Genomic DNA, 111,692 nt, shown 5'->3' on the forward strand with positions numbered 1-111,692 from the left:
TTCATTTTGGAATAATTGCGAATTCGGAAAAGTTGACAAACAACATAATTATACAATCATGATTCCAATTCGCAAGATGTTGTTACCTAATCTTGGAGATGAAGAGGTTAAAGTTAAATCTTTGTAGTTTTTAGTGTCAAGAGTGAAAGAGAATGCATCTAAAAGAAAGCACTTTTATACTTTACTCAGGTAAAAGTATTGGAAGTGTAAAATATAAGGAATATATATCTATAGCAAGTATATATGTTCTTATCATTAAAGAAAATTAAGATAACGTAAATTGATAATTATTTCTTAATGATAAATAATAATTAATTACTATCAACCCTTGATTAATAATATAATTCTTTAGAGAAATCTTAAAAGATCTTTGTCGAACTACAGTTCAACACACAAAGTGTGATGAAAGGTGCTACACATTGGAAGGGATTGGGAAGAGTTTGGATTCTAGCATGGTGCAAGCAGTTTCTTCAGGGATAACATGAGTGGGGGCGGCAACAGGTATGAGTTGAAGACGTAATTAGCAACATTTTCTATTTCAATTCATAAGGCCTTGCATATTGATCTCTAAAACCACAAAATTTAAATGTAGTTCTTTTGATAATTTTTTTGTGATACTTTTAATTAAAATTAATTTTTTATTTCAATATTTATAATATTTATCTTTTATTAAGATTAAACTTTAATTTAATTATAATTATATATAAAAAAAACTTCAATCATTACACTTAAATTTTCTCTTTTTCCAAACTCCCAAGAACTCACTTATCCTAGAGATATTAACTTGTTGATCTTGATTATGAGAGAAATACGAGTTAATAAGAGTCGAGGAACTATAAGATGCTTTCAGTTTTAAATAAGCAAAAAATAACTAAATATTATTTATTAAAAAATTAGTTAATCTCATTTAATATTTTTAATTTTGTATAAAAAATAAACTCAATTTTTAATATATTATTCATAATATTTAGCATACAAAAATAAATCAGTTAATAAAAATATTTCTTTTTATTAACATTAAATAATATTATTTAATGATTTAAGTAATTATATTAAATGTAAATATCAAAGATAAAAAAATTAATTTTAAAAAAGAGGTTTAAATTATAGGAACTTATTTCAAGTAAATTTTTTAAAATTTTAAAGCTACATGTAAGTGTTGATGACATTTCTTAAAAATAAAAAAATTAGTAAAAAGAATTAAAATAATTTCATTAAATAATATGACATTAATTAAGATTATATTTTAAATCATTATATCTTAATTGATATTTTTTTATATTTAAAATTAGAGAGAATAAAATTATACGAGGCTTTTGTGTGTAAATAGGAATTTTATGCTTTAATTTAATTTAGCGTGTCACTTAATTTTTTTAGACCCTAATATTTATTTTAAATCTAAGTATTGATTTAGAGAGAATAAAATAAGCTCAGAAGGGATGATCTTATCTATACATCCTGAAGAAAGTAGCCCCCAAAGTCTTCATAAAATAAACGTCCATAGGACTTTTAAAAACGCTTGAATGTTGTTAAAACATACGCAATGAATTAATTAACCAATTCAAATTCGAGTCCTACATGTGTATCATGGAAGTTTAGTACATAATTAATGTTATAATATTAATAATATATAAACTCCTAGATCATCAATTTCTCCGGTCCTACGGATACCCCCTCTTTTATTTTTCATTTAATTAATTTCTCACATTGTACGTGCATTTCAATATAAAAATTTTTATGATGAAAATTACTCTAAGTACATATTTGAATTATGTTTAACTGCTCAAAATTAAGTCTAACTTTGATAAGGTCACAACAAGCTAAGTGCAAAAATATTTATAAGTAGAGAAGAATTTTTCTTTTTTATGTTACAAGATTGTATAACCCTATCGGTGTAAGAGAGTTATAGTTTCCCATAAGCTTCCTTTATAAACTTGGACATGTAATAGCACGCAATAAAACCTTTTAATAATTAATTCAAATATTCAATTGATGACATTTTAATACTTTGGCAAATATGTTGAGTCGACACAAGTAATATAATAAAAATAAAAATGATGTTAAAAAATTGTGTTTCATGCACTACTTCACACGATTGTAACTAATTGGATTAAATATTTAAATTAAAGAGAGTTATAAAATACAAAGACACTGCAAATGTTACTGCAGAAAAACAAGAATTGTTTAAGGATTAATTTTATTTAAACCAATAAAGTAAGAGATTGCAAGATTTGTCTTAAGTATTATGAAAATTTGTAAGAAAATCAAGATGAGTACCCCGAAGCTGTTAGCAGAAACCTTCCCTATAACGATATAGCAATAACCAGAAGATGAAAGCTGGAATCCAATGGTGAGGAATCCAGCCCTTTATTATTTAGAACCCGAATATATAATAATTTTCACGGTTATTTTTCTCTACCGTTTATGCATGTAATGCACTTTTTAACTGTTCGAGAGAAGGAGACGATGAAACAAATTACGCGTAAGAAGACCAAATTAATTAAAGAAGTCAATGATCAAAATGAAATCTAATGACGATACATGCATGTCACCTGTGTGACAACTTGCTTTTAAAGCTTGCAATTGGTAGCCACAGTTTTCTTTAATGCAAGACCTATGCATATATTGTTGAATATATATATATATATATATATACTCCCACCACACCAACATAGGGTTTATAATATAACCCACCAAGGATGCCTTGAAATAGTAAGCAACCTCCAACGCTGACGATTTTGAATCCATGTGGAAAACAATATTATTACAGAGAGACCGCAAATCATGTTTTCATCACTTTTGGTTATGAGAATGTTAGGTTTCACGTTTGAATGGTTATGAATTGGTATCGATTATAAATTTATTAGCTATAATTTTTATATTTAATTCATGTTTATAGGTTTTTTTAATATATTTTCAAAACATGTGGACTATTTAACATTTTAGTCGAACATCTCCTACGAATATGCAAATAAATTGGCCAAATTAAACAAAAAAAAAAATCAGTATGTGCTGAGATTTAGTTATAAAATTACCTGAATAAGAATTAAAATACACGGTGGAGTTGGCTTATTTATGGGGTCCACACAGTAGCACACTGCACCTTCCTTAGCTATTGAACACATGCAATCTATCATATATACTTAAATTATCATTAGAAATATATAAAATAATAGTGTGAATTAAACTATGATAAGTCGTGAATTTGTACAATTAACTAGATTACGTGTATAATAAAAAAATTCTGAGTTTTTTGGTTGTCTTTTGTCTATCACAATGCAGGCAAGGCCATGACCATTTGTCTCTATAAATAAAGGTATGTTACCTGCTCAGTTTCACAACAGCAACACACACACACACACACACACAGTGTTCAAAATTTAAGCAGAAAAATGAGCTCTCTTCGTCTCATAGCAATGGCTTTAAGTTGTGCAGTGGTAGTGCTTGGAGGGTTACCCTTCTCCGCAGATGCACAATTAGATCCCGATTTTTACAAGAATACTTGTCCCCAGGTGCATTCTATTGTACAAAAAATCTTAAAGGACGTTTCAAAATCGGATCCTCGTATGCTTGCCAGTCTCGTCAGGCTTCACTTTCACGACTGTTTTGTTCAAGTATATAAATTTCCTCTTTTAGATGCTAAAAAATAACGCATCTTCTGTTTTCCTTACTAATTGCGTGTTTATAGTTCCTCATCTTAAATTTGAAAACGTGAGATTTCGTTTATAAAAGTTATAAGAGAAACTAATAAACGATTGTTTGAAATTTTCCATCTGAAAAATCGTTCACGCACTGAACATCTTACTAATATGGTAAATTTACATTAGTTCACTGTAAAGAATCGTCAAATTATTGCAATCGTATCCTACAAGAGAATTTAGTAAATATGCATATTTCCCTTCATTTTTTATATTTTATAATCTATAAAATTTTATGCGACAGGTGAGAAGAAATTACATCAAAAGTAAAACAACTTTCGTTGTCTCTTTTGATCTTATTTGAGACTAATTTTTTACGGTATTGTTAATGTCAACCTCTATAGTTAATTTTAAACATATAAAAAATATTTTTTTTATTAACAATATATTATTGTATTGTCTATTTTAATATAATAAATTATTTTTAATAAAATTATATTATTTTTAGATGTTTAAAAATATTTATAAAAACTAATGTTGATCTTTTTATTTTGTATATGTATGCATACAAATTTAAAAAGTAAAAAGTAATTATATAATATCAAATACGATATTAATTATTTGATATTCAAATAATGTAATTGATAAAGGATTAATCTTTTAATAACTTCAACTGGGCAAGTATGTAACACTTTAGTATTCTAAAAAATGGTGAGCTATATTTTGCTATTAGACAATAAAATGCATGGGTCCACAAAAGGGAGCATTTGTTAGGCTCAACAAGATCCGACAAATAATATTGCACGTCCTAATCAAAAGTCAATCAGAAATTGAAAAATAAAAGAGCTCACAACTGTTCGGTTGTCTCATGTCAACATAAAATAATGGCAGTTTGGAATGCCGAAAATTTCTATACGGAACTAAGGAAGAGAAAATTATTCTTTAATTTTTTCAGATCATAAATATGTATTATGTAATTGTTGAGAATGTAATTAACTAGTTGATTATGTTGGTCGTGCTTGTGGCATGCATGCAGGGTTGCGACGGATCAATTTTGTTGAACGATACAGCTACGATCGTGAGCGAGCAAACTGCAGCACCAAATAACAACTCGATAAGAGGTTTGAATGTTGTGAATCAGATAAAGACTGCGTTGGAAAATGCTTGTCCTCGCGTAGTTTCTTGCGCTGATATTCTTGCCCTTGCTGCTCAAGTATCTACTTATCTGGTATATGTCTCACCCTATATATAACATAACATAGAATTTCCATTTTAGCTTCAATTTTTAATTCTAATTTAGTATATGTGGATAACTAATTATAAGAAAAAAAAAACAATGAAATTTCTTCTTCTTCTTTTTTGGGAAACAAAAATATATATATTTAAGGCATTTCTTAAGAACATCCTCTCAAGCGGGCCACGGAGAAAACAAAGAAAGATGACGAAAGATTAATGTCTTTATGACGATCTTGTATTGCCAAAACAGAAAATCAACAAAGGGATTCTGTTTTCTGACAATATGAGACACGGCAATAATACAATTAACTAATCCACGTAACTTGTCGTTATAAGGATAACCTTGGTTGTGTTTGTTAACTTTGTAACTGTGTAAACTATGTATATTCGTTAGGGTACCCCCTTATGACCCTTTTATTGTTTTCTTTTGGCTGACTAAAAAAAAAACTCATCGTTAAATATATATTGAGCAATTTTCATCGCCGTTCTCATTAGAAACCCAGTCCACATGGTAAGAGAGAAATCACATTTTTATACCAAAGGTCTTAGTTGAGCTAAAATTCAAACAGAAAATAAAAGCATTAAGAATAGCCAACTACAGCTTCATAAACCCAACAAACCCCAAAAGATTTAGAGAAACAACCAGTAACAAAATTTTGCTCAATTCTAAGAACATACACCTCCAACACCTTGCTCAAGTTTTGAATTGATTTTGCTTTTACCTATAACTAATTCGCATGATGTTAGTTCATAGTTTCACATTTTTAATTAACCATGTTTTATTTTATTTATCTTAAAATTAGTATGAATTAATATTGGCAGGCTAATGGTCCTTGCTGGAAAGTTCTCTTGGGAAGAAGGGATAGTTTAACAGCAAACAAAACCCTTGCTAATCAAAACCTTCCAGCTCCTTTCTTCAACCTAACCCAACTTAAAGCCGCTTTTGCTGCCCAAGGCCTCAACACTACAGATCTAGTTACTCTCTCAGGTACGAAATATTTTCCAAATGACGTGTTATATCCTATATGTTCCAAGAAGCAACAATGCTAAAAAAAAAAAGAAATAAATTGCAATAACTTAGAAATTAATATCCTTGAAACAATTATTAATTTTTCAAATAAAAATGACAATTCATGTTGGAGGTGTTATATATATGATTATATAATGTATGCATCATTTTGATTTTTAGGTGCTCATACATTTGGTAGGGGTCAGTGCTTTTTATTCGTTAATCGATTGTACAACTTCAGCGGCACAGGGAAACCTGATCCAACCCTCAACACAACTTACTTAGAACAATTGCGCAAAATATGCCCCAATGGTGGACCTGGGACTACCCTCACCAATTTGGACCCTACCACACCTGATAAATTCGACGAGAACTACTACTCCAACCTTAAGGTTCACAAGGGTCTATTTCAAAGTGACCAAGAGCTGTTCTCAACAACCGGTGCTGATACCATTAGCATTGTCAACAAGTTCAGTAGTAGCCAAGAAACTTTCTTTAAGAACTTTGAGGCTTCCATGATAAAAATGGGTAATATTGGTGTGCTAACGGGGACAAAAGGAGAAATCCGAAAACAGTGTAATTTTGTTAACAAAAAATCTGCTGAACTTGATATTGCTAGCGTGGCCTCTGAAGAATGGTCACCGGATGGTATGCTTAGCTCAATATAATTGAATTAGTGTACGTGTCTTAATTATATACACTAGTAACGATGTAGTTGAAGACCACCAATAAAGAAGCTATAGACACATTATTCGTACCATGTGTCCGTGGCTAGTTGTTGTATGGATGTGTGACATCTTCCGATTTGTATTGAGTTAGTAATCAATCAATCAATTTTCAAATTCAAATCATCTGATATATGTGTGTGTGTGTTAAAGCTAATATATATATATATATATATAAACTCTTCTAAATGCTCTCAATGATAAAACAAAGTTGGAACACATAAATGTTTGAGGAATGAAATTTAGACAATATTGAATCATGCAATACTAGGAGAATTCATTCTCTTAATTAATGCACCGGTAGTTGTGAACCAGCATGACTTGTCCTATGAGAATGAGGCACTTAAAAACCAAATTAAAGCAAACATACATCTGGTCCTGTAAAGCTTTATTTAGTCTGTGGATAAAACTCTATATTGAAGTAGCATATTCGATAATGGAACCTATTCAAACAGAGGCAAACAACAAGTAGAAGTAGGATAACAAGATCCCAAAAGTATATTAAACGAATAAGCAACTTAATTAGGACAGCTCGACAGGCACTATAATACAGAACTTTGCAGGGAATGGTTAATTAATTATGGATTGAAATGTTAAATTACTTAATAACTAATATCATATTGAAGTTAAATATAAGTGAAGCAGGGAGCAACGAAATCTCATCCTACAAGTGGTAGATTAAATATAATCTGCTTATATAATAATGAATAGTACACCAACTGTTGGATCACTTCTCTTGACTTTAGTGACATGAAAATATCCATTTGTACATTATGATATATTAAAGGATAATGAAGAGATATTCAATAAAAAAGGGCAATGACGAATTTGTTAATTGATAAATCATATGAACCCCACAACTCTCATCATTATGGCTAAAAATTAAAGGCCTCAACCATTTTCTTCCTCTCTTACAGACTTTTCTAATCTTACTTTTCAAATCTTACACGAACCTTGTCAGATACATAACATGGTTTTCAAATCTACCGAAATGGTTTTAAATGTGCACTACGTCGTGCAGAGAAAGATTGGTACGATATATTATCCTATGATGTCATGTATAATTTTTTTTAAGAAATGACAGTAAAGAGATAATATGCTCTCTAATACATATTTTTTATTATTACTTAAAATTTATTAAAATAAAACAATATGAACTTCTCTCTCTAATTAATGAATCTCTTCCATAATGTTATGAATTTCAATCAATAATCGCTTCATAAGTACTTCTTAAAATTCTTTAAGAATTATAATATAACAAAATTAGGAAATATAAATAACCATTAATATTTTGATTTATTAAAAACTCATTGAAGAATTACTTCAAAGTAAATATAGTTAAGGATAAATTGTATAAAAAAAACCCGTGATAATTAAGAAATTGATACAAAGAAAATATATTCAAAGAAAATTAGTATCAGTATCAAGTATGTTGTTGCATTAATTGTTAAGATGTGGCACATGAAATTTGAAGAAAAAATAATGAAATAAAACAAGAAATGTAATCTAATAAAATCAATAAATTAAATTTCACAATCTCACAAAATTATTTATACTAATTAGTCAAAATCTCACAAAATTATAAAGATAAAAAAATGCATATATACATACATATATATATATATATATATATATGTATATATAAGCCTAAAGCTAATTAAGCTCTTTTTTTTCTGCTAAGAGCTTATATCATAAGACGTTTGATTTTAAATCTATATAATATAATAAGAGTTAAACATATGCAACCAAGCACAAAAAGTCCATCAGTTTAGGTTGAAGCGTAACTGAGAGTTTGAGAAAATCTTTAACAATTTTGATCATATCATAAGTTTGTGGTTCTATCTAGATATTCCTAATACCAACTAATGGAATTTAGCTGTCAACGTTAATTAGATATATGAAAAAAGCATTATACCATACGATGTCTTTTCTCCATGCAAATTGCAAAAGGTCAGCAACTACGCAGACAAACAAGACCCACAAAAGTAGGGTTGATTTCATTGCCGAAGATCCCGACCCTTTTTAATAGGGTAATGAATTCAAAAATAATTTTGATTAAATAAGTAGGTTGCATGCTTAACTTGATTAATTTGGTGTAATTTGCCACAATAAGTTTATTCTTATGTCTTTTATATAATTGTCTCCAAAGCTATAACTAAAATCCTACGCACTTAATGAACTTGATCAACTTTTCATAACTTGTTCATCTATTATCAAATATATGTTAATTTCTATCAAAATCGTGACTTAAACAATCTGGGTCGACCTAACAATTACTACATTCATATTTTAAAAATTCAAAAATATCAAAGGAAATTTTGAAAACTTGAGTCATGCTTCCTCTTTCCTCTGCCTTGCTTCAGACCAAGGCCTCAGTCATTCAAAGATACTTTTCATGAATCTTTTCTTAGAATTAACTTAATGAGTGCACAATGATTAAACTACATCCAATGTAATTCAAGTTTACCCTTTTCTAAAGCAGAAAATAAAAGTATTAGATAAGAAATAGTAATTGCAGGGCGTTATTTTCTTCTGTTTGACTACAGGAGACAAGACGTGAGAAAGGAACGAAAATGGCACTGAAGACCATGTTTTATTTCTTTTCATGTAAAAGAAAAAGATTGAGAGAATGGACACGTTTTTTAAGAGAGAAAAAAGTATTTTTAATGTTTTTACATAAAAAATAAAAATATTAACTTTCCTTTTTTACTCTGTTTTTAATCAAATAAATAAAATTAATTTATTTTTTACCTTGTTTTGGTTTTTTCTTTTCTCCACTTTCTTTTTACTCATTTTTCTCTTTCAGCTAGCATTGAGGAGCACTAATCTCTTTGTGGTCTATAATATATTTTCCAAATTAATTAATAAACTTGGAGCATGTTGTCTGCCCGAAAACTTATTCGCAGGAAAACTCCTCATGCGTTTGTCTTTTTATTTTTAAATATATTGAAAGTATTAAAAATTACAATATAATACAATTATGAATTATTATATCAGTAAAAGTTATTAATTTTTATAATTAATATAAAAATATATTAATAACATAAATTAATTGATTGATAATGTAAAACTTTATATTCACAGTGCATTAAAATTATATTATTAAATTATAACAATATAATTTTAATGAAACAAACACTACCCTATACATGAAAAAGTATTTATGGACCCCAAAAAAGAAAGAAAGTCTCAGATCATAAACATACATTCGGAGAAACTTCATTTTCACAGCTCAATAGATCAAAGCCAACTCGTAAATGAATGTATGAAACATGTGAAAATTTAACAATAACTTATTCTAATGAACTTAAATAAAAATAACAATATATAGTTAATGATTTAAGAAATAATAAATAAAGCTTACACTATACTTCTATATATTAATTTAATTTATAAAATTTATTCTTTTGCGAGTAATTAAAAAGACCTAGACCCTTTTTCTGTCTTTCAACATATTAAGCTTTCAAATTAATGGTATAGGTAATATTATCAGTTTTTAAAAAAAATTAAGTTTAAAGATTGAAAATAGTAAAATTTTATTAAAAATATTTTTTATATTGAAATGTAAAAATATAACAAACGATTTTTTATAAACTCAAATTTAAAAATTTAAGTAAATAAAACTGAATTATTATTAGCCTTTGATCCCCTTAGATCATGATTGGAAGCATCTCATGCTCCACGAGAAGTGTGGTGGGGGCATAAAAACGTTTCCTTCCGTCACATTTGTCGTCTTGTTCATCATAAATGACTTAAAGTTGTTGCCTCCTGCTCGTACAATATGTAGATCTTCACATATCATTTCAAAAGTTTGACTTGCTTTTGATATTTTAAAATGTATACTTATATATAGCGATTATATTTTCTGAAAATATTAATAGTTGAATAGATTATTTTAAGGAATGACATTAATTTTTATAAAATTCATGAGATATTATTAATTGAATTACTCCCTTCACCATTTTAATCTTTATCATAGCTTTACAAAAGAGTAAGAAAATTAATACTTCTCCTGAATCTAGAAAGAAAGTTAATCATGGTATTAAATAATTTTTTTAAAAATTAGATATAACTTGCAAAGGTCTATTAATTAATCGTAATGTTTAAATTAATGATATAATTTATTATTTTTGTTATGGTTTGAATGAATTTTTAAGTCATTTATTTTTAACGTGTTCAGTTTTATCTTAAATTTAGTATTTTATTGCGTGTTAGTTTGGATTCTTACTAGTCTTGTCTTTAAATTTATCGATTCACTTGTTTGTTTGGATTAATGTTAGTTGTAATAAAAGAAAAATGATATATTTATTAATTATTTACATAAGTACAAGGTGTTCTTTGTGATTATATAAAAATAAAATAGTATTTTTTAATAGTACTTTAAATGAGAGAAAAGTCTTAGATTATATTATTCTAAAGTCTTGAAAATAAATATCACTTGTTAATAAGAAAAAACTATTCTGATTGATATCTGAATTCACAAAATTGAATCTATTTTAATTTTACATAAATATATTTATCTTTTTATTTTCTTGAGTAAGTATTGACTTTTTCCTGTGTATATGAATTTTAAATTTTTCTTAAACTCTTTCTAATAATATATATTTTATCTAAAAAAATATTAATTTTAAGACATACATGTCCCTCTAAAAGAAGAAAATAACCTAATTTTATACACACTGTAAATAAAGAATGAGAAAGTTGGGATAATAAATATTCTGTTTATATTATAAATTGACAAGTAATTTGGGATAAAAAATTATTAAAGTCTGACAATTATTTCAAACGGATAAGTATTATTTCTTTATAAGAATTTGTTCCAATAATCTTTCATCAAATAATACTTTAATTACCATGTATTCTGTAACTTTGCTGTCATTAACTTTTTAAATGTTGGGTAAAACAAAAGAAATTAAAAATGAAAATAACTCCTTAATGGGAACATGCTTTTTAGCTAAAAGCATGTCTTGATGTGCGACTTGAAAACCTACACTGGGTAATAGCCAGCCTGTGTGGTCGTGGGTTAAAAAAGAAAGAGCTTCTATTTGAATCACATGCATGAATCAGGTCAAGATACATGATAAAATTAAAGCAAAAATCAGTAGAAAAGATAAAATTAATTGAAATTAAATGATAAAGTTTGTATATATCGTATAACTATGTATTTAATATTATTATTTTTAAAGTGGCTAGAGAAAGCAAGCACCCAACGTTAGGAACAAACTATTAGAAATAGACCAGTGGGGATTTGTTTATTGACCAAGGACGACCAAAAGGATCTGAGTAGTAAAAAATCAATGCTTTAGAAAACTAAAAAATAGTTGCCAAAAAATAAAAAGGAAAACTAATATATATATTCACCAGGTCCCATGTTACTGTTTGGTGATTATTTAAAAGCGTGGTAGCTGGCTATCGCTTTGCTTTAAGGATTAAAGTAGATCTTACCTTGTGCCAAATAATAACAACACAATAATTAATAAATTAAATTCTTTATGTTTTATTAAAAAAATCAAATTTAGTTACAATAACCTTCAAATATTGTAGAATTTAAAGTAAAAATACTAATGACAAAGCCATTAAAAACAAAACTTAGGTTTGTTAGATAAGAAATACTAATATACTTTTGTTTTGAGCTCCACCTAGACTAAAAGAGTAAGGTTAATGACGTAAACCAAAAGAAGATTTATATAGGAAAAAACTGTCAATATAATAATTTAAATTAAGGGTTACGTTTAAATGCATAATTTAATTAACTACATTTACTTATCGTAATACATTGAAGAAATTGTTTGAATAAATTCTATCAATAAAATTCTAAAACAAATTAAAAATTATGCGATTCATAAAATACTATATGATTTTTAAAATATTTTTAAATCTTCTTACATTATCTATTTAAACAAATTGAATTTTCTTTATAAAATATTTAAAAAGGACTAATAAAAATACGATAACATAATATTACTCTTTTTTGCAAAATAATTTTATATCATCTTATTAAATCTGTCTACTAATGACTGATGTTTTATAAAGAAATTAAAATCTTAAATATAAAAAATTATTTAATAAATAAAAAAAGCTTAATTGCATAATTTAGTTTATATGCGATTTTAATTTCTCTAAATTCAGTAAAATCTTGTAAGATTGTGATTAGGCTTTAATTGCATTTTAATACTTGTACGTGTGAACAGTAAAATATTATAAGATAAGATTCTGATTAGGTTTAATCATCACCAAATAATTAATCAAAATTCAAATATATACTTAACGTTATAATTTAAGTTTTTCTAGAATTCCAATGTTGAAACCCCCGTTTATATATAATAATTTATGTACAGAGAAGTTTATATATACTCTTGTTTCATTTATACGTGAAGAGTCAAATTATTGAGCAAAATATTCTGTTCACAAATCACAAGTAAGAATAAGTATTGAGCTCTTAACCTTGAAAAAGACATTAAAAATCAGTATAATATATTAATTAATAATATAAATATTTAAAATTTACGCTAAAAATACTACTTTTTATAATAAGAGCTTTTTATATATATTATTTGTGTAAAAATACTCGTATTATTAACTGATTAAAATAAATAATAAATATGATTTTTAAATTTATTATTATAAATTGAATAACAATGAAAGAGTTATCGATATATTAAAATTAAACTCTTAATATAATTTAAAAATAAAAATGATTTACAAACGAGATAAATGTTAGTAATTAAGTTTGAAATGTGTAGACTTTTGTGACGAGAGCAGCATGATTGAAAACTTAAAACACACCAACTACGAACAATGAAATGAATAGACAGAGCAATGAAACTCGGTTCTTTCTTTAAATAGACGCTACATATGTGAGCGAGCAAAGCGTTCCCAACAGAACGGAAACATGAGTTCCCTTCTCACACTCAAAGTAGCTTTGTGCTGTGTAGTGATTGCCATTGGAGCACTACCCTTCTCCTCAGATGCACAGCTAGACCCTTCCTTCTACAAGAATACATGTCCCAAAGTCCATTCCATTGTGCGTGATGTCATCAGAAACGTTTCTAAATCAGATCCACGAATGCTTGCTAGCCTCATAAGGCTCCACTTTCATGATTGTTTTGTTCAAGTATGTTACACTGTTGTGGCTTCATTTGCTTCTTCAATATACGTTTAAATTGCGTTGTTATGAAATTTTATGCCTTTATTAATTGAAATGTTACTATATAATACGTGTGGCAGGGGTGTGATGGATCAGTTTTGTTGAATGATACGAGTACGATTGTGAGTGAGCAAGGTGCAGCGCCAAACAACAACTCCATAAGAGGTTTGGATGTTGTGAATCAGATAAAGACTGCAGTGGAAAATGCTTGTCCTGGCGTAGTTTCTTGTGCTGATATTCTTGCCCTTGCTGCTGAGATATCCTCTGTTCTCGTATGTCCCCTGTTCCTGTTCCTATATTTTACCTTGTTTCTTTTTTATATTATTCAACTTAACTTTAGTTTCAACATTTATTCTTTTTAGTTTTAATTTATTTTTTCATCAATTTTATAAAAACTATACAAATAATTTACTAAAATTTTTAAAATATGCCTCATAGAAAAACCAAAAATATTTATCACGGTTCATACAAATAAGAAAAAAAACATTGTTTTTGTTAAGACATGGGCGAAAAGATTATTAAGTGATATGTAGTTTTTATTCTTGATTAACCATGAGACATATGATATAAATTTAATTTGTTTTTATTAAATATGATTGTATATCGCATAATGATTAGTTAAGGTTATAAATTCGCACTTCTCCTAAATCATCTAATAACTTTTCATGTTAGAAGCTAATCAAATAAAGAATTTTAGGTTTAAAAATTATTTTAATTTTTGAAAAATATAAGGTCGCCATTGATAACTAATGGGAAATAAAAAAAAAAATCTTTTTTTTTAATAAAGAGTCAATAAATTTAGTTTTTTAAAAACTTAAACAAATCAATATTTATATTTTTTAAATATAAAAAATAATTTTAATTTTTAAATGTAACTGATATATAAGTTTTCAAATACTAAATTTAGTATATAATGTTAATGATACTCAAATAGTAACATAAAATGGTAATTGTTGCTCACATCAAAATCAACGATGAATTGTACTAAAAATAAAGTAAGTCTCGAAGGAGTTTTTTTTTCCATATCGGTAGGCCCTCCTTTATATGATGATTTCTTTTATATTGACGAGTAAAAAGTATTTTTGTAACATAATATATTTTTATCAAATTTAATTAATAATTTTATAATTAATTGTAGTATATTTTATTTAATCAAATTTGCAGTTTTTCTCTATTACATAACTATAGCTTGTTACTTCAAGAGAATCTAAATTTAACATCTCATCATATTTAACATTAATTAAAAAATGAGTATTTGTTAAAAGAAATTAAGAAAAGCTAAAGAAAAATGAAAAGTCAATTTATTAAATAATAAATATAAGGAAAATATTGATTAAATTTATTATAAAGTTAAAAAGATATAAGGTATAGAATAAAGATTTGTAATTACATCAAAAAGATAAAATTATCTATTCCAAAAAATAACTACTAAAAGTCTAAAATGTATTATTTATTGTATACCACAAATGGGGGTCTCTTTTTGACTAAGTTAATGTGTAGCGGCCATTTTAAGAAAGAAATCTCTCTTCTTTTTTTTAATTAAAATATGTAACAGTCGTATTTTAATATTAATATTTTCTTGGGAAGAAAATCAACGGTTATTAAATCATCATATTGTCATACGTTTTTTTCCCTTGTTTTTTGGGTAAACTTTTTTTCCCTAAACTTTTGATATTAGTTTTTCTTTTTGTCGTTGTCATAGTAGTTTGAGACAGGTGACTGGCCTTTGAATGATGGGTATTTTCTCCCTTTAGCCCAAGTTTGATACAGAAGACGGGCCTTTAAGTGATGGGCTTTTCTTATACCAAAAATTTTGCTAAAGGACCAAAAACACCATGCTCTCACTTGAGCTCTTTAATACCAAATTTACAGTTAGTTTTTTGGTATAACTTTTTGAAAAAAAAAAATTAAAATGTTGAAATTTTTAATTAATGTTAAAATATAATTTTTCACTTTTTTATTATATTTTAAACAATTATGTCAATGTTGAATGATAATTCACGTGAGAAAATGATTTTCTTTACTTTAGAATCACGTTCCTTTTAACTTATTTTCTATCTTTTTTTTTCTAAAAAATCATGCATTTAACAAATTTTTAAAATTTAAATAAAATTTATCAATTACAATTAATTAAATAAAAATATGTATTTTATTGTTAATAATGAATAGTTTACTATATTAAAAAATAAAGTGTTTATAATTAAGAAGAAATAAAAACACACCTCTTTTGATATATTTGTTAAAATTCAAGATTTAAAAGTCAAAATAAAATTAAGATTAATCAACAGTACAATAATTTTATATTTTGATTTATTAAAAAAATTAAAAACACCTTCAATCTGATATAGTGTATCATATTTTAAAATTTAAATTAAACTAATGGCGTTTGAAAATAATAAAAAATATAAATAAAAAATTAAGACACTCAATGCAAAAGAAGGCACATAAATTAATTAAAAAAATAACATTTTAAATTTCTATTTCAAGAGTAATGAGTCATATTTATAATATAAGAATGGATGAAGAGGCAATTTGATGGGCTCATAATATTAACTATTTGAGAATAGGAGGAAATGAGCTTGAAAAACATGTATAAACATCTTTGTGTGTTTTTTAAACCTCACTTTCTTATTTTGTTCATCTTGCTTGCTTGTTAGGCTCATGGTCCCGATTGGAAAGTTCCACTCGGAAGAAGGGATAGTTTAACAGCAAATCAAACTCTTGCTAATCAAAATCTTCCAGCCCCTACTTTCACCCTTGATCGGCTTAAATCTGCATTTGCTAATCAAGGCCTCAACACCACTGATCTTGTTGCACTTTCAGGTACAAAATTTTTACATTTCAAGAAATATTCTTAATATAAATGATATTAGTTCATTACATAAATGATTAAATATGATGTAATTTCAGGTGCTCATACAATTGGTAGAGCTCAGTGTAGATTTTTCGTTGGTAGATTATACAATTTCAACAGCACTGGCAATCCTGATCCTACTCTCAACACAACCCTTTTGCAATCATTACAAGTAATATGCCCCAATGGGGGACCAGGGACTAATCTCACCAATTTGGACCTAACCACTCCTGATACATTCGACTCTAACTACTACTCCAATCTTCAACTTCAAAATGGCTTACTTCAAAGTGACCAAGAGTTGTTTTCCACAAGTGGTGCAGATACCATTTCCATTGTCAACAGTTTCAATAGTAACCAGACTCTATTCTTTGAAAACTTTAAGGCATCAATGATAAAAATGGGCAACATTGGAGTACTAACAGGATCTCAAGGAGAAATTCGAACACAGTGTAATTTTGTCAATGGAAATTCCTCTGGATTGACTACTCCAATAACTAAAGAAACATCAGAAGATGACATGATTAGCTCAATTTAATTAAATGAGCTAATGAAGACTACGCTTGCAAAATATAAAGACTAAAGGTATTTAATTAATAAAGAGTTCTATAGGCACATGCATGCATGCCATGTGCCAGTGGTGGATTGTGATAATGTTTGTACTCTGCATTTTATGGCTAGTTGTTACTATGCTTGTAATGTATAATATATGAAAATTTTGAGTTCTTTTAACGTGATATGATTGCGAGTGATCCTCATAGTTGATAAAGTATAACTATTAATTTTTGTCATTGGCAATAACAATCTTTGTTGCTTCAAAATTAAGACTATAATTGACAATTGAGTTGAAAGTATCACTTGAACAAAAGAATGGATAGTGTCTTTTACTATTTAATTTTTTATTTTTTATACTCAAATAACAGTGGCATGTGCCTTTTAAAGAGAAAATAAAATAAAAAGTAAATACAATTAATATTTTTAAAAGATATACGTCAATTATTTTTGAATTTATAATAAGAAGCTACTATATATATTTTTATTTAAAAGAGGTCAAAATTCGAGCAATTCACTGAACAAGGACAAGAAAAGGGTGATGCGAGCAACTTCTTATGCTATGTGATGGCAATCACGTCCGTGAGGCAATGGGTTGAATCGAAGCTTGAATTAACTAAAGTTTCAATTACAATTTATGATGGATTTCATTGCACATAAATTTCACTAGCACCCGTGTAAAATTTACTTTATGATAAACAATGTGTTGATAAAGGTAAGTTTAAAATAATCTACTAATATTGAAAAATATCATTCAATATTTGTAAACTTTTCAACATAATCAATAACATGTTATTAATAAAATAAAACCAGGGATATGTACATTAATTTTATGTCATGTACAAAATAATAATTGATTATTGTCCATAGTAAAATTGCCCAACATACATAATTTTGCTTCTCAAAAAGTATGGACATAATTATAATTTCATTCCTTCATTTATGAAGAAGTATAACATTTTTTTATATTCTAAATTAACAAGAAAAGACAATGATAGAGACAAATTTGCATTTAAGAAATATGTTAGTGAAAAATTAACGTCGTCACTTGAGATTGATGATTGAAGGGTCTTTGTAATGTCAAGAGATTGGTACGTGGACAAAATACTAATATAAAAAAAAAAAAATACAACCTCAATCAATGTTTTAAAATCTTTCTTGGACATCAACTCAAACAATAGATTATTGGTTGAACCAACGAAAATAATTGAATTGATATTTACTAAATCGTACAAAGTTTGTACTAAAAAATATAATAATAATGCATAACACAAATTAACATAACTTTAAAAGTCAATCAATTTCTATCACACAATGACATAATTAAACAAATTATAATTAAGATTTTATTACAACATAAAGTAATGGATAAGTTAATATAGTTAAAGTTTAATAGTTTTAGTAGAATATAAGTTCACAACCCATAATCATAAAAACGTAAGTAAATAAATATTTTAGAAAACCAAAAAAAATGTTTTTCTATGTTTGCAATAAAAAAAATATTGTTAAAAATACTAAGAGTATGTTTGTTTCCATTTTTAAAAAGTGGTTTTTCTTTTTAAAATTAAAAATACACTTATTTTTTAATTTAAAATTATTTTTTTTTTCAAAATGCAAGAAAGCATACTGTAAGTATCATATATGACTTGCTAAGGTATATGAAAAAGAAATATAAATATCACTTAAATTTTAGAGGCGTGTTAGAACGCATTTTCTAAAACTTTTTTAAAAATAAAATCTCAGTATTTATTAAAACTATAAAAATATAAAAGATAATTGAAAGTCATTAAATTAAAAATAAATTTTACATGATTATTTTTATTTTAATAAAATTTAATTAATAATTAAGAATATATTGCTACTATTTCTTTAATAAAATAAAATAAGATAAAAATCATCCTACTTATTAGGAATGCAAATATTTATATTTATCAAAATACTTAGTTTTTTTGTTTATTTTTAATAATGATTAATTATCTAAGTAATGATTGATGCACTGTGAAAATAAATTTTTATTTTAAATAAATATATTTTTAAATAAAAAAATATAAAATAGGATATTAATACAAATTTAATATATTAATTATATTTTTTATCATATATTATTTTTTAACTTAAAATTAAAAATTATACATATTTTCTCTTTCAAAACTCTCTATCCCAAATAATCTCTTTCGCTAATTTAAGATAATACAAAAAACTAATTCGGGAGTAAAGTGTAGATCACCTTAACAACTACATAATCAAGTTTTTTTAAAAAAGGAAAAACAAATAAAATATTTAAAAAATAAAAATAGTATTTTGATTAAATAAACGACCTCTCTCTAAGACTCTTAAACCCTAGTTGTGTTGAGGCTGTGTCTGCTTCTCTTCTGAAAAACCCTACACAACACTCTCTGTTTCGCAAATTGGAACCTTTGAATCGTATAATTATGCCCACCAGAAACCGTAAGAAGAAGAGCAATGACCCATTCTTCGCCAACGATTCACGAAAACGCCGCAAACCTAACAACGACGATGAAGAAGAAGACGCCGAGATAGAAAGCGACTTCGACGAAGACGGCTTCTTTGACGGCGCCGACGCTGAATCCGATGAGGAAGCCGAAGAAGAAACCGGCGCAGAAGCGCGGAAGAGAATCGCGCAGGACTATCTGCGAATGGTTCGGCAAATCGCGCAGAAAGAGAAGGAACGACGAGAAGGTGACGACGAAGAAGAAGAAGATGATGATGATGAAGAAGGAGCAAGAGACTCACTCGTAGCTCAGAAATTGATAAAGGAGCAACAAGAGGAAAGTGGACGCGTCAGAAGAGCCATTGCTTCTAGGTCTGATTGATTAATTCGATTCATTATTCACCAATTGGTTGTGTTTGTGTTTTGATTTCGAGTCACCCTTACGGTTTGTTTGTTTGTTTGTTTAGGGTCGAAGTGAGGGGTGATAGTGGATTTAGGGTTTTGTTGAAGCACCGGCATTGTGTTACTGCTGTGGCTCTGTCTGAGGATGATTCGAGGGGCTTTTCGGCCTCGAAAGATGGAACCATTATGCATTGGGATGTGAATAGTGGGCAATGTGAGAGGTATAAGTGGCCTGGTGATTCGATGTTGAAGTCTCATGGTTTGAAGGATCCGCAAGGTTCAGCTTCAAGGCAAAGTAAACATGTATTGGCTTTGACCGTGAGTTCCGATGGGCGATATTTGGCAACTGGTGGCCTTGATCGCCATGTTCATATATGGGATACCCGCACCAGAGAGCATATTCAGGTGCCTTTTCCTTGTTTTAAATGAATAATAATAATTTTAGGGGGAAAATGGGTGATATCTTTGGAAATTTGTTGTAGCTCTTGATGCAGTGAGAAGGGTAGTAGGTTGTTTACTTGTTCGTTTTAAATGAACTTATGGAAATAGCTTATGATTTCTATAAGTTGTTTTTAGTTTATCCTAATAAGTTTTGTGGTTAAATTTATGGCATAAGCACAATTTTAAAAAAAAATTGAATAAAAGCTTATTGAAGTTGTGTATCTAATGCTCCTTAGTGGGTAGTGCATATAGAGATAGACAGGATCTTACATGTTGATTGACAAAGTAAATTTGAGCTGATTGACTTGTTTTGGTTTACATTTTTCTTGTTAACATAGTATACTTAGTGACTTAAATTGACTTGCTTTGCTATTTTTGGTTTTAATTTCATCTTTTACAGGCTTTTCCAGGTCATAGAGGCCCTGTTTCTTGTCTGACTTTTAGGCAAGGAACTTCAGAGCTTTTTTCTGGGTCATTTGATCGGACAGTTAAGATATGGAATGTTGAAGACAGGACTTACATGAATACCTTATTTGGCCACCAAAGTGAAGTATTAAGTATTGATTGCTTGCGCAAAGAAAGGGTACTAACAGCTGGACGCGATCGCAGTATGCAATTGTTTAAGGTAATCTCACCAAGGTGAAGTATTTGGCTATGAACCATCTTGAACATTAGGTGTTGAATGCTTTCTCCTAATGTTGCTCTGTTCTTTCCCTTGCTATTGTTATGTGTGGAAAATTTTCAAGTGATAAGGGGGATATTAACAGCTAAGAACTGTTTCTTGGGTTATTCCTGTTTCTCTTTTACCCTTGTGTTTTTTTTTACCATATCTTGATGTGTATTCTCCTTAATTTAGGTTCATGAAGAATCACGTCTTGTATTTCGCGCGCCTGCATCTTCCTTGGAATGCTGTTGTTTTGTTAATAATGATGAACTCTTGTCTGGTTCGGATGATGGAAGCATCGAGCTTTGGAGTGTAATGCGAAAAAAGCCTGTTTACATTTTGAGGAATGCTCATGCTTTAGTGATGGATAGGATGAAATCTGACCAACAGCATTGTGAAAGTCTCCCCAACGGTAACTTAGGTAAAATATTCTGTTTATATAATTTTTCTTGCAAGTAAAATATCCCAAAACCCAAAATATTAATTGATCCTTTAGTTCTTCAAATTAATTTTTGTTGGGGAAAAATACTTATGCATGCAGCAACATTTTTTCTCCTTTTTTCATTTGCTTGCTTTGTGAAAAATGTTGTTTCGATTCCTCTGATTCTTCATTCATTTAGTCCTAAATGTATGTGCAAGAGAATAGAACATAGAATAATATATTTTTGCTTTTGGCTTAACTACTTAATCCTTTACAACACAAACGTGTGAATTTGTCATCCATGTGTTAGTTATAGTTAGCCTTACTGTAGGATTCTAAAGTCATACCTTTATCTTCACTCTGCAGAAAATGGTTTCCACCATCCCGAGAATCATCATTGTTCATCCGTATCTTCTTGGGTCAGTGCAGTCACTGTCTGTAGAAACAGTGATCTTGCTGCGTCTGGGGCTGGCAATGGTTCTGTTCAATTATGGGCAGTTGAAAGTGAGACCAAAGACATTAAATCTCTTTATAATGTGCCATTGGTAAGTACAAGAGTAGCAGCTAAATTCGGTTACCTTTTTTGTAGATAATTTTTGCTTAGATGTTGAATATAGCTTTTGTCAAAACACCTTTTGTTGCTCTTGTTAAATATAGCTTCTTTAATTTCGTTCTTATTTATTGAAGAACCCTCTTCACTTTGATGCAAACATTACTTTTCATGCCATGTGAAGTAACATTAAATTTGCTTGAAGAATAGAGGATACAGAACATGGAAAACCTCCAAAAAAAAAACTGTATACTTAAAAAGTTTGTATATAGAATTTTAGTTTGCATGAAAAATTAAGTTTGATATTTGAAGGCAAAATTAATTTAGCAATATGTGATTCTTCATCTTTCTATTATTGGACGTTAAAAATCCACTGGTACTTAATTAAACCATTTGCATAACAGGTTGGGTTTGTGAATTCCTTGGCTTTTGCAAAATCAGCAGAATTCTTAGTTGCTGGAGTTGGACAGGTGAACTTTGACTCAAGCTATGTTCTTGTAATATTATGCTTTTGTTTTGGTATACTGTTTACTGAAAAAATATCTGAAACACTGTAAATTGACAGAAAATTTATCTGAGCCTTTCAATTCTCTACTTTGAAAGTCAGGCAGTTAGTTATTCATGATTAATATAATAATAAGGAAATTGATTTGAGGTGAAGTTATTTTACATATATAACTCATTCACATTAATTGGTGATTTTGTTTTGTTCTCATGCTCCAATCCATATTTTTTTTCTACCATTTTTCTTTATGGCCCTCAATCACACAGGTATGTTGTTCGTTAGACCCGTGTCCCTTGGATTGTCTCTGAATCTGTATATAACATTAAATCAATACATTTCTTTACAATTCTCATCCAATAGATTTGCAAAGATGCGACTAGCATTTTTCTTACAATTTGTATTCCTTTTTTTGTTAATTGTTGTTCCCTTTCCTCGGCAGTATTTTTTGTGCTAGAATTAGTGCTTTTTTTCTTGTATCACGACGACGTCTTTGTATACAGGAACCTCGTCTAGGAAGGTGGGGACATAACGCTGAAGCTCGAAATGGAGTTTCAATTCTTCCTCTTAAGTTGTTATGAGATGAGGCAATGAATATTGTACCTCCTCAATTTTGACATACGAAATGTAACCTTGAGTTGAATGATGTCTGTCCGCGATCTTAATTAATTATTTGTATTGATTACATTTATTATTATCTTAGTTTATGTCTGTTTATACAAGATTTTGAAATCTTTTTCTTTTTATCAGCCAAAAAAAGAGAAAGGGCTTCTCATATTCAATGTCATTTCCTGTACAAGTTCTTTATGCGCTAATACCGCCTGTTTGAATATACAGTTCAAGTTCCCTATCAACCTTGAAAAATGTTGCTTCAACATCGAAAACATGACAACTAAAGTCTCCTTTCCTGTTGGGGAGTACAGCATCGAAACTCGTTTGACATGTTTTAAATAAAATCTCCAGATTTCTCTTCCTTTAGTAACTTTACAGAGTTGCCAAAAAGGTTTATCCAAGTGTAAGAGACGAAATAATATATTAAAATGTCTACTTCCAAAACAGTATAAAGATGTTTATTTACAAAAAGCTTAAAGTTAAGATAATTTAATTTAATTTTTCCTTTCTTACTAATAAATAATCAATTAAAATAATTATGTCTATATCATGTTCTTGTTTAATCGCTCTAACGGGATTGTAGTTGGATTCTTGAAGTGCCTTTTTGTTCAGAAACAAAAACGGCCGCGGGTAAATCGATTTTCGTGACTTATGGTCGTATAGAAGTAGTTTATTGCCATTTGACTAGTAATAAAAGTTTCTCTGGCGCACAATACTAAAATTTTGAGTTATACCCGAATCAAGTACGAAAATCATTATCAAGCATTGACATTAGTTCATGCTGATCGTGTAATAGAAATAAAGTGATCAAAATCATACCAAAAATTTAAGGAGACACAAATTGCTCTCAATCTATAGTACATATTTATTTCAAACTTTCGCTTCATTCTTACAGTGAAGACGACGCAGGAGGGGATTACTACGGTTTTTAATGGACACAGCAATATTACAACCCAATCGTGAAATACCTGACCCCTAATCCCCCCTCATGACCAATGAAAGCCAATTCAATGTATGTCGTTTATATTTCTCGGAAGTGATACGGAAGAAACTTATACAATATACTGGAACAACTCAGTACAAGTTTCAGAACCCCAAAGGTTCAAAGTATGTTACAATTGTAACGAATCTTATTGTTTAAGAACTTGTAATTACAAAATATCTCCCTCCCCTCCATTTTTTGGCTCTAAATCATTTTCAGCATGCTTTCTGATGTGCAAGTCCATGTCAGTTATCACCCCAAGCTTCGCAACGCTAAAGATCCGCGCGACCTGATCTTGATTTAACCACTTGAGTAAAGAACTTCCTATAAAAAATCATACGAGGTTACTGAGCAATTGAACAAATCAGGCAAGGAACCCATTTTCATACCAAAACACTAGGAACGGAGAGACGTATTTATATGAACAGTTAAACATGAAATAAAGGAGAAAATTTAGTAGCGCCTAATTGGGCAAGCTAAGTAATTGATATGAACAGGTGAAGAATTCAGTAGCACCTAACAGCATGAGCTAGCCTCATCAAACACTGAATTTCTAGCTTCAGAAGTCGGTGGGAATAAAAAATCAATACTCCTATTAAAAATAAAACAGCGTGCAGAGGTCCTAAATGCTCTTTTGCCCAGCCAGACTCCAGGATGTATCTTCCCACCTGGTTAATGTTGCATGGTTAGCCACCCAAGCCAGTTCACAGAAATTTACATTAGCTACTCTTATTTTCAACTTCCTTTTTGTCGTCGGTTGTGAGCTTGTCATTGTCTCCTCCAACCTCAGTCAATGCCCCATCCACGGAAGTGGATGCACATGAACTAGAATTTTCATGTCCTGTTTGTGTTGTTGGCTCGGAGGTTTCAAAGCTAGTGTTCTCATTGAGAGATGCTGATGGTTCAGCAGCCATCTCTTCATCCTTTGTTAATGCAACGCTGGACAACTGAGATGATGATTCAGATGCACTAGGATGATTGTTCCCGGGTTCTGTCTCGAGTTCTCCATTGGGAAGAACATCAGAAGGGTCATTGGCATCTGACGACTCCCTCCATTCAACCCATTCAACTGGTTTGTCAGTTCCATCTTGTTCTAATTTTGGTCCTGCTTCTGGAGAAGATGTTGCAGTGTCAGCTAACTCCTCATCTTCAACAGTAACAACGCTACCATCTCCACTGGCATTGATAGCATCCTCATCAGCATTAGGTGATGGAGAAGCAAGGGAACCGGTTGAGCGTTCATTGGCTGCTCGATCTCTATCCTCCTCAAAAGCAAACCAGTTGGAATTTGTGAAGAGAGACCCACTGCATGGGCCAAGGCAAAATATAATTATATATTAAAAGAACAACGGGGAAAACTTAACACGAGACACCAGGCATGACAGCTCAATTCAAAGTAGAAAAATGGCACATGAATGATCAGCAAAGGCACATCATTTACCTTTCATGGTCATCTCCCAGCCGCAAAGAAGATATAACAACTTCTGCAGATTCATCATCAAAATAGACATCCTGCGACATGCATATTATGTCAGATGTTTTATCATGATCATAAATCAAATCTCAACCAAAAATTCCAGAGAAAAATCACAAGTGATAAACAAACATGTGAGAAATCACCAATGGAAAACACAAGAATATGTAGTGACTGCAGACTTAAACGAAACCAAATCAGTTGGCAACCTAAGCTCTAGATAGGTAAACTTTATACGTAGTGCAAGAGTTTAAATGAAAGTACCAGCTTAAAGCACAAAATCTATAAACCAATACACTATATGAAAGTACATGAAAAAATCCAATGATATCTTGATTATATCTCAGAAGAAGTCTTTTAGGATTAGTTTCCCAATTTGCTTAATCTCTTAGGATAGTTTTCTACATTTCCTTATATTTTATGATTAGTTTTTATTTAATTAGGATAATGATTTAGTACTAATATAAATAATGTTAGGACCATGGTAGTCAAAATCGAGATTCTACATAGGATCGGAAAGGAGATGAAAGATCGTAACTCGTAAGATCGTAATACGGATCGTAAGATCCTACAAAATTGTATAAATGCATGTAAAATAGTATAAATATAAAGATGAAGAAGCAAAACAAAGACAAATGAGGGAAGGGAGCAACACTCAATTTAAACCAGAGACAGGGACATGTTAAAAACAGAGACAGAGAAAAAGGAAAAGATGAATCAGGTAAGGTATTCCGTTAGAAAGACTATTTTACCCCTAAAAAAGTCTTAAAATAGAGTCATTTTAAAGGCTACAAGGAAAAGTCAGATTATCATGAAAATGAAAGCATGCACTCATAGTCCAGGTGTAAAAATAAATCCCTGATAAGGTAGCCAGAGTTAGGGCCCAAAATTGGTAATTTCAAAAATGAACCCCAGCCATTAAAAGCAAAAACCCAGGTGTTGATTTGAATGCAGATTCAAATAACTTAGTTTGAAGATTAAATATGCAATAATTTGAATATATTACATAAAAATTGAACAAGTAATATGACATAAGAGATTAAAGCAAATACATGAAAAAATATTCTTTAATTCTTTAATTACATTTATACCCAATCCCCCCTCTTTCCTATGCTCAAGGGCAACAGATATATACTAAATTCTCTCACTGTATATCATCTCTTTCCCAATTTATCAACTTTCATATGGTTCAATTGGAATTTCTTTTCTTCCCACTTCCATTAAGGTTTTGGTTATATATTATCACTATGAATATGACAATGGCTAATCCAGGCAATGACTTCAAACTGAAAACGAAATTATTCCTCAGGGAAGATAATCAACCAGAAGAGTTCCTGGAGAGAAAAAAAGCTTAAATTCATTCACCAAACTCATCAGAGAAATATTTTGCTATGCCAAAGGTTTCACAATAATTCAAGAATCGTCCAAACTTTTATAAGCTTCTAAAATAAGGGAAGCACTTGGCTGATGTCACAAGATATTGAGATTGGAGACACAAAGTTAAAAAATTTATGGCAAGATATGGATGTACCATGTACTAGAGATGAAGTAAAAATTGAATAGGACTAAATTACTCATTCACGATAGACAAATTTGTTTACATTAAAAAAAAGTATCTAATAATCAACTTCAACAGATTCAATTATATTCATTTCACTCCAATTCCAAGGCTCTAGATTAACATTTGAGAGGAAAGTTCAAGTATACCTCATCATCTCGTTCCAGAGAGCCATGAACCTGAAACAAATATATATGTGTGGAATCAAGAACTAAAGCCTAGTACTAATGACACAATTTGATGATATCAAATTGTGTCAAAACTACCATAAATAAAAATAGGAGCATAATCAAAGAAATAACACAACCTAAAGCGGACATCCCCCATCTGGAATTTATCCTTCTATAATTATATAAATAGTCATAAAATGAACCCAAAAAAAGAAAAACAAACTAGCTGACATCCCCCAATACATTACTTCAAGAAGCAATTCCAACTCAGTTTGATAAAATAATTATTCAACAATATCAACGATAATTTCCAAAAAATGACTGTACCTCTTCAATGTCTTCATTATTGTAAATGCCATAACGGAAGGCCTGACTCAAGTTATTTGCTAATGCTGCAACATCATAGTCCCGATCCTGATAATCATCCTCGTCACTATCCCTAGTTCTGTCATGCAAAGCTGTTGGTCTCCTGTAACAATCAATTAATTTGAAATCGTCAAGAGCTTCTTAAAACATACAAAAACAACGCAATATGACCTATATTAAACATGCCTATAAAAGAGGTGTAATACACATTGAAACTGTAATTTAAGTTTAACTCTCATGGTTCTATCAGTTGTTATCATGATAAGTTTTTTGGCTCAAGAAAAGAAGATAGGTATTCACTCCAGAAATCACCAAAGATTCTCATTGGAACTATTAAATACGTGATGTCATTCAAAGGAACAGCAAATCTTAATTTTTCAGCTCATTCAGATCAACCATGGGTGCAACAAGACAATGCCAGTTAAGAAATACAACATACCCGCACGCCCATTGATAGACATTTTCCACAGCATTGCGGTTTGATAAAACATTCATATACCAATTTGTCCATTCACTATTTCCCTGTCAATTAAAGAAGTTTGAAAATAAGCTTCAAGATTATGCAGTTAAGGTTTAACATTCATTGTGTAATTACTTATCAAAATAGCAGACAGTTACGTCCTGAGAAAATAATTGTTGACATAGCAACAGACCTGCAGATGTTCCTGAATCACACTGTTGTTATTCCCTAACTGGACAAGTTTGTTAGATATACGGGTTAGGTGGCCAATGCATCCTATCCTGGGCGGTGATTTACCCTCAGCAGGTGCCGTTGGCTGCATGAATATTCACAAAGACAAATTAGAAAATTAGAAATATTTATTCATCCCAAGAGATTTTTTATAAGAAAAGTTGTATTAAAACTCAGACAAACAAAACAAAATCATTCAAGCTGATATAATTTTAAGGGGAAGAAAGGGAGATCATTTACCTTGTTTTCATCAGCATCCAACGTGAAATGCTTTTCTGCTTGAATAATTTTCCCAACAAAATCACAATCGCGGAGAAGATGTTCCAGAAGAGAAGAATTCTTACTCTCCATGCATGACATTATAATGTTTTCCACATGATGATGCAGAAAGTTATTGTATGGGTATCTACAACATTCAAACAGTAAAAATCAAGGCATGAGATCAAATGACTTTAGCACAAGATAACAGAATAACAAAACTTACTCAAAGAACAAGTGTATAATTCTTTGTACTGCTCCAAGATCAATCAATTTTTTCTCAGCAGCTTCACCACCAACGGTTACTAAAACTGATATAAACTCTACAATCTGAAAGGAAATGTGTTTAGTCAATATTATGGAAGAGCTGAGATATTACTTTTCAACATCAAATATAATGAATAACAAATATTAAAAGGAAATTGTGAAGGTATCATGACAGCAACTGTTCAAAACAACTACCAATCACCAAAAGAGTCGGATCAAATAGCCAAATGCAACAATTACAAACAATTAGGTTTACCTTTAAACGGTGTTTACCAAGAGGTGGTTGTAACTTGCCAAAAGTAGTTAGCAAGAGATTTTCAGCAGAAGATATATCTAAAAGTTTGAGTAGATCACCTGCAGGGTAAGAGCTAGATCAACATTCATTTTCTCCTTTAGAAACAGTCACAATAAAATTATAAAAGTACAGAACAAGAATGCACATCCAGACACACATGGTGTGACAATGTAATGTAACATGAGTTTGAATTTAGCTAATTGAAGTGATCCACTTGATCCAAGATGGAATGAAACTTACTATTTGCTAAAATCATGGATTTTGAACATTTGATGCGAGTATTAATTACATGGCTTCCAACCTAATTGAAAAGAATGAATTTTATTTTATGCAAGTTACTTATGTATTTAGACAAACTGTTTCCCCTAAAACATACTGTCAAGCCTTTCTTTTTTCTAGTTATAAAATTACCAAAAACTCCAAATGTAAGTATATAAGTCAAGGAAATAAACAAGTCTCAAACACAATGTCTTTAAAGTAACAAAACATTGAAAACAAAATAAAATTAGAACCGAATAAAGAGAGATCTAGTTAAAATATATAAATAAAAAAGAACAAAATAGCTGGAAACTAAAACCAAAAGCAATAAAACACAGTAAAAGATGAGAAAAAAAAGAAAAGGACAATGAGAGAACAACTTGCCAAAAAATAGCAACACAGAAGAAAACAGAGCACTTAGCAGAAAATACAGGACAATGGTCAAAGAACAATAGTTTTCCAGAAAAACCAAAAACTGAACGGAAAACATCAAGCCACTGGAGTGCAGTGGGTTGATGGGTCGCAGAAGATTAAAAAGGTCATAGAAAAGAAGGCACAAAAATGCGAGAAGGCCCAATTGGTTTTTCTAAACCCATTTGAAGCCTTTTTAGTTGACCAAAAATGCGAGAAGGCCCAATTGGTTCTTGGGTCAATGAAAAAGCAATTTCTATAGTGTCTGTGATGACCAAGACAATGAAACGCAACACAAACTTAGGTTTTAGGGTTTTTCTTTTTGCAAGTCACTCTGGAACGGGTCAGGTTAGAGCATGGTAGTTAAAATCGAAAGTTGAATAGTAAAATTGGCGAAATCCCAATTCAATTATAATTTTATGCAATCGCTGGTCGGATTTGGATCTTGGCCCAAATCCTTCATAACCTAAACCCGTTACACTTAAGTGTGAACAAAGTCCTGCACTCCTAAATCCTTCTTTCGCTTCTTCCTCAAACCCCTAGACCGAGAGTGACTTCATTTGCAGCTTATAATCGCGTGTTCTTCTCTGCCCAATCGCTTGTTAGCTACTTTCTTCTCATCTTGCTTTGTTTTCTTTGTAGAACCCTAGATGTGCTGTTTTCTTCTGATCTTGCTGTTTTTCTTATCTTGTCCAAGAGTAACTTCAAACATAGGTGGTGGTCAAAGCACTCGTGATGGCAGCTCTGGTCTGTCCCAACTGCAACCGACAGCTCCACTGCTGTTGGCTCATCAAACGTGCCTCATAGGCTGGTTCCTGAAATGTTTTAAGTGAATGTGGGTCTGTCCCAACTGCAACCACCACTGCTGCAATGCTCCAAGAATATGGATTATTTAAGTGTTTTTAGTGATTTAATGTTTTTTTTATTTTATCTATTTTATAATATGAATTTATATGCATGTGTATATGATTTTTTGTAAAATTTTACAATTTGATTTACGATTTTTACTTCTCTTAACGATTTGAAGTAAAATCCCAATTTTAACTACCTTGGGTCAGAGGCCCAGTTCACTTTTTTCCTCAAAATCTGACTTTTTCCGCCATGGCCGCCAATTCTGCCATGGTTGCCAAGTGCATAATGGCCACCATGGCCTGCCATCCAAAATCTGCCATGGTTGTGGTGGTTTGGGCAAAAACAGCCACTGACATCCACCATGGTACCATTGACAACACTGCTATTTAAGAACACTATAGGGCTCATACAATATAGGACAGACAAGATGATATAAGCTTTCATCTGACACCAAGAAGTAACAGGTTATTTAGTGCTTGATGGAGAAAGCATACCTAGGCTTTCTAGCATGCCTTCAACAGTCTCAGGATTCGCAGTTACAGTGGATCCATTAGTCATTTGTCGGTTGTATGTATGATAAGCTCCAAGAGTAAGTCTCTTTGGGTCTAACAAAGATATGCAAACAGATAGAGAGTTAACAAGAACAGATTTTGGCCTAGAGTCTTCCAAAGCATGACGGAATAATCTTCCGATAAAGCTGCAAATAGAAGGCAATATAAGATGTTAGTCAAAGAAGAAAAGGATGCATCAATTTCAAGTCATGAAATCTGACATAGGAGTTCATTACAAAAAATGTGCTGGAACAAGTCTACCTCGGGCTGGAGATTTTAACAGAAAGTCCTGCTGGAGCAAATCGTGTAATAGCACATAGTGTTTCTGCTGCATTAGCATGCACTTCTGGAGAATCCTGTAAAAGCCACACCAAACGAATGTACAGTCAATGTGAAAGTATTTGCTGGCCTTCTGAATAAAGAGAATTGGGTTATACACATTATCCATATTGTACTGAACTATATTAGTCTTTATAGGTTGGAAGGGGGTTATGTTGCATGGATACAGATACAATACAACACAAAAAAATGATAAAATTTTAAAATATTAGGATATGGGTACAGCAATATATATTAAGTAAAATACATTTATATTTATGTATGTCATTGAATATTTTATTATAATCTTGAAAAAATCTTAATGAAATAAAATGATACAAAACATAAATATGATGCATAGATAAGGATACGATACAAGTAGTAAATATGATAAAATTTTAAAATATTAAGATGTGGGAACGGCAATATATATTAAGTAAAATATATTTATATTTATGTATGTCATTGAATATTTTATCATAATCTTGAACAAATCCTAATCAAATATAACTTTCTAAAAATAAAAATAAGAAAAATGTCTTAAAAAATCTACAAAATACAAAAAATATCACAGTAATAGTTAAATAGCACAAATATCACGAAAGTCAAAATTGGCAAGCAAATGCAATATGCTGTGGATACAAAATCGTACACACATCATAACTGAATACGTATATGACACGCAAACATCATATTTTTGGAGTGTGGGTGCAACGGAGGAAGGGGGTCTAAGGTAGGTGTTATAGAAGAAAAGTGGGGCATAAGTAATACAACCATATCCTTGTGCAAAGAATATAAAATCACACACGAGTACACTGAAATAAATTAATCAACAAAACAATGCCAAAATCAAATGACAAACATTCATGAAAAATTTCTGAATGCTTCCATAAAATTTGGTGATTCAGTTAATCTCGGTATATTTTATATATTTGTAAGTAATGCTTCATTCAGACTTGATTCAACATTATTCTAAAATTCCATTATTCCTCAAACAGTATTGTTACAAATAAAAATTTAATCACATGAAAAAAATATACCTCAAATGAAGAAAAACACATTTACTGCATCATTCCATAATAGAAATGGCTAATATAAGTAAGTCAAAAGGGATGCAATTATTATTATAAATTATAAACTATTGAAATTTTTGAAAAGGCAGTGGTAGAGGAGACTTCCTTAAAGATTGTGTGTTCCATCTGGGCAAAGAAAATTATATGCCATTGATGCATAACAACAATAACAAAGCCTTATTCCACTAGGTAAAGTCAACAAAGCCTTATACCGTTAATGCACAGATCATGCAACATTGCTATGCTCAGTCAAAACAAATTTTCAGTGTTTTTAGCGATATATGTGGGATATATACCATCAATGCATAAATACATATTTAATTTCCTTATTGAAATCACACATCAACTTAAAAAATATTAATATCCAGGCATCCAAATCTAGCAAACACATCATTAACTTCACAAATATCAGCATATCCAAATCCTCTGGTAGACATTTTTGAGAACTAATGATACTTACTGAAGAACTGAATTTATCCACAATCATCTCCAGCACATTTGTATCTTCAATCCATTGCATTGCATCAACATGATTTACATACATATGCTCATCAGCACCGATCAAGCGTATCAAAACCTGGTTTTAAAAAGAGAAAGATGGTTAAAATTAAAAGTATACAAGCACAGAATACAGAGAGTAACAGAAATTCTCACCAAGGAAAGTAATTGATTTTTTAAGATTTAAAAAATTTAACTCCCATGCACGTGTATCAGCAATACATACAAGTAAAACAAAAGTTTGAACTTACAGCAAATCAAAGAGAAAACTAAACCAGTCAGTCAGTACAGAATTAAAAACTTAAAATGTTGTCAAGAACCAACCTCCATGATAGATGTAATTCCAACCAACTCAACAAGTTTCTTCACAATTTCCTGGTGAGCCTGGATAGCCATTAAGAAACACATCAGTCAACTGATATTTGTGACCAGATAGACACTTCACACAACAATGAAATTAAATAGCCATTCAGTCCATTACTAGAATGTAGAAAACTAGGAAATATTCCTCCAGTTGTTCCATCAAGTAACTTCCTTCAATATCCACACTCCAAGATATATATCACGCCAGCTTAACTGCTTTAGTTGTTGTGCTATAATATAAAAGCCACAGCACGAATGAGGAAAATCTAAAGGGTATTTCCATATTCATGCAGCACACGTATATTATACTTTTGCTTTAGCAGTTGTGCCACTTTAAATGCCAGAGTGAAATCTGTAGGGTATTTTTCAAATTCACACACCTAACATCTATTCAGACAGTTAGAATCATGAGTTCATCAAAGGGTAATAGGAGAAATACACACATAATATGACTTGGTTAAAACTACAGAAGCCTAGGTCAACATCCATCAGAAATACAATACTTGATCTATCTTTTCCCTCTCTGTTTCTGTTCTTAGTATCTCTGTTTTGAGATGGGGGGGCTCACTTCTCTCATTTGTCCTCTGTTCTTTAAAGAAACTTAAAACAGTCACTTTAAGGGTAAAAAGGGAAAGTCATATTATTTTTAAATGATGAAAAGTCTTTTTTTTACCCTTAAAAAACCCTAAAATCTGCTTCATTCTAGGGATAGAAAGGGAAACTTAATAACTTTTACTCGAGCCGCACTGAATTAGGCTATGTTGGCTGCAAATACAGCTGCAATGACCACCACAGCAAAATGCTTCGCTATGACAAGGTTGGCACAGAGCAGAGTTGCTGGCACAGACAAGGTCGCCGGAACAGACATAGTCATCAGAGCAAAAGCTACAGGGATCGCAGAACAGAGGAATGAACTCGCAAAGTCTTGGTGGCATCCAAAAATAGTGGAGAAAGAGACGGTTTGAAGGAAAAAGGGTAGAGAATGAAATGAACAGATTCACTGTGCTGAAAAAGAAGAGAAGTGCGCCTCGCAGGTTGCAGAGAGGCAAGATATCGGAGAGAGGAGTGAAAAAAAAAAACCTAAAAATGGGGCAGAAGCAACTCGCCCAGGATTGCAGATTCCACTATTTCATGAGGAAGATCGTGCGATCCCACCAAAACGAGTTCCAGCCCAGGATCGGGATCGTTGGACCAGCAGCAGATTGTAAAATCGTATGATTTTACATGTTAACTCGCGATTTTGACTGCCATGATGAAAATTACAATGAGTAGCTACTCAACCCTCAAACCATAATTTCAATACACCAAGCAACCATTATAAAAGAAATTACATAACACTCTACAGACTGACCTATTAAATTTACATTATATACATGCACACACTTATAGATCCCTTGCTTCCACCACATAAGCTCCTTGGAAATTCTTTGTCAAGTTGCAATGTTGGCTGGCTAGGTCAGGCACACGTCAGGTCAAACCCAAAACTAAGTGAAAGCCACTTACAATCATTCTTCCCATTTGCTTATATCCTCATCATAATAAAAAAAATGAATCAACATAGTATGTCAATTCCCTTGATTTGCCTTTGGAGGGCACAACTGAATTTCCAAGCAAGTCCAAGCAATGCCTAAACTTACTGGCAAGAACAGCTTTGATCATCATATGTATTGGGTTCTCACGAGTAGATTTTTTCTGCAATCATCCCCAGTGATACAATATCACAAACAGTAATATATAACACCAAAATGCTTTGTCATTTCATGATACAACTATATCTACTCAAATGTAAAACACTTGGACTGTCACAGAACACTGTTGTCTTATTAGAAACAACCAGCAGTCACTCATTAGACCACTCCAGTCACTAATCATGGCCTCCTTCGTTGCCACCTCTATGGCAAACAACCCAACTTTAGCAAGCAAGGTTTCTTTCAAACTAAAAGCACTACCACAAGAGTATATAGATAACAAGACAGAGACCTCCTATCCAATTCACCTGCAAAATAGTAACCCAAATCCATGTCCATGTAAACTCTACAAAGCACCAAACCAGCATTGGTGGTTCAGCTCAAAAACCACAGTCCATTTCACTGGTTGCCACTGCCTTTCTGCCATACCCACTAACAGCACTTGCGCCAATACAAATTTGATATAACTAGGAGCATAAATAAAAATTGGGAGAAGAGAAATAAACTGAACTTACCATGGCTCGACCTACAACAAACAATAGGCCAACTTCCACAGGCAACATCATCATCATCCAAGCCTTTTCTTACTAGTTAGGGTCAACTATATCAAACTATGCCAACAACAAACAGGTCTAGCGTTGCATGGTGTGCTCATAGCACGTCCATACCATGTTTTGGAACTTTCATTCCAAATCATGGATTTGCAATCCAAAATAATCTCAGCAGCGTTCAATTATAGAAAAAATTAACAGGGAGAAGAAGAATCCAAGATCACTTACGAGAAAGGACTAACCACAAGCAACATGGAGGGATAATTCAAAATAATCAAAGATGATTGAGGGTTTTAGCCACTCTTCTCAAACCCTAATCAGTAATCACCATTAGCCAGGTTACTTCACTTCCACAGTTCTACCATAATCCATAGATTCCCTAGAAAGGTTGTTGTCAAGTAACAACACAGGCATTTCAGGTCAGATCACAAGTTAGCCCAAAAGACTCGTAAATAAGTACAAACCATTTTATATTAGCCATTTTAAAAGACTGCAAAATACCTAGATATCACTCTACACCAACACCCTAAAAACAACTCACAACATTTTCTTGACATTGTAACTTGAGTCAGCTGCTGTGATCCAGGATACATTTCACAATTTCCACCTGGAGGACAAGGTGGCACTTTTTGGGGGAAGTATATATAGATAAATGCCAATAATGAAGGTTTATGGCAGAAGAAATAAAGAAGGCATTAAAGGTTAAATATATGTTGTAATCGAATAACTGTTAGCTCATTATAGTCGGTTAGCTATTTAAGAAGCCATAAATGTGATCAGTTAGTGATACGGACAGGGGGATATACATAGAAGGGAATACTCTAAGAAGGGTAGCCAAATTGAGCTTGGTCATTTTATAGATTCATACACTTGGGCATCAATCTCTGTTTCTGCATCAATCAGTTAAGTGACAAACGAATTGAGCTTTGCCCAAAGAAAAATCCTTTTTTACTCCTTTCTCTGTACCAGTTTTATTATTAACTAGCCATAATCCCACAACTATCTTAGAACCAAGAAACAGAACCATTCCAGTAGGGGGTACCTTACATCATTTGGACTAAAATAAAACATTGGAATAAGTGGAACCAGTCCATTCCATAAGACCAACCATCAGATTAAAGAACCAAAAACAAGTATTGAAAAGACCAAAAGAAGAGCAATATTCCTCAAGACTAAGAACACCAGCCCAAATAAATATACCAAAATTTGAAAGTTCGTACGCTCATGCCCATAACTAAAGCCTCAAATGCACAATCATTGCTAAAACTGTGAAGGGATCGATGGAGTTTCAATCTTACAATTTTATTACCTAGTTGCAATGGATCCAAGTTTCCTTACAAATTGACCAATCACAAGAAAAAAGTAAAGTCCACACTACATTCAGAACAAAATCTGTAATTATTGTTGAAAATTATAGAGATTTAGGTAGGAAAAAAGGAAAAATAAAAATGAAGACTCTAAATAACATTTTGTTGGGGGTATAATGATGCACTGATGTGATACAAAAAAGACAAAGCACTAACCCCTGTTTATACTAGTACTAGACTCCTAATCAGAATGGATAAATAAGCAAATATAATCAAATATGGAGACCACTCCTAAGAGGTCATCCAAGATACTCTTAAGATATTCTAATGTACTACAGTGATATTATGAGATATTTTCTAGATATTCTAACAATTACAAATACATAAAATGGAGCATTATGCAGAACTATTACACAAGTTCAGCCCTTAAAATTTTGAACATTGAAACCAATGTCAGATAGTTTACATTATATCCAATGTAATTCCTCCCATTAATCAGGCATAAACTGCAGAGACTTAGCGCACATGTGCATTGACGGAGAAAATAGAAATAATATCCCCTATCAAAGCAGAATGCCACTGTGGCATGGAATTAGAGAGTAAGTCAATGGTGAATTGTAGAAGAGGTTAGGATAAAGGTGAGAAGGGAGGATTAGAAGACTGAGTAGGAAGGGTGGAAAGGAGGCAACAGACCATTCAAAAAGGGTCATACAATCTGTTTTTCCTTTTCTTCTTTAATTCCAGGTGCTGGCTACTGACCCAGAGAGGAGAGTGAGAGCAGCTTTTGTTGTACAAATCTTTATTTGTAACTGATGATACCATATCAAATAAAAATCAGCGGAAGACAAGAGATTTGCAGCAATATATCAATAATAGAGCTGATTTTCCCTGAATCCTGTATCATAATATAAAACATTCTCAAAAAGAGAACAGGAAAAGCTTATGTTTTTCAGACAACCAACTAGCATTTCAAAGAAAATACATCATGTTCTGCAATAAACTTTCTGCACACCACAGTCCAATGTGATAACCATACACCAAGGCTTATAGATATTTCTGAAATAAAAAGATTAAGAGGTGGACTTACTTGAACATATTGCATGAAGGGAACAGTCTTACGTAACAACAGGCATACAACTACCTAGCAGCATAAAAACTTAATAAATACAATGAACAAGATTATTCATAAAGGAATTATAAAATAGAAAAGAAATAACTAAAAAGAGAATGAAAGATAATTGAAGAGAATGCTAAGCCCTGATTTCAAAAAGAAAGTATTGGTTAACTAACTCAACAGGGATTAGCTTTTAAGTCAAATAATTTTGGGGTCAGAAAGCAAAACTAACTTGAATGAATCAAACAGGTTTATTTATGGACATGGTCAATTCTGCCCACAGCAGAAGCAATCCTATAGCCTAACCATACTTGCAGCAAAAATTCAATAAATTAGTACCTTGCTAAAATATCCAGCTAGTAGATTACTATGGGAGTGGTCTGGCTCCAAAAAGGAGAACAATAAACTCATCAACTGCCAAGAAGGAATGAAGTCAGCACTTCGGAAAAATATTACCTAGTAAAAAAGGGTTTTTAAAGTTTTGATGTCTTACTTCCTCATCTTCTACAAGAGTTTTGAGTATGATATCAACTTCACAGGTAAATATCTCACAAGCAATAAAAGGGAACCTGTTACAAATTAATAGCAATAAGATGTATCACTGCAAATATCTGGCTAAACAAGACCATAAATCATGTCCAATTTGAGTAACATACTTAAAAGATCGCTTCTTTTCAGCATCCTCAGGAGCTTCTTCAACGATGTATTGTATCAATTGTTCAACTTGTGCTCTTGCAGACAAACTAAAACAGACAACATAAAACTTCATTAAGTACAAATGAATTAAAAGACAAGTGTAGTCAGCAAATGGCACATTAATAAAAGACCACAATTGAAAGGAACCAATAAGGGAGCGATAAATCCCAAACACAACTACGCTACCAGAATCCAAACAAAGGAATATAGAATTAAAAAGATTGTAGCACAAAAAGATATTCCAGAGTTCATAAGATAAATACAACAACTTTCCAACAACTATTTACTTTAATTGACAGGGAAAAGGTGTACACTTAACTATCCAATCAATTAAACATTTTAGAAAAAAGAAATGAAGCAATTTTATTTAGATCTTCAGGAAAAAAAAAAGTCATACTGGGGAGCAACACCAAAGAGACAACACTGTCCCTTCCTTACTAACAATTAATAAAGATCGAAGTGCAATTGCTAAATGCATAAACCTAAAGAAGGAAATAAGAGTATCTATTTAAAACTAAGCTCAATTAAGTTTTTTTAATACTTACATTTTCACTATGTATTCATAAATTACATACAACATTGTCATTATAGAACCTTTTTATTCGAACAATTTGTTGAAATGTTTCACATCAAAACTTCATTAAATAGTATGTATAAAATGGTGAAACGATTTGGATGGAAATCCTTCATTGTCTAAATTGTAATTTGGAGGACTAAAATGAACAAATTGAAAACATTCAGACTAAAATTAACAACAAAAATATCCGAATTGAAAACTTAGTCAAGCCTTTAAGACATAATTTTCTGCATAATAAGAAATTCAGTGTCAACCTATGCATCCATGAAATATTTTGGGGGAAAAGATAGCATGAATTAATTTGATTTACATATTGAGGAAATTAACATACACTGTGGGCAAGAATGAAGAGGTAACCCCTCCCCCTCCTTACTTGCAATTGATAAAGAATAAAATATAATTACTAAAACTCCAGTAGGAATATCTATTGTTGGAATATAGCAAAGCATCCAATAGTATCTGGATTATATCTTAGGAATAATTTAAAGTACCTTAAAGATTCAGTTTCCCTATTTCCTAATATTTCATCATTTGTTTCTTATTTAGTTAGGATATGATCTATTACAAGCATAAACCAAGGTTGGTGTTATGTTTTGTATTATTTACATTTTTTTAATGCATCACATCATATCTAGTTAACATCAATTTCTGAGTATTCTCTATTGTCTCCTTTTCTATACCTAAAATCTTATAATTTAAACACTTATTATACATTTTATATCATTTTTGTAGTTAAAACTTAAATTCAGGTAACAAAAAAGCAATTTCCTAATAAAATTGTACTTCCAAACTTTCATTCATAATAAAATTCTTTTTCTTTAAAAAAAAAGGGAACAAATTGCAACTAACATAAGTTTGAAATGATGAGAGCCCTGTGCACTAGGCTGCACTTTTTACATTACTACAAGTCAAACTATAAGAAGCAACTCTTCTTCATCCTATCTCTACACTCCCAATGCCTGAACCAGATTGACTTGAATAGAAGCAAGTACTTGAATAACATCTCAATGATTAGTTTTTTCGAAATCATTACAATTAAAACAGGCAAAATGAGTATTATCCCCAATCATTATCACAACCAAGCTGACAATTTTTCAAGTTTTTGAATTAGATTATCAAAACTCAATTTAGGAGAACTCACAAGTCACAAGCCAATAAAATGAAAATTCATCTAAAACCTATATTTTCTTTCCTAATCTAATTAATTAGAATTTGGAGGCGTAAGTCCATTATGATAAAGAAGGGCTCACTTTAGTGTTTTCAAGCAAGCCACTTCATTATCTCATTCTCACCCGTAAACAATACTATGAAGTCAAGTATTTTTTTCACAAGTCAGTTTCTAAACTAGACTGATGAATAATATTATCACTTCATAATGATAGTTTCTGCAAAACAAAAGCAGAACGGGAAAAGCAACTTTACACCATAATAATTTCGAATAAGAATCATATCTATGATAGTGGAAAAGAAGAGCATTACAAATTTATAAGGCGACCATTAAGAGCTTTGCATTCCTGAATAATTTCATCCTCATCAAGTAGTTCCTCCAAAGTAAAATCCTCCCTATCCAAAATGGTCTCCACCTGTAACATATACATAAGGTAAACAGTAAAATCACCTTCACCTCTCAGCATCTAAATATCATTATAAAAAATAAATCAAATAAACCTATTCTAAGCCCCAAGAAACAGGCAATAAACATAACTGAGTTTATAGCTATAAAATCAAATTTTCATGTAATGTACCTGCCACACAAAAAATATTAATTTGAGGCATCATTTTTATCTGGAAATCAAAACCACAAAAAAAAAACACACACACAAAAAACAGCTTAAAGCAGATTTTCAAATCCTTCCTGCATTATTTCTCACCCTACCACAGGAGCACTGGTATCGTTCATAAGCATTCAGTTGACATAGTTGAGACAATGAGTTATAAGACAGCTAATAATCTTGGACTTAGATATACACTTGATTTCCAACACTATATGTCACAAAAGTCCTAACTTAGATTCAACTCACACTTCATATTTTCAATTATTTTTCACTGATTCTACTCTGCACTCTCTTACAGTGACCCAGCAAAAATTTAAATAAACAATATAGCTGCAAATATACTCCAATAAAACTCAATCTCCCTTCAAGAAAAAGAATGAAAGGTGGTTTCAAGTCTTCCTGAACCATCACAGGACATGCACACATGTGTATGCATATGAACTGCCAGCTATACTTCATCATTTTACTTTTTCCTTGTTCTCTAATCTAATATACCCTTCCAGTGCTCCCTATAGAGGTACTTTCCCTCTTTTTCTTATAAGCTTTTATTTTACAATAAAAAATTTTGCTTGAAAGAATAATTTACTGATTTAAGAGAGTGTGAGCAAAGAGAGAATAAACTAGTTAACACTACTCTTTAGAGAAATGATATTTGGAATATTAAAGAAATTGTTATAAATGTGAGGTAAATATGATTTGTGACGCCAGTGCCTTCTTGGAAATTCTGAAGGTATTACCATATTAGGGTACATCTGCTAAACAATAAGAAATCCTCCTAAATAGAAACAAAAAAGAACTAAGCCAACGTGACTAGAAAAACCCTCCTATTTGTGGGGGAAAAAATCTCTCAAGCAAAAATGCACATAACACCAAACTGATGCAGAAAACACAATCCCATTTCACAGAAAAAGTAAGGAGAAATTATCAAAAGTAAAAATATTGGCATTTCTCGGCAACCAAACACACCATATAACTGTGTAGACAAAGCAATTGCCATAAATCTCAGCCTACTGATGTTGGCAAAGCCTTGAAAAATATCCTAAAACTTGAAACAAAAACCAGGCAGCAGATGCAGTTACTAAATTTTAACACTGGAAAAAAATTACATATTATTGCTAAAATCAAAGCTGTTGACATTAACTGGAAGCTCCTTAACTTTATCCTATTTAAACATCACTGAAATTTGTGACCAAAATTAGTTCCATTCATCAAACCACAAGCAACACATATCCTAAGCTCTCCACAAGGTTCCATCAATCATTCAATACTCCTTAGTCCCCGTTATTGAAGTTGATGAATGATGAATCATTTTCAAAATCATTCAGAATAAATCTCAGCCAGCAACAATCCCATACTATCATTATTTCATTACTATGCCTAGATTTTTAAATTTCTCGAGAATGGAGATTATCCTGGTGGCCTGGACTAGATGTGACAGTAACTCCAAACTGGCCAAAATATCAAATGGCATCGCTGTATATCAGGCATAGAGTTACACGCACCAATTAGAAAATCCGATTCTAGAATAAACAAATTTGAGATAAATGAGTCTAAGATCACCGGAGAGTAAATTAAAGACAATAACACTCCATATTGTCACACTTTTCCAAGAACCAAACGGAAATCAAATCTAAGCAAACACAACGTCAAGGAAACAACCGAAACCACCAACAAAACACAGGTATCAGTGTCGGCACAGCTTATATGAAGAAATGAAGAATGAGAGTGCAGAACTCACAGGAGACGCTGTAGACAAACCAGCCATGCGCCAAAACATGTTGAATTTCTGAAGGAAGGGTTCAGAATGAAGAAACTGGGAATCAGACAACGGATCTGACAGCGCAGAAACCCTAGAGCCTCTGTCCCAAAACGAATTGGAGGAATTATTATCGGAGCGGAAACCCTAGAATCGGGAACGATGAGAGGGACGGCGATCGAAGCGACACAGATAGAGAGAGAAACCAAAACAACCTTCAATCCCGGGAGAAAGATTGTTTACAAGTGATGAATAATAGCATTGCAACCATCATCATATCATCATATATAATTGTGAATTTAAATTTAAATGAGCTTATGCCAGGATTTTATTTTATTTTTTCTTTATACTTAATTATTATTAATTTAAGATGAAAAAATATTTATTAATTAAAATATTAATAAAAATTTAGTGGAAATTAAATTAAATATTAATGAAGAATTATGATAAAATAAAATAAAAATAGTAATAACAATAAATTATTAAAAAATTTCTTTTTCTCTTTAAAAAAAATTATAAACAATATTTTATATCGAAAATAGATAAAGTGATAGTATAAATTATAAAAATATAAAATAAAAAAGTCTAGAAAATCATTTGGAAAATAATTGCAGTTAATAAAATATGGTACTATTTATGGTTGTTCCTCCAAAGTTGGAGGATCATTGATACCATCGGCCACTTGCCGCATTCAAAACGTGTCTTCGGTTTTATTTTCTGGATCCCCTATAATTTTTTTTGTGAATTACTTTTTTTACTTGGAAGTTTGTTTGCTGTGTAAATTTTGCAGTCATGAAACTATTGCCACATGTGACATGTTCGGTCTCAAAACCCATTAATTCAATAACTTATTTTATTTAATAAAATAATATATATTTATTTGAATGTTAATTTTGGCATGCATCATGTACTAAAGTTAATATTACTTTAACGATACTTAATATATAAGTTGATTAAAAATTATATAATTTTATTTAGACCACAAATACTTCTGCAGTAGATATCTATGGTGGAGTTAAGTAAAAGTGCTATGAGTGACAAAATTCTTTTTTTGAGTATACTATATGTTAAGTTAACCTACATGTTCATTAATTAAAAAAATATAGAATTATCAAAACATATAAATTTATTTTTAATAATTTAAATTTGAGATTTAAATACCTAGCTCATTTGCATTTCTATTAATGTTTAACTCAAAAATAAATTTAAATAAGATTTACTTGTAGTGTTAAAGAATACAAAATATATAATTATTATTTTCTTTTCTAAATTTTACTTAGTCACTTGTTATTTATAATAAATTATAATTAATTGATATCAAATATTAAACTTAGACATAATATCACTTAATAACTTTTCATATAATGCAAGATTGATGAATCTAACTATCAAATTATCTTATGATATATTAATAATTATATATTAATTTTTACACAATTTAAATATTCATAAATATGTTACTTAAAGTTTTATATTAACTTATATTTTAAAAATATATCATCTATTAAAATAAAGTAATATGAAAAAATATTATTTAAATTAATTTTTATAAAATTAATTCATTTGATAAAAATTTTAAAACAAACAATTGTATTGATTAATTTTATATTATATAAAAATTTGTTAAATGGTTTAACTATATAAAATTGATAAATGTATATGCAACTAATACTTGTATTTATCCAATGCACATATATTGTACAAAATGTATTGTAATTAATTTTTACTATAATATATTTATGTAAAATATAATTTTTTTATTAAATTTCTTAGAAATTTTTATTTATTAAAATAGTTTAATTTATTATTTATAATAACAACTTTTTTTAATAATTCAAAGAAGTAAAAAATAAATTAGAACATTACACATGAAAGATAGTTAAATGGTAATAATTTAAAAAGTAATAATAATTAATATTTGGTAAAAATTATATAATTCTAATTTTAGGATTTTGTTAACTTCTACTTTTAGAACTGAAAATAAAAAGTTGATGATAGTAAAAGTTTATTAAAAAAATATTTATTATATTTTTATAATTTTAATATAATTTTTTTATAAAACTTTTTTATTTATAAATACTTAAACTCAACTTTAAAGGTTGAAGTTAACAAAATTCATAATTTTATCTTATAAATTTAGTTAAATTTTTATTATCATTAAAAACCACTCTATTTTATTTATTTTTTAACCAAATATTTTTACAAGTATAGTTATGAAATTTGTGTTAATATTATAGGTTTTTTTTTAAATTGCAATTATTTTAAACATATCCAACCATAATATATTTTTATGTATATTTTTTAAGACTTTTATCATTCAAATAGTGATAAAAATTATCATTAATCTCACAAAAAATATTTTATTTTTAATTATTTTTTATTTTATGTATACAAAATTTATTAAAAATATAAAATTTTAACATATTATTATCATTAATTTTTTAAAATATTATTTGTTATTGAAAATTTTCATATATTTTAAAAATAAATTTTTAAATAAATACATATAATTATGATGCACTGCATTTTTAATATTGCTTTAATTGTGTTTGTAAATAATGGTTGACTTCTTTAACTCCTTCAATCAATTTGAATGCTATAACTACTTAATTGTTTAACTCAATAGCTAATCGTCTTTATAAATCATTAATTGAATTGAGTTGAATAACACTAGTCCTTAATTAGTAGTCATAATAATTGGTAGTTTGCCTGATATAGCTCAAAAACAATATAATGGTACACATTTGCAAGAGTAGGTATGAAAAACAATTTTGTTATGCCATAGCTTTTGTTCATGAATGACAACAATGAAGGACACAATTTGTTGCAGGAAATGATAATATACATGTTTTAGTGTGATAAAGGATAATTTTTAAATAATACTTAATTAATAAGATTTTTTAAAATATAACTTTTGTTGTCTTTTTTTTTTTATGACAACTATGGTTTACTAAAACAAGTTAAACATGTTTTCAGATCAAGCAATACCATTATGAACTATTAAAGTTCATTTCTAGTATGTTATGCAACAATTTCAAGCATAGAAACAAACCGAGCATGATTCATTCAGCCTTTTATTTTGAGAAAAAAAAAATGCAAACTTAATTAGTTATGTCTCTCAAATGATAGTATAAAAATGTTTTTTTTTCCCTCATAGTTAAAAGACATTTTCAAAGTATATAAATAGTTCATAAATTAAAAATAAAAAAATCAAATGAATTTTAAGTCTAATCGCGTAAGTTGAAGAGTTTTTTATAGTAATATTATAAAAAAAATAAAAATACTTAAATAGAATATTAGCTATTTTATTTACCAATCTAGACCCAATTTTTGAAAAATATTTTGGCATCCATAATTCGATTCACTGGGACCAAATTCTGAGCTTTTTTTTTTTAAACTTTATTTTATGTTTTAATATAATAAAATAAATATTATTATTTAAATTATATTTATATATTTATGTTTTATTAAAATAAATATTTATAAATATTTTATTAGTTATATATAATAAAACAAGTTTTATTATTTGAATTATGTTTATACTTTTATATTATTTAAAAATGAATAAAACTAAAAATAATATTAATTTTAAATGTTTATTAAAATTTATTTGACATATTTAAGATAATAAATAATATTTTTATTTTTCTTATTTTATTATTTAATATAATTTTAATTTTTTGAAAATGATATTAATATTATATTCTAAAATTATATTTTTAGTTATTTAATATTATATTTATAAAAAAATTAAAATAACAATAATATATTGAAATATTTAAATTAAAATATAATATTTAATTTTAAATTTGTATAAAATAAAAATAATAATAATTTATTTAATTTTCTATATTTATAAATAAGTAAAATTATTAAATAATAACTAGTTTATTTATTTATTTTGAGATATCAATCTTTATTAAAATTTATATATAATTATTTATATAAAAAATATGTTATTAATATTAATAAATATAATTAAATAATATTATGTAGATATATTATATATATAATTATATATTTAATATAAATTACAAATACTAAAATTTAAAAGTTGCAATGACATTCATAAAATTTAAAATGACATTAAGAAAATTTTAAAATAATAATAATAACATAAATCAATGGCGGGAACTAGAAGCTTGAGCAATGTTTAGACATGTGTTCTTTATGTGATTAGGGGCATGACAATAAGAACAAGTTTTTGCCCGACTTTGTTGTTCTCTAATGTCCATCTCTGTTTTTATTCTACTGAAGTTGTGTCGATCCTTTTCAATTCTTTTCAATTCTGGATTTAGACACAAAGTTGGGCTCGTGTAAGTTGGCCAATAGTCTTTGTGTCTCAGTTCTCTAAACTGACTTTTATATACCTTAAAAACTTGTTGTAAGGTATACACAAGAGATATGTAGATGTCAAAATTATGGTGTGTGTGTAAGCATGAAGCAAGTACATGCGAGCATGGGATGTGAACTTTTTGAAACTTGTCATAATCACATCACATTTTATCTAACCGTACTGTAAATCTTTTTACGTGTCAAATTTTTGTCAGATGTTGCGTTTATTCAATTAAAAATCTAGTGCTTATTCTGTCAAAGGTTATGACTTTATGAATGTTCATCTTTGACTGTGCATATTAAATTGCTTTAGTTGCAACCTCCGAGTATATATATCCAGCATTAATCATTTCATCTACTTCCCTGCTTCTATCAATGAAGAACTTATTGCAACGGGTGTATGTTGCCATAACCATGGAACAAATTGGTAGGGTTCTGGTTTTCTTCAAGACCAAATTGATTGACTCCACTAGGTTTGTTGTCATGTGTCCCCGTCGTCCATTGTCCCATGCCAATGTCCATTTTTTCTTTGGAATGCTGTCCAACCATTATGCAGCTTCAGGATTATTATCTTTTACTATGTTGTAATAGTAAAAGAATCTTGATTCAATCATCCCATATGTTGGAAACAAGATTACAAATTAAATTAACATAACTAGCTAAGCAATTATATAAAATATTAATGATACTATAGAGTACGTAAAAAATTAAAATTACCCATACTGACAACAGCTTTCTTCAATACAGTGTTTTTGAATCGTCGCATGAAGTTTTGTGCAGTGTGTCTAATGCAATAGACATTGACAAAATTATTTTCTGTTTAATTGCTTCCATTTCTAGAGTATGCACTTCTAATGGCCTCGTGACGATCCGAAATGAGGCATAACCCCTCTTGCGAGGTTACATACCTCATTAAGTTTTTTTTTTTTTTAAAACCATGCATTGGTGGTTTCACCTTCAACTACAGCAAAAGCAATGAGAATTATGTTGTTGCGGCCGTCTTGCGCAACTGCCACTAATAAAGTCCCTTTGTATTTACTATTCAAAAATGTTCAATCCATTTGAACAATTGGTTTGCAGAATGCAAAACCATCAATGCATGACTTGAAGGTCCAAAACAACCTCTTGAAGAACACATTCTCCTCGTCAAGCAAGCCACTCTTGTATGCCGGTTGTGTACTCAATTTTTAGATGAAGCCTGAAACATACAGTTGCATTGCAAGCAACTGTTTAAGTAACTTATGGTATGACTCCTCCTAATTTTTGAAGATATTTTCAATGACATGTTATTTTCCCAACCATCCCTTTCTATAGCTGATTGTGTAAGCCATTGTGAACTTTATGTGGGCTAAGATAGTTGCGATGGTGTTGATGGATTAGTCTTAATAATTTCACGAATGGTTTGAGAGATTATTCGTGATCCCAACTTGTTATGATCTTGTGAAGGTATTGCATGCCATATATTGCGCCAATTTCTAGTACTCCGTCAACATACCTTCTCGTGTGTAGATGGAGTGGAGGTTTATTTCGAAAGTTTAGTACTCTACCCCCGCTCCATCTACACATGAGAGGGTATGTTGGTGGATTACTAGAAATTGGTGCAATATATGACATGCAATACTATGCCTAGAACATTAACAGTGATATTATCGAGTACAGATTAGTGTTTGATCACATTCAAGCTATTCAGGTAACTCTTTATATTTATTTTCCTATCTTTTACACATCATCTTAAGTAACAAAGTTAAATATATTTGTAGTTTTTATGGGCGCCATATCAAGACCTGCAAACATCAATATCCATGGAAGCATATAGAGATATTCAACTGTGGACTTCATGTACCGTCATCCTTTATTTTGTAATTATTGAATGACACCAAACAAATAAAGTCAAATTACAATTTTCTCTCTTTTAAAAAGTCCATTCTCCACCGAATAATTTGAATTACCTCTACAAAATTGACATGAGAGGAAGACAAGATGAAATTTGGGTTACAAGACATGCTCAATGGATCGAGATATAGAACAACAGACATGACCTGACAATAACGGGTGATCCAATGCAAAGCCACAAGAATACATGCAATGGTACATTGTCAATTCAATCTATTTATTATCTGTGCCGCCACTACTATAAGATCCAAGGAGGAGCGACCAACAATTAAGGACTACTGACACATTTAAAATCGATACAACTTCCACACTGTCGTACCACGAGACTGCATCAATTGATTCAATTCCTCCGAACATTATGCCAGAAGCAAACATAATTAACACAAGACATTCGTTTGTAACAACATCAGAGGATTTTTTTTACAAACTTATTTGGAGTTGATTTTACAACTCCATCTTCAGCACAAACTTATATGCAGTCTCTTTACCAATCATATTTTGCTAATGAACCTAGTAATTTATCAAATGCATTCCAACAACTAGACCTTCATGATGATCAAAATCTTTCACAAGTTCATCCTGAAATCTCAAAGCAACAACCACAACGACGAAATCTATCACGTCACAGACGTTACCCTCGTTGTGGAATTGGCTACCATTACAGAGATAGTTAATTATTAATGTTGTTATGAATTTGTTATCATCTTTATTAATGCATTTTATCTTCATCAATGTTACCTTAATAACATGCAAACGTTTATTTCAAAATATTTGTCTCAACTATAAATAAATAATTTATAATTTAATATTTTATTTACTTTTTAAAAAATATTTTATTCTCAAATAAAATTTATTCAAAATTATAATAGTAAAGTTTTAGGGTTTAGAGTATTAAAAATTATAATATTAAATAATGTCATTTTTAAAAATACTAATTTAATTAAAATATTTTTTTATTCAAAATATCATTTTATCATACTAATATTTAAAAATATTAAGTCAAAATTACATATTTAAATAAATAAATAAACAGAATAATATTTAATATATTTATTTAATTTTAAAATATATTTATTATTCTTTAAGTATAAATAATCTAACCATTAACATTATTATTTAAAATAATATACTTATTATTTAAATATTTTAATTAGTTTTTTAAAATTATTTAAAATAATTTACTTATTATTTAATTATTTTAATTAGTTTTTAAAAATTTAATTATTAATAAGAAAAACAAAAATTTTATTTATTATTTTAAATATGTCAAATAAATTTTAATAAACATTTAAAATTAATAATATTATTATTTTTAAATAATATAAAAATATAAACATAATTTAAATAATAAAATTTATTTTATTATATATAACTAATAAAATATTATAAATATTTATTTTAATAAAATATAAATATAATTTAAGTAATAATATTTAATTTATTATATTAAAACAAAATAAAATAAAAAAAAGCAACTCAGAATAAAATGGCCAATGTTCTATTTGAATATTTTTATTTTTTTATAAATATTGCTGTAAAAAACTCATGGTGAAATACTCAACCTGGAACTCTTGTGTAGATACGTGAGAATTATTATAACATGTCTAGTTATATACAGCAAACAGTGTCAAGTAAAATCAAACAGAACCCCATCAAAACAATTATATTAGCTATTGAATTGAACAGAGAAAAAATAAAAAGATGCAGCAGCAAGGTTTTTGTTGGGGTTTTGGTCTTTCCTTTCCTAAAACAATGCCCTGAGAAACAACAATAACAATAATGCATCGACGCTTCATCCCCTTCACCCGCAACCTCCTGTCAAATCTCACCCATCCTCTATGCACACTACCCACCCTAACTTCCCTGCACCCTCTCCCTCTCTCCTCCAATGTCACCACCCTCCCCCGCCGCACCGACCCCACCACCCTCCTCAAAGAAGACGCCGTTTCCCTCTGCTCCCAAATGTGGATTCAGAACTTCCGGGACCCCCATCACACCCTCACCAACCTCTCCTCCTTCCTCCGCCGCTTCGACCTCTGGCTCCTCGCCTACCAGAAAGTCTCCACAGACGACACCGGCTCTTACACCCCTCGCTCCTCAATCCCTAAGTCAACGCTCGAAGACCTTCTCTCTCTTCGCAACGCCGTTCTCGACGGAAAATTCAAGTGGGGTTCCCGTTTGAAGTTTTTCATCAAATCCCCCAGAGACAAAACCGACTACGATTCCCTTTCAAAGAGAAAAATCAAAGCCATTCTCACCACCACCCAACCCGCTCCATTCCAAGACAAGATTGTTCAGGAGGTTCTTCTCATGATTCTTGAGCCTGTTTATGAGGCTCGGTTTTCTCCAAAGTCCTTCGCTTTTAGGCCTGGTAGGACACCACATACTGTTTTGAGGGTTATTCGAAGGAGTTTTGCGGGGTATTTGTGGTATATAAAGGGTGATTTGACCACTTTGTTGGATGGGATGAAGGTGGGGTTGGTAATCAATGCTGTTATGAGAGATGTTAGGGATAAGTTAGTGGTTGATTTGTTGAGAGATGCGTTGGTTACCCCCGTGATCACGACTAAGGTTGATGATGGGGAGAAGAAGAAGAAAAGGACCAAGAGGAAGTATCAGAAGAAGAGAGTGTTGGCTGAGGATGAGCCTAAGCCTGATCCTTATTGGTTGGACACGTTTTTTGGGTTTGCGCCTGAGGAGGCTGAGAAGGTTCCCAATTGGGGGCATTGTGGAGTTCTTAGTCCACTTTTGGCTAATGTTTGTTTGGATGAGTTGGACCGGTGGATGGAAGGGAAGATTAAGGAATTTTATGTTCCTTCCAAGAGCGATGTTATATGGAATAGTCCTGAAGGGGATGCCGAACAGGGGAACACGTCTTGGCCGGAATTCGTGCCTACAAGTGGACCTGATAAGACCAGGAAGATGGATTATATACGATATGGGGGTCATATCTTGATTGGTGTTCGAGGCCCTAGGGCAGATGCAGCCACCCTGAGGAAGCAGTTGATTGAGTTTTGTGATCAGAGGTTTATGCTCAAGCTTGATAATGAAAGCCTTCCTATCGAACATATAACCAAAGGTATAATGTTTCTGGACCATGTGTTGTGTAGGAGGGTTGTTTATCCAACTCTCAGATACACTGCAAGTGGTGGTAAGATCATAAGTGAAAAGGGTGTAGGAACCCTTTTGTCAGTCACGGCAAGTTTGAAACAGTGTATTAAGCAATTTAGAAAGTTGAACTTTCTTAAGGGGGATAGGGATCCGGATCCCCAGCCTTGTTTCAGGATGTTTCATGCCACTCAGGCTCATACCAATGCTCAAATGAACAAGTTTTTGTCAACCATGGTTGAGTGGTATAGGTATGCAGACAATAGGAAGAAGATTGTGAACTTCTGCTCTTACATCATAAGAGGATCGCTTGCTAAGCTATATGCTGCGAAATACAAGCTTCGCTCACGAGCTAAAGTGTACAAAATTGGTTCTCGTAACCTAAGCCGGCCTTTGAAGGAGAAAAAAGGTCAGTCTCCAGAGTACCAAAATTTGCTGAGGATGGGTCTTGCCGAATCAATCGATGGACTCCATTATACACGGATGTCTCTTGTACCTGAGACAGACTATTCCCCATTCCCTAGTAATTGGAGGCCTGACCATGAAAAGTTGCTGCTAGAATACATAAAACTGGAAGATCCAAAGACATTGGAGGAGCAACAGAGTTGCATCAGAGAACAAGGGCTTGTCACTCCTCAAGACTATATTTCAATGCTTGTTTGGAATTACAAAAAGAATTCTCTTCCTATGGACCAACTCTCCTTAATAAACAGCAATGAAAGTGGAAGTGTTGTAGGCAATCGGCAATTGCTAGTTGGCTCAAACCAGGATGATCATGACCACATAAGCAAAGAGGAAGATAGTGATGGAAGGATGAATGCAGCAGCACAAATGTAACAAAAGGTTTTGTAATATACACTCACAAAACAATACTTTTTTTTTTGTATGTGATCTTTGAATAGGATCATCAAAATATTTTGGTCTTGTTGAGAATTTGACATATGTAGTTTTTTCATCTGGTGTTAACATATCATAGTTTATCTTTGTGGTGGGGGAGGGGGGGGGGATATGTAACCCTTATTCCCTTTTATTTTGTCCTTTTCCCATCCTTTCTTCCTTCCTGCTTTCCTTACCTTCATGAAGTGTAGTTACTAAAATGTGTTCAGAATCGTAACTGTTAAATATACAAAAACATTTACGTGCTTTCACTCAATAGTTAAGTTTTTTGGTAGAATTAGTCCTTGACTAGTATCATATCAAAACCTCTAGCCAAGAGGTCAAGAGTCTCATTTAAATAAAGTTGAATTTGAGCATAAGATAAAAGAAAGCATGTACATTGTATCCTCTGCAAGCCCAAATGCGTTGCAGTGTATTTGAGATATAGAGACCATTCATGCAATTTCACCTATTAGCTTAAGCTTTTAGGATAATTGGTGATCCTCAACCATAATTTCTATTTTTGCTTTTGACTATCATGGTACAGGGGCCAAGTATTTCAAAAGTTTACGCAAGTTTGAGTGCTCTTTGCAATCTTGGGTAGAATTAAACGTTTTGCAATCAGGAATTTTTGCTTCAGTTTCAAGCTTGTTCGGTGCTGTAGTGTCATTTTGCTTGGTAGTTCTTGCTGAATCAACAAAAAACTAGCGGGATAAGTTTCTCTATTTCTTGAAGTGTGAGACTTTGCTCCCCCCTCCCCCCCTCTTCTGCTGCTTTTGAATCAATACTCTTCTGCCTCTTTCACGTTTAGCACTGGTTTTCCACTTTTCCTGTTAAGAGATTACCCACTTGTCAGTTACTTAGTCATTTGCTTTTATGGCTTGAATTAATTGTGCTGTCATGTTAGCAGCATTGCCTTGTTCAAATATCCGTTTCACTCAGCTACTTGTAGTTCTGTAACTTCTGCTGTCTTCTTTTATTTAGAATGTCAAGTTTTGGAATTAATCAATGCCAAAATGTTACACTTGGCATCTCCTTTGAGTCTGATTGATGTTCAATCAACCCATTTTTCTCTTTTCAGGTTGATATTATCTTTCACCTTCCCTCCATGGATGCTTGCCAGAGAAAGGATACAATAACTGAAGAGCAGAGAGCTGTTTCGTGCGGGCAACTGACTCAGGCAAAACATTAATATTGCCACTCTGCATATGAACACTAGACTACAAGATGGCGGCAAAAATCCAAGCACCTAAAAAATGTGGAAAATAAATTCTACATACTGTTTTGGAGTGCTATATTTTTTATTCCACAGGAAGGAGGGTATGCAGCTTTTTTATGCGAGACAGAACAGTGTGTTCCTTGCGGGATGCATACAGGATCATTTCAAGTTTATAAATAGGTTATTTGTTCATATGTACTCGTCCCAATTCTTTTTGAAGAGTTGAGTATCTGCAACTCTTAGTTCTTGACCATACATTGATTTATGTATCTTTTCTTACTACTTTTTTTTTTGTACGAAGATGCCTTAAACTCATACTGTAAGAACCCATGTGAATTTTAAAGCAACGTAGTAGGAAGGAGCTTATTATATTTTGTTATTATTCATTCCACCAATAGACGGAAATGAAGAAGAGGAGCATTTTTATGTACTAGGAACAAGATATCATTATTATTTTTATTTGGTCACTCAAACAATCCACTTGGTGACATTTTCACTAAACAAGAAATGGATCCTCTACGATATTTTCATTGCATTAGATCCTATTCAGACAAATTATATTAATATAATACTAAATTTAATTAATATATTTTATATGCTTTAATGGATAGATTTAAAACTGTATTCCTCATCACTGAATATGACACTTGAGATGATTCAAATCTCACTAGATACTATTCGAAGGCTTACATCAAGAACAAAAGATTTACGGAATATTTAGTTTACATAAATTAATTCTTAAAGATATCATGACTTTTAATTTTAGTTTCAACAAAAAATTTATTTCAGTTTTAGTCCTTAAAAAAAAAGTTATTTTAGTTCTTAATGAGAAGCTAAAATCATATACTTTTTATTAAATATAAAGACTAAAATTGAATAAAATTTTTATAGACTAAAATCAATAAATATGACTTGTTTAGGGACTGGACTAGTAACTTATTTTTTTCATGTCTCTAATACTATTAGCAAGTCTAATGATAATTCACGTAGTTAACCTTATATACTGAAATAAAGCTTTATTATTGTCTTTAATGTCGTACTGCTTAATCTTGTATGATACAACATTTAAGGCAAAACAATTGGCTGGTGCATAAAAATGACAGATGTAGGTAAAGCTAAAGAAAAACCCCCCAAAAAGAAAATCTAGTTTGACAATTGAGCCATGGCTATTGGCTAGCAGCATTCGGCACTAAAATCAGGTCAAGCAAAACGGAAATACTAGAAAATTAGTACCAACCCCTATTCTGTGAACATTTTTCTATTCTGAATTCGGGCTATATACAAAAAGACAGCACGGAGATTTTTAAGCTTTAATGCCCATGTAACAAATAGAGGCAACGGAGTTCGTCCCCATCATTTCCCAAGACAATCAAAATCTCTTGATTCTCTAACAAATAATTTCACTACTTAGCGCTTGGTGATTTTCATATCCCTAATTGTTTGATATTTCCTTCGAACAATGTCTGATAGTGAAAAATATGAGCTAAAATTACTAGTTCATGAACAATAATGATGTCCTAATACAATGAATTAGACTAAAAATAAGACTAAGCTCTTCAGCCGCCCGCTCCAATAAGCTCCCAATAAATTGTGTTTTAACCTATCAAATTGAAAGTGAACATTCAATCAATTAATCAATCATTAATATTCAACACATGGAAGCGTATTAAACATAAGTCTATTCTGTGTCACTTGAGGAAAAAAAATAAAATAATGTCACAATCACAAACTTACCAGTTATATATAAGCTGATGATTAATGTCACCATCAATGTAAATATACAAGCCCTTACACTCACAGCAGCTGAGGTTGACCTGCACATTTGATTTTCACGGCATGAAAAGGTGTTAATGACCAATGGCATTGAACAAGAAAGTTTTATACTAGGTATAATTGTGATTTTCAATAGAATTATCTCCAATGTCATGTTTCATTAAGTTTTATTCCTTTTTTTTTTATAAGAAATGTTATTGACCAATGCCATGCCAAAATTGGATCCTAACACAACTGTAGTCTCAGATACCAAACATCATCTTCCTCCTCCTCACATTCTTCATGCACAAAACAATCCCTTAATAAAATGATTGCAATAAATGATAACGTAACAAGTGGACCGCAAATCCAGACTCAAGTCAAAGGCATCAACCACTGATGAAACAAGGATAACTGAAGGACAATAGAGACAGCATAATTTTTTTCTCTTTTTTCAATTGACATATAAAAGCTTTCATAACTTAATATGAAAATTACCTTGCTACTAGGTCCTTGACAGATTCGGTTGTTAGTCCAAAACCAAACGGAAAAAGAGGATCGTAGTGAGGATCCCCAACATTCATTGGGAGTTGATCAACGGATTTGAACCATGTCCTTGCAAGCTTACCGCTGAAACCATAGTCACCAAAAAGGATATCTGTCACACCTTGACCTTCAGTGCCTGGCAACCACGCTGCCACCAATGCGTCTATGGAAGAAACATATGGTTCCATCACAATAGGTCTGCCAGAAATGACAATAACCACACACTTAATAGCCCCGCAGACATTGTTGATGACATTTGGGCCAGGATCCATCATTGTAAGTTCTGTGCTGTCCCCTGCAGTCTCAGCATAAGGAGGTTCACCAACTACAACAATTGCATATTCAAAGTTGTTTGATTTAACAAAATCGCCATCAGGGTTGTCATGAAAGATAACTTCTGTGCTTGGATCAACTGCTGATTTTATGGCACCAAGAATAGTTGTTCCTGGCCATGGTAAAGAAAGTATGTCAATTCATTTCCATTATAACTTATTAATATTTCCTATTAATTTTTTTTTTTGGTGGCAGGTAATAGAACCAAGAAATGAAGTGCAAAAGAAGATTCTTACATTTGGCTGGAATGCACGTGCCTATGATGAAGTTTACAATTTTATATTATTAAAACTTCCCCTCTTTTGCTCTCTTATTTTGTCCACATAAAAAGGTGTACAGAAGTTACAGAAAGAACTTTTGATCAAAGAAAGGTAATCTGGTTCAGTTAACTGAGAAATTATTAAAGCAACTAAAGGATTTAAGCACAGCAGTTTCTGCTCGTTTGACATGCATACTACCTGCTATTAGTTATTAGAAAATACACATCAGGAGCTTAGTGAATATTTATAACAATGACTAGCTCCCTTGTTTTGCTTCACATTATTATATAATTTTGGATAACTTCAAATAAACAATGCTCATTGAATACTTCTCTAACATGTAAAAGTAAATAAGTAATAATACATCTAAAGGTCCAGAATACTTCCATAGGCCTAGACCTCAGCTTGTTATGAATGCCTGAGTCACTTACCCCTTGTGTCACTGTTGCCCGTGAATCCTTGCCATTTGATTGTCCACCCACCACATTGGTAACCCAAATTATCGGCATGAGTACCAGCAACAAGGAATTTTGGAACTTTCTTTGGAAGAGGCAGAAGTGGAGAACTTTCATTTTTGCCATTCTTAAGCAGCACAAGAGATTTCCTCACAGCTTCCCTAGCAAGGTCCCTGTGTTCCTAGTTAAAACAACTTTATCTTATATCTCACAACTCTAAATGTCTCAATTATACTAGGATATATACAAAATTAAGGGCAACAGGGAATGTCATTAAAGTAACATACTGCTCCTGTCCTTGAAATCAGTTTTAGGCATCAGATAAGGTCAATGCAGTAAGGTATATTAACAAATAATGCAAATATATTCTGTTTTGTTTCTTGATAAAAGTAGGTTTTAAGATTCTTTTTCCCCAAAACTGTTACTATCAACCGACACTATCAGGCAAAAGCTGCACCATTGGGCTGAACAGTAAGAATCAATCCCAAATGGGAGATCTTCAGTTCACACCAATTTGACATGGTTAGGTGTAATTGGAAGTAAGATTATAGTCACCGTGGCTCAAGATCTAGAGACCCCTGTTGTCTTTTGGATGGAAATAACTACATGGATTGCAACCCAATGGCAGAATATTAATAATTTAATACATTTGTTTTCCATAAAATGAAAGAGCATGTCATTCTATACTGATTGAACCAAATGATTAATCAAGTTCATTACTGAAATTATCCATTTTAAGGTTGGGATGATTTGAGGGGCTCACCTGGCTTCCAAGCTCATTGACTAAGCTGAAATCAGCTAGAGGATTCTCAAAAAGACCCATGGTGAACTTTACAAGCAAAATTCTCTCCACAGCATCATCAATTCGCTCCATTGGAATGACGCTACTCTTGACCAAGAGGGTAAGATCCTGAATGAACTCATCGTATTTGTATGGGACCATCACCTGTAATAATTAGTCAACAAAAAGACTGAGTTCAATAATCCTATACTTACGAAAGCATTACATTGTTTCAAGAGCTATACTCAAGCAGAAGATTTAGTCATTCCAATCCTGCAGGAAAATTTAGCATAAAGAACAAACTAACCATATCAACACCAGCTTCAATGGCAGCCTGGACAGAATATGTATAGTTTGAATCGGGTGGTGTTGTGATTCTGTCAATACCTTGCCAATCTGAGATGACAAATCCCTGACAAATTATAAGTGAACAAAATTTGTTTTTAGTATCTGCAATATGTACCATGCTGCTATGAATTGGGAGCTGACAATGTCATAGAGACAGGCTGTACAACAACAGAACATCTGATTGGTTTATTCTCGCAAAATAATTTATAACATGCTCATATAGCGCTATCAAAAGTACCAATACAACTGCAGCACATGTTACACTGATTTCTCAAGATTTATGAAGTCAAAAATAAAAATAAAAATTAAAGTAGATCCAATACAAGAGGACATTAAACTTAACAGTGCTAATAGACTTAAAGGAGGAAAATAAAATCTCATATAACCAACAACCGTAAAAATGAAGGCCTTAATCAGTTAAGTAGAAAATATATAAATATGTTGAGGAGTTCAGAAAATAAATAGAACATACTCTCAATTGAAAGAATGGCAAAGCAGTTAAATGACGTATGCTAGCAATGTCCTTAGGTATTCAATCCTGATCTTTGGCGGTAAATATGGACACAAGTACAACATTGACAATAGAAAATTATGAATCAAATGCCTTCCTCTTTGATTTTTGTGAATATATAGTTTTTTTTTTTTTTAATTTCAACACAATTAAGATGAACCATAAAGATGATTTTCATATATTGGCTATTTTCCCTGTTTATACTCAAATTAGGATATACCCAAATCATGGGACTCATGCAACTATCTAAGGGTTTTCTTGTGTTCGCATGTTCAAATTATGTTGTGTAGTGTTGCACCCATGCGTGACTCTATTCTTCAAAATAGATAGAGGAGACAATGTCAGTCAAACAAGTGAGAAGTGTCACTGTAGAAAAGCATTTGATAGCAGCTTGCAGTGCATAGATACCGCAGCTCAACATTTGTTATGTAACTACGTATAGAAAAGAACAACATAAAAATAGCCAATCACCTTAAACTTAAGGGTATTTTTGAGGAAGCCAGTGACAAGATCACGATTTGCATGCATCTTTACACCATTCCAACTGGAGTATGAAACCATGACTGTAGATACGCCCTTAATAATTGAATCAGAATAGGCAGGCATGTGAATGCTCAGCAATCCATGCCAGTCAATCACTGTGTTGTTCTCATTTATTCCCTTGGTTGTACCACCATCTCCAACAAAGTGCTTAGCACAAGCAGCTACCTTTGTCCTACAAGAAATTTATTAGCATAATGAAGGATAAAGAGAAATAGTGACCTTTAATACATCAGTAACTAAAAAAAAAAAAATTGATCATGTAATTGTGATTTATTATTCATTTTTGCAGCAACTTAATAACTGTGATTGATGTTAATTACAATTAATTGACTAGTTTCTCTAGCTGGACTGTTGTTGATATGAAGTGATTTCTTGAATCAGTCAAATTATGATCAAGCAGAACATATTAAAAAGATCTTATTGCACAAATAAAAATTAAACTAGAAATCAGTTTCCATTAAATCTCTGATGGTTACCAGAATGATAGATTTCAAGCACGTATCATATCAACAAGTTGCAGATACAGAGGAATAGTGTTCATTTTTTCAACATAGTTGTTAAAATGTATAAGAACCTTTAAAATATAAACTATATAAAAGTATAGATAGATACTCAATTACATTAGTGATTAAAATCACTAAAGATCTATGAACTATATGTAGACTATCATTATATCATCTTTCTAGGGCAGCAAACAAGCATATTAGGCATCAAAATCCACACATCATGGCCCCTGGAGTATATTTGAAAATATATGTAAATAAAACACCTAAAAAATGAATTGCAATCTTATTTTTAAAAAAGTTTACTATCCCTAATTACATACTTGTCACCAACAAACGGAAATCCCTTCCTGGAATTAGCAGGGATATTTCCTTGTAGACCAGGTATGATCTCTGTCATTTCTTGCACAATTTTAGGATCCTCACTATAGCTTTCATAACACCGACCCCATCTTGGATCTCTACAAACCTATAATCAACGTTTTAGGAGTAATCAGTAAAATTATCAAGAAAAAGGTACACATTTGGAAACTGCAAACCTGTCTAACAAGTAGTTTTCAGCAAGTTTATTATTAGACTCTTCATCATGTTTACCGCTATGCATGGGGCAAAAACATAAGGAATCCCAGTAGCCCTGACTTCAAGTGCAGTTGCAGCACCAATCCTCTGTGCCAGTTCAGGATCCCTGTTCATCAAAGATTATTAGAACAGAACAAATGGTGGATGAATTCAATAAAGCATACATGCAATCTAAGGTACCAATACAACACCTTTAAGATTAAGCTCAACTAAGTTTTAACCAGTGTTATCAAATAATGGCCATGACAGCACCATGGCAGGAAACGTCGATTTTCAATTAAAAAAAAAACAATATAGGCATCTGACCCGACCCAATCCAATCCAGAGTGACCCGCGAACAAAAATGTCTTTCTTCTCCCTCCCTTCTTTGGTTCCAATGTCTCTCTCTTCTGCTTCCTCAACATCTCTCAGTCTCTTCTTCCTCAACATCAATGACCGTCACATTGTCTCTGGTGATTGTTGTTGCATGCATCTCTGGCGACCACTACTACCTCCATCTCCTGCGACTTCTGCTGCCACCATCTGTGATGATTGCTACTGAATCTGCTCTGGTGACTACCTTTTTTTTTCCTCTTCTGCTGAATTTATTCTGTTTTAAAACATTTTATTTGAATTCAATTTTTTTTTAGTTTTCTGGTGACTATTGAATTTGTTCTCTGTTTTTAAATCATTTGATTCTAATTTTTTTTCTTAAGACATTCCTTCTTCATTTCAGCTTTCCTTAACATGGCTAAACAACAGTCTTCATCAAGTTTTTGTAGATACTAGATATAATAGATATGTTATTTTATTATGACCATCATGCTTTCACTACAAGTTGCCGTGGCATCTGTCATAATTTTATGATAGTTTTTTGGCTGTCTATCATAGTCTGTCATCCACCATTATAACATTGGTTTTAACCGTACAAGGTTTACAACACATTTCATACAATGACTCCTTTCTTACCCAAGTATATTGCAGGTTGAATATAATAATTGTCGAGAGGAGATTTGTTTAAGTACTATCATTCATTCAAACTTTAAATCTAGCTGCACAAGCATGATGAGGTGTTCAATAAAGCAATAAATTTGCAATTGTTCAGGTGACAAGAACCTTGAGCTATGTAAACTATCAACAAAAAAAGGTAGTAAATCTTAACTTGCCTGGTACATCCAAGCCCAACATTATGGGGAAATATGGTAGCATTGTAGACATTATTGTGTCCATGAACAGCATCAATACCATAGATCATAGGGATGCCCAATCTACTAGCCAGAGCTCCTTTCTGAAATTCATTGATCATATTAACCCAATCTTCAGCAGTAGCCTTTGGAAGGGGTTCACTACCGCCGCCACTCAATACACTCCCTGCACGCAATTAAAAGAACAAAATAATTCATAGTGTCTCTTACTAATGTCACAGTCTCCTTTGATTTCCAAGTCTTAATTCAATTTTTTGTCAATTACTCTGTCCTGGCTTTCTTCAATTTCCTGCTCGGCTTTATAAAGATCTTATGAAATTGTAAAACTAAAAAGATCCAAAAACCCATTGAGTCATTAAAAAGCAGGAACATATTCAAATATGAACAAAGAGGAAGACATGTTTGCAACAGAGTATGCGAGAAAGAAACTCAATTTGAAGCCAAGGAAAGAAAATAGCACAAAGGTGGCAACTTTCTCACGTGTAAAATTTCCCTTTCTCAAGGCTCCCTTTCCTGTGCTTTAGTATTCATATTACAATAAATAAATACAGCAAGTACAAATAATATGCATATAAGATTAAATCACCATTAAAAGAGAATAAAATATGTGAAGAAACTATCATATTTAATGAATTAAATCCAGTGAGCATGAAAGTAGCAAAGAGGATAATCACAAGGCAATCAGCAACCAAGTTGAGATTAAAATGATGTCCAAGGATGACATAATCAATGAAAATGTATTATGTTTGCAAGGCAGAATTACAAAGAGGTTTTTTTTTTTTTTCAACATAAGTGAATGAAAAAATGACAACAAATATTGAAAGACATAAAGAGACTCATCACCACTAAATAACATTTAGTTGGAAAAATTAACCAAACTTGCAACCAATCAAATGTAATGCGGGTCAACAAATAAAAAAAAAAAAACACGACAGAAAACTATAAAGGGGTTTTTAGTATTTACCAATAAAGCTGGATTTCATAACCTTAGCATTGGCAACACTCCTATCAATTTGAACCATTTGACCAATCTTCTCCTCCAAAGTCATTCTACTCAGCAAGTCCTTAACCCGAGTTACAACAGGTTGCTTCGGATCTTTGTACCTCAGATACTCTACTTGGGCTTCTACAGTTAATGCCAACCTCCAACATAGCCACAAAACACCCAACAAATGAACCAATGCCCTAGACATGTTTAATTTCCCAGTACTAGCTTCAACTGCAGAATTGGACAGAAGATAACACACCCAAAAAATATTTAATTTTTAGATTTATAGTTATACCCCACTTGGTACCTAAGCTAAATATGAAAGAGAAGCAAAAGAAAAGCATATCCACTGAAATGGGGTTCAAGAAAACTCAACCCCATTACTTGCTTCAGCAGCTTCTTTTTGATAAAAAAATAAAATAAAATGGAAATGTCAAAAAGGGTATAAAGTATGCAACAAACCAAGATCAAGCACACTTTTTTGGCAGCAGAAAATGGATTTTTATATCAACCAAACACACAGTGAAGTAGTTGCGGGGGAAGATGTGTGTTTCACAGCGAGAGAGGGGGACACACCTCAAAAGGGAAAGCAAAAATTGTGACTTTATGAGATGATATATGAAAAAGTTAGAAACTTTGGATCCAATGGAGGAATGGGGTGATAGAAATGGCACAGTGAGGAAGCAGAAAGCGATGGTAGTGGGAGACACTTAGCACTGTTTTCGTCTGATTTGAGCGGTTTTTTCCTTTGTAAAATTTATGGGAGTTGCTTAAGAAAACGTGGGATGCCAAGCATGTGAGTAAAACTACTCACTAGGAATGTGTCATTATTTTTAGCATCGTTATAAAAATATGATAGGCCTGTCTCGTTGGTATTCATCAGTAGCAGAACTATAATGTTTTTTTTTTTCACTTCACTATCCTGTGAAACGTGTATAAAACATAAATTCATCTTCAAAATAATATGTCACTTCGCATAATCTGCATAATTTTTGTTCTAGATGTATGATTATCTTGCTTACAGATAATAATTCAACCAGGATTTAATGAATATTTGAAAAATAATGTTTATGATGGGGAAATTTTTCATTTAATGAGTTTGAATAATTAATATAGTAAATTTAGTCGGCATGATAATTATTAAAAGACAATTTTATGACGGTCGAGGTTTAAATGCTGGTAAATGAAAAAATAATATTTTATTTATTATATTTTTTTTAAAACATGTATCATTGAAATACAGTAATTACAGTAAGCGGTTAAATTTTAGTTAAACTAGTTATTTTATAATATTTGCATATAAATTATTACTATTACTGTTTGACTATGTATATAATTTATCATTTAAATTGAATTTCCGTTCTAAATTCAAACTCACAATTAAATGTGAAGTTGAACCAATAAATATAGGAATATAATATTACATTAAGTTGTGATAAATTTGTAACTTTATAGTATTTTTGGTGAAAGTTAAGGATTATTGACGCCATAAAATAGAATTTCTGTATTGTTTACAAGTTATCGCCTTGTAAGGTTACTTTTAATAACTTTACAATCTTAAAAAGATTAAGAATCGTTTGTTTTCAATTAGCAAAGATACTTTGCTGAATGTAAAGTTTAATGATTTTATATTAATTTGTGGTAATCTTTTTACATAAACTTTAACTTTTGTATGAGTTACACTTTTCGTACATGTCTTTATATTATTATATAAAAAAAATATCATTTTGAATATTCAATCGTTGTGTTTTTTGGATAAAGCCATAGTATTAGAAAGTTTGATTACAAAATAAGACAAGCGTTAATAAGAATGATTTTTATAAAAATAAAAAAAAATTTCGAGAACTCTTGATTGCTCGCATAAATATGACTGAACGGCTTTACAAATATCCTTATTTTATTTTATTTTTTGGTCGAAAACTTCATTTTATTTATTGATAGACAAAGGTAGATTCCTTAACAGAGAGCCCATCTTTTGCTAATAAAGTTTAAAATAAAAAGAAAACGAAGATATGGATATGATTGTGTGGAAAAGATAAGAAGGGTCACTGTGGTGAGGTACCATGTTCAGATGTTCAAAACATGCAAAGAATAACTTGATTAGTGCAAAATTACTTGAAACTATTATGTTGACATTTGAGTCAGAGAATCGGATTCGAATCTACATTTCATCATTTTGTTCAAATAATATATGGCAGAAGTTTACCCCTTTTGATGGATTCGAAGGTAAATAGTAAAGAAAGAAAGAAATTAGAGTAGAGATAAGGTAAAACGATGGAAAATAATGTTACAGCCATGAGATATCTCATTAACTTTATTTAAAGTTTGTTTAAAAATTTATTTAAGAAACTATACTTTTCAAATAAGTTATTATAAGAGAAAAATAATGTAAAAATGAATCATTTTTTTTACAAGTTAAAAATAATTTATTTTTAATATTTCAGAAATGTTAAATAAAAATATATAAAAATTAATTTAACTTGTGAAATGAGTTTTAGACTTTATTTGAGTAAATTATTTAATAAGATATGGATTTAAATAGTTTATTGATGTATTTTCTGAAAAAAGTAGCCATTCATTCAAAAATTGGTATCACAGTATTGGGTAACAGGGTTGTAACATGTGAAGATTCATTTAGCTAATGACACTTTTTGTTGTGATCAATGTGATGTGATTTATGCTCATGTCCTGACTTATGCCATAACATTGCATTATCAACTTTTTTGAGGACTGCACTACTGCCTGTGACTTCTCTTTTCCTTTCTCCTCTTTTTTCGCCTCAACAGTATATATCATCTCTTTGCTGTGGGCATTATGCTGTTTTGTCCTTCACATCCCTTCTCCTTCCTTTGCTTACTTTATAATATGTATAATTTATTAATATTGATAAAAAAATTATAGATTGTAAATTTATATATTATTTTAATAAATTTATAGTGTTAAATATTTGAATTAGTCAATTAGATATTGCATAGTAAAGAGTTAATGTCTTGTCAACATACATTTTATGATAAAATAAAGGTAATAAAAGTTTAAGATTTAATATATTTTTAAAAAATATGTATTTTGATAACTCATTTTTATTAGAGTATATTTTAATAAAATCATGTTAAATAGAGAAAAATAAAAAAAGTTTAATAAAGTATACATAAATTTTATCAAATAGTGTATTATTAGTCAAATGCAATTTTATAGCTGGTTACTAACATAATTTGGGGGTGAAAAAATGTAGGTGAGCATGAAAGAAACAAGGTGCTGTCATGCATATCCAAAATTTAGATGTAGCATATCAAACACTACCAAAAATGTGAAAAATAACAGCATTCTCCTAGAGTATAATTCGTGCGTGTTTCAGAAAATAAATTAATCGATGTTAACTTTGTAAACTAAAACTTATTTAAATTTGTTTTAAATTAACGGTACAAATATTTCTTGGATTAGACAAACCCAATATTGTTGCATCATGCTTAATATATAAAGTTCATTTAATAAAAGCTTGATACATGGGATTAATCTATCGAATATTTTAATTTTATCATGAAAGGTGAAAACAAAAAAATACTATCTTAATTTAAAGTTACATCATAATCTTAAAATACAAGAAATATTAGAATAAACAAACTTTTTTTAAAAGTAACATTTGGATCAATCACAAAATGAATAAGAAAGGGCTCATAAATGGGAAATATTAAAGATGTGCCCAATCATGTAGCTCACGACCCATAAAAATTGGGCCAATGGAGCCCAAGTTTATATTTTTAGCTTGGTTACCCATCGCCCCCAATGACTAACCCAGTAACTTCAAATAGACACACTTGCGAAAAAGAAAGAAAAAGGCCCATTCTTATTGCACCTCGATTTGTTATATACCAATAATTACATGTCCAAACGCTATTGAATAATAAGTAATTTGACTAATTTCCATAAATTAGTCATAGTCCCATTGTTAGTTATCTTTCCTTGTATTAAAATTTTAGCTAGGTGAGTTAATTGTTTAATGTTTTCCTGTTAAATTACTTAGTTACAGCTTCTAAGTTGTGCATAAATAATCATGATTCTCATCAATGAAATAACGCAATTCATTCTTACAATTCTTGCAATCAAACAGCAAACCAAACCTGAAATTCTAAACTCCAAACTGGGAGCAAGAAAGAGAAGAAAATGAAGAAGTTCATAAAGGGATAGTTACCTACAAGGGTCATGCTTGCATGGTATGCTTGTTTTGACTTCCTGCTGCATCTTGTGTAGGTGACTGAAAGTGCCCATCTTCGAAATTAAGATGCTGTTTGATGGTTAATTTGTGCTGATTTCATTTAAGTACTTATGTTATGCTACTTAATAATTGTGAATAATAAGGTTATGGTTTATATCTAACATATATGGGTAACTTAATTAGGAGCTTATTCTGCTGATGAGGAGTTTTTGGTGCATTATTTGTGAAGGATGGCTTGAAGTATCTCAGTTACAATGCATTAATATTTAATTAAAAGTTTTACAAATTGTTTTTCATATTGCATTTATCTGTTCTCTATGCATATTGTGTAAAATGCATGTAATTTCACTTCAGACTTGGTACAAATAAATTCATTCTTATTCCTTTTTGCATCTTACGATACCTTCAGTTTTACAATTTGGCAAAAGTTTCTTTACAAGTCTCGTTTGTATTTAAATAGCAATTATTACATTTTTATACTTACTTTCTCCTTTATATATTTTTTTATCTTTTTTACCCCATTTTTATTTTATTTTTTCTTTTCATCACTGTTTTTATGGTTGTGAACGTATTATATTCGTTTAGGTTATTGGGGGGAGGGTGAATCCCATGATCCCACACTACAGAAGACGTGTTCAATCTGAAAATAAACGATGGAAAACCAATGGTGAATGTGAATGCAAGTTTTACAAAAGTTGTATGGTTCTAACGTTTGAAATTGTTGATGGCAAGCATTGTACGATGCCGTCACAGTTGCAGCATTCTTTGGAATCATAATTGCATGCAGCATCATTTCCTTAACAACTAATCGCAATTTAAAGCTCCGGTGAATCACGTACACAGGAATATCCAAATGCTGTACTATCCCTACATCAAAATTCTTCCCCCAAAAGCACGCAAGAATTTCTGTCCTGTTAATGGGAACCCATGCATGTTCTTACTTCTCCATATCAATCATCATTGCCTTTTTTTTTTTTTTTTTTATATATTGAAGTATAAATTGATACAATTGGAGTAGTTATATAACAACTCCAAGCATATATACCACAAACTTGAGCCACGATATTTTCACAACACTCTACTATGGGTGTTAAATCAGTGTAGTCAAGGGAGATATCGAAAAAAAAAGAAAAAGAGATTTGATAGATAACGTGATGAAAATAAATATAATGTAAAAATTATAAATTAACATTTAAATATATCTTATATAATACATCATAAAAAAATTAGTTTCAATTTTTATTTTTCTAAATCAATGATTTTTAATCCTAACAACCATTTAACTAACTAAAAGTTATAAAATCAACTTACTTCGTCTAATAACTCTTTATAAACATATCAATAATTAATTGATGATTTATTAGATTACTTTTTTTTATGTCTAATATGTTTTTTTAAGATATAAATAAATATTAATTATAAAATTATATATTTATAAATATTTATTCATCTAAAACTTGATATGGATAATTATTATAAATATATCATATTTTTTTATAATTAAAATAATAAAGTCCAATGTTTATAAAGAATTATTATCTAAAATAACTTTTATTAGAATTATTGTGAAAACGAGTTATTTCTAAAATCAATTCATTAAAAAAATGAACACAAGATTATTAAGTACGTCACAAGTCAATTTTTTAATTGAACCATACCAATAAAAAATACTAATTAAAAAAAATGAATCTCATAAAAATATAATTAAACCTTAAAATAAAAAACCTAAAAGACAGTGTTTATATCCTTAGGATAGCGGGGGTGCAATTCGTGACATAGTGCATGAGCAAGATAGTAACTATTTATACACTCACATCAACAACTAATTCATCTATACTAGTAGACTAGTAGTATACTTTACGTGTTGAGTTAAGCCATGGATACGTTACTACTTAATTGAATATGAAATGTCATAATTAACTTTACATTTGAAGAAAAATAATAACTTTATTTTAATTAGTGTCAAAACTTATTTACGTAATGCATCTATATGATACTTAGAAATAATCAAATCCTAATTATATAATAGTTTTCAAAGACAAATAACATATAAAAAAATATCCATATCAAAATTATCACGTAATTATGGTTAATTTTCATATCATGATACATATTTGATACATTTTTATGTTAAATCAAGCTGACATCTTCTTTGATTAAATATTTAATTAAACGATATTTTTATTTTCTCTATTTTTCTATCAATGTTTAAATCTCCTCAAACAATATTCGATATAATGAAAAATTTTAAACACGTACGTGTGTTTATATTTTGAGTATTAAAAAATGGTGTAGTATATTTTACATGTATTTAAAAAGTATCTCTATAATTGATTATATTGTGAAATTTTGACAAAATGTTTTTGTTTTATTGTTGAAGGGAAGATGAGTTGGAAGAAAGGGAGTGGCATTAACATTGGTTGTGATAATGGAGAAGAGTGGTGATGATGAAGATAGGATCACTAACAATGTTGTGTTGATAATGCTATGAGGAATTCCCGACTACACCTGAAAGTACATAACCATATGTTCCTATCAAGACATATGTTACCTTTGTTCAAATTGGACAATGATGTTTTGTTGCATCACACACCCACGTATTCTTCGATTACTGAAAAATATAATGATAAAATTTCATTAAAAATATTTTAAATAAAGGGATATGCATTAATAAAGTATAAATTTTATAAAAAAAAATTATGAAAAGCATTATTTTATTAACTTTTGATACTTAATTTGACTTAATCATGTTCCAAAAGAAAATTATGAAAAAACTGTAGTTGACACCTGCTCACTTCGACCTTGTATTCTCAGGTGACTTATTTAGACATTTTGATGGGACCAGTGGGACTAAAGCCCACTAACCCCAACGTTGGCTTTGTCTCTCGTCAATTAATTGAATGAAGACTAAAATGTTTCGGTTTATTTCATTTTATAATTAAAGTATCATTTAAATTTTTTTATGTTTTTTAATTAAATTCATTAAAATACAGTAGGTGGTTTTCTTTCCTTCTTCAATACATTAAGTGGTCATTCTTTTATTGAGTTTAATTAAGCATAAAGCTTTTATATGGCAATTGATCAAAATCAAGATTTCTATCATCTTTTTATATTTTTCTAATTCTACCAAGTTTTATGTTTCGTTATTTCATGGAGGAGTATGATGACCACTATTGAGTATTTTCAATAATTTTTTTAGTATTTGATAGCAACTTAAATTTTGAAAAAATTGTTTGAATTCAAACCTAATTAAAAAAACGAGGTAAATTTATGACTAATTAATATTTATTTAAACCAAAAATGCATTTTAAATTTCTCTCGATCACTTTTACTTAAATTAAAAAATAAATGACAAGTCAATAAAAATTTATTTTCATAACTAATATAGATGAAATTTTAAAAAAAAAACCTATAAGATCATGAAAATATTTTGAATTTAACAGCTATAGATCAATTTCTAAATTCATCAAACACCCATAATTTACGCAGCAAAATTAGTATGAAAATTGTGAGCTAAAACATTTCAAAACATTGTGATCTTTCTACCCATAAAGAAAAAGAGTGATATCTACAACAGCATATGTTTGATTATGAGAGCTCATACTTTGTTGTCGAATTAGGAACATGATCAGCAGTTATACAAGAATTGTTGTCATCTCCATATATGGGAGGCACTTGTGTTGTTGTTTTTGACAAGGCTATGTCCAACGAGTCACTCACAACATAAATTGACTACCAATTCTGGATATTACTCTTTAGGATACTCAAACTGAATCTTGACCAATTCATACGTGAGATATACTTCTTTTTAAAAAGAATACTAAGTGCTCCTCTTAGTTGTGGTTTTAATGCCTCTTTAAATGTGAACATATTTGTAATGATCACGACCAACTTTTAGTGGGATTCATTTTGTTTTTTGTTCTCTGATTTCTTTCTACAATCAATAAGCTAAATAAAAATAAAATAAGTAATTACTTTCTGTAATGATTCGGCCTTGCCAGCTTAAATATTGCCATGCTGTTTTCTTTTTGGTAATGAACTGTTATCACATTATTTGAAAATAAGAATGTTAACACAACTTTTGAAACGTTTAATTTTACTCTAACCAATTGATACGAAGAATCGCACGTACCATCAACTTTTTTTTGGTTTAATAAGAGAATCAACAATTGCTACTAATGCATGTTGACTTAGATTTCACTCTCATAAAACAAAATAAATTACACTTCATTTTACCTAATAAAGATTTAATGGAAGACCGTAAGATATTCCTTGAAATGCATAAAAGAAAAATAAAATATCGGATTATAATTTCGTTGATGCCTCTATCTTGATAAGGTACGTAAAATGATCCAATATTATAAGGCTATAAGCAGATGGGATTTGTTACCTATTCAAACAACCGACCATAAATTAGTACTTTGTTTATTCTTATAAATCAAATGATTTTTTTTAAGAATTGGAAGTTAGGTTAAATTAAAAGTGTGGGCCTATATTTACTTGTTAGAATAATTTTCTTATAAGATAAATTACATTTTAGTTTTAGTATAACATTTTTATAAGTTGTTTCTTATCTTTTATCAACATTATAACAATGTTAGAATGTTTTTTTTTTCATAAAGAATAAATAAAATGTACTTTTAGATATAGAGATCAAAATATAAATATTTTTTTACATAAAGATAAAAAAATATAATTTTTTATATACGAAATAAAATGAAAAAATATTATCATGTCAGACTAAATTTAAAGATTACTATTATATATATCAACAGCAAATGATGAGATAAATTCATAAATATTTTAATATAAAATTTTAAATATTTTCTTATATAAAGACGAAAATAAATAATATATAAGTATGGAAATTATATTTTTAATTTAACTTAAAAGTTATACCGTATGATATGTAATCTACTTTGTGTCTTTTCCATATTTTAGACATTTGAAAAATGGAATGAATGATATTCTATTCTTATCAAAGTTAAACCTAAATAGGGAGAAAAAATCATTCTATTATATTTCAGTGCTCCTTTTGTCTACTTTGAATTATAAAATTTAATTTGAAGTGTATCAAAGTAGTTGTTTATTACAAACTTGTTATGGTTTGACTGTACGGAGTGTTTGTGCAGTTTTCCTGCTCTAGGTTGATATTATATCCATTAACTTTTTTTTTGGGTAAGGTATAATTGTCTAAGTAATAAGGAAATATAAAAGAATTCAGCTCTTGAAAAGTTTTTTTTACAACATCATGAAAATACAAAGAAGGATTAGTCTAATACTAAAGATTGTGAGAAAATCTTACTAGAGATAAGAGGAAAAAAAGGTGTTTGCTGGGCACTTTTAAATTTTCATTTCTACATGAATTTGTAAAAAAATAAATATATTTTCTTTCAACAGGGAAATATCCCCATTTAGTAGTCCCACCTTATCATAGCTTTATCTCAACTTGCAATTTATATCTGAGAATAAAATAAACTAAATGATGAGGTTGTAGTGGTTATTTTGGCTGCAATGTGTTCTGAAATTGACATGTTTTTGTAGCCACTTGTGTACTATTGGTTGACCCTAGTATTGTATATTGTTCTTTCTTCTTGTAATAATGCTCTATCACCTGTATCATACTGTCGGAGTATTCAACAACTCGTAAATTCGTGGCGAAGGGTGTGCGAGTTAAAGATTTTCTGCCACTTTAGTAACAGATTAAAGATATGTGATATAGACCATACTTTTTTGTTCCCCGTAATTTCTATGGTAATTCTAGCTACTTGATCAAGCATGATTCACGTTCATATATACAAGTGATTATCTATTTACTTTTTATTTTGAATCATGCTTTTAAGAATAAAAAGTAAATATATGTTTTAATTAACACAAAGGACTAGTGATGTGAAAATTTTGTGAAAAATATTCACGGAATAAAAACCAAGGGTTTGTAACCTCTAAAACAAACAATTAAATATAATACAACTAGTATCAGTTCATATGTATACGTGTGCCCGAAAATTAATTTTATTCAAAATAGAGTTACGCAATATTAATACAATTAATATTTTATCTGAAACACTACAATCTATGTATAATTGCTTTGTCAGTTTTTTTTAATGTTTTAACAGTAGTGAAAGGAAGAAGGATATGGTAATGGCATGATCAACAGTTGAATACTACTAAACTGAACCAAAAACATCCATGGCTGCCAAAATGTTTCTACCAAAACATATATATGATAAGATGATTCTACAATGATCTTAACCATACAAAGCATGCACCCTTTTATAATTATACAAAACTCCTCACATTTCCTTTTAACATAAGAAGCATGGTTTTGTGAATCCAAGAACCAGGGAAAACCTTGGCATCCGACACAAAAACACAGTCACCACAAGAAGTCCTTTCTCCAATTAACTTCATCATTGCTAAAATAGAACCCATTTTGTGTAACCATCCAAGAGCACATCCTAAGAGGGCCGCAACGTTGTGTGTCTCTAGAAGCCTTAAATGCCTCAAAACTCTTCCTTATGTTGTCCCATTTCATGGTACACTTCATGCGGTTGCTGCTCCAAAAACCAGGTCTCATCACCCAGCTAAAGTCATCATGTTCTTGCAAGGCACGCCCACCCAGATCCATCTCCTCCGAAGAACACCAAATCACCAAAGGCACAGAGGAATTGTCAGTGAACCCATTAATCACTCTCACGTAGTACTCATTAGTGTCAAACAAATACCTTGCTCTTTGTATTGTGGCCATCACAACTATTATGGTTGAGACAGAGCATAGTATAATGTAAACACTCGCTGCAAATTTCATGGTTCTTCCTATACTGGGTGTCTATGTTATGCTTCTTAGGCTTTATATATATATATTTGTGACATTACATAGAGCATAATTTGAGGCATTAAATACTATATTAGTGTTACCTCAATCTTTTTCATTCCTTATTTTTCCGAAATGCCCTCAATCTTATCATTCTGAGTGATCTTTTCCTTTGTTGGCACTTTTTGTTTATGGTGTATATTTCATATTTAAAGCACACCCATGCGACACGATGCTTGTTTATATGCTAGGATATTATTTTTTAAGCATTCTATTTTCATTAGTTTACCAAACTGAAATCTGCATTTAATATAAAATTTAATTTTTAATTACTTTTAATTTTTCTTTTATGTTTAAGTTGTCTTCGTTGACTGCACACTAATATTAATATTATATTTATTAAATATAATCTATTTAAATTAATAAAAATGCTATATTGAATGTCATCAATACCATTAACTATAATATATTTATTAGATAAAAGAATGTTTTTGAGTACAAAATTCAGATGCAGAACATGCATGTGGTACGATTTCTGTCCCGTTTATCTTTTAACTTTTAATTAAATGTTTTGCATCTAACAGAAGAGAAACGTATTGTTTTGTGCTGATTTCGAGCAAAAATTTATAAACAAAAACGCTAATTATAAATATTTTTTTTGCTAGAAATAAATATAATTAATATATAAATTATAATTAAAACTAGTTAATATATTATTAAATTTAATAAATTTTGTATTAAATTTTTCTGACTTATGTTTTACCTAAGTATGATTATTTAAAAAATTATAAAATTTATGATGTTTTTATAATTATTGAGAAAGTTTGATACCCTTCTTTCTTATACGTGAAACAATTTAATTGTTAATTTGGAGTTAATAGTTTAATTTAAAAAGATGTTAATACTTTTTATTTTTAAAATAATAGAAAAATTAACTATTAATCTAAAAAAATATATAAAATACTCTCTTAAATTTTTGTTTACTATAATAAGCACTTTAATATATATATATATATATATATACACGGTTTATTTCTTTAAAGTATGGTTATTGGATCGAAATTTATGCGTTGAAAAAATATTTATTAGAAGAGATAAGATGTCATGGTTTAATCCAAAAGGATTAATGAATTTAAATATTGATAAAACATTATTAAAACTATATAAAAAAATTATTACTTTTTCGTTGTTGGTTTTCTCCTTCTTTTTGGGTCAACTGTTGTTGTTGCACTCAGGCAACAGTGTTCAATCGTTGGATTACACTGGGCCCATAGCATTTGAAGCCCGTTATTCTACCGAACATTGGCTTTCCTATGCAAATTGGGTAAAAGGTTCTTCTGACTTTTAAAAAACAGACATATATATAGATTAAGGACTTTTTAGTGCAAGCTCTGAATTTTCTAAAAGATCATTTTACTTTTAAAATCATATGACACTTGCCATGTATATAATGCACGTTAAAATGAACAAATAATTAAATTACTACAAAATCTTTTGTTTTTACCTACTGTTTGATGTTCATACTCAACTTAAATAGTTTTTGGATAATTGTGGCATATTTTTTATAAACTGTGAAATGAGTGAAAAGCGATAGAGAGAGGGAAGGAACAAAGAAAGAAAGAAAATTGTGAAAAACATGGAGAGAAAAATAGTAAAGAAGACAGAATGTAAAAAAGACATGAGAGAAAAGGGTATGATAAAATCAAAACCGATAGTGACTCGCGTATTTTATGTTGTTGGATAAGGTAATCCAAGAACACAATCAGACAAATGGTGTCATCATAACAAAAATCATAACTAAAAGACATCAAACGCTAACAAATAATATTTGTCAGCAATGACGGAGAATAATAAATATATAAAAATTTCAACTTAAGAATTCATTGTTAGAATTGGATTCTTGTCTACAGTTTGAATATGCTGTGTAGTTAAAATCCAAATATTCTCATTTCCTAATGAACTTGAAATCTTCTGCTGTCGACAAAACATGCATTCATAGTTAAGTGAATTTGATACTTTAAGTTCTATTCACAGTTCGTAAATTATTGATCTCGATGATATCGATAACATAGCTTTTGTTATGGACACCAACACATATAACGTGTTGTAATATAAAAGAGGGTATGCAATTTATTTCACTAAATATTTCTTAAACTTATATAATTCTCATGTTTTTTTCAACTTGTTCAATAAATTTAAGATATAAGTAATCATTAAATGCACATTTAGATTTCACTTTAGGTTATGAAAACGGTCAACTAGTTGGAGAAAAAGATAAAAGTGAAGTGAGTGCAAAAGTGCAAAAACCACCCACTAACAATGGCAATAGCAAATGTCAACTCAGAACAAGTTGAATTTGTAATTGTAATGGGCCCTAATCTTTTAAAACTGAAATTCTGGCTCCAAGTCAAAAGGCCCATTTCACTTTCCGCTTTCAAAAACAATTGCCGCTATGATATTGTTTTAACTTTAAAAAGATAACTTTATTCACAGGTTCCACCCAAATCCTCCTCTTTATGCTGTCTCAGTTCATAATACTGTTTATTACAATTTCAAGTCTATAGTTTTAATTCAAATATCTCTCATTTTCCTAATTTAATTACTCACCAAGATCATGTTCCTAAAAAGTTCTATATTTGACTTTATTCTCGTTAAACAAAAGTGTCGTATCTTTTTGAAATCACGAACTTCATATAAGCTGTTGATTTTAACTTTTATCACATGCAAAATCTTGTTTCGTATATCCTCTGTGACATTTTAATTTTCTTCCTTCCCTTTGCGTTATGAACAAGCTACAAACCAAACATTGTGGACACTATCAAGGTTTGCACATTCAAATTATTGGGAATTACGCTGTGAATAAAAACAGTAACGATAGTTCATAAATTGGTTTGGTTCAGTTGTCTGCGCTCTGCAATAAACGTGTTATAAATCTGTTGAGCACTATTTGGTACAAGTTGGTAAATATTGCAGACAAAGTGTGCTGTTATTCTGCAATTGCAACTTAAAAACATTGATCAGTCCAATCCTTGCACCCAATTAATGCTGTTAAAATTTCTGCCTAGTTTGTGCAGCAGAACACAGAACTCCTCAGGCATGGTAAATGCACAAGTCAAGCGCAACAAAATTCACTTCTTTCTGGTTTCCTACTTCCCACATAAATCATATCTTTTAGATTAATGTTGGCCCAACAATTGTAAATTTATGTTTGGATTAATTTTATTTCATTATAAATAAGTTTAGAACCATGTGAATTATATTTAAATTTTTTGTTTAAAAGTAAATTTATAGCAAAAATTGCACTGAAAATCACATAAGCTGTGTTTATATTATTATACAGACAAGTTTATAACTTTAAAGAAAATATCACCAAACTTATTGATACAAAATTTAAATTATCTTCACATCTTTAAATTCATCAAAGCACGTGATAAAAAGTAGTGATATAAAAGAAATTAGAAGTGAAAAATAAGTTTTAAAAATTATATTATATATTAATAATATAATTTCTTAGATTTATGTCATCCACTCTCGTTGAATAAATTAAAATGGCATAATTTTAAACTTAAAATACTTTCCATTTTTAAAACAAACAATTTGGGATAAAACTAAAATCTTTAAAAGAAGAGGAGCCAAAGCAGTCTCATTTTCTGTAGAACAGAAAATGTATCGTGATATTAAAGATCATGGCAATGCCAAAATCCAAATCTCCAATTTCATTTCATAGAATAGATACTCAACCAAAACGGCAAAGGCCCCAAACACTGATCCATGAAAACCCAGTTAACAAAACAAAGAAAAAGCCAAATCCCAAAGTTTCAGTCAACAACTTTCTCTAATTAACACTCTAAATTTGACAGACCATGATAGTCTAGTGCCCTATTCCCACCACTTCTTTTACCTCAGCCTCTTTAATTTCCTCTGCTAAAATCTTAAAACCCTGCAAGGCTGCAACGGAAAGATATGTTTTTTTTTCTAAGTCCAGAAGCGCCCCCCCCCCCTTGAATTGCACCAATGGGTCAGATACCCACCAAGGCATCACAAAGCCTACCCTATGTGACATAACAACAAACACCTAGGTAAGGCCTATCACTCACTTTCCTTGGATTTTGAAAAGCTCAAGATCTTTGGCACTTTAACATGTTCAGTAGCAACCAAACAGTGCCCAAAAGCACGCTTATTCAGAATCTTTAAATTCAAACACATTAAATAATAACCCAAAAAAAAAAGGATTTTTCTTCTGTTTTTCAATAGAGTAGACAGAGAGAAAGTGATTGTGTGTGTGCATGTGAAGCGTGAGACACATATATGATAACTGCTATAAACAAAAGTGGAAAGCGAGGGGTCTCCACGCGGAGCACAGATAAACACACTCTCATCTTTCTCTGCTCTGCACTGCCCTCACCACATACACACATCACACAACAACATTGACCCACAAATTATGCTATGCTCATTTTCATTAATATGTCAAAAATGTTCTAATTAAGATAACAATTTGTTTATTTTAAAATGGTAATTGTAATTAATATCACATTTGTTTGCATGTGTAACGGTAGTTATAATTTTATAATAAGATCGATTATGTAAAGAGAAAGAACAATATAATAACAGAGAAATAATTTAGATATGTGAAGGGGTAGGGACAGAGAGAGAATGGGAATAGGGCACGAGGCTCGAAACAACAGTGCCTTTCGCACTCAAACTTTAAAACGCCTCGAATTTTCAAACGCTGAAAAGGATATCCTAAAGGGAGCCAAAACAAATAAAGACCTTCATTAATATTATATCATATACTATATATGTGTTTTGTATTGTATGGATACTAAACTGAATGTGTGTTATGTATCATCATCATGTTCATGCTCATGCTCATGTCGTATGACATTTGTGGGGCATACACATGCATGTTGTGTGTGGATATATACATTCCAGTTGTTGTGGCTTTATGCAGTAATGTTGCTACTTGCTTGCCATCAGTATCAATGCGTCTGAACCACCCAAGATAGGACCCAATTATAAGCTCTCTATTTTTCATTGTTCTGTAATTTGCAATCGTTAAAGAAGAAAATTATTTTCAATTTTTTAAAAAATTATTATACAAGTTAAAAAAAGCGTAAAATAAAAGAAAAATGCATAAATCCAACGTCTAATAAACTCAGATAAAATTAAACAAGCATTATTAAAAGTAATTGTAAGAATGAATGTTATTGCATTAGTATTGAGCATTTTGAAAGGGCACAGATTAATTATAAATAACAGAGGGTAAATGAATGGTTAAAAAGTAGATATGGTTGAGTTGTGGAATGGAAGATGAGAGAGTAAAATGAGGAAGCATTGAAGGATGTGAATTGTCAATAAACAGAAAAGGAATATGAGACAAACATAGCCAACACGTGTGGGGCCTGCGACTTACCTATTTGTCTCTACTCTACTCTCTACACTCTGCACTTTGCTTCTCTTATTGTTAAATTCAAATTATCAATATTCTAATTACTTAGTTCATCAAAATTAAAAGAGATTAAGTATTCTTATTTATATTCTATTATTTTATTTAATATAAAACCTAAATTTAAAACAAAGGAAAGAATAAATTTAAAAAATATTTATATTTTATTATAAAATATTTAATTAATAGTATAAAAAATTTCTACTTTATTCAATTTATGTCTTTTCATTTATAATAGGAATTTAAATTAAATTTATATATTTAATATTTATAGAAAATTATGTCATTTATTAATTTTGCACAAAAATATCTTAGTATTATAAAAAAATTATTCTTAATGGGTGGTCGATTAATTTGTTTCCTTTAATTTAATTTTTATTAAAAAAATAATGTATATATGAGTTATTATTAGACGATTGAACAATTTAATTGTCAGTTTAAAATTTTTTATTAAATAAATTAATTTTATATATTTTGTATAATAATAAAATTAATAATAATTTTATTACATTATTTTATTTTAATGAGTATTATATAAATAAATATTAAATTAAATTATATATTTATAAGCACTTAATTATGAAGTTTTGATATATATATTTTCTATATATATATGAAAATAATATAAAATTAATAATTAGTGTTAACACTATTTTTATCAGCACTCTAATAATATAAGATGATATGCATAGTTATTAATATGTGAAAACTTGAATACATAAATAGATAAACTGGATATCCATAGTTAAAGATTAGAGGAGAGAGAGAGAGAGAGAGAGATCCATTGGATAAGATGAGGACATGACAGGCACAGAGTTGTGATGGATCAACGGAACAGAACGATGTCGTCACCCCTTGACCATATATATTTACTCTATTTTGTAAGCCAGATTCTGTGGGCCCACATATCTCTATTTACTCTATTTTCTTTCTTAATTATTTAAACCAAAATAACAAATCACTAATCTTTTTTATTTTTCAATGCTCATATAAAGAATATAATTATCCCTTTAGTACAATGTAAAGACATGGAGAAAAGGGTCACCTTTCCTTAATTTCTGTTAGCACATACATTGGACACCATTTCATGCAATGGAATAATATATTACTAGCTAAACAATGTATCATTAAGCTAATCTCTGTCTCATTAAATCCCAAAGCTTCATCATTGCCCAGCAGAAAGCACCATTCCCACCCAGTGACAAACTTTATTCATGTCAAACTTGGTAGCATATGTTTGTCCTTTAGAGCATGTAGCAGTAACAACATTTTCCGCAATAAGCTCTTCCTTTGATCTCGCTATCAAACACATACTCTAACTATATATTCCAACACTACATACCATCATCACTTGTGACAACTAACGCCTTTTTTCTGATCAAGAATTTTCAACCACGATCACCTTATTACATTACATAATGTTGGTTTATGTTACATAATAATAGTAGTGCAGCTTCTGTCTTGGGCAGCATCTTCACCAGATTCAAACCCATCATAGTAATTGTTCCTTAGATTTTATCGTTTTCTCCCTTATCATCATATCCTCAGAAATAAAGATTAGAACTCTTCATACACCTTTGCCCCTCTTATTCTTTCTTCCACCCACATGAAAGATCTTGTTGAATGACAAGGGAGAAATCTATTATTGTGACTCTTGATGCCCTAGCACGTTCTTTGGATAACACTAGGCATGAGAGAGCACTTTGGTACATATTATGTACTTTCTTCTTTGGTCAAAGATTATGTATTTCGCATTATTCGGTTAGGTAATTTTAATTAATTGTCACGTGAAAATGTATCGAGAATATCACTGCGATTAATACGGGATACATTTTAGATCAAATAATTAAGTTCTAAAGAAGGGACTTGAAACTAGTCTTTAGCTTAAAATTAAACTAGATACACGTGCCTTTCAGCCTATCACTTCGAAATTAGGAAGGATTAACCTTAAGTCATAGTGCTTTAGTAAAAGCAAAAAAATTTGTTAGCAGTAATTTTAAATTCAAAGGAATCTATAGTGTTTACATTTATTCATTTACCTGTTTTGTTACAAATCCCCCCAAAAAAAACACCATTAAAAAAAAGCATAAAATTGTTCAAGATCATTTGATCAAGTGCAAAAAAAGTTTAAATAACCAACATATAAAATTTTATTATTATTTTATTACAAGGTAAAGAAAGAAATGAAAGGATCGAAAACAATTCAACGAAGAACGTAAAAATCTAGAGTTATATCAAGTCATTATTACTACAAATTTGTGCCGCAGCAAGGTAAAAGCTCTTTTAGACAATTATCATTTTTTACAACAAAATCTTGCTTTATAACTCAATAATCGAAGGACCACATAATTGCACACACAACAAAAAAAAACAGAGAACTTCAATATATGTATAATTGTATTATATCATCGAAGCAGATAGTTTCGACTCAAACCCATGAACCACATAGTACACGTCTGAATAGGACCAAGCAATGCCACTCGGGGTCATTCTTCTCTTATATTAAAAATAGTTACACATTAGATAAAATACAAACTTAAAAAGGACCTATGGTCAGAAAAGAGTGTTCTTCCCAAAAGTTGCTTTAAGTCTTAAAAGACATCGTCATCATAGATTCAAATTTATACAAAATACACATTGTTAAATATTATTTCCGAAAAATTCCATATTAAGACCTCGGCTGTTCCAAGTTGAAACCAAGGCACACAAATTAGCTTTAGAAGCAAGCAAAACATCATGATGACCATCGTGGTTTGTGAAGGATAAAAAAAAGACACTCTTGCACCCCCATTATAATATCAATCACAATGTCCCAATAGAAGAAACAAACAAAAACCGACAAGATAAAATTAATCTTTTCGCCAGGATGAAAATTTTTCAAGTAAAACGATGGGGATATCAAGTGTTGAGATTGAGAATTCACCAAATCAACTAGGAATTTTATATAGCGATAAAGTAAAACATAATTCATCAGGCATAAAAGAAAAGCTGACATTAGTACATTTGTCTGTGATAGTATCATCTGGTAATTAAGTACTGAATATATAAATTAGTAGAGATAATAAAACAAGTATCTTGATGGTGATTCACAGATCAAACAAAAGACCAGTTCATGAACATGAAGGCTAGGCAGTGATTAGAATCATCATCATTGAGGACTTTCCATGCAATGGCTTGCTCATAGGATACTGGCCTATTCATGCTGGATACACATATCCCTGTCGGCAGATATGCAAATCCCTGAAAACAAATGGAAAAAGATAGAGAATACTGCATTAGATAATTTAGACATGAGCATATTTTGTTACATATGCAACGCAAAACATGATTTAGAAACATGTCCATGGACTAGGAGCATAAACTAACCCAAAAAAAAGTGTAATTTACTTGTAAGTTACCTGTTGCATTATCTTGGAGAACTCAGAGCAAAGAACCTTCCTGCCAGATTCATCAAGAACTTTATCAAGCATTATATCTTGAAGGGCAACCAAAGTAGTCTCAAGCATGTCTAGTCCAGCCTGGTTTGCGAAGGTGAATACTGGAGATGCCTGCAAGAACTACACAAGTCAGTAGACTACTCAATGGGTAGATTATTTTTGGCAAATGAAAGAGCAATGCAAGTGATTACATTTGTTTTCACAGAACAACACATAATTGCATCAGAATGGTGCCAAAGTTGCTTCAAGATTGCATCACCAGCCGTGGACTCAACTCTAAAAAGTTCTGTGCCAGTGTGGATCCTGGAAGAAAACACTGTATTCCGTCAGACTTACAATTAAGAAGGATGATACTCTTCTACTGAAAGGTCAAATGAATAACTCTAGAAAATCTCGTTTCCAAAAAGCAAGCAATAATGATTTATTCTCGTAGCTAACAACTAAACTACAGAAAATAATAGATTTGAAGTCAAAGTTAACAGAAGACATACCGGTAGCTTCTACAGATCCAACGTGCTAAAGTAAGAGCTTCTGGTGAACCAGGAAGCGACTTTGGCCCAGGCTGGGCACTGAGCCTTGAAGGGGCAATTGCCATGGCAACCCTTTGAACAGATCCCACAACACTACGCACATACTGGCGAGCCATGGCAGCCACATTGTCCCGCAAATGGTTTTCAAAGGTAAATTGGAATGCAATAGTAAGGACCGATCTAAGGTTGTAGCCATTCAAATCAGCTTCACCAGCTGGACGAGCATTGCCAGACCCAACCTCAAGCGTTGATGCCAAATCCAAGGTTCTAGTCGTAGCTGGACCATCCTGAAATGCATGGGAAACAAAAACAAGACATTCAGTAAGCCAACACATACCAAATGTCCCAGCATTTGTAAGAAAGTCTTGGCATGAGCTAGCTTAAACCAAATTCTGGAACTTGGGCCTGCCATTAAAATAAGATGCTGAACAGGTTTCATGACCACCAAGTTCCAGCAAAAGTTACACCAAACAAGTTACTGAAAAGAATCACTTACTGTTTTGGGATCCAATGGAATGACACGAAAACCAGAAGGCAGTAAAAGAGCATCATCTGCAAATGATTCATCAATAGGTGCAAACACAAGCTGAGCACATGCACCAATTGCATTTTCATCGACTCCACTGCACAGCTGCCACATCAAGTTTTGTAATAAAAACATCAACAAGAATTATTCACAGCAACAGCAACTCCGTACATAGATAAACCATACAGAGAGAGAACCTAAATTTACATATAGTTATACCTGCAATAGAAACATATCCCGTGCCAACGCAACATCCTCAGGCGAAAATGCATGACCCTCTATGCGAACCACCTCCAGGAACTGCACAATTTGCAGCATGTTACAATTTCATAAATACTATGGAAATACAAAATGAAGATCATCATATAGTTAAGAAGATATATACCTCCTCATGCTCAATAGTGTGAGCAAGTGGTAAAATGACCTGGCTGCTGGGGAAGCCACCGGGTCTTGCACAAGGAATTGCATAGGGACTAGCCTTAAGGCATGCAGCTGAGTATGCATCAACCCCATAATCAGCCCACTCTGAACGATGCTCCCTCAAAAATCGAACAAGCAAAGCAGGAGGAACATTCTGTAGACAACCATTGTAAAACATATATTGTCATGAAAATCTGGCAAATGCTTAGCACTGCATGGCATTGGTCAATATTATGCTCAAGTTCATGCAGTGGGTTGCATCTCAAGTACCTGCAGGAGCATTGATGCCTTGGCACACAAGACCCCACCTCCAAATGCAGGGAACATTGATGAATTGTAATTGGACCCCAAATATTTATTTGGAGACGAGTTTATGGCTATAGTCACATCTTCCACCCCGTCAGTACCCAACAGTGACCAACCATCATCCACAAACCCATTCACAGCATCATTAAATCCCCTAAAAAAATTGAATTTCAACAAAATCATGGTCATTACAGAAGATGATGTTTAAGAACACACTTGAAATTTAGTAAGAATATGAACAATTAAACCAAAGTAACTGTCGCATACCCATTCAATTACTCAAATGCGCAATGCGTTTAAGGATACAAGTATACTATGGCCTTACCTGCAAAGTCTTTGACTGAATGTCCTCAAGACAGCAGGCTGGCGTCCCCCACCATACTGAATCTCTCCGCTTGATTCTTGTGCTATTTGTCTTATATGTTGCAAGGCCTGTCGAGCAAATATACAAGGTTCAATATTATTTTTGGCAAAGTTAAACGTGCAAGATAAATTTAACTAGCAATCAATCTTTATCTTACAGCAATAGTCAGTTTCTGAGCCAAGATTTTGGATGATTCATAGAGGGGCCTCAGTACTTCAGGAACACTCCAGACCTGCATGCAAAGATAACATAATGAAGCTAAGGGCTAAGAGCTTTCACAGTTTAAAAGTTTCAAAAAGATTTCAATAGTAACTTGGTCTTACATCTAAATCAATATGATCAACAATATGAATAATGGATCCACCACCCTCGCATGGTCGAATTAGATAACCACTAGGAAGCATTTCAGCTCTCACAAATGTTGAAGAAGGAGGGCCTTTGGGGCCACCAGTTGAAGTAGTCAACGATCTCTCACATATCTACCAGCAAGATAATGTCAATTAGTTTCAAACTCTCCAGAGTTAATCGATTAAAACAAATCATATCTTAACTTAAGAAGAAGAAAAAACATAATAGGCTAGATTCTTAGTACCACAAGACTTCCATCTTCCAGACTTGAAGTGTATCGTAAGGTCCAGAAGTCCCGTGCTGCTGCCAACGTTGTAGGCGCATATGTCTGGGCAAAAGCTTGCACATCAACAAAACAGGCTAGGAATCAAACACAAATAATTCAAACTGCAGAAAATAGGCACAGTACCTGCATGTACATGAGCTCAATTGTGCCCCCATTTCCTGTGGGGACTATGCTCAACACATCAACGCATCGGCAGTCACGATACCACGACGGCCGATCTTTAAGAATCTCAGCAACCTAACATAATTAGTCACACAAAATTAAGAGAAACATAATTTCATTGTTCAGTATGTAGAAAACAAACCAACATGGAGACATAAGCATACCTTCGTGGGCTCTAGACTCACAAGGCCGCAGGCTCGTGCCGCTACCCCACTACAGTTGCGGGAAACAGCAACGATTCCAATCGAATCCGGACCAGGCTACACAAAGCAGAATGCATAACACGTTACAAGGACAATAACAACATGAAACATTAACATAAACGAACTAATGATTACAAACATGTACAAGAAACAACCATTTAGGAATCAAGATTGTAGAATAGGCCATACCTTCATCCCAATCATCTGGACCCAGTCGACAGCAGTTCCAGTAGCCTTGGAAAGGAACTCTGCCAGGGTCTCCTCAGCGATGGCGAGAAGACTAATACAACAACATCTTAGTATCATATGATGGTACAATCATGAAAACATTGAAATGGAAATGAATAGCATTACTTGAGGATATAGATGTTACTTACCCAGCTGGGTTGTTGGCATCCCTCTGAGGATGCTGAGGTGTTGGGTTTTGCTGTTGGTTCTGACCACTCATTACCACAGACTCACAGCTATTATCTGTGGTGGTAGCAGCAGAAGCCTATTCACAAAACAGCACATGAAAATGAGACTTGGTACCAAAAAATGGTGCATCAAAAAACACTTTTGGATATCAGAAAAAACGAAAGGGGCCTCACAGTCTGTATCTGTTGCTTCATATATCCATTTTCGTAAACCAGATGTGAGACCTGCTTCTGCAAACGGTCATTCTCTTCCATCAACAGCTTGTTCATTGCAGTCAGCTTTCTATTCACTGTCTGCAACCGAGAAGCTTCCTTCCTCTGCTTCTCACGACATCTACACAAAAATTTCACCATTGTTTTGTAAGAGAAAATGAAGCTCATTCTTTTAGGCTAAAACTGCATTTACCACTCAATGATGCATGATAGGAATTACTTGTTCAGTTCCTCAACTACGTTGGAATTTGGAAGGAACAAGCAAGCTGTATAATAATTTAGATAATGAAAGACATACTAGGAACAAATAAAACTTTTGACTAAGATCGTTAACCAAAAGAAAAGCATTGTTTAGGATATGTTGCTATCAGACCAAAAATTTCTTTTTCCATATAAAAGACTTGGAAAATAATCAGAGATTCAGACAAATACAAGTTACTTTCTTTCATTGAGATATAATAAAAAAAAGGTGAAGATGAAGACAACCCACAAGAGAGAAAAAAAAGACTGGATTTTGACATTTGGGTTTGAGAACCATTGTTGCATTATTGAAAGAGTCACCTTCGGTTTTGAAACCAAACTTTGATCTGTTTGGGTTCAATATTGGAGAGTATTGGACACTCTCTGATGAGTTGTTGTCTCCTCAAAGAACTTGGCTTTGGGCATTCTGCATAGACCCTTTCCAAAGCCTCAACTTGCTCAGGTGTATACCTCACATACTTACTAGAATCCATCTGGTTGTTGGATGAGTCCTTGTGCATAGAAAGTGCCATAACAGTAATACAACCAGCAATACACAAAGTGTTAAAATGAGAGCGAGAAAGAAACTAGTTTGTTCCTTCTTCTTCACTGTTGTTGTTGGTTGTCTCGGGCAGGCTCTCTTCTCCAAGAGAGCCTCCACTCTCCTTCATTAGATGCTTCTCAGTTCCCTCAAGTCCCAACTTGAAAGAGAGCTTCAAGGGCAAGGCTACACTACACTGGTCTTTATCCCCCACACACCAATATCGAGATTGTAAGAGATAGGGAGAAAGAGAGAGAAGCCACCCACAGAAAGAGATGGAACAACAAGAGCTGAGGAAGAAAGAAGGAATGTGTTGTGAGTGTTTATGTATTGTCTCTGTATATAAAAAAATATCATATTCTAATATATAGTAACATAACATAAAATAAATATGATATATTACTGTAATAATATATGATAAGAATTGGCTACGTGGCTCTATAGAAAGCAAATAGAAAAAACAAAGAAACTTACATCCAGTATTACATGGATTTTTTTTAATAAAATTAAAATTTTATATTTTTAATGTATGTCGACTTTTAATTTAAATTGATAATATAATTAAATTTTATCACAAACAAACTATCAATGGTTAATTAAAAACCCTTCCTTTAATTTGTGGCTGATCTTTTCAGTAGTTACTGTGTGATGCGAAAATGAAAAGCAAGAAAGGAAATTAAAAAAGACAATATATAGAGAGATATAAATGAGAGGACAGCACAAGAGCACAACAGATACGATTTTTGACGAATGAGTTTGCTGTTAGTATTTGTTAAGTAGCCTCTTTCTCTCTCTGTGTGCAGGAAAAAGATATAGCAGGCACCCCAACAGTGCACTCTTTCTCTCTCTTCATCAACGTATGTTTCAAATTCAATGGTGATGATGATATTGATATGTTAATGCGATGCATGCATGAATGTGTACATGTATATGATGGATGACTTAAGGAGAGAGAGAGAGAGTACATACGTAAGTTGAGTGAAGTTAGAGAGACAAGAAAGAGGGACAAATATTTGGTATGGCATTTGATTGCTGGGGGAAAATGTTAGCAGAATCCCATAAATTTGGCTTCCCTTTGATTTTCTTTTTTTAAGTATTTGTACTTTAGCTACTTATTATTTATTGTTGCTCATGCACCTTACTTAAGTTTTTATCATCAACCAATTTTTATTTCAGTGTATGTACCATATAAATGGACTATCCGTAAAAAAATGACAATCAATTATAAATAATCATTGTTATAATTAATGAGATTAAATAAGTTTTGATTGTCATTATAAAAAAAAAGTTTTGATTGTTGATATGATAGGCAAAAGTAATTTTTAAATAATTTATTTTACTTGGACTGTCTAAAAAGTAATTTTTATGGTAAATTGCAAAAAGAATATGTATGACAAATGTTAATAAAAAGTTTATATTAGTTATTCGGCTCTTTTAGAGTGGTAGTATATCTAAAGTAAGTAAATAAGTTATGTTTGCTGTCAAATTTGAAGTGTTTAAATTCAGTAGATTGTTAGGATAGCAAAATTTGATATTATCAACTAAGTATATAATATTTTCAAGTATTGTTTTTAAAATGTTTATTATAAAATTTAATATTTTAAAGATATGATAATTATGCTCTAACAGTAGTTATTTTTCTTGGTAATTATTGTTCATCAATATTTTTGTTATTTTAAGCATTTTTTAACACCTTTAAATGTTAATTTAAAAAATAATAGACTAAATAAAAAGTGTAGGACATTTAAGATGGTAAAAAAACAAATAAAATCACTTATCTAACAAACCTAGTATGTAATATTAACAAAATAGCTAAATAACAATAATATTTTATAAAATTCTATAAACAAATAACTATCTAAATAAACTTGTAATATAAGGACACAAAAAAGGTGAACCTTAACTGATTTATATACATTATTTATGATCATTGGCTCGTACCTTTGTTTCCCTACTGTGTTTGTGTATGAATAAAGTTAGTTTAAAATTTAAAATAGTAACGTTTACATGGTAAATAAATTAATATTAATCAATATTTTTGTGAATAAAATTTAATTAAATATAAACTAATCACCTCATTCTTCACAAAATTCACATTTTCATTTCAAAGTTTACTTCATATATCTCAAATTTGGAACAGTACATCAGTTTTTATACCAACCTGCATATATATTATCACATAATATCTTATACTTTTTAAAATCTATTTGTAACTGCTTTTCTATGTTAAAAATTAAATAAGCAAACAGCTCCAATTAACGGTGAGAACATCGTTTGAATTATATATATCAGGGAGGACTGATTTGTTCCATTAACTTAAATGTTAATTTTGATGAGTTTAGATTTTAAATATTAGATAAGTATATTTTGAGAATGAGTTTAGAGACTCGATTCGATGTTATATATATAAAAGTTATATTTTTAAAAATAACTATGTATCAATAAATTGTTTATAATGTTTATTAAAAATTATTTTGTATATCATAATATTATTTATTTTGAGTTATATTATAAAATATATTTTAATTTTATATTTTATTAACTCTAATTCAGTTTTGACGATTACAAGTTGAGTTAATTCAATTCTACGCAATATTGCATCTTTATTTGATCGGATTTAAGTTTTAATAAAATGATCTTATAAAAATTTAAGTTAAGGAAGGAGATAGATAAACTCATTTCAACCTGTTATATGTATGTTAGACTGTAAAAAAAGATATTATATTTATTAAAAAAAGGGAGGAAGGGAAGAGCTATGTTCCCTTTAACTTTTCTATAACTAAATATATATAAAAGCATGTTATAATTAATTTTACTAAATAATTGTAAAAATTTCCATTCCTAATACTCAATTAAAATCAAACTATAATATATTTCTTTTATATTGATAACTTATTAGAATTTAAATAATTTTCAGAAAGGTGTGATTGAATTGTGTATTAGTCTACTAGAACAGTGATACTTTTATTTTCTATTGGAATTTTCGATTGCATTCGTATAAGAAAATCAGATGAATTACATGGTTAATAATTATTTTACATCTTATATTGCTAGATGTAATTTATTTGTGGCATAACGTTATTTGATAAGTTAAATCAACCTGAAGTAGTCTAGTAATAAATTTAATGTATATTCGATTTCAACAACACTAGGTAAACCAACATAACAATTAACAAGTATATATGAAGCTTCTTGAATTCAAAGCTCAACATTAGCGGCATAATCGACAGGTTGTTATTTTATTAAAATTATGCAAGATTTAGAATTTAAACATGCGAGAGCTATTTTTTATTGTTTTAAAAACATGTTCACTAATTTCAATAAATTTATAATTGTTTTTTACTTGAACTTTTAAGTTTATAAAATAAATTCTTATAAGATAAAATTTTCTGTACAAAATACAAGAGAAACAATAATTTTATTATAATACATATTCACAAAACTAAAAATGATGATTGAAAGTTAAGTTGAAGCAAAATTGACAGCACAAATATGATTAGCAGTAAAAGTGGGTTTTAAACTTAAAAGGGTTTTTCTTTATGTTTATTTTTCAAACATCGATCATTCCTTATCTCAAAATTTTGAGCCATGATAAAAAATTGAATAGACACCCACCACCACTAAGTATAACGAGTGGGTTTGAAAGGTATTTAGTGGATGTTTGTTAAATGCAATATTAAACCAATTAATTACAAAAAATAAAAAGTTGAAAAAAATCTTTAAAATTATATAAAATATTTCCATCAACCTCTGCAAAACACTTACACTTGCATGTTTATATTAATCACGGGTTTGACTTGATTTGAATTCTAAACAATCACATGTAATTATGATCGATAATGTGTTTGAAATTGACGCGAGGAACATTATTCTATGGAAACTACTGCAAATTGTTGAATTAAAACAATGTGTATAGGGAAAAGGGGGAAAATGAAAAAGAAAATCGTCACTGAGCTTAGTGATATGTAAATCACAGTCTTGTCACCGAAAATCTTATCGTAAGTGGAATAATTAACACTAATGGATCAAAAGAAGTAAATGATGGTTTTTCTAGTATTAATTTGAATATTTAGTGTGTCCTGAATGCTATGAACTTAGTTAACCGGAAGGATTAATTGAACCATGTTAAATAAATTTGTAGCAGAGTCAGCGAAGAGCACTAAGAAATGTTTTTCATATGATTTTAGTCTTTGCTGTGACTTCTGAATTGCATGCATGCACCCACCACTCATTTCTAAGTCAACTTTGAATACTTACCGTGCAAATGGTGCAAAACACAACTTCGTTAAGTTCTAATTAATTTGAAACTGTCAAATTACTGATACGAATCAATCATTAAATATATACGTTTGATATTATATGATATATTAAATAATAAATTAATACAAATTACTAATTAAAAATAGTTACAGAAAAAATTTAAAGGAATATTATATATATATATTATGCCAAAACTGTTTATAATAAATAATTAAATAATAACATATACATATATAATTCATATTTGACTTTTTTATATTTTTTAAATATTTCAGGATTAGTTTCAAAACGTAAATAAAAATAATAATAATTAAAAGTTGGTTTAAATTTGCCCAACAACATGACTCACACTCAATATTACTTTTCTCTGATAAATAATAATAATTATTTATCACCTTTTTATTTTATAAATTTGTGATTTGCCTAAACCGAATAACCGATGACTTGACTAGTTCTTGATTATATCGATAAATCTAATTTTTAAACTGTGATTCAAATTGAGTTTAAGATCGAGAGATTTTGTTTGTAGTAATAATAGCAATAATACTGATAATATTATCAATTTAAATGTTATATAATTTAGTTTCTCGATATATCATAATGACTTATTTTAAATTCAGGAAAAAAGCGTACACTTAACCATGCTTTAATTTTATTGTCAATATATTTTTTTTTTAAATTTTATTTTGAAAAACTATTGAATTGAAGGTTTTTTTCCTCTAATAAAATAAACTAATGCAAATGTTTCGTTGATTTGAGTGAGGAAAATCCATTATTTCATGACAAAAATTTATATACAATTCAATATTTTGTTGCATCTCATGAAATATATATATATAGAGAGAGAAATAGATCTATTTTTATTATTTTTTTACATACTTTTTAAATAACTTTTCAACTATTAAAAATGAATCTTATCCTATATATATATAAAGGATAAAAATAATAATAAATATAATGGATAAAATGATAATTATGAAAATGATTTGAGTCTTGTTCTTGATAATGACTTATTAGTCTTGTTAAAAAGAGGGGAAAAAAATGCAAATAGAACCGTTAATCAATTATATGGTCATCGTGTCTTTTTCTTTTCAGTAAGACATGTTGAGGAAAGGATTGTGATCTATTAAAAAGGGAGAAACGGATAAATAAAACTATAAAGAGAGTGTTAAAATTAGAATGAAAAAAATAAAATAGTGAAATATTGAACTGGTTATTATTCTATTTTTTTTTTAATTCGCATTGTAAGGCAATCCTTATTTCACTATTCTTCCGTTGGATGTAAAGAAAATGTATGGAAATAAAGCCTGTGTAATAATTTTAAGGTGAAAAGAATAATTTCCATAATTTGTTGCTTATCGTTTATAGGAAGAAAAGAAATAGTATCAATGAGGTCTTCATTAAATTGTGTGGGGGAGAGAGCCAGTGTTTTTTTTTTTTTTTTTTTTACATTTTCAATTTTAGTTTATTTTAATGTTTAAATAATTTTTAAAATTGTATAAAAACATTAAATAATCTATATAAATAAAAATGTTATATTAAATGTTTTAAGTTTTTTATTAAGTTAATTTTATTATTATTATCAAATATTTCTGTTCAGTCTATTTATTTCTTAATACTCATCTAAATAAGTAGGGAGTTTTTTTTTTTTTTTTTTCATTTCTATCCATCCAAACAACATAAATGATCATTCACTCTATTTACTTTACTTTTCATCTTTTGAATTATTTTTTTTTTATTTTATCCCTTGTCCAAACACAATCTTACAGTTATTTTTGTTGCCCACTCAAAATGGAAATAAATAATTTATTGATTATTGCTTCGCATGAAAAATCATTATTTAGAACTATCCTTAAATTATTTACCCATAATTTTTAAGAGAATATACCAAACTTCTCCTGAACAATATAACATTGATGAAACTTTTTGACAAGAGAAAAAAATGTAGAATTGATAACTAGTATACCTAATTATTTCACTAAATAACGTTTCCTAGTATATATAATACCATACACATGTCTACTTTTGTTTGGACAATATCCAATGTTATAATTAATCTCAGCTCCAAAATTTCGTCATCGTGAAGTCACTTATACATGCTTATCGTCGTGAACTAGGCATGCACGACAAATATTTATATAACATTTTCATGAGTATATAGTAGTCATTAAGAAGAACTTAATCATGAGTAATGGCTTAAAGAACACTAGTGTATCCTAGTGTAGATTCTAAATGCTTTAATTACGATTAAGTGTTCAATAAGTTTTAGGCCTGCAAGCTAGCTAGCACATCTGAACCCAGAAACCCAACTTTGTGGTTGAGATCCACCAAGCACCAACCTCTCCCTTTTGTTGACAATTGATAGTGTTTCCCACCTCTTTCCCTTTACTCATAAGGATCCAAGAGCGAAGAGAGAGAGAGAGAGGAAAGAAAGATAATGCCTGAGAAAAGCAATTGACTTTTAGATATTTACAAGGTTGACATTTACATAAGGCTTCATGTCTTCGAAGTATCCAATGATCCAAAGCTTGCAAAAAATCACTCATTTAACTAGTAGTAGTGCTGGTTCCCTCTCTCTCTCTCACTCAAGTCATAAACTATATATTATAGAAATATAAATAATTAATGAACTTTTATATATATATATATATATATATGATGTGGACTCAAAGATGAGTCAATTGTGGGCTGGCTATACACAGACTCACTTGTGTTTTTTTGTCTCCCTTTGCTATGTGTTATGATAATGGAGTCCCCTCTATGCCTATAGCTTTTCCTTCTGGAAGAGGAAGAGATTTGGGACAATGAGACCCCGCCATTGGGTCAGGTCCACTGAGCTTTGTTTTCCATATTACATTGCGTGATTTTGTTAATTAAAAAACAAACAAAGGTGGAGGTCCCTTTCAATTCCTTCCAGTCCCATGCGAGGACCCCAAAAGCTTTTGTTTTTTAATCCTTGGTGGAGAGGTGATGAACCCTTTTCCTTACATGCACCAAAAGAGTGTCATGGACTCACTCACTAAGACCCCACCACCACCTCTCTCACTCTACAATTGTGTGCATGCCTTTGCTTCCATTTTACATCTCTCTCTCTCTTGTTTTCTTGAGGGTCCATGCATGATAAAGAGGTGTAAAGGTAGAGCTGCATAGATTAAAGAAAAGGGAACCCGGCATGATAGGATGCTCATGTGAGTGAAAATCTAATGTCTTTGTAGCTAATTATGGCAAGATATCATTTGTAATCGTTATGATTAGTAGTGGTATTTAAGTATATACTATGAATTTGAATTGCTAATTATACTTTAGAAAATAAATCAAAAGAGAGCAAATATTCCTTTTATAGTTTCTTAGTGAGGGAGTCTGATCATGCATTATTAACAAGTCTCCCACCTTGCCTATCATTTATCATCACCAAGTCACCATGCATGCATTGATTCTGCACTTTAAATATCTATTTTAGTGTATTACAAGTGATCGAAGAGCAAGTACTAGTGGTCTTAATTATATGCATTCATTATAAGGCCGTTTTTTAATTTTAATGTGTATTTAAGCATTTGGATGACTGTCATTACTTAATATTGGTATACATTAAGAATATATTTACGTGACAAAGATCATTAATTCTTTTCAAAATATATAAAAACAACATTACCCATTTGAATTTGGTCTCACCTAACAAATTTTTTTCATATACACAATTAAAAATTAAACTTTAGACAACATATTTAACAAACATAGTTATTTGTCCTTGTATTGTAGGTTATTTAATTTAATTAAAAGTTATACCGTGTTAATTTTTATTTTTTGTTCATATTGATGAATTAAGATTCGGATGATATCACCGTACAAAAAAAAAAAAACGAATAAGGTAAAATCAATATTTGTTTTCTCAAACATGTAACCGTCGTATATGTAATAATAAACACTGGAGTAATTGTGTTATGAATGCACAATAATCTTTTTGTTAAGTTGTATATTGTAGATAAGCATAAAAATAAAGTCATATAATTGTAGGTAAGTTATGATATGCGTAATAACTTTGTTGAGTTATAATAATGTACAGCAGGTTAAATTACTAATTAGTGCACCATAATTAATAGTAGGTTAAAATAATTTCAAAGATAGAAATGAAGATCAATTTACCATTTAAAAGTTAGTATCTTTAGTATTATAATCATGTTTTGGTGTAATGTGATTTTGATTTATATATATTAATAAAAAATAAAATTAAAATATAAAATCTTTTAACTATTCTTCTAGGTACTACTTTTTTTATGTAAGTATTGTTTATATTTTTATTTATTAGTTTATACAGATTTATATTATATCACGTAGGTTATTTTTAGAAGTTATTTAGAACAATATCTAAAAAAATTGATTTGTTTTTCATATCATATTTTGAAGGTTTAAAAACACGATAAATTTTTAAAACATAATTTTTTCAAATAAAATAAAAATCTCAGATTCTCAATTATAATACTTGGTGGTGCTTGGCAGTGAATCTATAATTAATTGGGTTTGAGGCATGCATAGCTTATTTTGAGCAGGATGAGGTTCTTGTAAACAATCTGTATGTTTAAATCCTTCATTCGTTGTTTGTGATTGGCTTAGTTAACTTATTTAGGACGCAATTGGGATACATACATCAATTATGACCCCAACTTTGACAATGGAGTCTACAACAGGCTATCAATACAACACAATACAATTAATAGAAAAAGGAAGAACAACACAACTGGAAACACTTTTTCTTCTGGGTGCACTTTCTTTTAATATTTTATTTTGTTAATGCTCCATAGTAAAATCATAGCCTAGACTTTTGCTTGAATGTCAACTTAACCTTATTTAATTGCAAGATTTTTTTTTTATAATTTAATGGGTTTTAAACATCTGCACTTCAATTGAAGTCTATTCACATGAAATTATGACTTGAAAAAAACTTCTTTCCTTACTCAATATTTTAGATTTCGCACGTCTGGCGGGGCATCCTCAGCCTAATTAAACAATCAGTGCTAATATAGATTTTTTTTTCAATTTGTACTTAAAGCTCCAAATCATGCTTCACTGTAATTTGAGAAGATATGAACAAATCACCAAGCTACAAGCCAATAGACAGGTGTTTCTATTTCTATTTTTCCTCTCTTGATAGGCATGCATAAGAAATTCTCAAAGATGATAATAACATGCAAATCTTATAAGCATTTTTTTTTTTATAATTTTCATGTCTAAACTTGTTTTTCATATTTGTACTTCTAAACCCTATTATATCTATCTAATCGCGATGAAATTTCACTAACTATCTAAAGCGGGCAGACAGAGACTCTTTAGCTTTGTTTTGTTGCACTCTGTACGGTACAGATCAGAAATTTTGGTGGTCCAATGCTTTGGCTAAAAAGAATTAACACTTGTATTAGTATTACTTAAAAATTTTAGGTTGAATATATGTAAAACAAATAAATTATATATTTTTATATATAAATTACGAGTTCTTATTTTAAAATAAAGTGATTTTAGAAATTACTTTAAGTAATAATATTTTTAAGAGTTACCTTTCTTTCTTATTATATAATTATATCATGTGATTTTTCTTACATTATAAAACTTTTATTTTTAATTTAGTTTTATTTAATAAAATATAATACTTATTAATTTTAAATATATATATATATATAGAGAGAGAGAGAGAGAGTTTTGTTTTCTATCCTTATAAAATAATTTCTTATTTTAGTCCATATATTTTTAAAAATTGTTAACTTTAGTCTCTTTATTTTTTCTGTCTTTGCAAAAAGAGTCATACATGGCACAAAGTTAATACATTTAAGTTAGTCACATCATCTTTTAATAAAGACTAAAAACCAACATTAATATTTTTTTAAAATGTAAAGACTAAAATAAAAATAATGATTTTATAATGATTAAATTTAAAATTTTATGTATGTTGAGATATATTTAAACCTACTTATTATCAATAATTAACAATATATAATGTATGTTTAATTTTTTTTAATCTAAAAAAGTTATTTAAATTTATGAATATCCGTATAATTCAGGAGAAATTCAGCTTAATATGTGTAAATTAAAAAAAAAAAATCGTAAGTACGGTTCAAGTCAATTGCTATAGAAGTATATTTTGTTTAATGTTATTGCTATTTATTTATTTTGGTTGGCGGAGGGTAGGGCATGGTAATTTCACAGATCAATAGCCAAATAATTTAGTTGTGATCGAGCATATAGTGTGCAGAAAAGAACCTATCCTTTCTGCTTCATGATCTTCAGAAATTCTAAATTAATCAGTTTCAAATTATGGAATTTGCTCATTATAGTGAACCATAAGAGACCAATATGCTATTTGAAGAATTGAAACTTAATCAAGAGATATAAAAATAACGGGTAGCGAAAGGTTTAAAAGTGTCAGAAAATTCCACCCTTTATCAATTCATATGTCAAAAAAAAGGTTATCAGTGTGAACTTTTGGGGTTCTTTGTAGTTCAAATTCTGCCCTGTAAATGATTGATAAGTTGTTGAGGTCAAAAGCATTATTACATCTCTGAATAAGATTCCCAAACATGTTTTTATGTGTACTCACTTTTGGTAATTGCTCTGCACTTTGTTTCTTGTCAATTTCCAAATTTTGTTGTACGCTAAAACTGCTGCAAAAACGTTGCTTAGTTGAATGATATAATAAGAATGGCATTTGTTATAGTAGCGAATATATGGCCTTAGTAAAATACGTGAAAGATGACTCCAAACACTTCCCCCTTAATTAGCTTTGTATTCTTATTTGTGGGGTTTATATTAAAACTTAAGTTCATTTTATGACCCAAACAAAGTTTACAGTATTTTTAATTAATTTGCTTTTTCATTGTGTAAATTTTAGAGGGACGTCATAAAAAAAAAAAAGAGCTAGGGGAATACATGCAAGATACATATATACTACTTTAAATCTATGTTAATTTGACTGTTTTAATATGTAGTAAACACATTAAAAAATTATTGAACATAGTCATGTTAACTTTAAGCATCATTATTGTTGCGATAACGAATAAAATCACAAATAGAAAAGGACAAATAACAAGTTAGTGATTGAGAATTCCTCTCAACCCATTGTCCAAAAACTTCTGGTAAATAAAAGGTGAAAAAAAAAACAACCAATTTTGCAGCAATAAGACAAATCCCAACAACGTTGAGTTTTGGCCAAAAATGATATGATTGCTTTGGTAGACTCACAGAATCAGATAATGTAAAACAAAAGAAGCCAACAGTGCTCTTTTGAATTTTGACATCCCTACTTTGATATTGAAAATATGTATATAATCATATTGATCGAAGGGTTCAGTGGCTGAAGAATCAAATCGTTGAAAATGTTCATCAATAATAGGGACGAATCACTTCTCTGACTTCATTTTCTTCATTATCTACTCAGGAGTAAAACCAAACGTATAATTAGCTTCACTAATAATTATATAAACAAGTTTTTAACCTTTATTCTTAAGGTAATGACTAACATATCAAAATTTAAGATTTGTTTAAACATATAATATTTAATGTTGTTAATGTATCTTCAAAATAACTTTTAATAAAATATTTTTTTGGTGAAAAGAGACATACACCTTATTTAATTAAGTTTCTAGATAAATTATCATAAAAGATGACAAGTAATATGAAAATTGAATAAGTTTTTTCTATAAATTAAAAATAATTTATTTTCTTAAATTTTAGAGAAATTAAGTGAAATATATATATATATATATATATATATATATATATATTAAATTAGATAAGCATAAGTTAATTTTAACTTATAAAAATAGTTTTATTCATTTTACTACCCCTGATATATATTTATTAAAAAAAATTAAATTGAATTATAACATCATTCTAAGTTTGGGCGAGACATAGATTCTATAATTTTTATTTTTTGAAAAATACTTCTCCCTAGTTTTCCCAACATTCATAAGTGGCCATAAGAACTCTTCAATTACTTATAAAATATTATGAAAACAAAGGTCAGGAAAAAATATTATGATGAATTATAAGAAAATGTATAATTCCAAAATTACTCAGAGTCACCTTTTAGCAGCTTATGATTAAGTCATAAAGTCTAGCTGGCAGTTAAGATGAGATAATTTGTATTGCTCTTCATATTAAAAATAAATTTTTCCTTTTTTTATTCTATTTTTTTCATATTTCTCTCAGTTTAAATAATTTTAAAATAATTTTTTATTTCTATTATCCCTCCCTCCCTCCCTCATACTTATTTATACCTTACTTCTTTCTTTCTTTACATTTTTGGTCGTGATTCTTAATTTTTCTTCACATCCAAACAAAACGCAAGTGAATTTATAATTTTCTAATAAGCAAAGGTTCAAGTGGACTAGATATAGATATAGGGGCTGGCTCATGGGTTGACATGTAAAGGCCTAAAAAAACTAGTAGTTTGGGCCAAAACATTAATAACTCATTTAATTTTGACTCTGTAACTTAACTTGTATAATCTTAAACATATTGAACTTGAGTGGACCAAAAACAAAACCATATTGAACTTGTAGATTGATGCATTAACTCTCTAACCTGCATAATGTGTCTAAAAATATAACAGAATGTAACATAGGGTAATAATTAATAACTGATTCATGTTAAGACATCATCGTATCTAGGATATCTTAATCATCCGGTGAAGCAATATAATGTTTGTCAAATTGAGACATTATTAATGTTGAACACCCCTAATGCTACCTCACCTTAATTATCCATTTCCTCGTGTTATTCTTAAGTCATGCAAATCTTTGAGTGACGTTAATGCAAATGTACACATGTTTGGTGACAAAATAAGAAGATACGCTAAGGGGAAGATGCATGGGAATTGATCTCCATACGCATGCACATAACATTTACAACCTTCCCTTTTTTTTGTTAGCATCATGTTGCATCACCTTTAAGAACCATACGAACAGATCCAGGTGAGCATTTGTAATCTTAATTTTGTATAAACTCGATTTTATAGAATTAATTTAGTTAGAGTTAAATTTGAAATCAAGTGATTTGCATTTAGAAACTTTCATATAAAGGTAAGGTTCTAGTAAAACATAAAAGCTACATTTTTTCACGATATCGTCTATTATTTGTTTTATGCCTATTACTACTCTTATTTAAATAATTTTTATCTAAAATATTTCTGTTAAAAATATGGTTATAAGAGAAAAGGTATTTAAGACTCAAAATTGAAGCAACCAAATAAAATTATTTATCCTAGAATGACAATCTCTGCTTCCAAACTTGATTTTGGAGTCTCCTACCATTTCTCCAAACGTGCTAAATCAGATTCACTGGAACTTCGGTTTTGGCAAGAGTGGTTAAATTTCAATGTTATTATGCTACTTTTGGAGCAACAAACACAGGCTCCCCAACTGCATTAGTCAACAGAAGAACACCAACCAACCAGGAGCAGTATATTGTTAGTTGCTGAAAGGATCAATAAAAATAACCTTTCACCAGCTACCAAAGACACTCACATAAAGCAATGATAATGTCTAGTTGGATGTCCACCATAGGGTTGTTGTGGGGAATTTTAGACAGCAAACATGTTACTATAGTAAGGATTTGGAAGCGGGGTAGGTTGCTATGGCTTTCAGTTTAGATAAAAGAACAGCAAAAAAGTGCAAACAAAAATAAATTCTAAAAGTTGGGGAGATGAAGAACTGAATCCAAAAGTATATGGTTAAATGTTCAAAAGTGGAGCTAAAATGGTCCCCTTGGACCCCAATCCATCAATAATGATGCAAACAAATGAGAAATCTGATCAACCGCTTTTTACTTTTACATCAAATTAAGAAAGTATAATTAATTTTATAAATTTTTTTAAAAGGTTAATAATAAAACAATTATCTTACTGTGTTATTTTATATATTTTAAAGCAACTTGAGAACGAAATAATATTACAATTTATTAAAAATTATTATAAAAAATAAAAGTTAATATATAATTTCTATCAAAAAGTGACTTAAGAAAACAGTTATTAGTAAATGTTCTCCCAATTTAAAATTTTAAAAAACTATAATATTTTTTAACTTATAAATGTATGTAAGAATAAAACGTTTTTTCAACTCAAAGTGTCATAAATATCTTTTTTTTTTTGTGTCTTTTTTATGCTATCAAAGTGAGTCTCTTTTACAAAATTTTTGTACATTTCTTATGTTTTCTTTTTCTCTATTTTTATACTTAACATTGAAATCTCTTATCACTTTTATCTTTTTTTTTCTTTTCTGTTAACTAATTTTTTGTCTGTTCAAATGTGGATTACTTAGTTAACACAAGATACAAACTTAAGTTTCAATAAGATAAAGAATTACTTTTAGTTTATTATAAAAAACTCATAAAAGAAGAAATTTTGAATTTCAGATTTACAAACTTGAGTTTAATAATAATACTAAATTAATTTTAGTTTATAATAGATAACATATAAATAAAGAAATTTCAAATTTCAAATTCATAATTTATATTTCAGAGAACATTTATAAAAATTATTTTTCAAGTAACTATTGAAGAGCATAAGTGTATTCACTTTGAATAATAATATTTGTTAAAGTGATTTGAGTAACTCTCTAAAATGATGCAAAATTATTTTTTAATATCTTTTTTGTTTTAGTGTCTCTTCAAAAAAATTTAAATTAATCACACATTTAAACCCGTTCAAATTAGTACTTTCTCTAATATTCATTTCACTTTGACGGTCAAATGCCAAAACTATGAAGATTCAAATTCATCTAACTTGATTACACTCACTACAATATAATTTAAATAAATTTAATCTATATAGAAACTTTCACTTTGCAATCCATTATTGGTTTCCAAAATTTTATTAAAATGCCAACAGGGGAGCATTTGCTAATTATTGTTAAGAAAATTCTAGCATCAATTTATTTTTTCATGTAATAAGAAGGGACATAGGAAAATCTTACCTCCGCAATTGACTGAATAGAAAAGAGCCATTTATAAAAGAATAATGAACCGGGGGAAATTATAACATTTGGATTAAATTCGTTTCAATGACAGGTTAAAAAATTGTAATACAACAGGCTTGACACTTGATGCTTACGAAATTAGCAAGGGGGGTTTCATTTAGCAAAATTGTAGTACAAAAGGAAAATATTTTTTGAACCAACAAATGAGACACCAAAAGGTGTGTCCTTTGTAAGTAGGATGTGTGAGTACAGAAAAAATTAAAAATAGGTGAGATATAGAAACAATCGTATGTAGTATTACGCACAGTGCCCATTTTTAGTGGTAACAAATGTTATGATAAAACTAACTGAAGCTTCAAAAACAGTTATAAGTAACCATATCATGCACAGATTTAAGCTTCAGAGGTAATACATGCTGAGCATGATCAGTGTTTCTCCCACTTATCAAACACATTTTCTTAGTGCATACGTGAAACTACAGAGCTTCACATGGATACCAAAATAGTTCTAACATAATACGAACATAATTGTCAATTTGGGAAAGCAGGTCTCAGAAGCAGAACAATGAACAATGATATACTATACAAGTACTACAACAACCAGAATGCAGAAACATTTAAGTCATGCAAAAAGTACCATAGTTTTAGTGTTAGTTTGATACCAAAGTAATAGTAGAAACAAAGCCCGATGGATTATCACTTACGAAGAAAATTAAAGTGATAAACTTTCCTTCAAGAAAAACATTTTAGTATCTTTCACCCATACAATAGTTGTTCCATCATAGTTTACATTTCTTTTATTTCAATTACTTCCATTTTTCCTCTTGAGGCGGGAGAGGGAAGATGTTCTACTCATACATCTTCACTCAATTATTTATCTTTGAATGGAAAATATCATGCATCTTACAGCCACGTGAAAAGATCATGCATGACTTCACATAGTTATGTATTATTTCTTAAATACACTGATTATAAAATTTAAAATATTTTTTTATTAAAACATTAATAACATTTTATAATATTTTTTTTTCACTTTCAATTCCTTAAAAAGTATAGCTTTTGCCATCTTCTTTATTTATGCTATTCTACTAAACTCCACCAATCATGATTTAAACTAGTTGAACTTAGCATCTTCTATAACAATGAATAAGAAGTAACAGATGAAAATATAATATGTCTCTCACAAGCTAAATAAGCATGATCCAATTCCAAACAAACCATTATGGCTTCGGATAATCTCTAATCCCTCTGTGGCACCAAATAATACAAAGAAAAGCCCACACAATAAAATCTAACCTACAAAATGCTATAGAAAGGACCACATCGGGAATAGCACTAGTCAAGATCACTTCAATTTACATTTTACTTGATTTGTTTTGCACCCTTCCTAACATACCTACTACACAAACTATACCTATACCTATGGGGTTGTACAGGGCCAGAATGAATGGTACCGAGATATCTGAGGATGCTGTTGATTGGTTATTGGTCTCGCAATATAGATATACAACCGATCCCCACTGTCTTCAGCATAACCATTTCTATAGTCTTAGGATGTTCTATCTGATGGTGTAAGCTCATTTTTATCAGAATTGAGACTGGCATTGGACTGTGATTCTTCAGTTGATGCAACCTCATTCTGTTGATTCTCAGTTTTCTTTGAATTCAGAAACCGACCTCCACATCCTCTTGCTCTTCTCAGTGCATGCAAATGTCGAGATTCATGCAAGTATGGCTGAAACATTTGTTTATAGATCAAGTAAGTACATCCATAGAGATAGATGCATGGGAGCTTGTGAGTCAAATAAATCCAATGAGGCACATAAAAACCAAATCAACATCAAGAAGTTAGCAGTTGACAACACAGCTTCCAAGAACCAGAACCTTTTTCCCTTCTTTTTCCTTTTTTGAATAATATTATGTTTACTTAATCAGGTAGGGATAGGGAGATAGTGATGTACCTTCCGATTCCTGGTAGTCTTTTTTTCTGATTCAGCTTTAGCACGGGACTGTCTACGTCTTAATATACCATGATACTGTTTTGCATTGACAAACACAGGCTCCTCAACTGTATCAGTTGGCAAAGGAACACCTGCTTGTTGAATTCCCATTAACTGAAGATGGACCTGGCACAGGATATGGTTCAATAATATGTGGATCTTAACAAGCACATAATATTAAAAACATCAACATCAAAAATTAGAATGAACCATTGGATGTCCACCATAGGGCTGTGGGGGGTAAGGTTGTGCATCATAGGGGGCAAAGATACTTCTGTAGTACGGATCTGGATATGGGTAAGGGGGTGGCGGTGCCTTCAATTGAAAGAAAAGCAACAGAAATCAATATAAGTGCGAACAGAGTTTACATTCTAAAATATGATGGGACAGAAAATCAACAGCAATGTAGCAACAAGATTAAGAATCCAGAAGGAGGGGAGGGGGGCACAAAAGTAATTCAATCGCCTGACCAAGTCTGAGCAGCCACTTCTTACTTCTTTGATATGACATCAACAAAACAACAGGCACCAGTACTTGCTCAGGCAATCATTCATTAACCTTCAATTGTCAGGTCAAAAAACTTTGGTTATTTCAAGAAATTAACCTCATCACCAAACATAACCTCTAAGGAAACTTATTTACACAGCAAAACTTCAGACAATTGCAATGTAATTCATTATTATTGTCACATTAGAAGTCTTTAAGCCATCCTGGGTAAAATGTATGTGCCGAAGCAGTTTCTAAAACATCAAATTCCAGCATCAAGTTTTCCTTTCATATATATAAAGAAACTTTCATTTTAGTACATCATAAGAGTTAAGACACATGGGGAAATTCTGACCTTACGGTTCAGACTAGTGCTATGAGCTAACTCATTCAAAAATTGAAGGAAGAACAAACTTGGGCTAACAAATTTCATCATTAGATATTAGACAGCATTCAGAATCAAATTTATTCAATGACAAAACAAAATAAACCCTATGTATCCATATCTCTTTTAACTACAACAGGTAAGAAATGTTTGATGGCATCAAATGGCTATGGCCTACCTATACAAAACAAAACATTCCTAAGGATTTTTGAATTTTGAAATAAAGCTCCAATGAGAGCACTGAGGGTGGCAAATCACTGAAGAAACCATATTTTGTTTTTTGCGGCAAAGAAAAGATAGCCCATACCATAGCATGCTCAGTTCCAAGCTGTGTAGGTGTTGCATACTGAACATTCTGAGTACCAATACTTGCATGAGAAATTCCATTTGCAGAAGGTTGCATCTGTGATTCTGACTGCTGCTGCCCATCAGCTTCATTATCTGGAAATAGTTTCAGCCTTCAGATACTACTTTTCTACATTCTTTTGGGGCCCCGAAGGGTAGGATTAATTGAAAAATACAAAACTTCAGATAGCACGGAAAACAAGCTCAATAAAATTAAATAATAATGAGAAGTCATCCTAATAAATAAAGGACCATAAAACAAGGGACAGTTTTTTATTCTGCATGTAACACAACCAGAATGGCAGAAACAAAGGTTTGTAAGTTTTAAATCACAGAGGTTTCTGTAGATATTATTTGGTTTGAAAGAAACAGAAAAAAGTGATATTCTTCTAATAGAACTTTTATGCCTAAATCTCTAAGCCATTAAATAAAGTGGGATTTTATAATTTAATTCCTTTCTCATTCTTTTTTGTAATTTACTTTTTTGTATTTTATTTCGGTATGAAGTGGAGCTTTAGAATCTCAAAGATTTATTATTAATGCATGCTACTTTGGTCAAAAGATAACTTCCTCCGCTACAGTCCAGGAGTGTGTTGCTTCATAATCATTCAATAAAGCAGTCAATAAACACAGAAAAATCAAAGAAGAGAAAGAAAAAGGAGGAAAAAGAAACAGAATTTAATTAATAATAATTGCAAAACAAGAAATACAGATTGTAAAATTGAGAACATAAAAATAATTCTCAGCACAAGTTTTATTTTGTAAAGAATCCAAACAACTAATCAAGTAAGAATTCTCTAAATCATAAGTAAACAAACTAGCTGAGAAAAACTGAATTTGAAAATTGCTAAATATTAACATATATAGTGTAATAGGTGTCATTAAATTTTCTCAACAACAAAACAGAGAGGGTTTCATAGTTTCTTACAAAGTTATAACGCAAAAGGAGTATTTAAGTTCAGACAAATAACTTTGGGCTTTCCCATTTTATAGCTGAAGTTACTACATCATTGGGGCTTAATTTCTGTACATCCTGCAATTAGCTTTTTATAAATATTAGGAGCTTACAGTTTACTAAAGCAATTTTGCCTGGCATTTTTCCAAAGAGAAAATAGATGGACCACAAAAAAAATAACAAAGTACTACCAGGGAATTAGATTAAGCAGAAATGTTTCAATTTTTAGATGGATATTAATAAGATACTCAAATTCCAACTGTCCTTCCACCCTGCAGCCTCCAGCGGGAAACAACAAGCATCAAATAGACATTTACACTTCAATTGTTTACACTTCAATTGTTTTGGGAAAATATCTATCAGCACTGAAATTTTACGCACATTATTACAGCTCAGCACTTCACACCATAAAGTTTTAGAATCTAGATTCCAGATTCACATAATATTTTTCAAAGATGTCATTCTTACTCTTATAAACAGCAAATTAAAAACAATAAGGTAGTAGATTTTGTAGGTCAGACTGGTAACTGTTGCATGAATTGCCCAAAATTAAAATGGATTGCAGATAAGCTACAATAGCTAAATTTGGAACAAACAAGTTCCAAAGTTCAGTTTATGAATATAAAATAAGGGGTCAAGGCTTGAAATAATAAAATATGTGGGTCTCCCTGTGTACCCTACTTCCTTCTAAATAGTATCCCACTATGTCTTTTTGGTCTCCTTGTGTCTCTTTTTAAAGGTGCATATTCAGTAATTTCACATTAACCAGGATCTATGTAGGTCATTGCCTTACATTTCCAAGCCATCCCAAATGGTTTTCCATCTCACCTTCATCCTCTCAACAATCACAACATTCCTAACTTTTGTACTCTATATCTTTTGCTCGATACTGCAGTTCAATACGAAGATTCCAAGCCATACAACACGCATGTATAGCAGCAATTCAACAAAACTTAAACCATGGCACAAAACTTTTAGGAATCCTAGTATTAGCACAACTTGTTGATCTAGAATCCATGTCAAGGTGTTTATTCTGTTGAACAATGTTTCTTACATCAATGACCACATTAGACAACAAAACGCAAAATAGTTTTTCTCATAAATTGTTCATTATTGGGAAATGAATGTAATCCACTTATCATGAATAAAAAAGTAGCTTAAAAATTAAATTGGAGAAAGGAATTTTATTAATGTAAATACCTGTGAGGTCATGAGTAGAGGAAGTCATGATTTCCTGATTTACATGCAACACTGTGCCCTAATCTGGAAGCAGAACAAACATTATTAACAGAATTCAAAAGTATTGCATGTATGTACTATGAAATGAAGAAAAATGCTAGAAGCTGGTAGTCTATGCAATTATAGTTTCTTCAAATGAAAAGGAAAAAGCTATCTTATATACTGTGTTAAAATGTCCATGCAACCAGATAACAAAAAACAAGAGACAAAAACTAATATCTAAGACAGAACGGAGCTCACAGATGAGGAATAAAACCAGGCAAAAATTTAAAGATGTACAAAAATTGATATAAATAAACTCACCAAGTTGCTATAATTGTTATAATTGTTCATTAGCTCTCGACGTAGAAGGATTTGGATTAAAATACGACAATTTCAGAACAATAACATCAAAGAAAGGGAAGAAAGTCTCAGGGACCATGTAGCATGCTAGTTTGGTATGCCCAAGTACAACCACAATAACAACAACCAAGCCTTTTTCCTACTAGGTGGAGTTGGCTACATCTTACATGGATCAAACAATACCATAGTATTCTATTGTGAATCATGTAACCGTTGACCTCTAAATCCTTCTTAATGATTTTACCGATAATTTTTCTTAGTCTCCTTCTACCTCTCCAATGATAGGGCTACCCTCCACCTCATCTACTCTCTTAACCAAGGATTCTACCATGCCAACCACCTAAGGCAAGATGCTACTATGTTTTCTACAATAGGTGCTGCCCAAATCTTTTTTTTTATAAACACTCATTCCTAATCCTACCGTGTCTAGTATGTCCATTCGTCCAATGCAACATTCTCACTTCTGCTATATTGAGCTTATTCTCTTGTTGGATTTTCACCACCGAAGTCTTGGTTTCAGTTTCATACAACATTGCAGGCCTTATAATTGCGTGCTGAAGTTTTCCCTTAAGCTTGAGGGGTACCTTTTAATCATAGAAAGAACTTGAGGCACTCCTCCATTCATCCACCCCACTCAAATCCACTCTTCCATCACATCTTCATCTCCGTCAATATCTGTGATGGACCCAAGATACTTAAACCATGTAACTCGTGGTAAAGCATTGTCTCCAATTTTCATCTCTAAACTAGGATTAGCATGCCTCTTGCTAAACTTATATAATCAGTCATTTAACATAAGATCTCTTAATGCAGCTAAGGGAATATAGAGTATAGCAAGTGATTTGATTTTCATGCTCTATAGAATATGAGTAGAGTTCACTAAAAGGATTTGCAAACAATAATCCATTCACATACGATCAAATTGTTTTAGTACCATCTGTTAATTATAGCTTTAAAAATAGGAGCTCTCCAGCCATTAGGGATGTCAAAGGGATAGATCATATGAATTTTGGATTGAAATATAATGGATGAGAATAAACCATTCATCCATTTAAGATTTGCTAAAATTTAATAAAAAGGAAATCACAAACAATGCATCACTCCGACAAAAAAAGAAAAAGTTACCCCACAATATTCCCCTGCTCAAAATAAAAGTTGACATTATTCCTCATATTGAGTTTTAACCTAAAAAAAATTAATTACATAACTATCTCCTAACTTCACATCTAAATACCATTTTAAATAAGCAGACTCATATTCACCGCTAATCAAGTTACCAATCTAGTAATTGCAAAATTTGCATGCAAAACTAGAGACAAAATCCACACTCGGTGTCCATTCCCAAAGTGTCAATTCTGAACCCGATACCATCAGGTTCAAAATCAAAGATTCATAAGCATAACCAACCAATAATACAAAAAACACAAGTTCACAATAAGTCAACAAGTAAAAATTCTTTTCTAATTTCTGATTACCTATGCGATTCACACAAGCACAAAAATGAAAAAAACCCAAAACAGATAATTCAGACGGGCAAGAATACGAAAGACCAACCATGTAAATAAGAAAAAGAAAACTCCTTTTTAATTATTTGTTGGCACAAGTACGAGAAGCAAAGCTTGGAAAAACAAGAACGAAGCCCAGAAACAAAATAGCAAAAAGATTCAAAATTGGGTGGAAATGGGAGATTTTGGTTGAAGTGATATATGGAGAAGCCTAAGAAAAGGGAAAAACAGAGAAGAAGGAAGTGTTGTAGTTAGCAAATTGAATTGAATTGTGTCGGTGGTTGGAAATTGGAAGTGGAAAACAGTGACAGAGAGAAGAGAAGAGAAGAGAAAGTGTTCTTACAACTTAGGACTGTGTCTGTGTCGTAGTAGCTGCCACCTATCCACACGACACCCACCCAAATCATAAATCACACAAATAAAGGAACACTTAACTACGTTTATTTTTAAGCTTTTTCATATTCTTCATTTATCAAGTGGTTTCTTTATCAATTTTAAAAATATAATTCTTATTCTTATTTTATTTTTGAATATTTCAAACTTTTTATTTGTGTTTAGAAAAATTAAATGAATGAGAAACATGTGATAATTAGAATTGAGACTAAATCAAAATGTGGTAATATTAAATTTTTTATGATAAAAACATTTTATGAATAATTTATTAAAAAAATATCAAAAATTAGTTAAGTCATAAGCCAAAATGATTTAATTTTTGTATTAATGATATTAGTTAAAGAAATTAAAATATATGTTTAATTAAAAATATAACAACTAACATATTTTATTTTTTAATTTAAACAAATGTGTTGATTTTTTTTCACTCTCTTGTTAATTTATTTTTCTTAATACTTTTCTTATTTATTGGTATAAATTTCTCTACCTGATACTTTATTTTAAAAACAACTGGTCAAGTAGACTAAAACCAAACATGTTTGCATTCTCAGGCATACTCTCTACATGTATAGCCATAGATGTGTTTTGGTTTTGCAGCCTTAACATGTGTGACTAATATTGTTTTTTTGTTTGCATATTTTAATAGTATTTTTAAATATAATTAATTTTTTTAATTTTATTATTGTTAAAATTATTTAATTATATATTTTAATAAAACAAATATAATAAAAAATATTTTTATAATTAACATTTAATATGTTAGTCTGTTGTATAAAATAAATTACATCAATTAAGTTAAATAATTTTCACAATAAATTCAGATAAATTTTTAGACTGTTTCATGTTTTTTTATACGTAAAAAAATTATCATTATTAATTATATATTAATAGACAGTAATATTAATAGTTTATTTAAAAAAATATATAAATATCTTTTAATTTCTAAACATGTTTTTAAGTCTATAATTATCGTAGTAAATACTATGTATTTTTTTTATAATACTAAAAACAATAAGTTAACTTATTTCATATTTATATATTTATTAAACTTTAATTTTTTACATGTATTTCTATAAAATAACAGTT

At 30.5% G+C, this 111,692-nt stretch overlaps 8 protein-coding genes across 22 annotated transcripts; 3 read left to right on the plus strand and 5 right to left on the minus strand.

The window, feature by feature from the left end:
- The first annotated feature begins 3,383 nt into the window (after positions 1–3,383).
- Positions 3,384–17,241, plus strand: LOC113874265. The gene is made up of 9 exons (XM_027512504.1): positions 3,384–3,614; positions 4,675–4,866; positions 5,697–5,862; positions 6,064–6,547; positions 6,629–6,657; positions 13,475–13,722; positions 13,836–14,027; positions 16,413–16,578; positions 16,666–17,241. Exons 1-9 carry the CDS (start codon positions 3,393–3,395, stop codon positions 17,145–17,147), a joined length of 2,181 nt encoding a protein of 726 aa, XP_027368305.1. The 5' UTR covers positions 3,384–3,392; the 3' UTR covers positions 17,148–17,241.
- A 2,270-nt stretch (positions 17,242–19,511) lies between these two features.
- Positions 19,512–23,216, plus strand: LOC113852719 (U3 snoRNP-associated protein-like EMB2271). 2 transcript variants are annotated; one of them, XM_027483069.1, is made up of 7 exons: positions 19,512–19,985; positions 20,081–20,420; positions 20,857–21,081; positions 21,313–21,541; positions 21,908–22,086; positions 22,496–22,561; positions 23,097–23,216. In XM_027483069.1, exons 1-7 carry the CDS (start codon positions 19,594–19,596, stop codon positions 23,172–23,174), a joined length of 1,509 nt encoding a protein of 502 aa, XP_027338870.1. In that variant the 5' UTR covers positions 19,512–19,593; the 3' UTR covers positions 23,175–23,216. The 2 variants fall into 2 exon arrangements, with proteins under 2 accessions (XP_027338870.1, XP_027338871.1); XM_027483070.1 differs by having other exon boundaries at positions 21,313–21,492; positions 21,922–22,086.
- An 833-nt stretch (positions 23,217–24,049) lies between these two features.
- LOC113862439 (serine/threonine-protein phosphatase 6 regulatory subunit 3) lies at positions 24,050–43,329 on the minus strand. 5 transcript variants are annotated; one of them, XR_003504457.1, is made up of 20 exons: positions 43,037–43,311; positions 41,003–41,106; positions 38,907–38,993; positions 38,744–38,819; positions 38,590–38,664; positions 38,224–38,277; positions 33,552–33,611; positions 33,190–33,306; positions 31,600–31,694; positions 31,282–31,484; positions 29,228–29,325; positions 28,931–29,034; positions 28,687–28,852; positions 28,409–28,531; positions 28,195–28,277; positions 27,717–27,858; positions 27,369–27,398; positions 25,629–25,699; positions 24,856–25,492; positions 24,050–24,511 (listed from the first exon to the last, which is right to left on the minus strand). XR_003504457.1 is itself a non-coding variant. In XM_027495540.1 (20 exons), the coding sequence occupies exons 7-20, from the start codon at positions 33,748–33,750 to the stop codon at positions 24,907–24,909; spliced, it is 1,920 nt and encodes a 639-aa protein (XP_027351341.1). In that variant the 5' UTR covers positions 33,751–33,820; positions 38,224–38,277; positions 38,590–38,664; positions 38,744–38,819; positions 38,907–38,993; positions 41,003–41,106; positions 43,037–43,314; the 3' UTR covers positions 24,247–24,906. The 5 variants fall into 5 exon arrangements, 3 of the variants coding, with proteins under 3 accessions (XP_027351329.1, XP_027351341.1, XP_027351346.1); XR_003504456.1 differs by having other exon boundaries at positions 24,052–24,511; positions 24,704–25,492; positions 43,037–43,314; XM_027495540.1 differs by adding an exon at positions 33,709–33,820 and having other exon boundaries at positions 24,247–25,492; positions 43,037–43,314.
- Positions 43,330–50,964: 7,635 nt separating this feature from the next.
- Positions 50,965–55,003, plus strand: LOC113847611 (nuclear intron maturase 2, mitochondrial). 2 transcript variants are annotated; one of them, XM_027476837.1, is made up of 2 exons: positions 50,965–53,233; positions 54,348–54,914. In XM_027476837.1, exon 1 carries the CDS (start codon positions 51,062–51,064, stop codon positions 53,225–53,227), a length of 2,166 nt encoding a protein of 721 aa, XP_027332638.1. In that variant the 5' UTR covers positions 50,965–51,061; the 3' UTR covers positions 53,228–53,233; positions 54,348–54,914. The 2 variants fall into 2 exon arrangements, with proteins under 2 accessions (XP_027332638.1, XP_027332630.1); XM_027476829.1 differs by having other exon boundaries at positions 50,967–53,223; positions 54,348–55,003.
- A 671-nt stretch (positions 55,004–55,674) lies between these two features.
- LOC113870390 (beta-glucosidase BoGH3B-like) lies at positions 55,675–64,028 on the minus strand. Of its 2 annotated transcripts, XM_027506986.1 has the most exons (12): positions 63,845–64,028; positions 63,245–63,499; positions 62,242–62,446; positions 61,112–61,202; positions 60,841–60,986; positions 59,943–60,186; positions 58,920–59,024; positions 58,595–58,777; positions 57,808–58,012; positions 56,736–57,228; positions 56,220–56,299; positions 55,675–56,085 (listed from the first exon to the last, which is right to left on the minus strand). In XM_027506986.1, exons 2-12 carry the CDS (start codon positions 63,471–63,473, stop codon positions 56,081–56,083), a joined length of 1,986 nt encoding a protein of 661 aa, XP_027362787.1. In that variant the 5' UTR covers positions 63,474–63,499; positions 63,845–64,028; the 3' UTR covers positions 55,675–56,080. The 2 variants fall into 2 exon arrangements, with proteins under 2 accessions (XP_027362787.1, XP_027362794.1); XM_027506993.1 differs by lacking the exon at positions 63,845–64,028 and having other exon boundaries at positions 63,245–63,807.
- A 9,829-nt stretch (positions 64,029–73,857) lies between these two features.
- Positions 73,858–74,283, minus strand: LOC113852210 (S-protein homolog 5). The gene has a single exon (XM_027482450.1). It carries the CDS (start codon positions 74,227–74,229, stop codon positions 73,858–73,860), a length of 372 nt encoding a protein of 123 aa, XP_027338251.1. The 5' UTR covers positions 74,230–74,283.
- An 8,322-nt stretch (positions 74,284–82,605) lies between these two features.
- Positions 82,606–88,097, minus strand: LOC113862610 (homeobox-leucine zipper protein ATHB-14-like). Of its 3 annotated transcripts, none has more exons than XM_027495687.1 (18): positions 87,517–88,097; positions 86,917–87,076; positions 86,704–86,819; positions 86,516–86,606; positions 86,288–86,383; positions 86,085–86,198; positions 85,920–86,003; positions 85,651–85,806; positions 85,485–85,559; positions 85,289–85,395; positions 84,928–85,117; positions 84,623–84,811; positions 84,457–84,537; positions 84,208–84,342; positions 83,673–83,998; positions 83,373–83,484; positions 83,143–83,292; positions 82,606–82,984 (listed from the first exon to the last, which is right to left on the minus strand). In XM_027495687.1, the coding sequence occupies exons 1-18, from the start codon at positions 87,726–87,728 to the stop codon at positions 82,838–82,840; spliced, it is 2,541 nt and encodes an 846-aa protein (XP_027351488.1). In that variant the 5' UTR covers positions 87,729–88,097; the 3' UTR covers positions 82,606–82,837. The 3 variants fall into 3 exon arrangements, 2 of the variants coding, with proteins under 2 accessions (XP_027351488.1, XP_027351493.1); XR_003504459.1 differs by having other exon boundaries at positions 82,668–82,984; positions 83,373–83,497; positions 87,517–88,074; XM_027495692.1 differs by having other exon boundaries at positions 82,838–82,984; positions 83,143–83,301; positions 83,385–83,484; positions 87,517–88,074.
- Positions 88,098–104,063: 15,966 nt separating this feature from the next.
- Positions 104,064–110,651, minus strand: LOC113846092 (nuclear transcription factor Y subunit A-7-like). 6 transcript variants are annotated; one of them, XR_003501632.1, is made up of 7 exons: positions 110,557–110,613; positions 108,328–108,390; positions 106,135–106,268; positions 105,427–105,514; positions 105,167–105,271; positions 104,918–105,082; positions 104,064–104,691 (listed from the first exon to the last, which is right to left on the minus strand). XR_003501632.1 is itself a non-coding variant. In XM_027473993.1 (6 exons), the coding sequence occupies exons 2-6, from the start codon at positions 108,353–108,355 to the stop codon at positions 104,506–104,508; spliced, it is 618 nt and encodes a 205-aa protein (XP_027329794.1). In that variant the 5' UTR covers positions 108,356–108,390; positions 110,263–110,546; the 3' UTR covers positions 104,073–104,505. The 6 variants fall into 6 exon arrangements, 5 of the variants coding, with proteins under 5 accessions (XP_027329803.1, XP_027329794.1, XP_027329786.1 ...); XM_027473993.1 differs by lacking the exons at positions 105,427–105,514; positions 110,557–110,613 and adding an exon at positions 110,263–110,546 and having other exon boundaries at positions 104,073–104,691; XM_027473985.1 differs by lacking the exon at positions 105,427–105,514 and having other exon boundaries at positions 104,107–104,691; positions 110,557–110,651.
- Positions 110,652–111,692: the final 1,041 nt, after the last annotated feature.

This window comes from Abrus precatorius, unplaced genomic scaffold, assembly GCF_003935025.1.
Source record: "Abrus precatorius isolate BTA unplaced genomic scaffold, Abrus_2018 Scaffold10, whole genome shotgun sequence".
Lineage (NCBI taxonomy): Eukaryota > Viridiplantae > Streptophyta > Magnoliopsida > Fabales > Fabaceae > Abrus > Abrus precatorius.

Excerpts from the sequence above, each read along its gene's own strand:
- LOC113874265 (XM_027512504.1), top strand. The coding sequence starts at position 3,393 with ATGAGCTCTCTTCGTCTCATAGCAATGGCTTTAAGTTGTGCAGTGGTA. Across the intron at positions 4,867-5,696 it reads CTCAAGTATCTACTTATCTG|GCTAATGGTCCTTGCTGGAA; the intron begins GTATATGTCTCA and ends TAATATTGGCAG. Across the intron at positions 6,548-6,628 it reads GATGGTATGCTTAGCTCAAT|ACATTATTCGTACCATGTGT; the intron begins ATAATTGAATTA and ends GAAGCTATAGAC.
- LOC113852719 (XM_027483069.1), top strand. The coding sequence starts at position 19,594 with ATGCCCACCAGAAACCGTAAGAAGAAGAGCAATGACCCATTCTTCGCC. Across the intron at positions 21,542-21,907 it reads TCTCCCCAACGGTAACTTAG|AAAATGGTTTCCACCATCCC; the intron begins GTAAAATATTCT and ends TTCACTCTGCAG. Across the intron at positions 22,087-22,495 it reads CTCTTTATAATGTGCCATTG|GTTGGGTTTGTGAATTCCTT; the intron begins GTAAGTACAAGA and ends TTTGCATAACAG.
- LOC113862439 (XM_027495528.1), bottom strand. The coding sequence starts at position 43,075 with ATGTTTTGGCGCATGGCTGGTTTGTCTACAGCGTCTCCT. Across the intron at positions 38,665-38,743 it reads CTCTTGTAGAAGATGAGGAA|TTGATGAGTTTATTGTTCTC; the intron begins GTAAGACATCAA and ends CCTTCTTGGCAG. Across the intron at positions 29,326-31,281 it reads AGGCATGCTAGAAAGCCTAG|GTGATCTACTCAAACTTTTA; the intron begins GTATGCTTTCTC and ends CTTACCCTGCAG.
- LOC113847611 (XM_027476829.1), top strand. The coding sequence starts at position 51,062 with ATGCATCGACGCTTCATCCCCTTCACCCGCAACCTCCTGTCAAATCTC. Across the intron at positions 53,224-54,347 it reads ATGAATGCAGCAGCACAAAT|GTTGATATTATCTTTCACCT; the intron begins GTAACAAAAGGT and ends TTCTCTTTTCAG.
- LOC113870390 (XM_027506986.1), bottom strand. The coding sequence starts at position 63,473 with ATGTCTAGGGCATTGGTTCATTTGTTGGGTGTTTTGTGGCTATGTTGG. Across the intron at positions 61,203-62,241 it reads GTTGGGCTTGGATGTACCAG|GGATCCTGAACTGGCACAGA; the intron begins GCAAGTTAAGAT and ends TTTGATGAACAG. Across the intron at positions 60,187-60,840 it reads TTTCCGTTTGTTGGTGACAA|GACAAAGGTAGCTGCTTGTG; the intron begins GTATGTAATTAG and ends AATTTCTTGTAG.
- LOC113852210 (XM_027482450.1), bottom strand. The coding sequence starts at position 74,229 with ATGGCCACAATACAAAGAGCAAGGTATTTGTTTGACACTAATGAGTAC.
- LOC113862610 (XM_027495687.1), bottom strand. The coding sequence starts at position 87,728 with ATGGCACTTTCTATGCACAAGGACTCATCCAACAACCAGATGGATTCT. Across the intron at positions 86,004-86,084 it reads TTGAGCTCATGTACATGCAG|ACATATGCGCCTACAACGTT; the intron begins GTACTGTGCCTA and ends GCTTTTGCCCAG. Across the intron at positions 82,985-83,142 it reads TCTCCAAGATAATGCAACAG|GGATTTGCATATCTGCCGAC; the intron begins GTAACTTACAAG and ends ATTTGTTTTCAG.
- LOC113846092 (XM_027474002.1), bottom strand. The coding sequence starts at position 108,355 with ATGACTTCCTCTACTCATGACCTCACAG. Across the intron at positions 106,269-108,327 it reads CTCTACTCATGACCTCACAG|ATAATGAAGCTGATGGGCAG; the intron begins GTATTTACATTA and ends AACTATTTCCAG. Across the intron at positions 105,083-105,166 it reads CCTATGGTGGACATCCAATG|GTCCATCTTCAGTTAATGGG; the intron begins GTTCATTCTAAT and ends ATCCTGTGCCAG.